The 103164-nt window shown below is 35.3% G+C and overlaps 4 protein-coding genes across 7 annotated transcripts; 3 read left to right on the top strand and 1 right to left on the bottom strand.

Moving 5' to 3' along the window:
- The first annotated feature begins 29924 nt into the window (after positions 1–29924).
- LOC121375720 (perilipin-2-like) lies at positions 29925–44610 on the top strand. 3 transcript variants are annotated; one of them, XM_041503318.1, is made up of 10 exons: positions 29925–30066; positions 32730–32968; positions 33362–33444; positions 34639–34761; positions 37200–37374; positions 38592–38761; positions 39250–39378; positions 39861–40025; positions 40975–41097; positions 44263–44610. In XM_041503318.1, exons 2-10 carry the CDS (start codon positions 32737–32739, stop codon positions 44323–44325), a joined length of 1263 nt encoding a protein of 420 aa, XP_041359252.1. In that variant the 5' UTR covers positions 29925–30066; positions 32730–32736; the 3' UTR covers positions 44326–44610. The 3 variants fall into 3 exon arrangements, with proteins under 3 accessions (XP_041359252.1, XP_041359254.1, XP_041359253.1); XM_041503320.1 differs by having other exon boundaries at positions 38595–38761; XM_041503319.1 differs by lacking the exon at positions 29925–30066 and adding an exon at positions 30296–30315.
- Positions 44611–51811: 7201 nt separating this feature from the next.
- On the top strand, positions 51812–64539 carry LOC121374499 (probable dolichyl pyrophosphate Glc1Man9GlcNAc2 alpha-1,3-glucosyltransferase). 2 transcript variants are annotated; one of them, XM_041501599.1, is made up of 13 exons: positions 51812–51962; positions 53553–53631; positions 55220–55413; positions 56038–56156; positions 57744–57811; positions 58177–58300; positions 59349–59452; positions 59934–60054; positions 60879–61012; positions 62289–62428; positions 63124–63221; positions 63575–63647; positions 64267–64539. In XM_041501599.1, the coding sequence occupies exons 1-13, from the start codon at positions 51898–51900 to the stop codon at positions 64508–64510; spliced, it is 1563 nt and encodes a 520-aa protein (XP_041357533.1). In that variant the 5' UTR covers positions 51812–51897; the 3' UTR covers positions 64511–64539. The 2 variants fall into 2 exon arrangements, with proteins under 2 accessions (XP_041357533.1, XP_041357534.1); XM_041501600.1 differs by lacking the exon at positions 53553–53631 and having other exon boundaries at positions 51859–51962.
- Positions 64540–65072: 533 nt separating this feature from the next.
- On the bottom strand, positions 65073–73596 carry LOC121374500 (nocturnin-like). The gene is made up of 3 exons (XM_041501601.1): positions 73559–73596; positions 69093–69243; positions 65073–68860 (listed from the first exon to the last, which is right to left on the bottom strand). The coding sequence occupies exons 2-3, from the start codon at positions 69238–69240 to the stop codon at positions 68034–68036; spliced, it is 975 nt and encodes a 324-aa protein (XP_041357535.1). The 5' UTR covers positions 69241–69243; positions 73559–73596; the 3' UTR covers positions 65073–68033.
- A 1137-nt stretch (positions 73597–74733) lies between these two features.
- LOC121375222 (protein SGT1 homolog) lies at positions 74734–97906 on the top strand. The gene is made up of 11 exons (XM_041502536.1): positions 74734–74780; positions 74870–74918; positions 82178–82268; positions 84037–84106; positions 85343–85413; positions 88477–88633; positions 89590–89686; positions 90445–90552; positions 92587–92677; positions 95145–95323; positions 96149–97906. Exons 1-11 carry the CDS (start codon positions 74764–74766, stop codon positions 96254–96256), a joined length of 1038 nt encoding a protein of 345 aa, XP_041358470.1. The 5' UTR covers positions 74734–74763; the 3' UTR covers positions 96257–97906.
- Positions 97907–103164: the final 5258 nt, after the last annotated feature.

Below are 103164 nucleotides of genomic sequence, written 5' to 3' on the forward strand. Positions count from 1 at the left end.
AAGTCATGTAATATTAATTAATTTATGAAGCATAATATAATAATTCAGCATAAACCCGTAGACAATATTTTAAAATTATTTTTTAATTATTTAAATAAAAATAAAACTTGAAATTTTATCAATTATCACACCACAAATATAGCATTACTTAGTAAATCTTTGTGGATCATGTTATAGTAGAATTATTTTATCTTTTTTTGTTTTAACATCTATATATATATATATATATATATAAAGGAAATTTAGCTATTAACACAGATGGGACCAATAATTTAGTTCGAGCGAAGGCTTATAGTCGACCCTGGACGTGTTCGACCCATCAGCAGTTAATATAAAATATGAAAGATCCACCAAAAAAACCTGTGATGTCACCTTTTTAGTAAGATGATATTTAAAATTTTTAACCTTTACAACTCTGCAATCATGGAATATTTTATGCCTAAGAAAACATAATTTACCAACTACTTTCAATGTCCTGCCGTAATTATAGTTTTTTTATTTAGTATGTCACTGTGACCTTTACATACACGACCGCTATAATACTGACTATATGTTTGGACATCATAGGTTATTTCCATAACCCAACTCCTTTATAACATGCAGGGGGAGGAACTTAGCTCGGTGGATCCATTCAGCTGATGATTAATCAATGTGCTCCAGTGGTGTCGTTAAACATAATAATAATATAAAAATTATAACACATAATGGCCATGCAGATGAAAGTGATTTTCAATTCTGTAAAACCAGTCGATGTAACAAAGAACCCGTAGCAAAACATCAAATTAGCTATATCTGTTACTATTTGATACTCATTAATATTCAATGATTGTCTGAAGTTCTCTGCAATTACACAATAGGTGACAGACAATGAAATCAATGTAATATTCACTATGATGGAAACAGTGGCCTATTTCCCTAGAAACCAAAACTGTGACAAACAAAATTACTTAACACATTTAGCTTATTGGTAATACATGATAAATATGTTTATCATGCAACCATGCTTCCTATTGACCTAATAACCCCTACCTGATAATTCAAAGTGTTATCATGTCACTAGGAAATGAGTTGTGTGCATGACAGATGTTTGCTAAATTTTCAGGTAGGTCGTTTTCTCATTTTTCAAACATCCATTTAAAACAATAATTGTTGAACTGCATAAATAAATATAACATTTACACTTCCTGTAATGTCAAATTACCCTTATTTTTCAATTCTCCATTATTCGCTCCCATTCGTAACTAGCCAGCATTTTGAATTAAACATTTTGAAACAAAAATGCAGGTAACTTACTGCAAAGAATGTTTACATTGGAACAGTGTCAGACGTCACAGTCACTAGCAGCCAGTGGTGTAGATCTTCTTCAAGTCACACATAAACTGGAATTTATTTTTACAGAAAAAGGTACAAAAATTGTAATGTGACACAACAGACCTTGAAATATAATCAAAGTATTTTATTTAAAATTTGGAAACACATAACCTTTAGGCTTTTGGACACCTGCTATTGTCAGACTTCTGGTAGTAGTTTCTACACAATAAAACTAATATTTTCTATGCCACTTTTGACTGAAACATTTTACAAAAATATAACTTGAAAGGGGTTGCATGATAAACAAAATATCAGGTTACTACGTTTTGATATCGCGGTTATTTGGCCTCGGTTTGATAATGATGTAACAGGTTTGCTGAAGCTCATCTGTTACATTGTTATCTAAACCTCGCCAAATAACCATGATATCTAAACGTACTAACCTGATATTCTATATATGCTATGAAGAAATTAAAAATAATGTATTGTTAGCTAAGGTATGACTTTCAGTACCATCATCATTTGTAGCTGCAATTAACGTGTATTAAGGAAAACAAGAAAAGGAATATTTAAAAGTTAAAAGTTTTTAGTTTTTTTTAACAACACCATTACAGATATTTCACATGACACAATGTATGCAAATCATATTTTAAAGATTGTTACTAGAAGTCACACAGTGTTTATGCACCTTTAGACATGGTTTCTAATACAGTTTACATCCTAATGGCGCTAATTGTCTACCAGAAATGGAAATTAGATTTTGATGAGATGGTCATGTACCTGTCAACACAAACAGATAAAAGGTGTACAGGTATGATGGTACAAGTTACGTAAACACAGAATTCATCTGATACACAAATTAACGAACCTGGGTGATATGGTTTAGAGTAATGAACTCATCACAAGTCACTTAGACTTGCTTGGTGTGATGTCTCTCTCTGATGAGGAACGTAATTCTGGTTCAATGAACACTGTCATTAACAGCTACCGGTACTCAATGGCCGACAGCAATGTCGATGGTGACTGCTTAACACAGGCCAATATATGCACTATATTGAATAATTCTGCAAAAATAATGTGGCCCATTAATACATGTGGTTGCTTAATACATTTTATTTCATTTCAACTTATTTTTGTGCTTATATCCAATTAAGGTTCAAGCATGCTGTCCTGGGCACACACCTCAGCTATCTGGGCTGTCTGTCCAGGACAGTGGGTTAGTTGTTAGTTGGTTAGTGAAAGACAAGAGGGTGTAGTGGTCTTACACCTCAACCCATTGAGTCATTTAAACTCGCTCTGGGTGGGAACCAGTACCAGGCTGAGAACCCAGTACCTACCAGCTGTATGTCCGATTGGCTTAACAACGACACCACCACAAGGCAGAAGGGACCAAGCTCTTGAGTTGAAGAAAGCCATAAAAAGATGACATTGTTGCATCAAAGTAGTTGACACCAAGAAAAAAAGCCCAAGAGTTTATTTTAAAAAGTGTGGTTTTCTTTGTGTTTTGCATAAAGTAAAACAATGTTATAGGATGGGGAAATTAGATTAGAGCTTTAATTGTTTTCTCCGTGTGTATTGTTGAAGTGGAAAGCAGATGCATCAAAGCATGTCAGTGATAAGATTCGGATGAGCTAGCTCATAATAACCTTCGCACTTTCTTTCAATAATTAATTACTTATTCACATCCTGTAATGCACCTGTTGTAGTTTGGAAAACCTGTCAATAAGTAAACGCAGAAATGTGATATTTTTTTCTGATAAAACAAAACCCTCAACTTTGTTTCATTTTTATTATTTCATTATTATAAGTACATTGTACATTATTTTATTTCATTATTATAAGTACATTGTACATTATTATAAGTACATTTAACAGAATTATTTATAACAGTAATGTATTTTAATAACAAAATTGTTAAAATTCATTTGTATACACATTTTATATTATACATTACTATTACTAGTATATAATAATTAAGTAACTGTAGCCATTATATTGTATGTAATTAGGATTGGGCCTAGTAAAAGTTGGCAAACTTGTGCCCAATCCTTTTGCAACAAAAGGATTGGGCACAAGTTTGCCAACTTATAGTAGGCTCTCTCTTATAGCCATACATATACATTGCATATGCAATAAAATATGTTTTCAATTCAATAATTTTTTTTTTTACAGAATGTGCACCAAATGTTTAGAATTTGATCATTTTGTCCTGAAACAGCATTGCATTGCAACTTTGCGACCTCGTAGTGCAATGCTAAAAGACTTGCAAAGAGGATGCTTTGTTGTCTAACAGAGCCTAAGAGACCTTTGTGAATTAGGCCCCAGGGCCCCGTTCCACGAAGCAATCCTAGCACTAAGATCACCTGAGTGCATAAGGTATCTATGCACTTAAGGTGATCTTAGGGCTAAGATCGCTTTGTGGAACGGGGCTAAATTTGTAAGCAAGCATTGTTAAATTATACTGAATAACAAAAGAAAAGCAGATGTGAAATTGTTTACTTTAATTTATTTTAAATGATTCAGGTATCAGCTCCCACCCAGAGTGAGACCACTACACCCTCTTCTCTTTCACTGACCACTAACAACTAACCCACTGTCCTGGACAGACATCCCAGATAGCTAAGGTGTGCCCAGGAAAATGTGCTTGAATTTTAATTGGATATAAGCACGAAAATAAGTTAAAATGAAATGAAAAGAATATGAATGATACAGTGAAACCCCTCTAAAATGGACACCCTTGGGACCAATTAAATTGTCCAGTGTTTAGAGGTATCCACTTTAGAGAAGTTAAGCCATGTACTGATTATTAAAAAGGGACTGTGACAAACATCTGGTTTCGAGGGAATTCCAGTTTACAGAGGGTCTGGTTTTTGAAGGTTGCACTGTATCACCACTTGGAGTAAACAGTGGTTTCCTCAAGAAGCCTTGGTAAAAATATGAAGGACATTGAAAATATTCATCACATATCCATTAAAATGGCAGCCAATTCTTTATTAAAATGGTGATGTAATTAAAATTCAAACTGTGATGTCACATGTTAACCTGCCTGTCACCCATATTTTAATAAAATAAATGTATAAAAAGTAGAAAATGTTATTATTTGGTCGTATGTTTTGTGAGCATATCATTCAAGTAGAAGTATAATCTATACATTTTACAAGCAATTAATAAATATTTTTAGTCACTGCAACTTTGAGACACCCCTTTATTTATGTCACAAACTATTTTTCAAACCTAACCAAAAAACCATAAAAAATCTAAAAAGGAATATGTTCTTTATTTAATTATTTACAAACAAAAGCAAAAGGTCTAAAAAATATTCTGTGACAAAAACTCTTGTGAACCATTATTAATTATAACTACAGAAATGTTTCCTTTAAACAATCTAGAAACAATCATCTGTACTTTACAAAGTATATGACTTGGAAAATACTCAATTATTAACAAGATAAATATTTAAATATCAATAAAACTGCTGTGACAATATGACAGTTGGAATATAATATGCAGCATATTGTTAAAACAACTTGAATAACCACTCATGCTGTAAAACATAGAAATAAGCATTTCATTTTTTTCATGTTTTAAGACAAGTTTGAAAATGAATATGAAGCCATATGCATCATATGCTATGGATAAAAAAAAAATTCTCTCACAAACTTGTAACCACAACAAAACAATCAAAACACACAGGCTATGAAAATACCGGTGCCACACTTGACTAGAGAAGACAAAAGGATGGACAAATGACTGAACACTATCTCACGAAACACCGCATCAAAACAGAAACCAATACAAATATAATATTGACTGCAAGTTCTTTCAGCAGATTTCTGAAGTAAATTGATCATGCCTACAGGATTAATATTCTACAATAGTTGAGCAGAATTAACAGCCGCCAGCACATGCATGTAAGAAGAACAAAAGGTGTAAACCGGGTGAAGCATTTCTTTACTAGCTGATAAACATACAGTAAGTGCATGCTGCTGATCAGTGGAAGAATGAACTAGTTTCTATCATTAATTATTACTGCTCATCATTATCACTCCCTAGTATCTCATTTGTTGTTTAGAAAGAAAAAAAAGAAAGAAGTGTTTTATTTAATGACGCACTCAACACATTTTATTTACGGTTATAAGGTGTCAGACATATGGTTAAGGACCACACAGATTTTGAGAGGAAACCCGCTGTCGCCACTACATGGGCTACTCTTCCGATTGGCAGCAAGGGATCTTTTATTTGCGCTTCCCACAGGCAGGATAGCACAAACCATGGCCTTTGTTGAACCAGTTATGGATCACTGGTTGGTGCAAGTGGTTTACACCTACCCATTGAGCCTTGCGGAGCACTCACTCAGGGTTTGGAGTCGGTATCTGGATTAAAAATCCCATGCCTCGACTGGGATCCAAACCCAGTACCTACCAACCTGTAGACCAATGGCCTGCCACGATTGTTGTTTAGAGGTTATTTAGTAAGTTAGTAAGATTATACTCCAGAAAATTACTTTACTTTGTTAGACGACATCCCAGCACATTGTTTTATTTATATATATTATGTTGTAGGATGACACCCCAGCACACCGTTTTATTTAGAGGTTATTTAGTAGGACGATACCTCAGCACACTGTTTTATTTAGAGGTTATTTAGTAGGATGACACCCCAGCACACCGTTTTATTTAGAGGTTATTTAGTAGGACGATACCTCAACACACTGTTTTATTGAGAGGTTATTTAGTTACACCCCAGCACATTGTTTTATTCAAAGATTATTCAGTAAAATGACACCCCAGCACATTTAGGTTATTTAGTAAGATGACACGACACCAAACCACTTTCTTTTGTCACACCCAATAGCCGATGTGTATTTTTGTGCTGGGGTGTCGTTTAAACGTTCATTTATTCATTCATTCATTCCAAAGCACATTGTTTTATTTAGAGGTTATCAGTAAGGTGACACCCCAGCACATTGTTTTATTTAGAGGTTATTGAGTATGATGACACCCCAGCACGTTTTTAATTTAGAGTTATTTAGCATTTTTATTTAGAGGTTATTTAGTTACACCCCAGCACATTGTTTTATTCAAAGATTATTTAGTGAAATGACACCCCAGCACATTTTATTTTATTTAATGATTATTTAGTACGATGACACCCCAACACATTTAGAAAACATGTGAATAATAATAATATTGGTGTTGTACTCCGAATTATCTGTCATCGATAGAACTCTCTGGCAAAGTCAGAGGTTGTGCCCACAGCAGGCGTGCTTGAACAGTTCTCTGATGGAAGCATGCTAAAAATTACCCAGACTCCGAATTAAATCTAAATTACCATTCAATCTAATTAAAATTAGCTCCACAATTACATGTGGATCTAACACCAGCCAGTTGGAGCTCATGTCCACCAATCAAAACCTTACTTGCAGAATCCTGCCAGTGATTTAAAACTAACAACACTGCGTAGTCCCCAATGTCCAGGTAACATTTTGTCTGTAAATAATAATTTAAATATTGACCAATCACACTTCGCCTTTTATAACATTATTTGGGAGCATACAAATTCTAAAAATATCAGGCGAGTCTATTTTAGTGGCCGCAGTACAGCGAACTATACCAATACGTACGGGATGGGTTATCAGTCTTCAATTTTACATTAAAAATTATTTATTTATTTATAAAAAAAACCCCAACTAAATCAGTCTTCAGTTTTACATTACAAATTATTTATTTTATAAAATAAAACATGTTTTAAGGCATTCGTAATTCACACGAAACATGTCGTATACCCTCAGGATAATTCGGAATGTTTTCAAATTAATTTTAAAACACTGGCAGGATTCTGCAAGTAAGGTTTTGATTGGTGGACATGAGCTCCAACTGGCTGGTGTTAGATCCACATGTAATAGTGGATCTAATTTTAATTAGATTGATTACCATTAACATGCACAATGCCTTTGGATTAATTTTCTCAATCATTGGTATGCATATTTCCAGGTTAAATATCTAAAAACAAAAGAGGTTATTTAGTAAGATGACATCCAGAACATTCAGGAAACGCCTGAATAATAAAACCATCAGAAGAACTGTCATGTCTGTTATCAAATAACACATGTTGGTGATCAAAATACATGTATTCTCACACACTGGCCGACATAACATGATATCTCATTCTTATCTAAAAGAATTTTTATATCACATTCATAAATAATTTCTTTATTTGTATTAAAGTCTCATTAGTTCAATGTCTTCAAAAGATACATTTTATTTATCAAAGAATACGGACACATTCTTAAACCAATGATATCTCATTCTATTGTCAAAAATATTTCTGTCATTAAGCATAATGTATTATCCCTTTCAAGACTCATTACTGTCACGTATACACTTTGTTTACCTAAATATATTGATACACTTTTGAACACATCATCATATGTCATTCTATTCTAAAAATATTTTTGTATCATAATCATCTTTATCATATTCACGGCCCATTAATTCCACTGATGCCGGGTGCTATCGGCAAGGCTTTCTGTCTACGACAGCTCCAAGGAACACCCAGAGCGAATTTCAGGTGTGTAAAGGTAGAACATTAACTCAGGTGTGTAAAGGTAGAACATTAACTCGTGTGGCTGCCTGAGAGAAAACGATGCTCGTTGCTATCAAAGAAAATATCACTGTCACACCTGAACTACCTGTCTTAATAATTTCAACATGCCGATTAGAGCTCATGGGGATGTATCAGATATTGTGTGCTATCTGTCAAGGCATCTCCTGGGCTAGCTCTCCGGGCTTTTGGCAAAATGAAGGGAGATAGTGAAAACGTAAATTAGTCAGAGTTGGTCTATGGTATAAAACTGCTACAGGCTCTGATTTGACAGATATCTGAAAGGCATTTGTGTGTTAAAATATACACAATGGAAATTGTGTTTTTGAGTAATCCATCAAAAGTACAAAATGGTGGATGTACTTTAATTTTAAAAGTACCGGTATGCCTGTTGGGTAATAGGTTGTAGGGTTGTTAGCTGGCCTCAGATTACAGTTATCTTCCCATTTGGTTGTCCAAAATCCGGAAGTTTGACCACGCAAGTAGTCTGCTGTTTGACTGTGATTATTTCATGGCAGACAGCTATGAAGTGGCAACTGTTTGACTGAAGTGACAGGGGATAGCATGTAGTTTGTAAACATGTGTAACTTGTTGACATTGAAGACTTGTTTGTGGTAATTCCGGCCCATGCAAAAGTAGTGCTTTTTGTGTAAAATGGGTGTACTCCGGCCTGGTTTAGAGGGTGTGTCTGTTTAAACCAATATGCTGGGAGAAAGAGCTGGACAACAGGGGTTGTCCTTTTCAGGGTATGTGTCCCCCATGCAGGCAAAGGTACATACAAAACTTCACGGGCCTGCTGATATTAATAAAAATGTTATAGCCACTAAGGCTATATAGAAACATATAGCGAAATTAATTGTGGTCTGAGGCCTGATATAGTTCACACATTACACCGGTTAAATGCTTGATTCTGATGAAAGTATTATAACCAGAGAGGTGAAATTACACAGACTGATTGTGCATACCACAAGGAATATGAAAACTAATTTATTTATTTTCTAAATATTTTATTAAATTCAAAAACATTTTTTTTTAATTTATTAAAAATTAAAATTAAAATTTTCAACTTTTAAATTTCAGTATCCTCCAAAATAGCATAAAATGACCTCTGATGTTACTACAGGTTGTTGCAATATTTTTTAACAGTTTTGAGCTAATAATTTGGTAAAAAAGAGCAAAAGTTGGATTTTGTTAGTCAATATTGAGATTTTAATTTTTTTTACATATTGAATTTTAATGAGTTCCTCAATTATTGCAATTGGACAGAAGATCTAAATATAATGAATATATCACTACTAAATGTAATTAAACACTTTAAATAAATAGTATACAGTTTTTAACAAGATTAAGTACTCTAATAATACATTTCACCTACATTTATGTAAATTACACACTTCAGTCATTTTTCAAAAATGGTCTTTTATCCTTAGAAAATCTAATAGGCTAATATTCTATGCTGTCTGAATGTATTTATTGTGTTCAGTAATCAGATGCTGGTATACTTGTCAAGTTTATTGCAGAAAATGTGCCAGAAAGGTTAACATTTGGCTTGTAATACATATGGCAGAATAATCCATAATGCATATTCAGTGGTCATTACTACAAACATCCTTCCAATCAAGAAATACTACACTGAGGTATCCCAGACACTGGCACATGACTACACTTGTTAACAGTTATCACTGGAAACTGAAAAATATGGTGCAAGTACCTCTTGGTAGGATTTATATCAGCATTTTGTGACAAAATCTTCATTTTCAAAGTTGTCGTCAACAACAAAAATATTATGGTGTATACCTAAGTAATATCTGTAGGGCATATTCATATTAATATGCATTTATATGGACTGTTTTGCCTTTTACAAAGTGGCTACATGTCTAATACAGTAAATGAAGTAGATTAAGTAAATACAGCAGGTCAAAATTGAATATGAGGCCTATCATGTCTAATTTCCCCTGAAATTAGTGTGTAAACATTTGTTGCAAATGGCCCCAATTTTGTGACTTTCACCATCCCTCTGACGCATTTCTAATAATGTATCATGAATTCAGTCACCATATCTTTACTAAGCCTCCACTTATCATACCTAAAATGCTAAATTTTACAGTTTTAGATTTTTCTGTTTTTCAAAAATTTAAATTTAAGTTTAATATTTCATTAACAATGAAGTAAAATCTAATGATTGATTTTTTTTCCTTTAAATATTTCAAAATCTTTCCAAGACAACACTGTGCAGATAGAACATATGTAGAAGAAAAAATAGCTGCTCATTGTATGAAGAAATTCCAAAATTTGATAAAGTTATTACATTTTGAAGTTGGTGTCCCTCAAGTTTCCATTGCTAAAATTGGCCATGGCAAGGCACTGTGGTAGGTGTTTTAACACAGCCTCTGTATACTCTCAGTTTAAAGGTGACATACCGATACTTACCGAGCAATGCTTTAATATGTATATCATTGGAATGCATTAGTGTGGGCCAGTTTTTAGGGGAAAAAATTGACTGATAGGCCTCAGATTACAGTTATCTTCCCATTTGGTTGTCCAAAATCCGGAAGTTTGACCGCGCAAGTAGTCTGCTGTTTGACTGTGATTATTTCATGGCAGACAGCTATGAAGTGGCAACTGTTTGACTGAAGTGACAGGGGATAGCATGTAGTTTGTAAACATGTGTAACTTGTTGACATTGAAGACTTGTTTGTGGTAATTCCGGCCCATGCAAAAGTAGTGCTTTTTGTGTAAAATGGGTGTACTCCGGCCTGGTTTAGAGGGTGTGTCTGTTTAAACCAATATGCTGGGAGAAAGAGCTGGACAACAGGGGTTGTCCTTTTCAGGGTATGTGTCCCCCATGCAGGCAAAGGTACATACAAAACTTCACGGGCCTGCTGATATTAATAAAAATGTTATAGCCACTAAGGCTATATAGAAACATATAGCGAAATTAATTGTGGTCTGAGGCCAGCTTGCCCTTAGTGCATCCATTAAGGTTTCCCCATCCCAACCAGTACATACTCCATGGCTGAAAACGTGCTACTTTGTCTTGGGTATGTTCATGTATTCAGTAGACATCACCATGGCCTGGAAAAATGTTTTTGCCTGTTGTCCCATCAAACTAGTAACTGGAAGGAAGGAAATGTTTTATTTAACGACACACTCAACACATGTTATTCAAGGTTATATGGCATCAGACATATGGTTAAGGACCACACAGATATTGAAAGAGGAAACCCGCTGTCACCACTTCATGGGCTACTCTTTTTTGATTAGCAGCAAGGGATCTTTTATATGCACCATCCCAGAGACAGGATAGTACATACCATGGCCTTTGTTATACCAGTTGTGGAGCATGGACTGGAACGAGAAATAGCCCAATGGGTCCATTGACAGGGACTGATCCTAGACCGACTGTGCATCAAGCAAATGCTTTACCACTGAGCTATGTCCTGACCCTAACTAGCAATTGTTTTACATTGATATTCACACATTGGTTAGTTAGACCGGCCTCGGTGGCGTCGTGGTTAGGCCATAGGTCTACAGACTGGTAGGTACTGGGTTCGGATCCCAGTCGAGGCATGGAAGGCTCAATGGGTAGGTGTAAACCATTTGCACCGACCAGTGATCCATAACTGGTTCAACAAAGGCCATGGTTTGTGCTATCCTGCCTGTGGGAAACACAAATAAAAGATCCCTTGCTGCTAATCGGAAAGAGTAGCCCATGTAGTGGCGACAGCGGGTTTCCTCTCAAAATCTGTGTGGTCCTTAACCATATGTCTGATGCCATAGAACCATAAATAAAATGTCTTGAGTGTGTCGTTAAATAAAACATTTCTTTCTTTCACATTGGTTAAAGTCAATCATGTTTCATCCATCAGGTTTTCATTTATGCAGGAGGAATTTGTAGCCAGCTGGACCAAATGTCAAATAGGAATTTCAGTCAATTTTGACCTCCGAGTAGGTTTAGCTTCAAAGCTCTTTAGTTGTTTAGTGTGTCAAGTATCACAATAATCTTATATTAGACAACAAATAGCACTACTTTAAAATGTGCCGATATGTCATTAAACAAACATTTCTTTCCTTTCCATAAAAAAGTTTGTTTTGTTTAACAACACCACTAGAGCACATTGATTTTATTAATAATCGGCTATTGTATGTCACACATTTGATAATTTTTTTACATACAGTTTTAAGAGAGGAAACCCGCTAATTTTGTTCATTAGTAGCAAGGGATCTTTTATATGCACAGACTGGATAACACATTCCACGGCCTTTGGTATACCAGTAATGGTGCACTGGCTGGAATGACAAATAGCCCAATGGGCCCACCGACGAGGATTGATCCCAAACCAACCGCACATCAAGCGAGGCTTTACTACTGGGCTACATCCCATCCCACCTTTCCATAACAAATGAAGTGGAAGATGATCATATCACAGTGATAAAACTATATTGCTGTTGTACTCCGAATTAAACATAAATTACCATTAACATGCACATGCAGTGCCTTGAGATATAATTTTCTCAATTATTGGTATGCATATTTCCAAGTTAAATATCTAAAAATAACGAAAAGACGCCAGATATAGATATTAAAAACAGTCTGCCTTAAGGACAGCAGGATCATTAATCACAGTCATTATGACTTAAAGAGATGTCAGATATTTATAAAAGATGCATGCTGACTCATCGGGTGTGTGTGGGGAAACAAATGAATAAATGTTTAACGACACCCCAGCACAAACAATACATCGGCTACTGAGGGGTGGGGGGTGGGGTCCAAATGTATCTCATTGTTAGTTTTCACCTAAGGTGCCATGAGTCACTGGAGGAGACCCGTTGGTTGGTGGCAGCAGTGGGATGTGTTTTTCTCTTTAAACTATAGTCTGTTCCACGGGGAACGCCTTTTTTAATGCTACGGAATTTACTACAAGTTATTTATTCCTCAGCCGATTGTTTTCTAAATTGAACACAAATAAAACTGAAATTATTTACCAAAAAAACCCGATTTTTAAAGTAGGATGGGACGGACTGAGTATAAGTGTCAAAATAACAATATTATATGTTACACAGACACCAAACAGCTGTAATTTAAAATGTGCTGAGTTGTTGTTAAACATTCTTTTTGTTTCTTATCTCATGTGATCAACCTCCTTAGAACAAAAGTGCTGCAAATGCTACCACTACAAATGGTACATCAAAGGATATGGTATGTGCTGTCCTGTCTGATAGTAAACATCAGCGACCCTATTAATGACATTGTCATCGTAAATTTGACATCGAACAGCTGATGATTAATGTGCTCAAGTGGTATTGTTAAATAAAACTTTCATCATCATAAACAGAGCTTAAAATAAAGTGCATGCAGTTTGTGGCCTTAGTGGTGTAGTGTTTAAGTCATAATTATGAAGACTGGTATACACTGGGTTCACATCCTATCAATGACCTACTGGGAAAAAAGTTTGTTACAAAACTTAATGACACCACTGGAGCACATTGATTAATTAATCATTGGTTATTAAATGTCAAACATTTAGTAATTCCGACTTGTAGTCATTGGAGGAAACCCGCTACATTTTTCCTAATGCAGCAAGGGATCTTTTATATGCACTTTCCCACAGACAGGAAAGCACATACCATGGCCTTTGTCCAGTTGTGGTGCACTGGTTGGAATGAGAAAAAAAATCAATCAGCTGAATGGATCCACCGAGGTGGTTTGATCCTGCGAAGCAAGCACCTCAAGCGAGCACTCAACCGACTGAGCTAAATCTCACCCCAACTTCAGACAACTATAAGTAACTATAAACATCTGTCCTAGACAAAGACACCCATATAACTGAGCTGTGTGCTAGGGACAGCGTTCTTGAACCTTGATTGGATCAAATGAAAATGAAATACATGTATTAGTAAATATATACCACAATCAGCTTAAAAACAACTGACAATACAGAACAGTTAAAGTCGCACACATTAGTTTCAATCCGGAAAAATGGACACTCTACAAACCTGTAACACATTTGGAAAATGCTACAATAGAGTGAAACAAGACTCTGTGATGTTAAAATGGGGGAAATACCTTTAAAAATAGACTAGGATTATCTCCATAATCATTAATAGCTAAGAAGTATGTGCATTAAAAAAAATATGTGAAACCCATTTCGTGGTATGAAAAACACCAGGATGACCAGAAATAATCTAATTATTGTCTGATTTCATTTATCAAAAACAGTTCAAACAGTTAAAAATATGCCATAATATTTAAAAAATAGGTTCTGTCGCTTTAAAAGCAACACAGTAACATGAGTACAGGCTGAAGATTTTTATCATGAAACAAAAAACAAAAATGAAGAAGAATCTAGTAGCACTTTACTGTTTGTGATATTTTTAACAATAACAACATTCCCCGCTGCCTGGTGAATATTTCAAAATGCAAACAGGGAAATCCCCAGTTAAACTAGAAACTGTCGCTGATCAAACATACTTTGACTTCTGTGTGACTCGGAGTGTCATAAAGAGCCAGCTCTACATAGCTGAGATCAGAAGTTATCTGTGTGTAGCCCTGGCTTTACAGACCTATTGGGTCTAAAGACCAACAGGACACTGCTGGTTTTGTTTCAAGGAAAAACAATTGGATACAGAAGATGGAGAAGACAAAGGATATTGTCTCAGACAAAGCCCAGAGTCTGGGAACAACTGTCCAGTGGTGTTAAAATAGTTGGAAGTCCTTGCTGATTGTCTAGTCAGCAGTTGGGCTGAAACATAAATATATTATTCACCTGTGCACTCTCTACAGCTAGCTAACTGTCTGTACTCGGTATGTTTAAACATACAGGTCAGAAGAATATGGTATTCATTGAAGCATTAATTTTTAATTGTTAATATACTGATGGAAAGAAATAAACGATCACATAGATAGCAAAATCAAAAATCAATTCATATTGTCAGAAGATGACTGGGAACACATAGGCAGCACATTCAACACCACAGACATTCAATCCCACATTACAACTTGGTATGAAATACAGACATTACTATGCTAGTTGTGAATTAAATTTGGTCTACAATTTGATGTGTTCCCTTATTTCTTTCCATCAGTATATTTATTAGTCAACTATATGTATAAACATGATGTAATCTTACCTGTGCTAATTGCCATGAACAAAATGGTGTATGGGGTTCCAATTTTGTATGGGGTAGGGGTTGGGGGTGGGGCGTTGGTCAGGCTGATTTTAATTTGTCTGAACATGTCCAATGTTTTGGTGAAGATTTGCTCCAGTACTGGGGGAGACAGTTGACCTCTCTAACCCCCCTGTCTTGTATGCTTATGGCTGGGGCTGGTTTCAGTGACATAGCTAGTGGTCAGACCTTACTGGGTACGCATCCCAATATTGGTTCCCAGCTAGTGTGTGTTTTTACAGTTCAGTGGGCATGATATGAACAAGATATGAACAAACATCACAGTTCACACTCCGTGCTTTCGGTAAAATGTGCAATTTCCCCTGCGCGTGCTGTAACCTCACCGTGGTGCAGGGGTGTAACATTCTCTTTGAGAATGGCCAATACAGCACAAATTGAAGTTTAGAGTAAAATTCGGTGTCCGTAAAATTCTGTGATATTTGTATTTGTATTTTTGCACAGTTCTTTACACTGATTTTGTTTAAACCTTGAATTTTTATATTGATGTTGATCATCACTTTATTTGTTTGCATTACCATAGTTTGACACCCGATAGCCGGTGTGTTTTTCGTGCTGGGGTGTTGTTAAACATTCATTCATTCATTCATTCATTCATTCAAATGTGCAATTTTAAATACAAACATTTTGGTATACCATACTTTCTTTGACCGTTACTGTAGAATAGTGCAAAATATTGCAGCCTGCAACACTTATTATTATTATTATTTCAAAATATTTTCATGCTTATATCCAATTAAAGTTCAAGCATGCTGTCCTGGGCATGCACCCAAACTAAGATATTTAGTTATTAGTTGTTAGTGGTTGTGAAACAGAAGAGGATGTTATAGTGTTACACCTTCCCATTGAGCCGTTAAAACTCGCTCTGGGTGGGAACCGGTACTGGGTTGTGAACTCTGTACCTATGTCCGATGGCTTAACCACAACACACAGAGGCCGAGGATGGTAAAAATGATATAACAATCTTGATATTATACAATATTTTGTGTGGAGCCCCCTCCCCTGACAAAGCTCTTTGAGTGGAGTATAATTCCTATTATATAACATTTTGTGAAATATCTTAAAATATCAGTGAAATAACAGTGTTATCAGTCACTCAATGACGATAACACATTTTAGAGTGAAAATTTCACTATTTCACTCTTAAAATGTGTTATCGTACTGTGATAGTGTTATCTACTCACCCTAGATTTTAAAAATAAAGGTAAATTGCAAAGTTATAATTTAAAAAAAAAATCATGTTTTTTGTCAAATAAATATCTTATACTTTGCAATCATATCACACTTCGCAAAGAGTGAGATATGATTGCAAACTATATGATTAAATTATTTGACAAAAAACATGAAATATCCTCTATTTATTTGCACAATTCATTAATAAAATTAAAAATTATGGTGAATCAGTAAATGTTTCACAACTAGGTCACACAAAAATGGTCCTAACTGAAGCTGAGAATTCTATTTTCATGGGTCACCTAGAACTGGAACTAATAGGTCAAGGCCATTCCACCAAAACTAAATGTTATTCAATGATTTACTTATTTAAAAAAAAAATTGGTATTGGTATATTGGGTATAGCAATATAATGTTGATGAAAAAGAATACAGAAAGATTATGAACCAAAATATAAAACTTGCAAACAGAAGTGATTCTTCCATACATTTCCTACAAGTTATTGCTATAAAACAATATTTTGATCATAAACAGTCACTACAATAAGAACAATATTTTGGACAGAAATTGGAATAACAGTGTTTACAGATTTAGTCCATTTCAACAAAAGTCATTGGAGTGTGACAATAATAATTAAAAACACATTACAGGACTATACTAGTGTCTATGGCTAAAATACACGTAACACCACAGACCTGTGAGATAATGAAAATGTTCATATATAAGAGCTAATTCTGTTGTCCAGTGTAAAAACTATACAAATGCTAGTTTAGCCTTTAAAAACCTTTCTATTGACAGCACTGGCACTTGGTGTAAAAATGGCAGATAACTTGAATTCAGTGTTGATCAGATATTTACGTTTTAACTGACAATCATTTTGTTAAGTGGAAATTTTGGATTAGTGAAAAGTGGTACCGTCTCCACTGTATGATAATTTATACCATAACTTGAATGCATTTTTAATGTTAAAAAAACAAAACCTTTTTTTCTACACAAATGAAATTCCTTTTGGCTTCATTTAGACAGCTGGAAATCTTGTAAAAAAGCATTATTTTAAAAGAATTTCTCATTTCTGAGGCACTCACAAATATGAGACCTTTTACCATAATATTTGCTATTGAATGTCTAATTTTACAAAACTATCAACCCCAATGGCAATGTATCCTCACCAAGAAATGGAGCTTTTTCCATAAATTAGCTTAGTTACAGAAAACAGATTATTTTCTGTTTAATTTCTTCCACAGATTTTTCAAAAATATTATCCTTAAATCTCTATAAATACAAAACATTTCATAATTTATGGACTAAACCTTTAGCCACCTAATAATTATGTCAAACCAACTTCAAATCTTATTTTGAAAAATGCAATACAAAACAAAACAACAAAAACCTTGTTAATTAACCTAATTCCGTGAATATTTCAATGTCGACAAGATATTACAAAAATGTCCATATTAAAATCTCTTCTTACCTTTGTGTGTGATGTGCGATATTATGATACATCCTCGGTGAAAACAACGTAACATAAGACTGTAGTGAGACGGCAGCAATCGCCATGGTAAACACAACAGTGTGTCAATAACCCTCCCTCACAGAACCAGTTAAAGCCACCAGGCTTTAGGAGCTTCCCATCTGTGTACAAGACAAATGCCAAGACACAACAGAAAACATCAAAAGATATGCTAATCTTCAGGATTCTCCTTTATTTTAGTTTTACATAATTTGTGGTTTAGTTTTGGGGATTTTGGAAACCAACTCATATTGTTCATAGCTCTTTTTTTCTGCCTTCTATTTTGATACAGAATTTTTAAGCTATTTGAAATATGTTTAGATAGTGAATTCGATCAAATACTAATTTGATTGGACAGCTGGTCAAGAAAAATAGTGTTATATCCATTTTCTTGAACTGTTAATGCACTCTTAAAGATTCGCCCAGAGGTGTGGTTGGTCTGGGATTGATCCCCATTGGTGGGCCCATTGGGCTATTTCTTGTTCCAGCCAGTGCACCATAACTGGTATATCAAAGGCCATGGTATGTACTACCCTGTCTGTGGGATGATACATTTGAAAGATCCCTTGCTGCTAATAAAAAAAAGTAGCCCATGAAGTGGTGACCGCAGATTTCCTCTCTCAATATTTATGTGGTCCTTAACCATATGTCTGATGCCATATAACTGTAAATAAAATGTGTGGAGTGCATCGTTAAATAAAACATTTCTTTCTTTCTTTCTTAAAGATTGAAGCTTTTGTCACCACACTATATATATAACCTCATTTACTACTACAAACAAAAACACTGCTACATGTCTTAATAAATGTTAGAGAACATTTTGTTCAGTATCGCGTCGCGTTATGAAAATTTTAAAACATTTGCAATAGTTGCTAATCATTTTTCAGTTGACTAGAAATATTACAAATCAAGATTTTGAAAACAAAATATTTCCTGAATGTGTATATTATTATGATCTAGCTCAGTTGGTAGAGTGCTTGCCTGAGGTGCTTCAGTCATAGTGTTCAAGTCCCTTGATTGGGCAAATTTCTGATTGTTTCCCTGAAGACGTGAGCTTGAGGTAAAAAATGAAACATTTGCAGGCATCAAATAGACAATAACACCCGCAAATCTAAAAACTCAATATGGTTATGTCCATTGTAAACTGAATTGTTTTTCTATGGAACTAACTGTATATTTGGTATTTCTTGGGTAAAAATATCTGGCTATAATCTAACTGTAGACCCTTGAATCGTCAACTTCGCCTATTCCAATTGCTAATGACATCATTAGCTTTCCGGGTGTTATTTTCATTTGATCTCGGAAAAAGAATGTAATTAACCAATCACAATAAAGAACACATTCGCCATCAGTTTACAATAGAGGTTGTGGTATGTGCTGTACTGTCTGTGGGAAAGTATATATAAAAGATCCCTTGCTGCTAATGCAAAAATGTAGCAGGTTTCCTCTAGGATTATATGTTAGGATTATCAAATGTTTGACATCCGATAACTTTTTTAACAGATATGTATTATCATCGTAGTACAGTCATACAACATACAAATCTGTTTCAATCATATTTTCAACACAAAACAGCAGAATATTCAGTGGATGAGCATCACACTTCTGGGTGTTAAAATGGAGAATAATAATTATTGTTTTAGCCAGTATAATTAAAGGATACTGAAGAATGGTGTATTATGGTCACAAATTAATGTGGATGATCTATTCTAAATGGTTAAATCATTTTAAAACTTGATGTTGCCACTTTAAAAAAAATAAAAAAATAAATGAAGTGGATTGGAAGACATATAAATGCCTCTCAATGAGGAAGGAAGGGAATGTTTTATTTAATGACGCACACTCAACACACATTTTATTTACGGTTATATGGCATCAGATATATGGTTAAGGACCACACATATATTGAGAGAGGAAACCCGCTGTTGCCACTTCATGGGCTACTCCTTTTTTCAATTAGCAGCAAGTTTTCAATTAGCAGCAAGGGATCTTTTATATGCACCATCCCACAGACAGGGTAGTACATACCATGGCCTTTTATATACCAGTCATGGTGCACTGGCTAGAATGAGAAATAGCCCAATGGGCCCACCAATGCTAATCGATCCCAGACCGACTGCGCCTTGAGCAGGCGCTTTACCACTGGGCTACATATTGCCTCACCTCTCGATGAGGATGTGGGACGTATCCCAGAGGTAAAGTGCTCACCTGATACATGGTTGGTTTAAGGCACCTCGATTGGTATATCAAATGTTGTGGTATGTGCTATCCTGTCTGTGGTATGGTGCATATCAAAGATCCCTTGCTACTAATGGAAAAAAGGTAGTGGGTTTCCTCTCTAACAATATGTCAAAATTACCAAATGTTTGACATCCGATAGCCGATGATTAATACATCAATGTGCTCTAGTGTTGTCATTAAATAAAACAAACTTTAACTTTTAACTTTCCATGAGATGGAACTATGTATTTTAAATTTGAATGAATAATAAATATAAAAGATAACATTTATGTTATTATAAATACTAACATTACAAAATATCACTATTTCTAGAAATACACAATGCTGGCTAAAGATAATGAGATAACACTACATATTTTGAATTTAAATGAATGATAAATATAAAAGATAACATTACAAAATATCACTATTTCTGTTATTATAAATACTTACAAACTAGAAATACAATGCTGGCTAAAGATAATGAGATAACACTACATATTTTGAATTTAAATGAATGATAAATATAAAAGATAACATTACAAAATATCACTATTTCTGTTATTATAAATACTTACAAACTAGAAATACAATGCTGGCTAAAGATAATGAGATAACACTACATATTTTGAATTTAAATGAATGATAAATATAAAAGATAACATTACAAAATATCGGCAGAGCCTTGACAAATACCAATTAACATAGAGACTCGGTTGATATTTTTCATATTAAAAAATACTCGTGACAAATCCTCTATATATTTTGAATTTAAATTAATGATAAATACAAAAGATAACAGTATAAAATATCACTATGTCTGTTATTATAAATACTTACAAACTAGAAATATAATGCTGGCTATAGATAACATGTACAGAGCTATATTTGAACCAATTAGTCAAGAACTTGCAGACATTTTCTTACAGGTGTCTGTGCATTGCTAATATTGATCACAGAAAAAAAAAGTATGAGAAACTGTACACAGTTAGAATTATAAAGTGGAACATGCATATGATGCATAGAGTAAGTGTTATAATACAAGTAACATAGTATAAAGTAATTTATATTATGCAGCTTTAATCACCTTTAAGCCTAGTACTGTGTGTGTATAATGTGATGGGTTTTGTTCTACATAGCTTTCAGTTGTGGCAAGGCAGAGGTTTAACTGAAATAATTGTTTTGGAAACTCAACAAAATACCTCATCAAGCAATGTAAATAATAGCCTCCAGGTGGCAAAAGTCACTTACTATTTATGCAAAGCAAGTATGTAGGATAAGAATGTATGATTTTCTCTAAAAGTAGTCATCAGCCGATAGCATGTTGCTTTCACATACATATATACATGTACAAAATGTATTTCATTCAAACAAAGGAAAATATACTTAGTATACACTGGTGTAGCCAGGATTTTAATTTGGGGAGGGGGGAGAGGCAACCCACACTATGTATGTATGTACCGATATGTATGATTTTATAAACTTTAATACAGTGAAAAAAAGAGAGAAAGATTTATTTTCAAATCTTACAAAAACAAAACCCCAAAAACCAAAAACTACTTTAAAATCAACACCATCAGTTATTAAAGATCTTATAAAGAAATTTCTGTTGTGATTGCTCTTGAGATAAATACATTAAAAATATTTCTAAACCAAAGGGGCAGTTTTTAATAATTACAGCCTTTGAAAGCCTTTTTTTTTTCAAATAAAATGCAGTCCAAAAATATTCTTGCACAAAGTTTGTGTGATAGATAAATTAAAAAGTTTGTAAAGTTTGTTTTGTTTAATGATACCACCAGAGCACATTGATACATTAATCATCGGCTATTGGATGTCAAACATTTGTAATTCTGACTCATAGTCAATAGAGGAAATCTGCTACATTTTCTTAATGCAGAAAGTGATCTTTTATATGCACTTTCCCACAGACAGGAAAGCACATACCATGGCCTTTGACCACCTGTGGCACACTGGTTGGAACGAGAAAACCCCCAATCAGTTGAACGGATAGATAAATTAAACAAACGGTAACAGGTGGAAATGAAAGGAATGTTTGTTAGTGGACACCTTGTAACATTTTAAACTATTATGATTATTTCAACATGAGGTCTACATAGTGATGTAGGTTGTTTCGACCAAATAGCCACAACAGGAAGGAAGGAAGATGTTTTATTTAACGATGCACTCAACACATTTTATTTACGGTTATATGGCATCAGACATATAGTTATGGACCACACAGATATTGAAAGAGGAAACCCGCTGTCGCCACTTCATGGGCTACTCTTTTCAATTAGCAGCAAGGGATGTTTTATATGCACCATCCCACAGACAGGGTAGTACATACCATGGCCTTTGATATGCCAGTTGTGGTGCACTGGCTGGAATGAGTAATAGCCCAATGGGCCCACCGATGGGGATCGATCCCAGACCAACCGCACATTGAGCGAGCGCTTTACCACTGGGCTACATCCCAGCCCCCTAGCCACAAGAGATTCTATGTATCTAATTACAAACTGGTTACCATAAATAAACATTTATATCTGCACAAAACAGAATCAAAGGGATACTTTGACAAGGTTGTGAGTGAAACTCTGAAGTACTGTCATATGTGCTTTGTGTGCTGGTGGGCTGCTCCCCATAGATACTTCCTCCTTGGCCTGTCTGCTGGAGGACTGCCACTCTCATATCTGGTTGCATCTCTGGTGAATGCTCTACCTTTGAGCTACATCCCGCACATCAACAGACTGACTATAACACATAGCCATTTACTTAAAGTCATTATGCTTTGACACTAAAATATACATAGCAGGAGTCTGTCAAAAGCATAGAGCAGGTGTTTTGCTGAAATTTAAAGCAAGCTGAGAACACTAACATGTTAATTTTTATAATGTAAACTATGTTCTTGTTTAACCACTTGACCATATGTTGTGACTTCTTCAGAAATAACAATGCAAGAGTGCAAACACAAAATATAATGAAGGAACCTAAGAGAACTGCATACAACTTTAAAACCTGGTGACATGCGACATCATGGAACATAGCATATACATTAATATTGTTTTCTGTACATGTAGTCATCAAATATGAAGAGGTGTTTTACGAGTTTTCAATAACATAAAATTACAGCAAGAACTCCAGCCTCTTTAACCTTTAGATTGGTGACAGTTCATTCTCCAACAACAAACAAACACTGGTGTATGGTCTCTCCCTCCCATTATGTGAGAATCACAAGCAACACCTTCAGTCTGACAGATGCTTTCAGCCAGGACTTCCATCTGTACCTGCGGGCAGTACATCTAGGGGGTAAACACGACCACCAGGGGCAGTTTGGCAGCACTGACACAAGTCTCCCCTAACAATACAAACTTCGAGGCTGCCACAAGTGAGAAAGCTACGTTGAAGGGGAAGTTCAAGAGAGATTTGATTCCTGACACTTGATGAGTGAGGAAAGTACCCAACATTTGGAGACAGTATTGTCATGACAACAAACACCTAACAAGAAAAATCATGTCACCAAGCTCGGTGAACCATCATAATGAACTTAACCAATCCACAGATTCAACAATGGTCTCTTTTTGGGGAGGATAAAAAAAAAAAAATATTAAGTATGGGTCTTGGAGATATTTTTAACAGGAAAACAGCTTTTGAACTTGTTATTGAAATATAAATGCATTAAAATATTTGTTACAAGTAAGGGCTGTTTCAAAATGTTATAGGAGATGATGACACTGTGATTATTATTTTATGCTGGGTTTTCCCGCATCTTTTTCCCTATGTATACAATGGTATGGTGTAAATAACATTTGATTTAGTGTGTTATTCATTATTCATATATAGTGAAACATGTCTAAACCAGACCCTGAATAATCTGGAATCCTGTCAAAACTGACCACTTTTCACGGTCCCGAATCTTTTTAAATTCTAAAATGCAACCCTCTTCTAAACACCGGATCCTGTTTAAATGAGATAAACATTAGGTACCCAGCATGATCCGGTTTAGACAGGTTTCACTGTATAAGTTTTTTTTGTTTTTTTTTAAATTGCCTCTTTCTTCACATTATGATAAATTCTGAAACAGCCACAGTGTCTATTTTAACCCCAACCCTAAATCAGATGAGACTACGCTTAGAAATATTCCAGAAATTATTGAAAAATATTTATGAGGCAAATTAAATTTTGTTCATGCTTGGTGGGCCTGTTGTATATGTTGTTACACATGGCTGGTGTTGACAGAATTTCATCATTCTTCATTTGAATCACATTCTGAAATTTTTTTTTATAAAAAAAAATTCATAGTTGTCTGTTACTAATGTATTGTAAAACAGACAACATTATTAGATAATTAAAATCATTGAATCTTTGTTCACTAATGAGGAAGTGGATACAATGGATGTTTTAATTCCCACCCGGTGCTTGACATGACCCATCACATCACAACAGATGCTTATAATTTACCAATTTTACACACTCACCATGCAGGACAAAATGAAATCAGATTTACAAATGTATTCATAAATAATTACATTTCTATACACTCTGTGAAACTGAAGATAAATAAAGTAATTAAATTTTGATTGCTAACACTTAACTGAACTTATAGCAATGGTGATGATGATGATGATAATGATAATGATGATAGTAGTAAAGTAGTGATGGTGGTTGTAGCAGTAGTAGTAGTAGTAGTAGTAGTAATAGCAGTAGTAACACTAGTAGTAATAACAGTAGTAGTAGCAGTAGTAGTAGTAGTAGTAACAGTAGTAGTAGTAGTAGTAGTAGTAACAGCAGTAGTAGCAGTAGTAGTAACAGTAGTAGTAGTAGTAGTAACAGTAGTAGTAGTAGTAGTAGTAGTAGTAGTAGCAGCAGCAATAGCAGTAGCAGTAGCAGTAGCAGTAGCAGTAGTAGTAGCAGTAGCAGTAGTAGTGGTAGTGGTAGTGGTAGTGGTAGTGGTAGTGGTAGTAGAAGTAGTAGTAGTAGTAGTAGTAGTAGAAGTAGTAGTAGTAGAAGTAGTAGTAGTAGTAGTAGTAACAGTAGTAATAGTAGTAGTAATAGTTGTAGTAGTAGTAGAAGTATTAGTAGCAGTAGTAGAAGTATTAGTAACAGCAGCAACAGTAGAAGTAGAAGTAGTAGCAGTAGTAGTAGTAACAGTAGTAGTAATAGTATTAGTAGTAATAGTAATAATTGTAGTAGTAGAAGTATTAGTAACAGCAGCAGCAGTAGTAATAGTAATAGTAGTAGTAATAGTAATAGTTGTAGTAGTAGAAGTATTAGTAACAGCAGCAGCAGCAGAAGAGAAGTAGTAGTAGTAAAACGCTCAGTTTATCCTGTCTATATATATATGTGTGGTAGTGTAACAAGTGTTACAATGTGCATATATATATATGTGAGACACCTAAAGCTGGAGTTTAAAATTTACTGGCATGTAAAATAAACATTCCTTTCCTTTTTGCCCCCTTCTTTTAAGATAAGATAGATAAGATAAATGTTTCCACATTTTAAACAGCATGAACATAATAACATAAAAAAGGGTTTCAAATAAAATATGTTACACACCCAGGTTTATGTACCAAATGAGAGGAGATTGTGAAAGAACTGAGTAAAAAAACAAAACCAATTAAAATCTATGTTTAATGTATTTGTTTCACATGAGTAGAAAACAAGCGATAAGTCCAGCTTCACAAAAAACCATGTTAGAATTTAGTGCAACATTCAGAAAGATGTATTTGGACAGAAGAACAATAAATTGTATGTCAGTGTCAATTTAGCTGCCAGTGACTCATTCTTTTACAGTAATTTGTCTGACATGTTGGGATGGCTGGCTAATGCTATGTCCAATATTATTTACAAAATATATCCACGAAGCTGCAAACAGACTTGTTTTCTGATAAGACAGACAGGTAATAGTGAATTAGATTCCCACCATCTGCTAAAAGAATGCTAAGAAAACCCTATCCATCCCAGAGCAGTCGGAGGGCTGGGAGGGCTCTGCCCCTAACACTTTTTCAAAGTTTTGGGGTTTTTTTCCATATACTATGAAATTCAAGTACACTTAACTTATAATATCCATGAAGACACTAGCAACAAAATCAAACCTGTCAGAACACAATCTCTAATTTCGCTCATTGGATACATTTTGAAACAACTCGTAAGATAAATGGTATCAAACGGAAACTCAGGTATTATTCTCTACATCACTGTGTTGATTCTGATAATCACAACCAGTGCCCCACGACTGGTATATCAAAGTACATATAACAGACTCCCAAATGTTGGGAGTTTTTCCTGGTAGAATGTATGATGGCAATGGGTTTCCTCACTTACTATCATTGTGAGTTCCAACCATAATGTCCGACATCAGTATAACCATAACAAACTGTATTGAATGGTGCGTCATCAGAACTACTGCACAAAATATAGAACCGCTATGCGTGTGCAGGAATTTTAGCATGGTGCGGGGTGGGGGGGTGGGGTCTACACTGATGAGTAAAGTTTATTGGGAAGGGGAGGGTCGAGTATATATTGAAATGAAAACAGAAAATGTGCTTGAGCAGGGGTGAGTTTGACCCCCGAATCCCCTCGCCTGCACTCGTGCCTGCTGTCTCCTTCCAGACGACGTTGCCCTTCCAAGCAGAAACACAACGCTTGCTGCCAACCACAGCGGTAACCGTTCCAGTGCTGTGTTCAGTGACTGCGGTCAACGCTAAAATTCACGATTTAGTGATTCAGACCTAAGATTAATTTAACTCTTCTAAATAATAATTCACCCACCTTTGGAAATAGACTCAAGCTGAATATTACATTTGCAATTGCAAATAAATGTGTAGCACACCGATCATTATCACATGTTAGATTTTTTTTACCTTGAATGTACATATATATTCATTAGGTATCAATGATTGTGAATTTACACACAAACCAATTTTAAAATGAAAATGAAAATACCAGCAAGAAATATAGCTAATGCAAAAGGACAACAAGATTACTTTATGCATCCAAATAAATTTAGTTAGAAATGCCAGTAGGTATTAAAGTTGTGTAATACACTAGTGCTTACTACATCATAAATGTACATTACATGGTGAAAGCATAAAAATACTGAGTTTCTCTTCTTAAATCCAATCATTAAACAGAAGACCAATAATTGCTGAGACTGACATATAACATGTTAGTAGATCAATTCAGAAAATCACATAAATATGTCTTTTTTTCTCTCTTGTTTTCAGTTATACTTTTTACATATTTACTTATATAAAAATGGTGAGGATATTTCATTTGTGTCAAATCTTTCTGAAAGTGAAAAACATCTACTTTGTTATATGACACCACTAGAGCACATTGATTTATAAATCATTTGAGAGAGACAGAGACAGAAACAGAGAGAGAGAGAGAGAGAGAGAGAGAGAGAGAGAGAGAGAGAGAGACAGAAAACAGAGAGAGACAGAGAGAGGAGAGAGAGGACACAGAGAGAGAGAGAGAGAGAGAGAGAGAGAGAGAGAGAGAGAGAGAGAGAGAGAGAGAGAGAGAGAGAGAGAGAGAGAGGAGTCCATCAATGGCAACCATTGTTTTGACCCATCACATTTTATTAAAAAAATTAAAAAAAAAAAAAAAAACTTGATTTTCAATATTGCAATATTTGTAAATATTTATAAATGCATATTCTGCCTATAATTAACAATAAAATATTCCTATGGGTCATTCAACAATTACATATAATACTCAAAGGGGTTAGAAGATCATGAATTGTGTTATATTTGTCTTCAAGGTAGATATTACAAACAATTGTGGGGGATAAGAGAGTTACTTGATTGTTGAACACTTCACCAGATGCCAATTTCTTATTTTTCAAATACAACTGAAGGGAAATAACTCAAAGGTAAACTTACTGGAAACTATTATATAGATTGCTTAAATATTTTGATGATGGCAGTTTCAAATATTCAGCTCTGTGGATGTTTATAAACATCAAGTGTGTAAAGGGTATGTACAGGTACACTTATACAATTTATAAACTAACATTAGTTTCGCTGGCATATTTACATACAACATTACACTATGTGAAAATATGTAATTTTGCACAGTTTCCTATGAAATAAATTTCAAATAAATTAACTCAGTACTCAGAAAATTGCAAGCATGATTGTTTCATTCATGCATTACTTGTACAAGTCTTATTCTGCATAACCCATTTTTCATCTGCCTTTAAAGTTTAAGACATCATAAGGTTATAATGGGTTGTGATAAATGAACTACTTTAGACTGAGTTTATGTCAACACAACGTAAAAAAAAAACCCCACCAAAATATTTCCTGTATGTTATCGGTCTTTTAAACAACCTCAACCAAAAAACCAACCTAACATGATTAACTTAGTTTAATAAACGTTTTAATGAAAAATAAACTTTAAACTTAAAAAGAAAAATTAAAATTCTATTTTTAAAAATTATTCTAAAAAGAAACATTTTTAAATTTCCACTACATGTATGATAAATATAAAGACAATAATATTAGTGTTGATAGATGAGGTGGATTTTTAAGAGTACTTAAAAATGACCCTCCCCTTCAAAAACAAAACAAAATCCCAACAACACCAATCAGTTGTCGCAAATTAGCTACAATGACTGAACTGCTACTTAATATCAGTTGACCAAGGGCTCTACCTAAACTGCACCATTGGCTCTACCATTCAATGTAGCATTACCTGGGTCTATTAGGTTGTACCACTTTATCTGGCTCTACCACTACCTGACTGCCTAGGTTGTACCACTCTACATGAGTTGTACCACTACCTGGGTTGTAGGCTACTGCTCTATCTGGGTTGTACCAATAGTTAGAGAGTCAGTCTAAAAAACAAATTAAAGCTTGTATAGTGCACATGAAGTCAATACTTTTCTTCCTATGTCTGTTCGGACTAGCTACAGTAATATTGTGTCAAAACCATCTGATACAAGCTTAAAAGAAAGAAAGAAATGTTTTATTTAACAACACACTCAACATATTTTATTTACGGTTATATGGCGTCAGACATGGTTAAGGATCACACAGATTTTGAGAGGAAACCCACTGTCGCCACTTCATGGGCTACTCTTCCCGATTAGCAGCAAGGGATCTTTTATTTGCACTTCCCACAGGCAGGATAGCACAAACCATGGCCTTTGTTGAACCAGTTATGGATCACTGGTCGGTGCAAGTGGTTACACCTCACTGAGGTTTGGAGTAGGTATCTGGATTAAAAATCCCATGCCTCGACTGGGATCCGAACCCAGTACCTACTAGCCTGTTGACCAATGGCCTAACCACGACGCCACCGAGGCTGGTTACAATGCTTAAACTACAAACATTTTTGTATGACAAATGAAAAACCATAGCCCCTCACCCAACCTCCCACCACCCCTGATTACAAAACATGTAAATGGCAGGGCCTCATGCCCCCCTCCATTCAGACTGTCAGGAAACGAGAGGGGTGAGAGGCAGGGTCCCTCTGCGACTTGAAGACAAAAATATAGTTGGGTTCTAACCCCCGCCCCCCCCCCCCCCCAAATCTATATAAATGAAGATAAATATCTGGCTTGTGACACTCCCACCCCGTCTTCTGATACCATTCCTACGCGCCTGCGGTGTTTTAATTTTAACTTAGATAAAAGTGACCGTGACCGTAAAACTGTCAAAAGTTGTCCGCTGTTTATTTTTAATACTGGTGTTGTGTCAAAATCTTAATGTAAAACTAATCCTGCGATCAAATAAATCGGTTCCCCAACATTCATAAACGTGTTTTTGAACCATGAACATTAATTCCAGACATCGATGTAATTTTCAGATCAACTGGTACAAACTCGAACACTTTTGACCTCTTGTTGCACGTGCACCTGGCGTGGAGCACGCGCAATTGTATTATTGGACGTCACGGCTGACCAACAGCAAGCTGCTGATCACTTGCGCGTGGACTTTGATCTGGACAACATGAGGTTATAAATAGACTGGCAGTGTTTCGACGCTGCGCACTGATACTAAATTGGTCAGCTGTCAAATTGGGGTCGTGTTTACCGGAGTGAGAAAGAGTTGGCGGTGGTAAGGTTTTTAATGACTGTCACTTACCTAATGTTTCACAACGTCTTTGATTTGTAACGCTTTATTGAATGTTTATTGAACATGTTTGTAGGAATTGCGGGTATTGTTCAGTTATTTGGTTGGATTATTTTAGTTTGTAACACACAATATTGGCAATACTATTTGTAAACAGAAGTGTTATTTTTAGTTCAGGCCGAAATGGCATGTATTGTCCAAACTGACCAGGTCATAAAATGCGAGTCTGTACAGGTGGGTAGATCATGTTCGTAGATAATAGAAGAAAATGTGGTATGTTGTCGGTTATATTGCATTGTCTACTATTTTTAATGCATGCGTATATCATAAATAGCGCGACTTGTGACACTGGTATTTTTAAAAACGTTTTTTGTTTTAGGCAGCTTCCAAACTTTTAACTAACATTTTTTATTAGTTTTATTCTTTAGTAGGCTACTAGTTATCCCTATGTATAGTCTGTGTCAAAAGGGAACTGGTCAGTGGATTGGTATACAACAACAACTCATGCAATTGCCCACAGCAATCAGCAATGCTGTAGAGTTTTTTAATTCTCCATGGCACTTTTTTTTGTCATTAATTATATTCAGGTTGTTTTTTTCAATGGCAGGTTTTTTTGGGCAATGGACATTTTCTTAATTGCAGGGGTTGAACTTTACTGTATCAGCTTAGGCTGTTTTTCCCATTGACAACAGTATGCAATAAATCAGTTTGTTACCCATATGGTTTACAATAAATGGTTACATAAATATTATATTTTTCCTCTTTATGGTATGGGCAATAGCAAAACCTTGACAACTGTTCTAGCACACATCTGATGTTATGAGGTGCTACAATGCAGTTACAGCTGTGAAACTGACATCATTCAGCATCATTGTAATTGACATCACTGAATGTTATTATAATTGACTGTGAAGCAGTTACATTCATGCTTAACGTTTGTTATGAATCAATTTATGGATAATAAATTATCACCTTGACGAAGGAAAAAAGGAAATGTTTTACTTAATGACACACTCAACACATTTATTTACGGTTATATGGCATCAGACACATGGTTAAGGACCACACAGATATTGAGAGAGGAAACATGCTGTCGCCACTTAATGGCCTAATCTTTTCGATCAGCAGCAAGGGATCTTTTATATGCACCATCCCATAGACAGGATAGCACATACCATGGCCATGTACCAGTCATGGTGCACTGGCTGGAGCAAGAAATAACCCAATGGGTCCACTGACGGGGATCGATCCCAAACCGACCGCGTATCAAGCAAGCACTTTATCACTGAGCTACGTCTCGCCTCTAACATTTGTAGGAGGGTAAAATATTTGCCTGGTACCCCCTGCTTAAAATGTTAGGGTTAGAATTGATTACATTTAGTATTAGGGTTAAAGTTAGTGGTACGATTAATTGTAGGGATAAGATGAGGATCCCTGGCTATATTAATACAATGGGTGGAACCATAGGGATATTTTTCTTTCACTAATATGGGCGCAACAGGCTTTTTGTGTTCTGAGCACACCAAGGTCTTTTTAATGCAGTAATGTTGATAATAGCTGGTAAAGAGTTGTACATATTCAGACATGCATTTCAAGTTACTTTAATCTAATTACAGCTTAGGTCTCACTACACAGATCACTTCCAGGTGAGAGTTCATTGATCACGGTCCACTATAGTTCCTAATTGTGGCACATGTTATGGGTTCACATATTCACTTCTAGGAAATGGTGAAGAATTAAAACCATATGTATGTTTAATGGTAATCCTTCTGGCTGTATTTTGCCCATGTTATTTTGTAATATTGTGCATCAACCTTTTGGGACATGGGTATATAGTGCAAGTGACAGCCGGAGTGAATCGGTTAATGAACCATATGCAGTCATATAGCAAAAAACTGAGACGGAAATGTTATCAATTTTGGAGTGAAAATAAATGCTTATATAATGTATGTTCGCAATGGTATATGTTGTTAGTGCCAATGAGAACCCATACTATTGGCAATCTTCGTTTGAAGTTGGGCAATTTAACATGGGTTTCAATGGCAGATAACATCTTTGTAGTGAGACCTTAGCATTTCATTGTTTTTTAAGGTGAAATGTTTTAAAGTTAGCCATGTTCAGGTTTGCTTAGTTATTAGGGCACACCCTTTACCATCTCAGCTTAGTGCTATCTAAAGATTTGGGGCCTAATTCACAAAGGTGTCTTAAGCTCTGCTAGACAACAAGCATTCTCTTTGCAAGTCTTTTAGCATTGCACTGCGAGATCGCTAAGTTGCAAAAGTTTAGTGAATTAGCCCCCTGGCCATGTTTATTTGATGGTGATTATTAAGTTTTCCGTTTTTACTAGAGTGATCCTATGTATCAGCATTTTTTTATATTATTTGTTTTGAAATTATCAGCAGTCTAAATATGCAGAGTTAGTATATAAATATTGTTGTAACTCATAATGCCATATTCCTGCTATGATGGCTATTAAGTCCGTTTTCCTTTCTTTAAAAGTGATCCTATGTATAGGTAGTCTTAATGTGCAGAGTTACTACAAATATACTGTAAATTATTATGCTATGCTTCTGGTATGGTGGTTATTGAAATAAGTTTTGTTTAACAACACCACTAGAGCACATTATTAAGTCGTTTTTTCTTCATAGTGATCCTATGTATCGGCAGAGTCTTACTGCACAGAACACCAAGATGGTTGAGGATCAGTTCTTGACTCGGTTGGGAAGCTTGCCCGCAGTAAACTCAGCATGGACCAATGCTTTGACCATATACCAGAGAACCAAGGAGTGGAACGGTCTGGTGCGCATGGTGCTGAATCTGGCAGAAACCAGTGTGATAACAGTTGCCGGAACTGCCAAGCCTTTGGTTGATAGATTGCAGCCACAGAGTTAGTATACTGTAGAACTCAAAATTGTTCATAAAATCTCATTATATGGCATTAAATTGTAGATTTAAAAAACACAAAGTGCACGTTAAGATAATGCTGAAATAAAAAGAAATATCCTGAGATTATGAAAACTATATATTTTTGCGTTTAAATATAAGTGATCTTTAATATAAAAGACCATTTGGATTGTCATTATTTTATTTCATGTTGAAATAGATGTTCATAAGATACATGTATGCTAACAGATGTTAATCAGTTCATACAGTCCTGTCCTAGTGTTTCAGGTGTCATAGACAAGACTGCTATGGAAACTTGACCATATTAATGATTTAAAGTTTTTTTAGAACTAGATTTTGAAAATTAGAAAGATGTATAATTTCCTGTATGTCTTAGTTAACAGGGTGAATATCCTCGCCTGTGAACAGTTGGCCAAACTGGAAGAAAAGTACCCAGCTATCACACATCCAACAGATCAGGTCAGTTTTAGAACTTACTAAACATAGAACATGGACACCTTAAAAGGGCTGGACACCTTAAAAGGGCTGGACACCTTAAAAGGGCTGATCTGTAGTTCAGGGTTTCTAGACATTTTATAAAATCCACTAGCCATGGGATCAGTGATTTAAATTTTTTACTAGCCATGATTAAAAATTCATTAGCCCTACTATACTTAAGTCAATACAATTTTACTAAATAATAGTAATAATCAGATATGTCACCTAAAGATGGAGATAGAGCTTAAAAACTCTAATGTTGGGGTGGGGTCAGGATATTCCTATTTACAAAATACTTAACAGCAATATTTGACAATTGTTTTTCACTAGTCGTTGGGCGTGGCAATAGTAATTATTTACTAGCCCAATAATCAATATCCCTAGCCATGGGAGTGGGGCTAAGATAATCTAGAAGTCCTGTATATTTGAATATTCCTTTCCTTTCTTAGTCATAAATCTATTAATGTCGAGGCTCCAGATGCATCTTGTTTCTGAAAGCTCAATTTATTCAAAACATAGTTGTAAAGTTCTGTTATCCATATGGCTATAGCTAGGGGCAGAGAAAATGATGTTTATACCTGATGAGCACACTGTGTTGTCAGGCATGTAGTTGGACATATACAAGCACACATATGCATCATTAACCAAAATTTTTTTTTTGTGAATTAAGTAATTTTCCACAATTCTTTTTAAAATGGTGGAAGTGAGATGTACAGCACTGAATAATTGAATTTGTCACTGGAAAATAGCTTCGATGCAATTTGTCACTGGAAAATAGCCTTGATGCAAATATAGGTATGTTGCATGATCCCTCCCATGTGTGCATATCTTAAATTTTGGGTTGACCGGTCAGAGGGTTTTATGTGCATATTCAGAACAAACACCTTGGGCTGACAGTGCTGCAATTCTTTTATTGCCCATCCCCCTCCCCAGTTATTTTACAGTCTTGTACACTTGCTAGAATGTCTGGAAAAATATCCGCCCAGTACCCCCTCCCCTCCTTCATCAATGTAGAGGGATTTTTTTTATGGGGCTTATATATGGAATGAATGAAGAGTGGGACACGGCGGATATTTTGACGAATGTCTTAACATGAAGTGCCACATTCTAAACATGAATTATATTATTGATAATATCCATATCTGTTGACATCTTCCACGTTTTATTTGACTTCAGCTTGTGCAGGAGGGTAAGGATGCATACGTGTCCATGCTAAAGCCTGTGACAGATCGGGTCAGTGCTGCTAGAGACTACAGCACCAGTGCCTATACAGGCGTGGTGAACACTGGATTACAGAAGGTAGCTTTGATGCCAAATTACAATGTTTAACTATGTACAGATGTGGTGAACACTGGATTACAGAAGGTAGCTTTGATGTCAAATTACAATGTTTAATTATGTACAGATGTGGTGAACATTTGGATTACAGAAGGTAGCTTTGATGTCAAATTACAATGTTTAATTATGTACAGATGTGGTGAACATTTGGATTACAGAAGGTAGCTTTGATGTCAAATTACAATGTTTAACTATGTACAGATGTGGTGAACATTGGATTACAGAAGGTAGCTTTGATGTCAAATTACAATGTTTAACTATGTACAGATGTGGTGAACACTAGATTACAGAAGGTAGCTTTGATGTCAAATTACAATGTTTAACTATGTACAGATGTGGTGAACATTGGATTACAGAAGGTAGCTTTGATGTCAAATTACAATGTTTAACTATGTACAGATGTGGTGAACACTAGATTACAGAAGGTAGCTTTGATGTCAAATTACAATGTTTAACTATGTACAGATGTGGTGAACACTGGATTACAGAAGGTAGCTTTGATGTCAAATTACAATGTTTAATTATGTACAGATTAGAGTTCGACAAATCCGCTAGCCCGACGCCCGTGGCTAGTGGTTTTTAAGTTCGGGCTAGTGGTTTCCACCCCCCTCCTTATCGCTCGATCGTGGGTTTTTTGTGTTTTTCTCTCGGCTGATATTTCGTTTAATAAATTTGATTGTGACGTTTGTCATCGAATAATATCAACAACGCAATCAGTATATAATGATAATCCACTTGAACTAGGTCTGCAAACTGCAGTAACATGCTATCTCTACATCGCCACAGTTACAGCATGCATTGTTTACTTTTCCCTTTCAAGTTTCTGGCACAGGAAATAAGCTTAATGACATGCGTGTTTTGATTGGTTGGACACGTCACGTGGTAGTTAATCTCGCACATATGAACTTGGAAATCACCAATTGCGACGACAGGTTAATCTCAATCAAGTAAAACCCGGTCATGCTTTGAATTTCAGTGTTTGTTTTATTTACCTGTTGTTTTCTAATTTTACACTTCGCTGACATGTGGTTATCGGCAATCAGGAAAACAATTTACTTTAATAGTAACGCACATGCAATGACTCTGCTTGACCTATTTGTGTATCGGTCTGGATAATGCGTCACAGCTGCCGATACAAGATGATACCTTTTTTGTTCATCAATTAACAACGGATTAGATGTCGCCGTTATATTCTTTTGATATCGGTCTGACACGGGATAATGCCCAGTATTTGAGCTATTGGCATCACCGTTCCTGGCGACATAAATAGTAGGGCCCTAAATGTATAACCCACTACCGAATACACTGAACCATCTATTACCGTGTGTCACACTGTCGTACCCTCATTTAAATTTAATTATTTTGATAGTGGGTTTAAATATCAACCATGAGTTTGCTCAATTATTTTTCCCCTGGGGGAGGGCAAACGCGAATGACGATGGATCACACTTGACAAAAAACCAAACGTACAACACGACAAAAAACTTAAAAGTTACAACATGATTTAAGTGTTTGTTTTATTTTACTGTTATACTCGTAAATGTGTAATGTTACAAAAAAATGTATAAAAATCCAGTTATAATTGATCAGGAATTTGGGCTAGTGCTTTATCTTGGTGGGCTAGTGGTTTTCACAAACTCACTAGCCCTGTGGCTAGTGACTTTTCAAAACATTTGTCATACTCTGCAGATGTGGTGAACATTTGGATTACAGAAGGTAGCTTTAGTGTCAAATTACAATGTTTAACTATGTACAGATGTGGTGAACATTGGATTACAGAAGGTAGCTTTGATGTCAAATTACAATGTTTAACTGTACAGATGTGGTGAACATTGGATTACAGAAGGTAGCTTTGATGTCAAATTACAATGTTTAACTATGTACAGATGTGGTGAACACTGGATTACAGAAGGTAGCTTTGATGTCAAATTACAATGTTTAACTGTACAGATGTGGTGAACATTGGATTACAGAAGGTAGCTTTGATGTCAAATTATAATGTTTAACTATGTAAAGAAATGGTGAACAGTAGATTAGAGAACATTGCTTTGATGTGAAATTACAGTTTAACTAAAAGAACTGGGTGGTAGGTAGGGAGAAGTTAGATCTGTTGTAAAATAACAATAATTTACGTGAACTCTGGTTTAACCTTACAGAGAATACACAAATTTTGAATTATGGAAAGAAACTGACATGTTGGACAATCTTTATGGTTATTTCTGTAGACACTTTACTGTAATCTTTCTTACTGATACCGATATCATATGATTGTAGAAACTAATGTATGCTGTATGTAATGTTACATTGTTGTATGTAATGTTACCATGTATGTTTGTAACTGTAGTCTAATTGCTTATTTTCGTAATGTTTGAAATATTGTTTAAGTCTTCATGCTTTAGGTGGGTCAGGTGAGAAAGCTGGGTTCGGATGCCTTGTCTGGAGTGATGGTCTACGGTGATACCCTGTTTACCAAAACATTCAGCACGCCGTATGGTCAGTACTTGGTCCAAGGTTTTGACGGACTCCTGTCCATCTCGGAGCTCTATGTGGACAAGTATCTTCCTGCCGATCCAGGTACGGTGTATTCAGTGTAAACTTACCATTAACAGGACTCTCGTATCTTCCTGCCGATCCAGGTACGGTGTATTCAGTGTAATCTCACCATTACCAGGACTCTCGTATCTTCCTGCCGATCCAGGTACGGTGTATTCAGTGTAATCTCACCATTAGCAGGACTCTCTTATCTTTCTGCCGATCCAGGTACCGTGTATTCAGTGTAATCTCTTAGCAGGACTCACACTGGAATATTTTTTAGTTTAGCCAATTTTCATAAATTTAGAGTATATTCTTGAAAATCCATTAAAATGTGGTTAATTTAAAGACTATTTTATAAGCCAAAGTCTAAAATGTTTACATTTTGTGTAAAAGTTAGCAGTTGACTAATATAGCAGTTGGCTAATATGGCAATGTACAGGGTGAGCCCTGCATTATAGCATAAATTGAGGGTTCTTATGTAGTCAAATAACTGTTAGTCGTATGTACTGTCTTGTCTATGGGGAAAATATATATAAAAGATCATTATTGCCTATGCCAGCAGCAGGTTTGCTCTTCATTTCTTGACCAAATGTTGAAATATCCATATTAAGACACTAGCAGAGAGGCATAGTTTGAAATGTGCTGCTAAACTAAGTCATTTCCTTTTTGCCATTTTGTCATGTTGGAAAGCATGTCAATGAAGAATAGCATATGTAGCAGCATTTTGATGGTGCAGTTGACCATGTTGACAATGACACACACACACCCCTACCCCCATCACTCTCCCCCCCCCCACAGTATACTGTTGCCCCATAACATGATTCGTAGGCAGTGTTGTTGCCCCTCTGCTCCATGTTGGTGCCACCTACCCCCCACCCCCCAGTGGCATAGGTAGGATTTTGTATTGGGGGGGGGGGGGCCACCTGTGTAGTGGGATATGACACAGGAACCATTTTAATGTTATTAATAAGCAAAAAGGTAAACATTTCACAGAATTGGGGGGGGGACCATGGCCCCCCCCCCCCCCCCCCCCCCCCCATATAAAATCCTGGCTGTGCCAGTGATGAAGCAAAGGTGATAAAATATTCAATTTATAATGTTCCTTTGTAAGGACCTTTTCTGTAAATATGATTTTGATTACTAAATTTGGAGAAGTATGCAGGATTGGCTAATTGTGAAAACAAGTAGCTGCTTTAATTTCAGTTTACATATACATAATTGTAAGATTTTGTGTAGCATGGTTGTCATTCTGTTAGCAGATGAAAAGGACCAGGACAAGCCACCTGCGAAGAACCCGATTATCAGAGCCGGCAACCTGAGTGTGAAACTTCGTCACCGCCTGTACAATCTGTCTGTGAAAGAACTTCAGGTGGTACGGACCACAGCTGTTGACTTGTTGACCAGACTGAACAGCACCATCAATGTGGTAAGTGGAAATATTACAAATAAAACAAAATATACTTCCGATTTGTTGAGGTCAGTTAACCTCTGTACATGAATGTTATGGTTGTGACTGAAATCTGTCAGTGTTCTTGCCACTAAAAATATCCCATTTTTAATGTAGATGAAAGATGCTTGTAAAGTTAGTGTTGATCTATTTAAATCTGAAGATGCAAGAAATTTAAAAAACATATGTACCTATTTTACAATTGGTTGTACTAGAACTTTATAGAATAATTCAGTGTTATTAATTGTTGAACACAATAAGGTATTGATATACAAACACTTGTATTGTTTACTATCAGAGTAGCAGGACCTGAGGTGTAATGGATAATTTCTTTATTTTTAGTTTAAAACATATCGCTGTCTGGTGAAATTGTTATTTTCTGATGTCACGTTCTGGTTTAAAATTGTTTTGCAACACACGTAGGTTTAAACTAGAAACTAAGTACAGATTATTGCTTTTGTTTTCAGGTTGATTTTGTTAAAACAAACTTTGAGTTTGCGAAGCATCAGGTTACTGGAACGGTCATGTTGGTACATGACAGACTTGTGGAAACATGGAACAAAATAGTCAGTGGAGAGATTGATCCAGAATCTCAGGTAGAAATTAATCTTGTACTATAAGCCATTTATATTAGTATCTGAATAAACAGGCCCTCTCCTTTCCTTGTAAACATTGCACTTAAGTAGAAATTGATCTTGTACTATAAGCTATTTATATTAGTATCATTTATATTAGTATCTGGATAATCATGCATTCTCCTTGTATACCTCTTTAACATGAGAATATCTTTTTATGCTGTTCCAATTGGGCTTTATTGTAATATATGGAAACAAATGTATATTGTGTTAATAATTAATAATTAAATTAGGAAATTTTTATTTTGTTGTGCAATTAAGTAACTTATTTTACATATATGGCCGATATCTTTCTTTGTTTTGAGGTGAGGTTAAAAATACATAATTAACTTCATCATTTCTTTAAATCAGTTAATTTTACTATATACAATGTCCTATCAGAAGTTCTACATAAAGATGTATAAATAAAATATTTTTACTTGTAATGTCCATACAAATTTCAGAACTTTGAAGATCAAACAATCCTGTTTGCTCGCCGAATGGCTCACCAATTGCAGTGCACTGTTATGGCCGTGACCCTGTTTCTTACAAGCCAATCAAATCACTTGGTGAAACGACTGAGAAATGGGAAACAATATGCTGTTGGGTTTTTTCATGTCTTCACAAAGGTAGGTAATAAACAATGAATAATTACTGAAGAAGGAATACAAATAAAAATTATAAAATCATTTAAAAGGTGATATTTGCCAAATAGTGTTTTAAAAACAAAATCATAGTGGCATTTGTATATTTTTATCTTGAATCATGAACGCGAAATGATAAACATCAAAACATGAAAGAAAAACAAAAGGTTTGATCACATCAGCGATAAAAACTAATTATATATATTTTACATAATGGAATAAATAATATAAAAAAGGAATAAAAGTTATGCATTTTAACTCCCATATATGTATAAAAAGTACCAGTATTCAGTACTGTCCTGAAAATTAATAAACGATAACACCGTTGGAGCGTTTGACAACTTGAGCTAGCACACATTTAGACAAAGCAATTAATAACGTTATCGCCGATTGGATGACATTTGACCTTTCCTGGCTCTAAAAATAGCCAGTTTAGCTATTCCAGCTCACTCCCACTTTTAAAAAAAAGATGTAAACCTTTTTTTAAATTTTAAAATCCTTTATAATTATTTGATACACTACATTGAACAGTCAACAAGAAACACATTTATAGATTATTTCATTATATTTTATGCTATTTCAAGAGATCGAGAATTGGTCCCAGACCGGGAAAAGGGGTCTTTTCCTCACCCCTGCCTACCACCCCTCCCCTTTACAAAAATTGGAGCCCTTACATGGATGTGCAATAGGATAATTTGCATCAGGTTTCATTCCATTCCAACTTCTGCTCTACAACTGTTATATAGTAAAGCCATGTTACATGTTCTATTTATGATAAGTTTTACATAAAACATCCATTCTGCTATTAATTAAAAGTAGCCTGTATGGTGGCAGTGTTACCTTTTGCCATTAAAACCAAATGTTAAGCATTTCTTTCCTTTGGAGAAGAGTATAATATAATTAACAGAAACCTGAGTTCCCGTCTTGTTTTCAGGAGAAGAACTATGAGGAGATTCCATCCTGGCTTCTCGGTCAGACAAGGGAGAGAATTGCGTACGTTCAGGAGGCTCTGAGTCTGGTGACGGAGTATCTCCTGTCGACCCCTCTTAACTGGCTGGTGAGTGCAGCATGTCTACACGACAAAGATTTATTTTAAATATAAAATTATGTAGCTCCACTATGACATCGGCATAGCTTTTCTAATACCAAATGTCTGACGTTCAAAGTAATTCTGAGACAAACTACACAAATTATACACTTCAAAAAAAGTAGGAGAACTCAATAAGAATTTACAATTGCCAAACTTGTAAGATATATTAGCTGTGGGAAATGGTTGTATGATAATAGTGAATTAATTGGGCAAACATTACAACCGGTAGTTCAATATTACAATAGGTTTTATGACCACCAAAAATCTTGAATGACGATTGGGGTCAGAAGTGAAATTTGAAAGTTGATAGTTTTTTATCAGTAAATCGCAAATTCAAACAATAAAAATGACTAAAAACAAAACAATAACAACTGTATGATCAACAGAATGAAAAAGATTGACAGAAATAATGTTCCACAGTGATTAATGGACCGTCGTGGAAATTATCAAAATTGAGAATGACACCCCACACATGTGTATGGGGCAACTGCATGATGCATGTGCAAACTATGGAATGTCTTTCGGTGTGTTGGTAAACAGACCTGAACGTTCTTTACTAGGATGTCTGTGGTCAAAACGTATGTTCGGTCTAATAGTTGATATTAACATTAATGTTTCGGGTTCCCCTACTTTTTTTGAAAAATATATAAACATATGTTGCAATTTTCAATTGTTTTCATAATTAAAATGCAAATTCAAGAGTCTGTCTTCTTCTAAAGTTTAGATTGAATAGTTCCGAAATGTTTTACAAGGATTATGTATGTCTCCACCCAGTAAGATTTTAAAACTAACATTTCTAAATTTATAATTTTAAAATTAAAGTTAATGGTTATTTTTAAACAATTTTTAGTATATTTACACCTAATGTTTTAACTTGTTAGTTTTGAAACTTAATAGCCTAGTGACCTTTTGGGGCAGTATTCACAAATTGTTAGATGTTTAAATTTAATTCAGAACAGCTAATAGTGGAGCTGTCCAGGCCAACAGGCTTATTGCTAGTGTATCGCCATTAAAATGTTTGGGGCGGGATTTAGCTTAGTCAATTGAGTGCTCGCTTGAGGTGCTTGTCAGAATTACATGTAACAAATGTTTGACATCCAGTAGCCAATGATTAATTAATCAATGTGCTCTAGTGGTGGTGTTAAACAAAACAAACTTTTTTTAAAAGTTTGATAAAACTAAGACATCAATGACACAACTGATGTCATACTGAATATTGTATCCAGTTACTTATTTGATGATAATTTTAACCTTGTGACCTAAATTGTTTTTAAAAACAATTACCAAGACAATTATGTAAAACAATCACTTTGCTTTCAAGGTGATCAGTTTACCAAAGAAAATGTTTTTTCTACAAATGTACTTGCCTACTTTTTACTCTTTTTTTTATCAATGTGTAAGAAGATTTTTTTTGTGTTAGCTCAAGTACTTTTCACATTTCACACATACTAACATAGTTTGCTTGCAGTTTACATTTTATCTACTTAATAAAGTTTGTGATATCACTGATATAACATTGCTAACTACACATTTCAGTTTAATTTAGCATGTGATGCTTGCTTCGGTTGACTTAACCATATAGATATGAAGAAACAATGTCAAAATTTTTTTTTTTTAAAATAGACAACAGTGAAACAATTTAGATTTTGTTGAACAATGGAAAAAGAACCATGGATAACTCGAATCTTGGCATAATGTGCATATCCCCACCAAATAAAATTTAGTTTTCATTTGTCTTTTGTCTAAGAAGTAATTTTTAAAAAAATGGCTAAAATGTATTCAGGTAAGATGAAAATACATGAATATTAGTAGTTGAAATTGGGGAAGACTTTTCTGCAAACAAAATGTTGACTAGATCCAAGTTAACTTGATGTGAAGAAAATAGACAGAAAGAAAATTATGGTAAGTCTAAAATATATAGTCCCTTCATTATGTTTTATCACCTGTTTTAAATAGTTTTCTTTGTTTAGATTTGTTGGTTTTATGTATTTTATTGCTTTTTCACTTTTTAACACATGCAATAGCTAATACTTGTTTATGTGTGGGCTTAATATATTTTCTTAAAATTCGGTTGCTGCTCCCAATGTTTCTTGGAACTTCCAGCAAGTCCATTTTGAGTACATTATCATAATATTTGTTCAGTTCCAGGCAGGATTTGTGTTGTATCTTATAAACATGGCAGATTGATACTTTATTTCATTCATTGCCAGTTTTCCTTTTGAATTAGTTTTTAAGTTGTTACTTTGTTTTGGTGAAAGCAATAATGACATGAATGTTTGTGTTTAATTTGTTAATGTTTTGTCTGTATCAGTTTTTCAAAAACCTAAGTCTGAAATCAATAAAATTTAGTCTTTAACTGTTTCTATTAATTTGATGTCATAAAAAGGCTTAGGGTATGATGTTATTCCAACACACCCAAAAAGGTTAAATATATACATGTATATATACAACAAATCTTCAATAGAATAGATTAATCGTGAATCACTACTGAGTAATACATATTTTATAACATTCCAGGCAGGCCATTTAATTATTATTTCAGCTAATGAATAATACAATGAAACAATTCACAGAACTATATTAAAACCAAAAACGTTTAGCAATTTAGTACTACTGCATTGTACTTAAAAATACAAGCTACATGATGTGACAGTTAAACATTTCATTTAGTACTGAAAATCTCCTGTTACTTATACTAACAAATGATGCATCAATTAAATAGTGTGATTTCACTTTGAAAGTCATAAGCTTTCTTTTATTTAAGCACATTTACCAAATTGCTAAGCATTTTTAGCTTGGTATTGTTTTTGGTACATAAAGATTTGGACAAATTTTTAACGATTTATGGAAAGTGATCTTCACAAGTTTCTTTTTAAATTCCACTACTAACTTACGAAATTGATTGCTTTTTTGTCCTGATTGCCTTGCAACTAATGCACTAAATGTTAATCGGTCATTTAAAAACTATTAAGAAATCTTATTTACAGTACTTATGTTCTGTAGACAATATAAACAAAATACTATGAGGTGTGTATTTAGACAGAATATATATTTATTTATGTAATTCAGATGCTTATCTTACTATATCATCATATGTTTATATTATTTAAAGATATTGATTTGTTTTAATAGGTGTCGATGTCCAAAATGTCAGGGAAGGTAAATTTGGAAGTGTCTGAGAAAGCCAGGCAGTGAAGATGTCTGGTCACAACTAGTGTCAGCCAGATACATCATTATTGTGCGGAACTTAATGAAAGTGCTAAAATTTGTAATCTTCTTTTAAGAATATACAAATAGTTTTCTTCTGTTGTGGTTTTGTGTTATGTTGTCAGCAGTTCTGAGTGACTATATAAAAACCATTGTAAAAGCATACTTCTGTGGTAAATACTTGTCTACATTGTTTGCTAAAACCTATGTAAATCTATACATTTTCTTTTGTGCATGAGTGATGTTTGTAAATAAAATGTTGCCAGCATAAAATTTGTTTTGTTTATCATACTCTGGTGTGACCAACATTGATCACAATGTGTTTTCAATCATTCTGATCCAGTGGAGGTGGGATTTAGCCCAGTGATAAAACTAGGATCGATCCCTGTCAGTGGGCCCATTGGACTATTTTTCGCTCCAGCCAGTACACTGACTGGTATATCAAAGGCTGTGGTATGTGTTTTCCTGTCTGGGATAGTGCATATAAAATATCCCTTATTGCTAATCGAAAAGAGTAGCCCATGACACGGTGACAGCAGGTTTCTTGTCTAAATATCTGTGTGGTCCTTAACCATGTCCAACACCATATAAACGTAAATAAAATGTGAGTGCGTCGTTAAATAAAACATTTCCTTTCCTTTCATTCTGATCCAATAGGTCATTTAAATATTGATAAAGATTGTGCATATAGTACATGGACAGTGGTTTGGTCAGCAAACAATGGTTCTAAATCACTATTAATAAAACATGAAAATATTGTTCCAAATATTTATTGCATGGCTCTTGCTTACATGCATGATCAATAAGAAGGTCCATTAACATTTATGTCAACATATGTCCTTGAGATATTTTCCATTGTATTTCCATACAAACTGTGACATGCTCCTAACTGGTACATATTCTAAGAAGCTCATTGCAGTTTTAGCAGGTCCATCAGTTAGTCTTTCCTTATCCATTAAATACTTTTGTATTAAATTTGATAAATTTAAACTTGAATTTGACTGGACCAGAAAGTTGAACTAGTGCCTAAAGTGGTTAGATGTGAAAATTTATTAGAGATGGATAATCTATCTGGGACTTGGGCCTGACGAGTCCAAAATATTGGACTCTAGTACTGGAGGGTCAAACTTAGCCCAGATCAGAGTACCCGACACTTAACACTAGATGATAATGAGACTAAGGAATAAAGTACAATAGCATTATGCATCTTAATTCCAGTACTGAATGTGGATGCCAAATCATGTCATTGTATGTACATTCCACACATTCGACTTTTGTTTTCCCTCCATGTCTCGTAGTCCTAAGATGTAACCGGTGGCAAGTACATGTATATACAAAATTCCGTAAAAATAATAATTGAGAGTGCTCTTCTTTGCTTGGATACTCATAAATCCTATGAAGAGACTCAGTCTTGCTAGACTTTGCCCGTACTCATGGAGACCCTACCTGGGACCACTTGTAGTAACCACATTCAGTGTACCAGTATATGTATTCATGATGAAGAGGAACCTATCAAGATCATGAATAATGTATCTCAAATCAAATCAGAACAACAAAATGCATATTACAATCAAAATTATATTATAACATTCTGTTTAATGACCCCACTAGAGCACATTGATCTATTATCGGCTATTGGATGTCAAACATTTGGTAATTTTGACATATAGTCTTAGAGGAAACCTGCCACATTTTTCCATTAGTAGCAAGGGATCTTTTATATGCACCATCCCACAGACAGGATAGCACATACCACAGCCTTTGATATACCCATCATGGTGCATTGGCTAGAACGAGAAATAGCCCAATGGGCCCACTGATGGTGATCGATCACAAACCAACCATGCATCAAGTGAGCGGTTTACTGCTGGGCTACTTCCTCCGAAGTACAAGTTGATCACAGAAATGTTTTGACAATGCAAACAAGTTGCACTTTCATCAGATTCATTCATCCATCAAAAGAGTGCATTAGCATAATATTTCATTGTGAGATTGATTTGTAAAAAGCAAACCAAGAGATGAGCACTTGACATATAACACTACTCGACACCCCCCCCCCACACACACACACACACACACACTCTCCAGGTGGAGATGTAGGACACTACTGAAGCCTGTTGGTGGTCAGGGTTTTTCTATTCTGTGTGGATTTAGTTCAGTCAGAGGAACTTGGGGTTTTAGGATCAAACTAACTTTATGGACCTATTGTCAATTGATTGGGTTTTTCCTCGTTTCAACCAGTCCGATGCTGTATGTGCTTTCCTGTCTGTGAAAAAGTGTATATAAAAGATCCCTTGTTGCTAAGGGGGAAATGTAGCAGGTTTACTCTAAAGACCACATATTAAATGCTTCATATCCAATGAATGATTAATCAATGTGCTCTAGTGGTGTCATTGAACGAACTTAAAACTTTTTTCACTGTTTAAGAAAAACTGGCTTCATAAATTCAAGTCGATCTCTATATAACAACATTTCAAGACATTTTAATCAACAACTGTTTGGTGTTTTAACATTTTGAATATTTAAATGCTACTCTCACTGGCCTTTCTGGACAAAATCCAGTACGGTAATACACCGACTGAATGAGCCAAGAAGGATATTCTCACTTGCCATGCAGTAGTAAATACATTATACCAACTATCATACAGTGAATGGGTGTTTTCTGGACCTTTAATTAACTATGCATATTTTAACAAAGTACTACTCAAAATAGTCTACATAAATTTTATGTGTAAGTGCATTTCACCATAATACTGTTGTACTGAATGCAAGAGTTTTTACTGTGACATCAAACACTATCTAATAAGCAAATGCAAAAAACAGTCCTTGATGTCTATTTGTGGCACCAATGGTCCTGACTTGGGCTATTTTTTGTTCCAGCCAGTGCTCCACAACAAAGGCTGTGGTATGTACTATCCTGTATGTGGGATAGTGCATATAAAAGATCCCTTGCTGTTAATCGAAAAGATTAGCCCATGAAGTGGTGACAGCAGGTTTTCTCTCTCAATATCTGTGTGGTTCTTAACCATATGTATGACACCATATAACCCTAAATAAAATGTGTTGAGTGCGTTGTTAAATAAAACATTTCCTTCCTTCCTTCCAATGGTCCTAATTAAATTAACTAAAAAATAATAATAATAAACTCCCAGTTTGTATCAAGTTGTTAAAGCAATTTCTTTATGTAGATGGTTAATTTACTGAACTGAACTGAACTGAACTGAAGGAAGAAGGAATTTAAGAAAGGAATGTTTTAGTTAACAATGGACTTAACACATTTTAATTATTTGGAGTGTGACATATGGTTAAGGACCAATGAGAGGAAAGCTGCTATCATCACAAAATTGGTTACTCTTTCTGATTAACTTTAATAAATATTTTATATGCAGCATGCTACAGACAGGATAGCACATAACTTTGATACCAATTGTGGAGAAATGGCCCAATGGGCTCACCAATGGAGATCGATCATAGACATCAGCGAGCACTTTACCACTGTTGGTATGTCCTGCCTCTCGATAAACTGAAATTCACATACAGCTACAATGCATAATTTTCACTCAACATACAGGTTAACACGTTAGCTTTGTATGAAGTTAAAATTCATATGAAATTGACATAAGAAAGGGAAAGGGCTTTTGCCCAACTCCAAAATGGAAATTCACATACAAATATGGCACTTTGGATATTATTGGTTGAACCACTGGGCTATGTCTTGTTCCAAATGGTGTAACAAAGGCTGTGGTATGTGCTATCCTGTCTGTGGGATGGTACATGTAAAAGAACCATTGCCACTAATCAAAAAAGAGGAGATACTGGAGTTGGGGCATTGGTTTCCTCTCTTATCTGTGTGGTCCGCAACACCATATAACCATAAATAAAAATGTGTTTAAATATAAAATATTTCACTTTCCAAATAGCCATGGTATAAAATGTGCTTTGGTGTCATTAAACAAACATTCCCTTCCCTTTCTTTTCACTTTCTTTTTTTCTTTTCTGTTTTTAAATCCCACTGCCACTTTCCTTTCTCTCCTTTGAATTCCATTTCATTTCTTCTAGATCTAGCAACTCCTCCTATTTTTTAACTTCTTTTGCTGTCTACCTCCACATCCCAGTCCTTGTCTTTGTAACACCCATACATCTTTTGTTTCAGGAAGGGTAAGACATAGCCCAGTAGTAAAGCACTGACCTGATGCATGGTCAGTCTGGGAACAATCCCTGATCATCAGTGATGGTGGCCCACTGGGCTATTTCTCGTTCCAGCTAGTGCACCATGACTGGTATATCAAAGGCTGTGGTATGTGTTATCCCATCTGTGGGATTGTGCATATAAAACATCCCTTGCTGGTAATGAAAAATGTAATGGGTTTCCTCTGAGACTATATGTCATAATTTCCAAATGTTTGTCACCCAAAAGCCAATGATTAATAAATCAATGTGCTCTAGTGGTGTTATTAAACAAAACAAACTTTTTTTAAACTGTAAACAAACTTTACTTTCATTCCTTTCAGACGTTTGACCTGGAGATTGACAACCTGTTTCTTGATGAGCCGGAAGTTGTCAACTGCAATGGAGATGCGCACATTACGAGGGAATGTGTTGAGATGAATTTCCAATGACTACACAGATATACGAGGCATTTACATATCACTGTCACACTAATCATATATATTTGTCAGACATGATAACTGTGCATTTTTATAATATTATAAATATATTGTGTATTTTTATGTAGTACACCTTTTGAATGTTAGTATATTATTTGTTTTCTTTTTTATAATGCGTTTGTGATATATGTTTGTGAAGAATGTTTAAAATGCATTTATTATTTTAAACCATTGTTAAATCTTATTTTATAAACTATTTTAATGAAAAGTACTGGTACAAACCACTTAACACAACAGATGATTCCATTGACTTAAAACACATTGAGCACTCATAAAAAAATCCCTCAATCATTATGAAATCTAAGATCATAAGAACTAGAAATAAAATGATCTGGGTGAAACATCCACTACATGTTGGTCTGTTTGTGGATGTGCTTCACCTATGTCCCTTGCGTCTGAATGTCCATTTGTGTTCGTCAGAGAAGAGCATTCTGTGGATTGTTCAGGACTGCACATTTTAGCACTACCTATGAACTGGGGTTTTTTTTTATGTTTGTTTTGGAGTGGTTTCCTCTTTAAGACTGTGTCAAAATTACCAAATGTTTGACATCCAATAACCGATGATTAATTAATCAATGTGCTCTAGTAGTGTTGTTAAACAAAACAGACTTCTTGTTCTTGGGTAGGATCTAGCTTCGTCGGTAGAGTGTTCACCTGAGGTGCTTTCATCATAGGATCGAACCCCAACCAAGTGATGGATCCATTCTCTGATGGGGAGTTTTCCCATTCCAACCAATGCCCCACGACTCAAAGATCATGGTATGTGCTGTTGTGCTTGGGGAAAGTGCATAATGAAGACCTCTTGTTACTAATGGAAAAATGTAGCCTGTTTCTTGTGAAAACTGTGTCAGAATTACCAAATGTGTGACATCCAGTAGTTTAATTAATAAATGTGCACTAGAGGTGTCATTAAATAAAACAAACTTTAACTTTGATAACAAGTTCACAGTAACCACATGTTTTTCAAGACCCTGAACATTTTTCTGAATTGTTTTCTACCATCTTCATCTCTGTGTTTTGTGTCAACAATTTACTATCCGTTTCAAAAAAGTTTTTCAAACCATTCTCATACATTTTATGACATTTAACTTTTATGAAAGTCAAAATATTTAAATATTAATTGCTTGGATTGTTAATGACATATTGGTGACAAACAGCTATGATATTTATAATCTAAAGCTAAGACTTGGTTGTGGAACATTATGCAATGCAACTTTTAAAGCTTTACTATTTTACATGTTTGTATTATATTATGTACTTTATTACATATATGTATGTTGTTGTTTTTTAAACTATATATATATTGAATTAAATAAAATAATTAAAAGTGATTTTTGTTTTGTTTTTTGCTATGAAATCAAAAGTGTATTACCATATCTTGTTAATTTGAAATACTGTATATGAGATAAAAAAAAAAATGGAAAGGAAACTCATTCTTTTCTGAAAATGTAGCATACTGAGCACCCCAGCCAATACTGATTCTAAGGGATAGTTGATTATTCAATTTTTGAGGGGCGGGATGTAGCCAAGTGGTCAAACACATGCCTGAACGTGTGGTCTGTCAGGGATGTACCCTCCGGGGGGGGGGGGGGGGGGGGGGGGGCAATTGCCCCCCTGAGAATTTCCCCCCTTTTTTTTTTTTACACAATAAAAATAGCATACACATCTCGGGGTTTAATTTTTATAGTGTTTCATTTGTTTATAAAAAGTAGTGCTCCCACCCTAGGATTTTGATCAGGGTACGGCCCTGTTGGTCTAGGATCGATCCCTGTTGATGGGGCCCCATTTCTCGTTCCTACCAATGCACTACGACTTGTATATCAAAGGCTGTGGTATGTGCTATCCTGTCTGGGATGGTGCATATAAATGATCTGTTGATACTAATGGAAAAATGAAGTGGGTTTCCTCTCTATGACTGTCAAAATGACCATATGTTTGACTTCCAATAGCCGATGATTAATAAATCAATGTGCTCTAGTGGTATCGTTAAATAAAACAAGCTTAGTTATTTAATCTTTGTGGCTAAGTATACCACACCAACTTTATGATCCAGCAACTAATCCACTCCAGAGGGAAGGATTTAGCTCACTCAATCACTTGAGCACTTGCCTGAGGTGCTTGCATCATAGGATCAAACCACCTCGGTGTATCCGTTCAACTGATTTGTTTTTTTTCATTCCAACCGGTGTACCACAACTAATCAAAGGCTGTGGTATGTGCTTTCCTGTCTGGGAAGTGCATATATAAAAGATCCCTTACTGCTAATGGGAAAATGTAGCTGGTTTCCTCTGTTGATAATAAGTCAGAATAACCAAATGTTTGACATCCAATAGCTGATGATTAATCAATGTGCTCTAGTGGTGTCGTTAAACAAAAACATTTTTATATCCACTCCAGAAAATGTTACTCGTGCAGAATAGCACCACAGCCTATAAAGTACATGTAGTTATAACTTGTGCCAAGTGCCGCAGCCAATACAGATACTAGGAGATGGTTGATTATTCAATCTCTGGCTAATATCAAACTCATTCCACCACCACCTGTCACAAAATACAGAAAATAAGCTTGTCCACCCCCAAAATGGAGATGTCACTCACACAGAAAAAAGCACCACAGACTGAGCTACTAAAATTTAAAATAAATGAGTTTGGCCTGTGACCCTTTTCTAAGTATATAAATGATTTTGATGATTCTTTTTAGTGGGCACTTTTATTATTAATGACAATTTATTTGGAATAAATCCACAGCCCTCGTAATTCTGAAATTGACCTCGGAAAAACAGTAATTTGCTTCAGCTAAAAAACTGAACTCAGGAATGTCCCTTTAACGCAAAACTTCACACAAACCAAGAAGCGGATCACCATAGAAAGGCGGATGTTATAAAAGAAGAAGTATGGCGGCGTTTTGGTTTTTAGCCGGCGCCGTCACATGTTTTAAAGCATTGTTATTACCTACATAGTTAGTGCATTTATACTTTCATTTCTCACAATTGCTAAAATAAGAGTGTTAAAAAAAATCATTGCGAGCTGGTCTTTAAAAAGTGTGGTTGCAACTTTCGTTGTGGCGTTCGCCGTGGCAGTTTTTCTATTGTAATCCCAACCACTTAATTTTGAGCCCCATTTAAATAATGCATGCCGAACTTAATATTTGAAACAGGTGTAGAAACTAAGCACGGCCCATTTAAGTCTGCACTGTTATTTTATTTAATTATCATCTGTTGCCCTTTTCAACGAGGAAACTTTTGGTAGATACGTTCACTGCATGCAACAAGACGGAACTAAGAGGTTATCACTCTAAACCGGATACCCCTTAAAACCGGACTTTTTTTTTTTTACTTGATACCATGGTACCAGGGCCCGTGCTTATAAAACTTAAAGTCTAGACTTTAATAAAGTCCAGACTTTAACATAATGCTATTTGAATGGCGTTGCCATGACGTTAAAGATTTTAAGGTTTATAACCCTGTGCGTGCTGTAACCTCACCGTGGTGCAAGGGTGTAACATTCTCTTTGAGAATGACCAATACAGCACAAACCCCCTTATTTTCTTCGGAATACAATTAAAGTTTTGAGTAAAAGTCAGTATCTATCTGTGATATTTGTATTGTTGCACAGTTCTTTACACTGTGTTTTTATTTAAATCTTGAATTTTCATATTGATGTTGATCATCACTTTATTTGTTTGCATTACCATAGTTTGACACCCGATAACTGATGTATTTTTCGTGCTGGGGTGTCGTTAAACATTCATTCATTCATTAAGGTTTATAAGCATGGGGCCAGGTTAGTGGACTTTCACTGTATATAAAAGAGCCTTTGCTACTAACTGGTATTAGTTTGTGATAAGTTTGTGACCAAGTGATGCATTGCACAAAATTTCATGCAACATGTGGTGGTTATACAACTTTAAATCTTGCAAAATAACAATAAATTCTTTATTTTAAGAGGGTAAACTGAGCATCATTTTGGTAATCTCACCAGAGGCCCTCTAACTGTAACAACAATGATAAAAAACTAAAATAGGCGTATAATAAGTAACAAGTAACAAAATTCTAACTTCTCTCTCTCCTCCGATCTCCATCACATTCTCTTTCACGCACACACACACATGTACAAATGAACACATGCCTGTTCATTAATTAAGTGGATATAAAAACACACACACAAAAAAAACCCTCAGACCCCTTCCTAAATATTTGTACAATTGGGAAGGAAATAGTATATATAAATATATACGGTACACAAGTCCTACATAAATACAGTGAGTCTCTTAATGCTAACACACTTGTATGATTGTTCTGTACAACAATGTAATTAAAATTGATTTTTCCATGGTGAACTTTTATATTTAAAAATGTGTAAAATTGTGTTTGAATTGGGTAACTCACCGGTTACACTAATATAATTCATGCAAATGAACAATTGGTAAACTAGATAAAAAATGTGTGAACCATCTTCTGGTTACTGTAGAGTTTGAAATTTTGGCTTCTGTGATTATTAAACAACATCAATAAACATTCCCTACTGTCTTTTTTTTTTACACTTGCAGCAGATCAACAGATTTTGAAGTTCACCGAAACTGGCTTGCTATAACTCACAGTTTAGAATTAAAGGACTGGTATGTGGAGGTATGTCAAATTATAATGCAGTCAGACTGTATCTTGTACTATTCTACATATTACCGGTAATGGTACAATTTTCTGTGAAATAAACATAAACCTAAACATCTTATATTCGAAACAGGTCATGGTCATGGTTATCTGAGTTGCAGTGTTTAAAGTTTTGTTTTTTCGTTTGATGACACTGCTAGAGCACATTAATTTATTAGTCATTCGCTATTGGATGTCAAACATATGGTAATTCTGACATACATGTATAGTCTTGGAGGAAACCTGTTACTTTTTTCCATTAGTACTAATAGTAGCAAGGGATCTTTTGCATGCACCATCCTACTGACAGGATAACACATACCACGGTCTTTGATATGCACTGGCTTGAATGAGAAATAGCCCAATGGACCCACTGACAAGAATCTATCTTAGACTGACCATGCATCAGGCGATAGCTTTACCACTGGGCCAATGGTCTATGTCCCTTCCCTGATCTGCAGTGAGTCCTATGATAAATAGAATTATCTGTAGACCTTATTTTTTTTGTTCATTCAACCAGGGCTAGCTTTGGCACTCAACAAATTCACCAATTGTGAATTTTAAAAACTATTTGCAAAAATTTTCTAATCTTACGAAATAATTGCATGTAATTGATAATGTTTTGTTAGAAAATGAGTAGGTTTCTGCAATTTTTGAAGTTTTATAGATGACTTTGCTGAATTGTTCTTCTCACCCATAGCATAGTCCTACCTAAATATATTAAAAGTCTGTGGACAGTGATAAAAGGCTGCATGTTGCTTTTCATTGTCGATTAAGTGAAGCCATCACTCTAGCTCCCCATCACTCCCCTGAGACTAGTTCAAGGAGAGTAACATTTAGCTTCCCTTAGCATGTGAATTTAAATGGTATTAATAATATTTAAATAGACTACTCCCCTAAATAGGGGAGGGAGGTAGCTCGGTGGTACAGCGTTCGCTTGCTGTGCAATCGATCTGGTTATTGATCCCCACCCATTGGGCTATTTCTCGTTCCAGCCAGTGCTTCCCAACTGGTGTAACAAAAGCTGTGGTATGTACTATCCTGTCTATGTAATGGTGAATATAAAAGATCCTTTGCTGCTAATCGAAAAGAGTAGCCCATGAAGTGGCGACAGCAGGTTTCTTCTCTCAATATCTGCGTGGTCCTTAACTATATGTATGATGCCATATAACCATAAATAAAATGTGTTGAGTGCGTCGTTAAATAAAATATTTCCTTCCTTCCTTGCTACTCCCCTAAATAGACTCTATTCTTAGTTTGGGGAGCAATTATTCATTCCCCTCAGTTGTTTTCATGGCAAAGTCTGCTATATAAACTGTTGATTTGTTACTGCCAGGTAGCTATAGCGAACATGTTTTGGGGTGTTGTTAAACATTCATGCCTGACCATAAGTTATGGCCTTTTTTAGCCCTGTTTTGAATATGCGTGTATCATTTTGTTTTCACATAAACCTTTTTTTCTTCTTGAGAGATTTTCTGACGAAAATTTTATTATTATTTTTTTAATGTGGAAACAAAATGATACACACGTATTATTTTTTATTTTATTATTATTTTGTTTTCTTCAGAAAACCTCTCAATGGACACTTGACTACCCTCCGCTGTTTGCATGGTTTGAGTACTTCCTGTCCCAGGTGGCCGTGTACTTTGACCCGGAGATGTTGGTCATTTCCAACCTCAACTACAGCAGTGATGCCACCATTCTCTTCCAGTGGCTGTCCGTCATTGTCTCGGATTTCGTCTTCATTTACGCCACTTACCGGTTTGTTAACAACATGGGATTTACTTGTTTAGTTTCATATCCACATTAACCTATGTAGCATTGCTTTTCTTATATGTGGATGAAGCATTACTTTCCCAATGATAGCGTCAACTTGTTCTTTACATCTACCTGCATTATAAGGTTTTTTTTTATTGTTTCTTTGGGTTTTTATTTTTTTATTTTTCATAGACCATTACAAGTACAAGTACAGTACTTATTACCATTAATAAAACAGTTACTGTAACAAGAATTTTATTATCATTGTAATGGAATTAATTTTGGTTTAGCAAATGTTTAGATATATACAGTATTTCCATGAAAATTATTTAAATGTGGTTAATTTAAGGAAACTTTTATTAGTCAAAGACTAAATATTGTAGCCACTTAGTAAAAAATTTAGCAATTGGCTAATTTGGCAAAGTTAAACCATACTATAAATAATATTTCATACAGGGATATGGTGACCTAGGTCTGTATATTATAAATTAATACATAATTCCAGTCTGTTTTTCCCCGACAGTATTTACTTGTAGGATAATGAACTCCTTACTGGATAATAAGCAAGCACTACTTGTATTCAACTACTGTTCAAATGTAACTGTTAATCTTATTGTTTGCCTGCAGGTTTTGTACACAGTGTGTTAAGTTAAAGAAGAAGGATGAAGACGGAGATATATTTGGAAGTCACGCTCTGATTCTCGCTGTACTCCTCATCGGCAATTTTGGCTTGCTCATTGTTGATCGTATCCTTTTGAAATTAATGTTTAAACAAGGACATTTAGTATTTCATTTATATGCATTTTACATAATTTGGGGCAGGATTAAGTCGGTTGAGTGCTTGCCTGAGGTGCTTGTGTTGTAGGATCGAACCACCTCGGTGGATCCATTCAACAGATGGTTGTTGTTTTTTCTCATTCCAACCAGTGCACCACAACTGGTCAAATGCTATGGTATGTGCATTTCTGTCTGTGGGAAAGTGAATATAAAAGATCCCTTGTTGCTAATGGACAAATTTAGCGGGTTTCCTCTGATAACTACAGTACTGTCGGAAATAGAATAAAATTGATTTTCGTTGATTTATTATGTAGTTGATACATAATAAACTGACAAGTAAATATTTTGTAAATATCTATTTAATGATACTCTACTTAATTTAGCATTGACTTGTTTGGGCTCTCATTGATGTATAAGGTGGTGTTTACTCTTGAAATTAAAAGAACGATGTCGGTAAACAGGGGATTTGTGCACTTTATTGGAAGTGACTATAACATATTTTGGTCAACATATGTCAATTTCATTGCTGTTATGTACAATATGTAAGGGACTGTTTCTGATGATGGTTTACCACTTTCAAATGTACTTATATTGAATTTATATTCAATAAATATGTTTGTCATAATTCATCATTTATGCTGCAATTTGAAATAATCAGTTAACTTGCAGTTTTAAATTAAAAGTTTCTTTAAGGGTAATTGAAATCACAAATTACCTGTTTACTGACATCTTTATTTTAATTACAAGAGTAAACACCACCTTGTACATCAATGAGAGCCAAAACAAGTAAATGCTAAATTAGGTAGAGTATCATTAAATAGATATTTACAAAATATTTACTTGTCAGTTTAACATGAAAGAGATAAGTGACGAAAATCATTTTTATTCTATTTCCGACAGTACTATAGTCAGATTTACCAAATGTTGCACATCCAATAGCCGATGATTAATTAATTAGTGTGCTCTTGTGGTGTTGTTAAACAAAACAAACTTTAACTTTACACAATATAAAAATATCTGTTTCTTGACTTTATTAAAGTCAAAGACACTAGTTTTTAACTACTAACACATATTTTTCACTAATAGAGCTGGGGTTTTTATAATTGAACTTAGACATTACATTGTTTTATTGTTTAGAATACCCATTTTTGCACATCTAAAATGGTTTTGGTCATCCTGATATTTGTAATATCACGAAATGCATTTTTCAGAAATCTAAAAGCCCCATTCCATCGTCACAGACTCTCCTTTTACTTTATTGTAACTTTATCCAGATGTTTTACTAAACTTGGTCTCCATTTTCATGTGCTCTAACGTCTGCGACTATAATTGTAACACACCCAGAAAATGTCATAAGATGGGGAACTAAGATTACAATTTTAATTATTAAGTGACAGTTACAATAAAATCTGAAAATGTCACAGGATGTATGCATTTCATTTTCTTAATCTGATACATAAAATTATTATACATATAAACATAGACTGCATAAAATCAATGGAAGTGCAATTAAAGAAAATTAATTATAAATGTTTGATTCCTTAACAATTGTTTAGATATTCATTTTCAGTATAATGGATTTCTTATGGGTGTTATGTTGTTATCTATTGTCAGAATATATGAGGTATTTCATTAATATCATGTTATCTATGGTCAGAATATATGAGGTATTTCATTAATATCATGTTATCTATGGTCAGAATATATGACGTTTTTAATTAATATCATGTTATCTATTGTCAGAATATGTGATGTATTTCATTAATATCATGTTATCTATTGTCAGAATATATGAAGTTTTTCATTGAAATGTTATCTGTTGTCAGAATATGCAATATAATATTCAGCTTCGGTCAGCTTATGTCTTGAAAAAACATTAAACATTAAATTAAATCTACATCTTTCAATAAGTATGGAGGTTTCCTTATTTTTAACAATTAGCTATTTTCTGTGTTTTCTAGCTAATCAATGACTTTATTTCCTTGTAAGGGACGGCTTGTATCGGGAGCCTTCTGGTTTGCCATCTTACTGAACTTGAAGCATATCTACCTGTACATAGCACCTGCCTACTTCGTTTACCTGCTCAGGTGTCACTGCTTCAACAACTCACCTGGTGAGAGTTTCCAGTATACACTCTTTTGTTCCAGTGCACAGGATTTTATCATGTGTTGACAGACTCTAATCTTGGTGGCGTAGTGGTTAAGCCATTGGACCTAAGGCTGGTAGGTACTGGGTTCATCTCCCGGTACCAGCTCCCACCCAGAGCAAGTTTTTGCTAACCACTATCAATTAACTACTAACCCACTGTCCTGTACACACAGTCCAGATAGCTGAGGCGTGTGCCTAGAACAGCGTGCTCGAACATTAATTGGATATAAGCACGAAATAACTATAAATGAAATGAATGTTATTCAACACCATTTCACATAGACCCCTCAGTCCTAATGTTCACTATTTTATTCTGTGCTCTATGATATAAACGTATATTTGATTAAATAAATATAGAAAGTGTAATTTTTGTCATGAAATTACACAAACGTGAGAAATTATTAGGGTGTTCAAAACACTATTTCTGCTGATCAGATTATCAACTGGTTTCATTTTTAGAAGACCTGCATCCAGTCACTAATTGTGGTTCCTGGAATTTGCCATGTATCAAACTCATTCTGTCTTATTGGTCAATTATTACTTTAACACACATCAATAGCCTACTTACTTTAACACACGTCGGTAGCCTACTTCTTGTTTATCAAGTAGATCTAAAAATTCTAAAACATTTTTATAAAATAACACTAAATTTACCAAAATCAAAGCCATTGGCATTGTCAAATTTTTGAAATAAAACACTATACCAGTGGTAAATGTTTCCTGACTAGCAATGTATTTCATTAAAAAAATACCTTCAAGAATATTGAACAGTAATACACCATCATAAAAGGTTTTATAAATGGCTGGAAATACTGGGTATTAAGTGACAATGGGTTTTGATGAAATGGCTGGTAAAATGTTATTAAAATTTAAGGAGTTTTCTTTCTTTATTAATAACCCTTTCTTTCATTTTTAGTTGCATATTTTAATTTTTATTTTGTAAAAATAATACTTATTGTACATTATTGAAAATAATTTTTGTTTTGTTTTTTTGTTTTGTTTTTATTTTGCAGATGGACGAATTCAGTGGAAATCATTTTCCATTAAAAAATTTACTCAGCTTGCTTTCGTTGTTCTCTTTGTCTTTGGAGTTTCCTTCGGACCATTCATATATCTTGTAAATATAATGTTTTTACAATTATTTGTCGTTATCATTGCATTTTAGTATTTTAAAATTGTTTGAAAAGTAATATTATTAACCTTTTTTTAATTTTTAATTGTACATTTAAATATATCTTTATTTAGAAAAAATATTAATATTTATTGTAGATGTCTCTGGGAATGTGTGCATATAAAATGTAGTAGGTTTTATCTGAAGACTTTGTATCAGAATTATCAAATATTTGACCCCAATAATTGATGATTAATAAAGAAATGTGCTCTATGGTGTCATTAAACAAAATAGACTTTAACTTCAGACTGGTATCGTGAAACAAAACAAACTTTATTAGTTGTAGAATGCTCATCTGAGGTCTGGTGGGTTTTAAGATCGATCCCTATCGGTGGACACGAAATAGCCATAATGTAAAATGTGCTCAAACATTCCTTTTCTTTTCTCTCATTCCCAGAAGTTATTTAATTTTTGTGTATTGATACAGGGTCAGCTACCTCAGGTTTTATCTCGGCTGTTTCCTTTTAAACGTGGACTGTGTCACGCCTACTGGGCACCCAACATCTGGGCTCTGTACAACGTGGCCGACAAAGCAGCCACTGTAGCAGGTGAGTTAGTTTTATTTGTTTAGGTCAGCAAGACCAGATATTTGTCAGAGTAGCACCCGAGGGTACTGGGGGAAGGTTAACATTTACTAACTGTTACCTTCACTAAATGAATGTATCTATTACAGGGCTCCAACTTTTTACTTCTTTTTAAAAAAATACTAATAATATTTAACACAGAGACAAAGATATTTTAAAGGTGTTTTTTTGACATTACAAACATGGATGATGATGAGATGAATGGTGAAGCTGCAGTATTTTCATTCAGGCGTTGAACTTAACAAGGTCATCGATAGCAATTGTCATAGCTAGTTATACATTTTTGCCATTGGTTGAATGGATTACTTTTAGCTTTATATTTTTTGCAAAAGTTAGTGGTTTAAAATTGCTGTAGACAGGTTCAAAATTGTCATCTGAGCGTTTTGACTCTGGCAAAAACATTTAAAAATTGCCATAGGTAACAATTTTTTAAGTTTGAGCCCTTATTATTATTATTATATTTTCTAGTAACCATTTATTCAAAGCACTGGTCTGTACCTAAAGATGGTAGACAAAAATGGATATCTATTGTTCTTTGTTGAATAAACTGTAGCAATACCCATAATAGAAATTTCTATGTGGCTTAAACTATAATAAATCATCATTTAACACTTTCCCTGAATTACATTTTCGATTGTAAAAATATCTAAGAATGTTTTAAAAACAGCTACATGTATTTATTTTATTTTATTAAGACATTGTCGCATCCACATCAGCAATACCTTACTATTTGCAGTAAGTTTTGAAGTTGAAATTATTTACCATGTCTAATTATAACCATTTTCCAGGAGTCCGAATGAAATTGTTGAATTCCACAAGTACTGCCTCCATGACAGGTGGTTTGGTTCAAGTTTTTAACCACACCGTCCTCCCATCCATTTCACCGCAAGTTACTGTGGTATTCACAGCGGCTGCCATGTTGGTGAGAACACCTAATTGCACTTTTCTTTTCGTACTTTAGCTTGACCTCACCCCCTGCCATTGGAGTAGACCGACTAATGGTATTCCTCCCCTCCGTATCATTGAACTAGTCCAAACATTCCAGTAGCCAGTTGGCTAGAATGTTCCACATATGTAATGATTATTGCTTGTAACACCCATTATTAGTCTCTTACTGATTCAACTGGAAGGGACTAAAGGTTTCATCTCTGTCTGTCCATCTGTCCCACATATAGTTTCCCAGACTTTCTTTCACAATGTCTCAAGATATTGAGCTGAAATGTTGTGTATAGTTTTACCATATACTGTGTTTCAGAACAAGTTTGACTTTCATAGCGATTTGGGTTTGGACGTAGCCCAGTGGTAAGGTGCTCACTTGATGCGCAGTCAGTCTGGGATCGATCTCCATTGGTGGGCCCATTGGGCTATTTCTTGTTCCAGCCAGTGCTATCCTGTCTGTGGAATGGTGCATATAAAAAGATCACTTGCTACTATTAAAACTAATGGGAAAATGTAGCAGGTTTCCTCTAAGACCGTTTCTTAAACTTACCAAATGTTTGACATCCAATACCAATGTGCTTTAGTGGTGGTGTTAAATAAAACAAACTTACCAAATGTTTGACATCCAATACCAATGTGCTTTAGTGGTGGTGTTAAACAAAACAAACTTTTAACTTTTCATGGCAATTTTCCCATTTTTGACAGAGTTATGGCCCTTGAGCTTTGGAAATACAAAAAAATTGTTAAAACTAGCAGGAGACATTTATTGCTTTAGCAATACTCTCAGAATACTTGTTATATTAGTAGCCCATGTCACAACATCAGGTTTTCTCACTCTCTTTATCATGTTCACATTTTGAAAAAGAAACACTAAATAGCCATAGCATAAAATGTATGAAGGTGTTTTTAAAACAGATATGTTATCTATACCTCAACAATATTTTAAACGGATGTTTTTGTGATGGGCTTTTTATTGTTACTTTGATTTATGGGCAAGCATTATCAACACTAATTGTGTATAATCTAATGTGCAGTGCAAGTCTTTAAAAACACTGATTGCAATATGATAGTAAAAATTACATGTGGACACATATTTTGGTTTTTACATGTTATTTTTATTTTTACTTGCTTAAAAATGTGAATAAAATTTAAAAAATTGAACTTTTGATTTAAAAAAAAGAAAGTAATTACATATTATATTTTGTCCAACAAAGTTATTCCATATATATGTTTAATTTTTTTTTTCTTTTTTTTTTCAGCCTTCTCTTATTCACCTGTGGTTTAACACAAAGGGTCCGCAGAGTTTAGTCCGGTGTATTGTACTGTGTGGTCTGGCATCATTTATATTTGGCTGGCACGTTCATGAAAAGGCAATACTTTTAACAATCATTCCATTTACGTAAGTTTTTCTTTTTCTTCTTTTAATACTGTTAATAGAAGAAATATCTAACATGAAGCTTGTTGCAGTTATTCAGTTGTAAAACTGTGTACAGGAATGAATTTCTGGATGGAGAAGTATAACTCTGGAAAATGAAAATCATTATCACAGAAATTATTATACATTAGTGTAACGTACAATATTATTTGACGATTCGACGCTTACAAACCAATGACTTTGCCGGTACTAAATATGACAATTTGAAAAACATACAGAATGACGTCGCATACTTCAAAGTGTTTGCATTTACATCTCAGTTTTTATTGTTAAATTTGTAATAAAATGCTATTTTAATACAATTCCTAACAATGTTTTTGACAGAATAAATAGAACTTTAGGGTTTTTTTTATTATTTGTGATCGTGAATAAAATACAGTTATAGCAATACTCAGTACCAGTTATTATCCTTTACATATTAGCCAGTTTGTATTGTTTTTTTGTGATACATTCAAATTAGTGAGAAAGATTTTATAATACAGAATTTTTAATCAGTGCCAGATATTAATATCGGAAAAATTTAGTTAATATATTTTCTCAATGTTAATCACAAGAAATCTGCTTGAGACAGAATTAGTCAAATGGTTAACAGTATGCCTTGTCGAGGTTAAAGTTTAAAACTATTATATATCTTTTTACACTTTTAAAATATTTTTCAGACTCCTCATTGCAGGGAAAAAGCGAGACGCACAGCTGTTTTTAATCTTGTCCACAGTTGGCCATTATTCATTGTTTCCGCTCATCTTCACGCAGTTTGGTATGTTTGTACTGTTAATTTTTAACTTGCTAGTCATGACCAAGTGTCGAAGTTACCATAATTACTGTAAATCATGAAATTAATGCAAGGAAATTAATGTGAAAATTACAGTGGGTGTATCAATAATTACTTGACGCATTATGTTGTTCACCAATAACACCATCAAGACTGAACATTTAATTAACATAAAACAAACTGCAATAGACATATTAGCAGAGCAATTAATCACTCCCTCGGGGATTTTTTCATGGTGAGATCTGAATAATTGTGAAGTTTGTCTTTTTATCCAAAAATTGTTTTAATTAAAAATGGAAAATTAATAGGAAATTCTATGTATCTATGTTTAATTTCAGAAAATCCCATTAAACTATTGTTGATGATTGTGTTCAGCATCTATGCATTCTCAAGCTTAGGAAATATACATGGGTAAGTGATATCATTAACTAATAAACATGGTTTGTAAAATAACAATTTTAACAAAGATATATGATGTGGAGATGAGATTGGGCTTTTAAAAAAACATATTTACCCAAACCATCATAACAAAATAAGTGCAGGTGCACCACAATTGCTACATCAAAGGTGTGTACTGTCCTGTCTATGGGAAAGTACATATAAAAGATCCCTAACTGCGTTTTTAATAGGAGTCACCTATGTGGCAGCAGCAGATTTTTGTTTATCTGTCGTTCAACAAAGTGCTGGGGTGTCGTTAAACAAAGTGATGAAGTAACCATAAAATTGGTTGAATTATTGTTAAATTCCAACCAGTGCACCACAACTGGACAAAGGTTGTTGTATGTAGTTTCCTGCCTGTGGGAAAGTGCATATAAAAGGTCCCTTGCTGCTTTAGGAAAAATGTAGTGGGTTTCCTCTGGTGACTACGAGTCAGAATTACCAAATGTTTGACATCCAATAGCTGATGATTAATTAATCCATGTGCTCCAGTGGTGTTGTTAAACAAAACAATCTTCTTTGTTTTATTGTTAAATGTTCCTTTTCTTTCCTGTTTGAGATGTTTGTTCATCAAGTAACGGTTTTATTTCAGAATAACATGGAGGCCTCTCAAGCTACCGTTGCTGTCTACACTGGAGACGCTATACGTGGCTGGCATTGTCATCCTAGAATGTTATAACAGTGCTGTGCACTACGCGCTAGGACTCAACCGCAAAGTTCCATTCCTGCCCTTGCTGCTTACCTCGGTGTATTGCTCTGTAGGCATTTTATACTGCTGGGTCCGCTTTTACTGGATTACGTTGAAAGATAAAATAAAGAAACACAAAACAACGTAACAGATGAGGAATAAATATTTCCTATCTTATGTAATTTTGTTGTTTTTACAACCTGAGCTCATGCTTAAATTAAAAAAAGTACAGATTCGAGACTTTACAATGCTATTTGTATGGGTGAGACTATTATATAGAGAATACCACGAGTGACTGATAGATACCATTTATCTTACAAGTTGTTTCAAAACATCAAACAAGCAAAAACAAATGGATATATGAATATGTTTTTAAACACAGAGTTGTAAAATAAATCGTATCTAACCATTAAATGTAGTATTTCATTGCTTACATATCTTCAGAAAACAGGATTAAAATATATTTAAACGTCCTTTCCAAGTAAAACTTATTTACACTGTTTACATTTAACTCGTGTGTCACAGAGCAATCAGTTTCAAGTTAACTTGTACATCACAGACCATTCAATTTCAATCTTGTTTATATTATTGGATAGTATAGCCGTGACAGGCAGGTCATCACAATGAGCAACCTATTGTCATTTAAATCACACAAATGATCTACAACATATGTTAGAAATGGAAATAAATACAGGACCAGAAGTCACGAACAGGTTTATAAGAAAATTTATTGCAAATACTGTGAATAACAAGTTATTATTCTACGACTTTGAAAATAAGTACAACTGGAATATAAAAAACTGAAATGTGCTTTGCTCTTAGAAAATATGGATAATTGGAATGGGTAGTCTGTGTGACAGCAGCAGATCTTTTCAATCTCTAGTACTTTGAAAATGAACATCAAGTAGGGCCCGATTAATTGGTGTTGTAGGAGAAGTGCAATGTACCCAAGTGATAATGTTCACCTGAGGTGATAATGAACATTATCGTCAGATTGATTATCTTTATTTGACCAATCATGTTTCCCCCTTCATCCTAACCATTGCCAGACTACTAATTTAGCAGAATAATATGCTTCAATGAATCACAGATTTTGGCTTGAAATCTAAGATAATGAGACAGAATCCCAAAATGTGTGATGCTAAATTTTGACAATTAAGGAGGAATCATATTAAAAAATCCTAAAAATTCTGTACCCTACAACTGGTATATTAACATTTGAATTGATTGCTACTTGACATCATGGATGTATTTTAGACATCTCCGTAAAAAAAACATTTCTGCCAGAAAGAAATGTTTGGGTATGGCACTATGAAATGGAATATTTACAATGTGTGTGCTGAAGCAGTAGATAGGGTCTATGGGAGGCCTCTCCTAGGAAAAAAATGGATTAGGTTTAGGGTTAAGAAAAACATACAGTAATGATAAGTCATTAATTTTGTCATAAGGTCAGCTCTGAAAAAAAATAGAATCTGCAAAAAAAACATTTAGGTATGGCACCATACCCATTTTACTTTCTGGCAGAAACCCTGGCGATAGATAAAAACAAAAGGACACCAAGACATCTAATGCTGAAAACAGTAACTTCTAACAACAAAAACATTCTTTGATCGCTTGGGACACATGTTTGGTGTTTCATTATTATATACAAGTCAAAGTATATTTAGTTATCATAAAGATACAGTTATTGTATATCCTGTTTAATTTAACATATTGTAACAATAGCATTGCATAACTGTTCCTAAGGGCTGAGAGGGGATCAATGAGTTGTGTATGTTGACATATATTGGATGACATTTGTTTATATATTTTGTGTACGGTCTCAAATGGAGAACACCTACTTGATTCTAATGTACTGCACATCACATTCAGCTGTGGAAATACTTTTGTATACCACTCGGTCGGACTGTAACCAACACAAAACAAAAATTAAGCAGAAGATATATTAATATCTGTTTATTTGAAACAAGAATATAAATAATAAAAGTCTACAATTATCACAACTATTTCAAAGAACCTGTTTTATTACAACTGAGATTAAATTCAAAATAATTTTATAATGTCCATAATATAACACGAGGTAGTTGATTACTAACAGTCTCCCAGTATGAAAAGTATATGTAATATAAAATAAAAATATTGGTATTTTTCTTAACAATACTAAATTGATTGTCAGCTATTAAAAATCTGAAGTTGCATGTTCAAAGTGACTAGGTTTACAAAAAAAAATCACGCTTTAATTTTGAAGTGTCATAAGTGTTCACACTGGCTAAAGGTCAGGGTGGCACCAGTCAAAATATGCCATCCCTCCCCCCCCCCCCCCAAAAACAAAAAAGACTGAGAAAACCAAACCCTAAAAATCCTGACCACCATTTACTGATTATTTGAGCAAATTGTTTTATTCAACTCATATATTCATAAAAGAAAGGGCGACAAACATATCGGATATAAAATAATTATGGTGCCTTTCGTCTCCTCCATGTGATCAAATGAATAAATGAATGAATGTTTAAAGACACCCCGCATGAAAAATATATTGGCTATTGGGTATCTAACTATGGTATATGCAAACAGTATCCCAGATGGAATAATAATTTTATGTTGTCTGAACAAGACTAGTGTTTAGTCCATGACGTCAAATTGAGAAAAACAAATATAACTTGAAATATAATACCACAATGACATAAAGAGATTTAATTCATTTTGAGATAACCACTGTGAAAAACCTTACAGAGTTTATGTGATTGTCACTATTTTTGTAAATTGTGGATTTATGAGTTTTGTTAAGACACTCTTAAATTTGTCCAAAAAAAAACATGAAAAAATGAATGTAGTAATATTTTATAAAATTGATGAACAATATAGCCTAGCTTGATTCCAGGACTAATATTAATTGGTTAAAAATGCTTAATCAAATTTCTACTCAATCATTTTCATTCCAAAACTATTCATGAATCATGATACAAAAAGTTAAAATAGGGTATCATTTTGACTATGACTTGGCGACTAGTTAGACGGAAACTTGTATAGCAACTCTCTTCACCTCTGAGCTGTTATAATTTTGACTATGACTTGGTGACTAGGGAGAGAGAAGTTTGTATAATGTTGGAGCCTATACAAGGATGCTAATCCAGCATCTACCAGCCAGATGATTAAACTATTAATTATACCAGTTCTGGCCACATTAATGAGTAAGGAGTGCAGAATTATAGTCTAGTATGTATGTAAGACAGGGGGTGGTGGTTTAGAATGAAACCACAGTGGAAAATTTGGAGGTGAGAATTCGTCTTTTGGGTTACAACTAACTATTTATTTTTAAGGAGCGGAGTTCTGCCCAGCAATTTGTAAATGGTAGAAATACCATGGTGAAGTGTGACGCCCATGGCTGATTGTGTTGACTATAATGCTGGTAGAAACATTTAAAAAGTTCCAGTTAATACCGACTAGCAGTAGCACCAACCACCATGGACATACCCATGAAGGCCCAGTCAGACAGATGGTGATCTGTATTTTAATTTGTTACAAAGCAAGCTTCAAACTTGTACACACACATTTAATAACACACTCACAGCTTTGATTTTTGATATACTTATCTAAAAAAAAACCCAAAACCACTAAACCCAGCAGCTTTAATCACTGATGCAGAACAATATATTCAAACAAGTGCACCATTAAATCAGTTCAAAATCACAGACCAGCGAGAGATGATCAGAAGGATACTGGAAGGATGGGAGTCGATTATCACCCAATTCTTCTGCAGTTGGAAATTTTAGCAATGAACAAACCGACAAATTCTTAAATGAATACCATATGTAGTCAAGAGTTCTGCAGATATCTTGTTGGCCTTTCGGAGATCCCCTCACCTTCCAAGTTGTGTATGGAGGCTCTGTTCCACTGTGCGAAAGACATGTGTATGCACTCTTCAAACTCATTGTACTACTCAAAAATTCTTCGTAAACCTTCTCGTCAGGATCTGCATTAAAATCTCCACATATCACAATAGGAATATCCCCCACTAGCTGGGATAAATAGTCAACAAGCCATTTGCCCTGCTCGTGTCGTAATTTGAAGTATGGTCTTTTAGACTTGAGGTGAGTTACAGCAATGTATAATTCCTTTTGACCCTCGGAAATGTTTTTCATTTCGAACCTGCCAATTATGCTCACCTGGTTTGTATCGAACAGAGAAGAATCTTTCAGAACCACATTATCAGAATTCTTCAAGATGATGGACTCTGTTCTCCAGAAGAGAGCACACCCATCAGGTCCATTGTGATTATTTGTGTACAAACATGGGGAATCTGGCTTCGGAAACCACATTCCTTCATACCCGACAGTCTGCAAAGTCTGGGCCAAGAAGTCATAGTGGTCAACTTCTTCTAGACACAGCACGGTTGGATTATATGTTAAAATTTCTTCAGCAATATGAAGATGCCTATTCTCCCAGTCCAGAGCTTCAGTTGGACATAAAACAAAGTTGTCACTCCCCTGACTAAGTGCTGGAAAGATTGAAAACAAACATTTCACAAACACATACAAACATGTGAATCTATCAAAGTATAAACACCATTTTAAAAAGATTTCAACATTACAAGAAAAGAATACAGATATTTTAAAGTGAAACATTATTGAAATTGTTCGGTAGTTCATTTATTTATATCTTCCTCAAGTGAGAAAACATCACTTGCCAATAAATAGGCTGGTTACATGTAAATCTGTACTGGGCAATACCTTGTGCTAGTATATTCCACTGCATGACTCTTACAGCTGCACCACTTCCATTAGGCTTTATAGTGTGAAACTCACGTTTCAGCAGAGGAGGTAGTTTCTTTTTGTCACCCTTCTCTTTGAATTTTTGCAATAACTGGTTGACCGACATCGTCTAAAATGGATAAATGGAAATTCCATTCATTAAACATGAAAAGAAATTTTAATTATTACAATCACAGCAATTTTATGACATAAACACTGGTTTTAGTACATATATTTAATTATTATATTTTTAAGTCACTCAAAGTGAATGTCACCATTTGGGTCTGGTGAGTATGGTACCAGTTTAAGAAGAAACACACTGAATCATAACAAAACATTGCATCTGTTCTAGCAACAGGTGACATCTGAGCATGTGATATATTTTGACACTGCCAGACTGACAGCTGCACAATGTTTGTAACTTACTTTAAATATTAAAAAAAATTAATAAACAACAGTGAAGGTATATATTAATCAATGTGGAATTCACATACCGGTAATTAATGTTGGTGTTTACAGAAGAAAATACATCTACATGTATAGGTATTAATGTAGTCAATATTTATTGATAACATGTAAAATGTACAGACCCAAATATCAAAATACACCACCAAATATGATACTTACTATTATGGAAGAATTGTAAATAAATTCCCAAATACAATGCCTGCTTACGAAAATAGAAAATTTCCATATGGTCTCAATGCATTAGCAACAATCAAGCAAAGGGCTTCATGAATCATGTTTAATAATTTTTATTTTAAAAATGGCCCTATTTGTAACATTGTTTGGCACTTTTACTGCTTGTGCCACAAAGTACTTTTAGAAGATAAATTTTAAAAATACTGTTTATAACTATTGGCAATCAATATTAGACAAGTAAGCCAAGATTATGCTTTATATGTATATAGACATGTATTTTGAATAAACATAGATTAAATAATGTTTTTATTAATAACAATTAAATTGCTGGGTTCATTTATAATTACTTAAGAAACAGGCTACTGATCTCTTTAGCAGATTTATTGCAAAGAACAGAACTATATAGTATGGGAGAACACAATCAAAATGACCAAAACATCAATTACCAAAACAGTAATTTGATTGACTTTTTTTCTGTAATAGATCCCATGATTTACTCCCCATTGGCACTAGTGAGTACATTATGTTAATGTTGAACAAACCTTTATGACTTATAATATGTACCGTACATGTATATATAATGCAGGCCTCTGAAAATTGTGAGAGCAATAGAATTGTTTGCGCGTCGCTCGCATAAGTAACCACGCACATTGAATTTATTACATCATGATAATGGGTTACCTAAAAATAAAATGGGTTACCTGAATTTGTTATTGTGTAACCCATAAATGGATTACACAAATTTTTAATTCTCATAGGCATGTGATGATGTAACATCATTAAGTAATTTTGCAAATTTATATCTTTCTAGTATACAGTATTTAAAGTAACAGATCCTAGTTTTTAAACACTACAACATATTTTTCACTATTAGAGCTGTTTTTAAAAATTGACATCAATTATTACTTAAGATTTTGTTGTTTTGATTATCCATTTCTGCACATCCAGGTGTTTATAATACCATGAAATGCATTTTTCATATTTTTAAAAACGCACGTCTTTCTCAAAAAAGTAAGTTATGAAGACGAGCTCTAGTCTACGTTTTAAGGATATTTCCCCGTTTTAAAGTCACAGACTCTTGTTACACTTAATACACAGGGCATATTAAGCCAATACTTTTCTTAACATGTACGGCGAGTTACTTCCCTCTATGTAGCAAATTTAAAATGGCGTGGATATTTTTTAAGGTTGTTGTTGAAGATTTAATATTTTGTTAATAACAGGGGTGGGAATTGGTGAATTCTAAAAAAGAGGAAATCTAGAGGGGTTCGGGAGCATGCAGCATCGCGATGCCGGCTAAAGCTTACTCGCTCCCATTGCAAACAAAACCAAATAAGAAACGCATCCGCATTTAGATTTGATGTGTAACGTCATCATTTAGGTCAGTTTTACGATATCGTAGTGCTAAAATAGCTTCGAAAATCTGGGCCGATGTTTACATGACCAATCCCCCCCCCTCCACCCCCCACGCAGAAAAAACAATTAAAATGCGAGGAAAATCAATGTTCCATGAGAGGAAAACAGAAGATCCAAGGAGATTTCCAAGTAATAATGATGCAAGTATTTCAATTGGGATTTTGTGAGTATGGTAGGTTATACATTTTTGGTTTGTGTGTCTATTTGTTGCACTATTTCGGTTGAGAAATGTTTGAAACATGGTGCCACAAGTTTTGAATACCAGCTACATTAAGAGTATTTAAGGAGATCTAGACGAAGTAAAAACCACACTTACAACTTCATTCCAGACTACTGTTACACTATGTTGTAACTTTATTGAGACCTGTGGGATTTGTTTTAACTGGCTAATCGGGCCACTCACAGCAACACTTTGACTCGCCTGTACAACTTTTTAATGGCCCGCGACCGAATTTTGTTGAAAAAAAGAGAACTTACTTAAATTGCACTTTAAAAACATGTTATCATATCATACAAACAATAATAACAACACAAAAGAAGGAAACAGAACTTGTTTTAGTTATATTACAAACTGTTGTAATTAAATTATAATTATTATGTTGTCTCGGGACCCACACCATCAAACATCTGGAATGTTTTACCAAGGCTCGGTCTTAGAATGAATAAGGTGCTTTTATGGCCTTATGATGAGGAATTAAAAACATACTAAGCTAACAGCAATCTATGTTGACATCGTTCGCAGTGACGAATTGGTGTTTGGTATAGTACTCGGTATATTCCGTATTAAAGAAACGAAAACATTCCAACACAATGTATCTTCGGAAAACCTCAGGCTTGTAAATAAAATCTTTGTGTGCAACACAGCATAGCAGAATGTGACGAGTTGTTCCGATTGTAACTAAATGGTAAGTAAAGACGGACATGGCCGAGGTGTTCCAACTGAACCTACTAATACATTTACGTGGTCGAGGTTTTCTGAATACATAATCAAAACCGGCCGAGGCATTGCGAATAGTTTTAGATTGTTCGATAGACTGGGGAAGTGGTCGCTATTATGTCCTATATGGGTTTGGTTGCGCAGATACTAATCGGAAACAGTATAATATCTGCCCAGTGCCCCCCCCCCCCCCCCCACCTTATTATTTTTAGTTAGGGTTAGGGCTAGGGCTAGGGGTTAGGGGTTAGGGTTAGAGGAGGGGGGGGGACCAGGCGGATATTTTTCCGACTCGCCATTGGCGACCGTTAAGTGCACACCCTGGTTACAGGCCCATTTAATTTAATAACAGTGTCCGTTTCACAGGTTGACACTAGGGTCTTCGACTTCCAAGACATTAAAAATAGAGAGAAAAAAATTAAAATCTACAAAACTTACTTTGGCCAAGAGAATGAAAGTTATAGATTTGTGTCCAAACAATTTTAAAAACACATGAGGCTTTTTTTCATTTTTCATTATTCATTATTTTTATTGATTTATTATTTCCATAGTAGATTCAAGTCTACACATCAAGAGTTTGGCAATTTTCATCAATGTTTGGAATATACTGCTTCCTGCTTGAGAATTCAATGCTCTACTGGGCTACACTTCAGAATTTATGATGGAGATGGCAGTTTTGGCGCAAAGGACCTCGTAGACATTACTACTATTGCCTTTTTTGTGAAAATAATGAAAATTTTCTGCGGTACCTTTCATGGCATGCGGGCGGTGGACGCAAATCTATAACTTTCATTCTTCTGGTTGTCATGCCACGATCAGAAGAGATCTGGCCCTTTCTAAGGGCAACCTAGGGAGACACCCTACAGCACCAACCAGGTCATAATAAAGAGCTACCCTCGGATTACTAAAAGCAAAACCTATTAGCTCTCCTCATTTTTCAATTAGAACGACCATCAAAATTGCTTCAAATCTCCCTCATGTAAACGCGCACCTCTTTCTTTTTGGCCTAATCCTACGGGACACTCAAAATTCCATAGCACCAATTTCACTCCGCCTGTCACCAATACTTGGACTGCTGGTGCTCCCTTGCACTTGCCAGTGCAGGCGTCCCTTCTCTACCCCCCACCCCCCACCCCACCCCACCCCACCCCACACACACACCTTTTTCCTGTCCTGGACAGAGAGATCCGGCCAAGGCCGGTCCCTGTGCCCAGTATAGGCGTGCGCTACAACAGCTTGCTCTGAATGTGCACGTAAAGTCCTTTTAGCCTTTAGCCTTAGCCTTTTCTTCTTACCTTCAAGTTCAAGTAAGCTTGCTTACGTCAAACCAAACTGAACTTATTTACCAAAAAAAAAAAAAAAAAAAATGTAATAGGATGGGACGAACTATAAACTATTACACATCAAACGTGTTCATCTATAAAATACAGAAAGTTCAAACTGAAATCATTACCAATCGATTTCTAAAGCGAAATAATTTAATCCGGAAACACCTACCGGTTTCCGGAAATAGATTATTAAATGTACTAAAATCAAAACTAGCAAGAGAGTGTATATTAGTTGATTCCAACCGACTGTATTTTATGTTCATTAAAATAATAATACTAATAAATGGTTATCCTTTTAAAGCTGTAATTATTATTTTATGTCTGATGATTTTGCTGAAAGTGTTTGTCATTTGGGTAATGAAAAATATATATAGCGGGTTTCCTCTCTAGACTAAAGTAAAGTTTGTTTTATTTAACGACACCACTAGAGCACATTGATTTTTTTTATCTTATCATCGGCTATTGGACGTCAAACATATGGTCATTCTGACACTATTTTTTAGAGGAAACCCGCTGTCACCACATAGGCTACTCTTTTATGACAGGCAGCAAGGGATCTTTTATTTGCGCTTACCACAAACCATGACCTTTGTTGAACCAGTTATGGATCACTGGTCGGTGCAAGTGGTTTACACCTACCCATTGAGCCTTACGGAGCACTCACACAGTCGGTATCTGGATTAAAAATCCTATGCCTCGTCTGGGATCCGAACCCTCTCTAGACTATGTCAAAATTACTAAATGTTTGACATCCAATAACCTATGATTAACAAATCAATGTGTTCTAGTGACGTTCTGGATAAAATTAAGGACAAAGATCAGACTGGATTTCTTAAAGGCAGATACATAGCAGAAAATATAAGATTATTTAAAAGACAATATAAAAAATAGACAATATAAAAAAATTCATAACGACACTGGCTCTTGAAAAAGTAATTATAATCTTTACTCAGGAGTAATGTACGTTTAAATGCTATTTATTTATGATTATATCAAGTTGTGATAACATTTTTTTTTTTTAAATGTGTATTATGTAATCATCATTTGTATTTTCGATTCATTTAAGGAAGGATAGTTATATTGATTTTTGTTATTACATTGTTTATTTCATTATATGTAGAGTAATAATTTTAACGCTTAATAGACAGAAGACCACAAGGGAGAATAGTGCACAACTATTTGTGTAACCTTCTTTAAATAAGGATTATTATTATTATTAGTAGTAGTAGTAAATTCTAAGGACGAAGTTTTATCTGTTCTTTGGAATGTTTTTCTTTTAGTCTCAATAAATGGGAGATAACTCGTTTTGCCGTCTTGAAGTTTCTAGAAAATGGCGGATATATTTAGGTTTGGATTGTGTTTGTTAACATTTAATATAATATTTTACGCGTTTTGTTAATTTAGCTGTTGTTATAATTTTGTATTTTTAATTTCAGTAAAGCAAACGAAGAATTCGTCAACGAGAATTACAAAAGAGCTGTAGAGGTAGGCCAAAACCGTATTCAGTTTTGTGTCTTCTTAGTTGTTATGCCAACTTTATGATATAGTGGTATTTATAATATTTCAAAATATTGGACTCGAGTACTTGAGGGTCAAACTTGACCCAGACCCGAGTACCCGACACATACTACTAGATGATAATATGACTAAGGAATAAAGTCAAATAGCATTATACATCTTAGTTCATCAAGATTAACCTTGTGCGCAAGCACAACACTGTCAACAGTGAGGTTTATCCTGCCTAGCCATTAAGCCATTAGCATTTCTGAACGGTTCCGAGGAATTTTGCTTGGAACAAATTGCGGTCAAAATAACGACTACCATCACGTTTTCACACACTAATCGTCTATTGTAATCTATTTTGAGCTCATGGAGACCAAGAAATACTTACTTTGAAACAATCTTCACTTTGAATTAAAGGTAAAAAATCCAACTGGTTTTTTTTTCACCGAGCGGATTCTAGCAATTCATTCCGAGCAAAATTCCTCGGAACCGTTCAGAAATGCTAATGGCTTAATGGTTAGGCAGGATAAACCTTAACAAATTGATGTAATAATCAATGAAATTATTTATTAATTAATGTTTGAATGATTTTGATTGTGAACACAAGTCGCAGCATTTCATAATGGAAATATCTTGACACATATCTCTTTGACTAAATCATTTATAGTTATAATGTTAAAAATGAACATAAATACAGGAACAGATTTATTCCTAATGTTTCAGAGCAATTTGGACTATGTTTGAAACATTCATATAAATGATAAATCGATGATCGTCTTCATTGACGAAAGTCAAAACTATAACAGCAATCAAAAGAAACAAACGTTTTGCCATGTATAATGTGCCTATGTTTGAACTATTAATAAATGTGGGTTTATTGTCAGTGTCATATTGAATTGGTATGTCCATTATTCTGACATGTGATAAACTTTGAAAAATTTTCCCACACAAAGAGCTGGCTTCCCGGGGCAGACTTCACAGATGTAACGGGATTCCCGTCTCGTACCGGCCTTTGTGCACACTCGGCAAGGTTTGGTAGGTCGCTCTTTCTTCTCTGTGGGAGGCAGTGGTGCAAGGTAATGGAATGTCTCATTTACTGGAGCCTGGGAATGTGCTGGGCCGTGGTCACGTAATTTGTCATAGACATCACCAAGCAGGTGAATTGTGACCAGGTCACGAAATTTTAATAGCTTCATCTGCTCTCTGTTGTTTGCGTTGTACAGGATGTGGGCATTTAGAAGAAACACTTCTAGGATATGCAGGACAATCTTCTTATACCACCGGATTGTCTTGCGCAGCGCCAAGTAGTAAGACAGCATTTGATCTGACCTGTCTACTCCAGCCATGCCATTGTTGTAATCTCAGACTGTGTTCGGTTTTCTTGACAGCTTGTCATTCCGATTTCTAACATCAACCATCTCAGTTCGATGCATGTTGTTGATTGTAAGAACTTCGCGTTTGTCTTTCTTTTGCAAACTACCACTGATTCAGACCGCTTCCAAAATGTTCCCCCTTCTTCAACTTCTGTTTGATTAAATCTTTTGGATTTTCTTTTCTGTCAAATCGCAGAGTTCCACAAAGATAGGTTGATCGGTTTGTCATCTTCTTCACCAGACTCACAGAATTGTAATAATTATCTGTGTACACCACATGGCCTTTGTCTAGGTAGCCGTCCAAGAGGTCTAGAACAGTTGCAGCAGCTTGACCATAGCCGTCATCATCAGTTAGGTGGACGCCACTGTATACCTGAATCTTCAGAATAGTGCCTCGAGGCTCGCACAGTTCATAGAGTTTGATTCCATATTTATGACATTTATTCTTGATATACTGCCACGTCAGAGTACCATGGACTCATCAGTAGAGAGATCTTTCTCTGGATAGTAAATAGCCGGCATGACATCGTTGAAATGATCCAGAACAGTGCGTGTCTTAAACAGGTGATCAGCATTATGTTGATCATTGTCTGCAAAATGCCAGAAATGCAAAAGTAGTTGGAAACGGTTGCGGTTCATGACACCACCAAAAAATGGCGAACTGTATAGAACATCAGTACTCCAGTAGTGTTGTATAGTAGGCAAGGTTTTTGGACCCATGTGAAGCAACAATGTAATGAACTGCTTCATTTCCTTAGCATCTGTGTCCTTCCAAGATTTCAAATGTGATTCTTTTCTTAAAGGACGTTGCTTGTTTATTTCCACTGCAGCATATCGATTTGTTTCTGTAACCATTTTATCTATCAACTGTGGTGTCAGAAATAAATCAAAATATGCACCGGGTGATGTATCCTTTATGTCCATTCTAAGACCAGAGTTTTCAGTTTTCATTGAAACAAAATTGCAGCTCTACCTTGACCACGATATCGCACACTTCGACCTCTAGCTGGTGTAACTGCACCACACCCACCACGGCCATCACCGCTTCAAGGAGTTCCACGACCACGAGGTCCTCGAGTGCAAACACCACAAAATCTGATCGTGTTGCCGGTTGTACCCCATTGTCACTTGAAAAATATGAGTCTGATGAAATCATTGTATCACCTTCTTCACTGCTCAATTAGTATCAAGATCTAGTGAATCAGTATCACTAATATCCATATCAGGATCATCACTTTCCTCATCTGTTTCCATCATCAAAGCAGCAATTTGCTCAGCAGAAAGGTTTCTAGTCGCCATTTTGGAAAGTAGCAAGTACTGAGTATCAAAATTACGTAACAAAAACCAATGATGCAATAAAATCTGGGAGGTACGTGACTCGTAGCTGGCAAATACAATACAGTGATTGCATAATGTTGCCAGACTACGACTCGTACTTGGCATACCAAATAAAAATGTTATATTTCATTGCCAGCTACGAGTAATTTCGTGTCACACGCTCTTCCATAAACGTACTAAGTAATATGCATAAAATAACTTAGAAATAAGATTTATGGGTAAATAAAGGAAATGCATATCTTCATATGACTTGGCAAACTGGACCAGCCGCCATTTTGTTTATGGCACTCAACGTGTTAGAGCCTTGATATAGAGGGGTACAGGTCAAACTCTTTCCATCATGAGCTATTGGATGTCAAACATTTGGCAATTTTGACATACTCTTAGAGAGGGAACCTGCTCCGTTAAGGTCGACGACAGTCAGTGTCACTTTTCGCACCCTTGTTTTGGTTTCGTACTCAATAAATATAATATATCTTACCGTCATTTCACTTGAAATCCATATTTCGTAAAAGGTTAAAAAAAATTAATTACAAGATTTTCTTCAAACACATTTAGGTGCATTAGTAATGTTTAAACAAAAAAAAATTCAATAACAATTTGGCATCGGAATTTTTCTAGCGTTCTGAAAACGGAAACATTATGGTTATTATGAGGAGATGCAGTGACATCATTGGAATACTGACGTCATTCAAATTTAAAATTAGCTATATTATTACAGTGTTTCGCCACATTAAAATAAAAACTAGTCTACTAACCTTGACCCCTGTCAAAATTCTATAACACACAAACAATGCTGTTTACATGAGGGTATTTTTCTATTTTTCATAATTCTGCACAAAATATTAAGTTTAAGTTTTAAAAGATGAAATAAATAAAAAGTACCTTTTGTTAAATACAAGGGTCCGAAAAGTGACTGCCGTTGACCTTATTAGCAAGGGATCTTTTGTATGCATCATCCCACAGACAGGACAGCACATACTACAGCCTTTGATATACCAGTCGTGGGGCACTAGCTGGAATGAGAAATAGCCCAATGGGCCCACTGATGGAACGCTGAACATAGATACCAAACCATGCCATTGTAAATGCATTCCACACATTCAATTTTTGTTTTCCCCTCCATGTCTCGTAGCTCTACAATGTAACCGGCAGCAAGCATATGGCAAAATGACGTTAAAATATACTTAAATCAGGCATTGAAATAAGTCGAGAACGGTCATTCAGGTTACCGGGAGGTTACCACATGCAAGAAAAGCAAGAACGGTCGTTTCGTTTCCGAACTTAAACCAGGCAATGCATTCCGGACTTTTGCATTTCATTTTCTCGTAAGGAATTGCATCGATGTTCGCACACATTTGTGCAATTGCAAGCAATTATAGTCATCCACGTTTAAGCAGTGTCCACTAGATGAATTTACTTCCGCGTTTCGTTTTCTCGTATGAAATTGCACCGATGTTCGTATACAGTTGTGCAATTTCAAGCAATTTCGACAATCTACGTTTAAGCAATGCCCACTAGATAAATTTACTGCCGGAATTCATTTCTCATACCAATGTGGTAACCTGTTACCATAGGTTACCAGGCTATATTTTGTGGTAACCTGTAAATGGGTTACCAGACAAAATGCTTATTTCGATGCCTGTTAAATGAGAGTGCTCTTCCTTGTACAGGTACTTGAGTCCTGTAAACAGACTGAAGTCTTGCTAGACTCTGCCCGTGCCCGAGTACTCGAGTACTCGTGGAGACCCTAATTTATAATAAATATAAATAATATTACCAGTGAAACAAAACAGAAAGGCAGCAATCTTTGTCAATTATGTCATGGATTTTTGACATTGTTATTTAAATAAATAATTACAGGGCTAACCCTGGGTTGCTATTTTTATTCGCCAAAACATTTGCCTATCTTCAATTTCTTTCACCAGTCTATAGTCCGTCCCACAGGGAATACCTTTTTTCATGCTATGGAATTTACTACAAATTATTTATGTCTGAGCCTATTGATTTGTAAATTGCACACAAAAATAGTATATTTTTGTTATTTCCAAAATACTTTTGCATTTCTTCTTACATGTACTCACAAAAAACATGTTTATAGAATGATGGCACGGACTATAAATATGTATTCGCCAATTACATATTGGCATTTCAGTCTAAAGTTGTTGTTTTTTTAATCTTGTGTTTTATGATAATAACGTATATATGCTAAAATGTACTTATACATGTAGTTGTACGGGATTGTTTTAGTGGGTCTATTTTTTACTCATCTAATAGTGGAATGCTGCTGTTTAGGGCGGGCCATAGTTCAGTGGAAAAGTGCTTGTCTGATGCATGGTTGGTCTAGGATCGATCCCCGTTGATGGGCCCATTGAGCTATTTCTTGTTCAAGTCTGTGCACCACGACTGGCATATACATATACATATAGATATATATATATAGATATATATATATGTATATGTATATGTATATGTATATGTGTATGTGTATGTGTATGTGTATGTGTATGTGTATGTGTATATGTATATGTCTATATGTGTATGTATATGTGTGTGTGTGTGTGTGTGTGTGTGTGTGTGTGTGTGTGTGTGTGTGTGTGTGTGTGTGTGTGTGTGAGTGTGTGTGTGTGTGTGTGTGTATGTATATGTGTGTATATATAGATATATATATATAAAAGAGTCGGTTTTACTTTTTGTACATATGTATGCATCAGATAACAACATAAATTGTATGTTTCTCTGCTATTTGAAATAAATATATTTGATCCGATTTTCATGTTCCCCCCAAGATTTACCGGACTAAGATATGCACTATGCAATGTCATATATATTTGCACCTCAAGTGTGAAATGTTAAGTACATAATGTTTACATATTTAATAACCTAATGAGTTGTATCATTCAGTATGTTTCGGGGTATGTGTTTTTATTACAATAAAAAAAAAATATAACACATTAATATTTATAGTTTTAAAGTGATAAAAGGAGTTATGTACAATTACAATTTTTAAAAAAAAAATTATTTTCTTTTCTGCTTTATATAACAATAAAAATCTAGCCTGTGCCACCCCATTAGAGACTGTGCTACCACTCCAGATATTGTTCCTATGCCACGGGCCCATAGGCTAACTATGGGCTTGTATCTTTAATCTCGTTGGTAATAAAAATACATGTCTATAGAAACATAATATATATATTTTTTAAAATGACCAGACTGGCTATGTTTTATTTTATAAATAAAAGTTAAATAAATAAATATATATTTTTCTTTTTTAAAGTATTAACTCATGACAATACCACTCCCTACCCCATAACATTGTTTTGTAACACATCCCATGCATGATGATACCCCCCCCCCCCCCACACACACACACACTTATAACTTCTCTTAATACTGAATACTGTTCAGTTGTTTTGGTGTCCAACTCTAGATTATATCCAGTCACCCAAAATAAAGACAAAAAAACCCTCTAAAGTTATATGTTATTGCTATCAAAACACTGGCATGCGACTGTCTTTCACAACTTGAATGTTTCTCGCCAACTTGCTCCAAGAGTTTTGTATTTCTTTGCAAGGGATGGAGGGATGTATCATGTTGGTGCTGATCTTATATCAGAAAAAAAGAAAGAAATGTTTTATTTAATGACGCACTCAACACATTATATTTATGGTTATATGGCGTCAGACATATGGTTAAGGACCACACAAATATTGAGAGCGGAAACCCGCTGTCGCCACTTCATGGGCTACTCTTTTCGATTAGCAGCAAGGGATCTTTTATATGCACCATCCCACAGACAGGGTAGTACATACCATGGCCTTTGATATACCAGTCGTGGTGCACTGGCTGGAACAAGAAATAGCCCAATGGGCCCACCAACGGAGATTGATCCCACACTGACTTCACATTGAGCGAGTGCTGTACCACTGGGCTACCTCTCGCCCCCGATCTTATATCAGAAGACATTGCACCAATAAATTATAATTTCCCCATTGAATATGTTTAAAATAAACTTTGAAAGTTTTAACTAATAATGATTGTAACTATATGTAACTATATGTATTCCTCACCAACACACCCACTTTGTGAAAATTAACTCAACCAAGTGACCTAGATTTTACAATATTGACTTGGTATAGCAAAACACTCGAAACATGACTAATAAAAAGTAAAACTTGTGGTAACTTGTAATCAAACATTTAGTATCAACAATGCAATGTGTCTTAAACAGTATTTCATATTATTTGATAGCATTTTGCAGCTTTATGACAAGCAGCTGACAATTAGACTGGCCATGCAGACATGCAAATGATGCATATTCATACCACAAGGCAGATCAATTGAACAAAACTGGTTGAAAGCATGTTTGGTTACTAAAAATAGAGATGAAAAACAAAAAAATCTTTCACAATTTTTTTTCTCTCCACAATTGCCAACTGTGGTGAATGAGAGCACGAGCCCTGAATTATTTATTTGTTTTAATATTTTGTGTTTATGTTTTAATAAGCTATGCTGGTTTTGTTTTTCTAGTTGTACACAGAAGCCATTGATGCAGATGGAAGTAGAGACGAATTCTTCTGTAGTCGAGCTCAGGCTCACATAAAGCTTGAGAATTTTAATGGTAACTGTATTGTTTATTAACATGAGTTGATTCAGGGGTGTATCCCACCCTCATTTTTGTAGAATCTCTTGAAAATATACCATATTTTTCGGCATATAAACTGCTACTTTATTACTGTGAATTGCAAGGTGCGGTTTATAAAATGGTGCAGTTTATTTATGAATTGTACAGTAACCGCTGTGGGTATAAACCGTACCTCTTTTTTTTTTTTTCATTCTCATAATAATAATATAGTATTCCAAATGACTGGGACTGAAGTATTACGATGGAATGGCTCTTTATTAATAGTCTAGTCAGGCTAGAAACAATACAACACTTGTGTATTGTTATACTTATGGTGTCAAAAACAGACTTGACCGCAAAATTTCTTAGTTTGATTTCTGTAACATTTATTGTTAGTAGTGCATCAGATGTGTTTGTCTGATGTTTTAAAATGAAGTAACGAATTAACTCGCCTCATATTATACAAAGTAATGTTGTTATAGTTTGTAGCAACTACACCCAAATACATATTCTGTACTCCAGATAAAAAGCCTGTGGCAGCCTAAACAATGTCACATGACACAATTACAATGTCATGGCCATTTACGGCCACTTGCAAAAGCTGGACCTCCTTAACAATGACATCAAAACAGTTTCTTGATCTCTTTAGCGCCTCTGTTTGTTACCTGTTTGTAATGTTTTTAATTAATATATCAGAATTTTAAGTGCAGTACGAAGCTTGCGAATTACAATCTCATTATCAGAGTACCTGTAATGTTTGTATTAAATGTCGACATTCGCAATCTAATTAGCTCGCTAATTTATACAGGGCATAACGTTGTTGTATTTCATTATATTTCAAGTAATTATATATATAATAACTATATAATTCTCGGCAAATATTTTTTTTAAAAAGGCAGTCGTTTAAAAGTTATAAAACAATGTTGTAACTGTAAACGACTGACAGGACCGTGCTTAGTTTTGGTTCACTTCCACTGGCTTATATATCGAGCTTGACCAGGCCTCGTTTGAATATGTAATTTTTGCACACAGCACACTAGTTAGGTTACAGAGAAACACGTGTAATCAAGTGAGTACTAGTAATTTTTACTTGGGCACTTTTTTTTATTCACACTTTGTAATCGTACTGGAATAATAAAATGTTGTCATGTATTTTTTTCTTCTTTGCAACTAATCCAATATTACGAACAATGCATTACCAAATTCTTGTTCATATTTTCGTAAAAATAGCGGGGTTTGTCAACAATGTCTTTTGTATACAAAACTTACCCCTTATGTGAAATGAAACTTAAAGCCACACAATCAACAATTAATTATTGTTTGAATTTAAGGAAGAATGGATCTCTTTATTATTATTAAATACAAACAATAATTAACTGTAATTAAGTTTGTGGCTTTAATTTAACCGCAGCTTATTTAAAGGTGCGGTTTATGTACAGACGAAGGTCGGAACTTGGTCTAAAAACAAGGGGTGTGGTTTATACACCAGTGCGTGTAATAGGCCGGAAAATATGGTACTATTAAAAAACAACAGAATCCACATGTAGCTACAAAAGGTGTCCTCTCTCTCCCCCACCCCCATTTTCAAGTTTCCTAGAACACCATTATTTTTGCAGTCTTTCTGAACTTAATGTTTTGTAATGCACTTTCATCTTTGTTTTTTAAAACTTGTATTTACTCTAAAAACAGACAAATGTGTAAGTTTACACGTGTACTTTTAGTCTTTAAATGAAAGTTAATGCACAATATTTTTTGAAATTTTCAGAAGCGAAAGAAGACTGCTGCACAGCTTTGTCTTTAAATTCCAAATCATCTAAAGCAACATTGAGGAAAGGGTAATATTATCACCACTTGAATCAGTTGTGGTTTAATCTTCCTGAATATTTTGTGTAATATCCATTTTCCACAATCAATATTATTTACAATTAATGTAACCCTCATCCCCACATTACCAAAGTTAGACGGGTGGCCAAGATGTTGAATTGCAACCGTTTTATCAGTTTTGATTTCTACATATTATCAGACTACGAAATTAGCAGGTTTTATAACTAGCCCAGATTATAACCATCTGTTGTTTTACAAATAATTTACATGGATCTGTAGTCGGTCTCTCTGTATTTGTTTACTAGTTTTAATTGGCCTGTGAGCTTAGTATCAGGTGCAGTTTTTTCATGTTGTATTTCTACCCTGATTAAAGTACATGTATAGTACAGTGTTGTGTATACTGTTAATCAAGGACTTGTTGATCATTGTACCATCTGGCTGCAACCCTCGGTAGATTAATTCCAATTTCAATGAAACTTCTAAGAGGATAAATATTTTTGAAGCTATCTTAGTGCTATGATATTGATGTCACTACATCATACACTATAGCCGATGACAGTTTTACGATATCGTAGTGCTAAGATATTGATGTCACTACATCATACACTATAGCCGATGACAGTTCTACGATATCTTAGTGCTAAGATATTGATGTCACTACATCATACACTATAGCCGATGAGTTTTACGATATCGTAGTGCTATGATATTGATGTCACTACATCATACACTATAGCCGATGACAGTTTTACGATATCGTAGTGCTAAGATAGCTTCGAAAATATATGGGTCTTGCGTCATAAAGTAAGATACAAATGAATTAATTCTCTTTGTCTGAATTAGCTTTACGCTGTGTTTTATTTTGCTGGGTTGTCCTTAAATATCCATCTGGTCATTCATTGTCAGAATCTGTATAGTACATATATGATACAGTTACAGGGCTGCATAAATTGGAAATTAATGGGTTATTCAAATTATTTTGCATAACCCATTTTCAAAATAATATAAAGAAATTTCATAATTTACTAATGTAAAAGTTCATATAATGAAATAAAATCATTATTTTATTTAAAAAAATTAATTAAATGCATAAAATTCAGTTGTTTTCATCTCAGCTTTTTAATTACTATGATGAGCAAAATATAATATACCACTGTACAGATATTGCACAAACAGCAAATAGATTTATTTGTGCAGCCCTGTAGTTAACAATTAATAAATCTATTAAATGTGTTTTGTCTTTGCAGTGTTGCCTTATTTAACTTAGAAGATTACCAAAGTGCTTTGGATGCATTTAAAGAAGGGCAGAAATTGAATGGTAAGTTCAGCATGTGCTCCAATTAGTAGGAATGAACACTTTCTATTAAACTCATCATTGACCAAAAGGTTTGTTAAATTATTTTTATCCCACTGCCCCATTTTGTTCTTGATCGGGCAACTCCTCTTTCAACTTCTTTCGTTGCCCACCTCCACATCCCAGTCATTTTCAGATTAGTGTTTCTAGCTCATAGAAAGGTTGTTTCCCTCTTTCTCTATCCACCACAGCATTTAGTATTTACTGGTCATGACTTTCTAGTTGGAAAATCTTTCAACTGTTTTCTCTTTTGCCAGTATCTTGCACAACTGTTTTTACCATCATTTCTTCTTGTCTTAATGGGCTAGATGTGGCCCAGAGGTAAAGCTCTCGCTCGATGCGCAGTCGGTCTGGGATCGATCCCCATCAGTGGGCCCATTGGGCTATTTCTCGTTCCAGCCAGTGCACCACGACTGGTATATCAAAGGCTGTGGTATGTGCTATCCTGTCTGTGGGATGGTTATATTATTAATTTAAGGATAATGGAAAAATACATTTTACATATGAAAATACAGTCGAGCACCGTTGTGTCGATATCGTGGGGACCGCACATAAATATCGAGTTAACCAAATATCGACTACATTTAGTCAAGTATGTAAATAAAGAAATTACAAACAAAAGATGTCAAATTTAAAAATAAAATATAATTTATTTGTTTAAATCAAATCAAGAATTTCATTTAATTTCACAATAACATAATGTAACACAAAGAAAAATGTTCTGAAATTAATAATAACAATTAATCAATAAACCAATCAATAATACTAATGTGCGCAAGCCTACTGAATCTGTTAAAAGTTTTTATAAATTGTGAAATTAAAATGACTGGATATGGAGACAATTAAACAAAAAATTACTAAATAAATTTTAACATATTATAATAAAGGATTAAGAACAAAATGCAATTATACAAACTGGAAGAACAAATAACAATCACAACTATCACAACACTTAATTCACAAAGTCTGTTAATAATGTCTGTCGCGCATTAGAACAAGGCATGAAAGCTACTGAGCTTAGAAAGTTTGTTAAGTCCCCAATAGCACGGACGGGATTTCCATTGGAATCTCCGCTGTCCACAAATCGAGTTAATAACTCCAGTGCCTCTGTTGCTGACGTCAACGATAGCGGGGGAAGATCAGCAGTGTCGTCATTTTCCATATCACTCTCTGGCTCTGGTTCTGCTACAACAGGGTTCCGGGCAGCCAACATCTCTTCAACAATGCTGTCGTCGGACATGGGAGCACAGGTGACCAGGCTGTCATCGGCACGTGCATATTCCATTAAAGTCACACCATTGGTTACTAGGTGTGACAAGGAAACGTCGTCGTCGGGGTCACTTTCATACTCCGGATCGGCTGACTCAGTTGTATTAATGAAGCATGCATGGCGGAAACAGTGGTTAATTGTCCCTACTGAGATACGTTATCCCACACAAGGTTTAAAAATCAGAGGGCATCCAAAACCGAAAGTTTAACTTCAGGTTTTTTTCTATGGCGGTAAGGTGTCTGAAAATATTATGTTTTCGATAGTGCACTTTTAGATTTTGAATAATACCCTGATCCATTGGTTGAGTATGACTCGTGGTGTTTGGGGCGAGAATATCAGTTCTACATTGGTAAGACCAGTGACATGAGGGTGGGCGGGGCGGTTATCAACAATCATTGTGATTTTTCGTCCTTGTCTACGAAATGTTTTGTCAATTTTAAAAAGCCATTCTTTAAAAATATCACATGTCATCCATGCTTTCTTGTTGGCCAGGTACTCAGTGGGTAGTGATTTGACATTTTTAAAACAACGTTACAATATATCGACTCAAGCAAGATCGACACAACGGTGCTCAACTGTATATATGAAAATGAGGATTAATTTCTTACTTTCAAACTACATGTATTATAGAAAGGAAATCAATATTTGTTAACAACACTCAGCACATGTTAAACTATGACTACTTCTTATCTAACCTACTGGTTATTTTGATACTGAATCCATCGAAGTGTGGGACATAGCCCATAGCTTGTTTGTGTGTAGTCGGTCTATAATCAATCCCTGTTGGTGGGCACATTGAACTTTTCTTGTTCCAGCCATTGACCCGCAACTGGTATAACCAGTAGGCTGGGATATGTACTATGTTTGTACAATGGTGTATATTTTATAAATTGCTGCTGATCAGAATGATTAGTCCATGGAGTAGTGGCAGCAGCTTTCCTCTCTCATTACCAAAGGTCGGACTCCATATGACCATAATTAAAAATGTATGGAGTGCATCATTAAATAAAACATTTATTTCTCAATCTATTTAGGGTAATTAATCCTATGACCCACTGCACATCAGACAAACAAATGCTGTACCACTGATTTTCATTCTGGCCCTGTATTTTGATAGCCACGACTGTTATCCTGTCTGTGGGATGGTGCATATAAAAGATTGCTTTGCTGCTATGGAAAACTGTAGTGGGTTTCCTCTCTAAGACTATGTGTAAAAATTAGAGCTGGGTGGTATTGAAATTTCATGTTCGGTATCAGTATTGGTATTCTGAGGGTTATTTACCTCTGTATCGGTAGAGTATTCTATATTTATACGATACCAATACCGATATCGAGCAGTATTTTCGATATACTCAGCTTTAAATGCATGATCGAGTTAAGTCTCACCCACTAATTTCATCTAAATAAAATTAAATTCCATACACAAAACCCTCATCTCTCTTCTTTTCAGCTATTTTACATTCGTCAGATATATTGTTAGTGCTTTACTAAATGGCGAGAAACATTTTTCAATACCGAAATTTCGGTATTTTATATTTGCTCATAATGGTAAATCGGTATCAGCATGATACCAATACCTGACGATATACCATATACTGCACAGCTCTAGTAAAAATTACCAAATGTTTGACATCCAATAGTCGATGATTAATTAATCAGTGTGCTCTAGTGTTGTCATTAAACAAAGCAAACTTTGCCTATATCTTGATGGAGGTTTTCAGATTTACTGTTTACACACTGAATGCTTCATTTTCCAGAGACTGACAGTTCTTATGACAGCTGGATAAAAAAGTGTGAAGAGAAGATGAAATCCTTGTCCATGGGTGACGACAGTATTAAACTCCAAAGCCAGGTGCCTGTACCCAGTGAGCCTCCGACGGAACATAAACCAGTGCCAATTCTACCCAGTGTCAGGTGAAGACCTGATTATTCTTCCATCCCTAGTTATGCAAGACAAGACAGGCGTATTCCATGACTTCAGGCCATACAGAATAAATCTTATCTTTTATATACTATGACATCATTGCATTTAACATGAGGAGTGTTACAACATTCTAAACTGACTGCGAGTGTGTTATGTATTGTGATTGGTTAATTACATTCTTTTTCCGGGATCAAATGAAAATAACACCCAGAAAGCTAATAGCGTCATTAGAAAGTGACGTCATTAGCAATTGGAACAGGCGAAGTTGACGATTCAAGGGTCTTCAGTTAGATTGTTGCCAGGTATTATTTTCAAGAAATACCAAATATACAGTTAGTTCCGTCGAAAATCGATTCACTTTACAATGGACACAACCATATGGTGTTTTAAGATTTGCGGGTGTTATTATCTATTTGATGCTCACAAATGTTTCATTTTTCACCTCAGGCTAACGCCTTCGGTCAAAAATGACATTTGCGGGACATTTAATTTCATGGAATTCTTGTATTAAGTTTTTATTGAGCCAGTATTTTGCTGATGTTGAGATGCTGTACATTATAGGATCTATCCCCATCTGTAGACCTGTTTGTACGTCTGTGAGTTGTATGTTGAGATATAATAGGTGCTATTTTGTATATGGGAAAATGCTTACTAAAAATAAAATATAAAAACAATCTTGCTGTTGATTAAAAAAAAGACATTTTAGTTGAAACAGTGTGTTTCTTTTTATCCACTCTAGACATTAATAACATAATGACCCTATGGTAAATATCTAAGAACTATTTATTAAATAATGTACTGTGGTATCAATAAAAAAACCCATTTCTTTTTTCAATTATGTGAAAACCAGTTCATATACTAACAGTAACCCATATGACATTTGGGACATAAATTGCCGGATTATGAAATATTGATTTGTATGTATATATATTTTTTTATTCACCAGGCATGATTGGTACCAAACCCCAACACATGTTGTTATTACTGTTTTGCTGAAGAATGTCAACAAGGACAGCTTAGTTTGTGATATCCAAGAAAATAGTGTAAGTATTGCATGATTGTACACTGAAACATATTTCTTGACATGTGCTTTATTAATATTCAGCATTTTCTTTCCCCCTTGGTGTTATATTTATCATTATCTATAAAAAAAAACCCTCAACTTTCCATTGTGTTTCATAATTAGGTCAAAGTGACATTCTTTGTATGCACCATTGATCATCAAGGGGTGGGACGTGGCCCATTGGTAAAGTGCTCGTATGATGTGCGGTCAGTCTAGGATTGATCCCCATCGGTTTTTCCCATTGGGCTATTTTCTCATTCCAACCAGTGCACCACGACTGGTGTATCAAAGGCAGTGGCATATGCTATCCTGTCTGTGGGATAGTCATATAAAAGATCCCTTGCTACTAATGGAAAAATATAGTGGGTTTCCTCTCTAAGACTATATGTCAAATTAACAAATGTTTGACATCCAGTATCTGATGATTAATAAATCTGTGCTCTAGTGGTGGTGTTAAGCAAAACAAACTTTAACCATTGATCATCAAAGGAAATTTGTTGGGTGCACTTGTTTTTTTTATTTAGCATCTGCCATAGCATACTTGTTAGATCTGACACTTTTGTCACAATGTAAACTATCAACCTTTCGGTTTTTTTGAGTGCTAAGAAGTTGTATTACTAACAAATATGTTAGACATTTAATAGATGTACTTCAAAATGTGCTAGTATTGTCGTTAAACAACTATTCCTTTCCTTTCATTTCCATTGTCCTGACATTTGTCTTGTGTTTAATCTTCAGTTAAGTGTGATAGTGAAAAGACCGGATCTGGAGGATTACAGTCTCCAGTTGCATCTCGCCCACACTGTTGTACCACAACAGTCAACATACAAAGTCACACCTTCTAAGGTAATTACTTATATGTATATGATGTACATACAAAATGCATTATTAGGACATAGAAAACTGATCTGTTTGCTTGTCCCCTAGTACAAAACATATATAGGACTCAAGTAGTCATGACACTTGTATACTGGCCTCAGTGTTGTAGTGGTTAAGCCATCAGACTTAAGGATAGTAGATACTGGACTCCCATCCCAGTAATACCGGCGTCGGTGGCGTCGTGGCAGGCCATCGGTCTACAGGCTGGTAGGTACTGGGTTCGGATCCCAGTTGAGGCATGGGATTTTTAATCCAGATACCGACTCCAAACCCTGAGTGAGTGCTCCGCAAGGCTCAATGGGTAGGTGTAAACCACTTGCACCGACCAGTGGTCTATAACTGGTTCAACAAAAGCCATGGTTTGTGCTATCCTGCCTGTGGGAAGCGCAAATAAAAGATCCCTTGCTGCTAATCGGAAGAGTAGCCCATGTAGTGGCGACAGCAGGTTTCCTCTCAAAATCTGTGTGGTCCTTAACCATATGTCTGACACCATATAACCGTAAATAAAATGTGTTGAGTGCGTCGTTAAATAAAACATTTCTTTCTTTCTTTCTTTCCCATCCCAGTACTGGCTCTTACCCGGAGTAAGTTTAATGATGCTGTGGGTAGGTATGAGACCACTACACAACGTTTCTCACTAAGCACTAACCCAGATAGCTGAGGCGTATGATGAGGATAGTGTGCTTGAAACTTAATTGATAATAAGCATGAAAATAAAGTATAAATAAAATGGCAGTTGTAAATAATATAATTAGGACTGTTCCAGAGTTGATTAGGTGTTGAGAGTCGACATCATTATTATTTTGTGAAGGATTGGTCTACTGCATTGTTTTCTCTGTGTACTTCATTTAAATAGACTTTTATGAGGGGCGAGTGTAAAAAATACAGCCTCCTGTCTACCCTATGTGATCAGTAACATCTAGTACGGTAACCATTTATATGTTGGTATTTCTTTTGAATTGTGGGATGTAGGCCAGTGGTAAAGTGCTCACCTACTGCATTATCAGTCGGGGATTGATCCCCATCAGTGGGCCCATTTGGCTAGTTCTCATTTTGAGACAGTGCTTCACAACCACGAGCGTAGGATGGTGCCAAAAAGTGTGTGTGTGTGTGGGGGGGGGGGGGGGGGGGGGGCACATTTTTATATTTACACACTTTTACACTATTATAAAGCAAATATAAAGCAAAATATCTGAAAAGTGGGGGGAGGGCAAATGCCACCTTGCGCCCCCCCCCCCCCCCCCCCCCCCAGTTCTCTACGCCAGTGATAACTGTTGTATACAAGTGCTTTCCTACCTGTGAGATGGTGCATATAAAAGATCCCTTACTGTTAATCGAAAGTGTAGCCTATGGTTTCCATTGTCATTATCTGTGTGTTCCTTAACTATATGTTTGATGCCATATAACAGAGAAAAAAAAATACTGAGTGCTTTTAAGGATTGTCTGTTATTTCTTTTATGTTCATCGGGGTATCAACCAAAAAAATAATCTGCAAACTCTGTGAATCGGTGAAGCTGTTCTCACATAAGTTTGCAGATGATTTTTTTTTGTTATACCCAAAATGAACGTAAAAGAAATAACAGACAATACTTAAAATTAAATTTGAATCATACTTGTTAAGAATAAAACTAAAACTTCATACTTTATTTTGAATTATTTTTAGTCCATAAACAATAACGCTCAATAAGACAACTTGCCCATATAAAATGACGTCATCAGATATGACCTTACCTGATGACGTAATTTTTACGTTCATCGAGAATTGAACAAACTCCCGTTGCTACATCTGGAACCAATGGGATTACGTTATATTGTAATGAATGTAACGGAAATGTAATTATTGTTAAATTATATGAATTTTTTTCTTTCCTTCTTTCTTTCTTTCCTTTCTTTCTTTCATTCTTTCCTTCTTTCTTTCTTTCTTTCTTTCTTTCATTCTTTCATGTGGATTTTACTGCTGTTGATCTTTATTCTGTTTTCTAAAATAATTCTTTTGTTTAGATTGAAATCAAATTGAAGAAAAGTGAGGGGTTACAATGGACAAAGTTGGAAGGTGATGGACAGAACACTGAAATAAAATCATTCACTCAAGGTCTGGATGTGATTTTAAGCAGGATTTTATGACAGTTGAAATATACAGTACAATAATATATAAACATATGCACACAAACTGGCAAACTCAAAACACACACACATGGTTATAATTTAAGACCTGATTAATAATTTCTTGTTAACAGTTCAGCCATCATTCAAGATTCATTCAGTTTCAGAGAGGATCAACAAAATGTTGAATTTCACATTAATGATTCAGTTTTGAAAAAAATCTGTTTGAACTGAATGATTCTGAAGTCATTTCTGATCTGACTGACATTCCATTTTATAAGAGTTTATTTGAGCACAGTTCAAGGTTTAAGCTTCTCATACATGTATTACTGACTTTATGGTTAGTGAGAGAGACGTTGGTGTCCCCATTGAGCCATTGAAATTCACTGTTAAGTGGGAGCCAGTACCACCTTAAAAACTTGGTACCTTCCAGCCTTCATCGTTCCAGCCAGTGCTCCACAACTGGTGTAACAAAGGCCATGGTATGTACTATCCTGTGTGGGATGGTGCATATAAAAAAATCCCTTGCTGCTAATTGAAAAGAGTAGCCCATGAAGTGGCAACAGCGGGTTTCCTCTCTCTATATCTGTGTGGTTCTTATCCATATGTCTGATGCCATATAACCATAAATAAAATGTGTTCGGTGTGTCATTAAATAAAACATTTCCTTCCTTCCTTCCCAGCCTCCATTTCGATGGCTTAACCACTACACCTCAAAGGCTCATACAATAATATACAATCCTGTTTCTTACCAATGTATAATATTGCAGGCACATACACAGAGTTTTAAAGGGACACGCCCTAATTGTTAACCATTACGCCGTTGTTTTTCGCTACTAAACCCATTTTCTCACAAATAAAATTGCACTTTACTTACATTTTATTATTTAGAATATACATGTACATTTCCATTCACCTGAAGTGTTTTTTTGGTAATCCTGGTAATCCTGGTGTTTGTAATACCACAAAATGCATTTTTCTTATTTCTTAAAAACGCACGTATATTTGAGAAAAAACCATTGAGCAGACAAGGTCTAATTTATTTTTAGAGGGGATCTTCCCGTTACAATGTCACAGACGTTGGTATTCCACGTGACCGTTATCAGTTTGGTTTGGTTTGTTTTCTCGTGCACGGTTTGCGCAATCACCATCCGATTTGTTGTCATTTGCTTGTCGTTCATTTGTGAGGTTTTTCTTCACAGTTCGTAAACATTTTCATTAACGATAAAGTTCAGACAAGTAAGTATCTCAATACAAAACGTTACAAACCCTTAAAACCAATAGTACCCGATGTCGAATAGCAAATGTAGGCTAATTGCGGTTTATATATAAAATGTATTATTTCAAACACTAGTATAGTCATCATGGTCAGTGACGGACTATCATTGTTGTCTTATTCCGATTCAAGTATCTTGATTGCTGCAGCGGCCACTTTCTCAACAGAAGCACCCAAACTCATTCCTTTCTCTGTCCAGGACAGAACAGTTGGAACATGCCCAGGAGAGGTGAAAGGAATGCACCCCAAGTCTGTGTGCACTCTGGGAAATTTGTTGTGACATAGGCATTTCTGTGCTTCGAGCGACATCTACCGGTGACATCAGAATACTAACTTTCAAAATTATTTCAAGTAATTGGGTCACGGGGATTCCCATGGTATTTATCGATATAAAACCTGTTTTTTCATTCTATTTTATAAAAACGTGATCTAAGTGTGTTACAGTTTTGTAAATTAACCAAAATCTTCGTGGACTGAAACTAGGGCATGCGACTTTAAGCTATCGTTTGCAAAATTGCAAAAGGCGAAGTAAACTTGAATTTGGTGAAAGTATTTCTTTAATAATTCACCAAGAAGCTAAGTAGAAAATGCTACCTATTTATAGATCTGCAACCATTTTGGCCGTGTGGCTAATAGAAACTTTTATTTGGCTACAAATTTTCTGACCAAATTCAATAAATTGTAAATAATCTTTTGGTCCAGCTTAAACCCTGCAATGGTACTTGGTAAGCATTCACGGGGCGAGGCTTAACCCAGTGGTACAGTACTCGTTTGATGTGCAATCGTTTGGGATCAATCCCCGTTGGTGGGCCCATTGGGCTATTTCTTGTTCCAGCCAGTGTACCACGACTGGTATATCAAAGGCCGTGGAATGTTCTATCCTGTTTGTGGGATGATGCATATAAAAGATCCCTTGCTACTCATGTGAAAATGTAGCAGGTTTCCTCTTTAAGACTGTTTGTTAAAATTGCCAAATGTTTTGACACCCAATAGGTGATGATTAAAAATCAATGTGCTCTAGTAGTGTCGTTAAACAAAACAAACTTTTTGGGGGAAGTAAGCATTCACATGCTGATGCATAAACATCACTTGCAAGTTCTTTTTTTACTTTTTGTGGTATAGCTAAATATTCCTTAGGTGTTTCTTTTTGTTTATTATTATTTCTTTTATTGCTTACTAGATGCGCAAAGATATCCGTCATCAAGTCACTATACGAGGAACTGGGACAAGCTGGCGAAAGAGGTGGGTGAGGAAGAGAAGAATGAGAAGAAAGAAGGAGACGCTGCATTAAACTCTCTCTTCCAGCAGATTTACTCAGATGGGTCGGATGAGGTCCGGAAAGCCATGATTAAATCTTTTGTAAGTACAGCTTATTCAATCCTTAAATTGTATTAAGTACAGCTTATTCCATCCTTAGATCTTGCTAAGTACAGTTTTTTCCATCCTCGGATGGTTAAATCTTAAGTACAGCTTTTTCCATTCTAGTATGGTTAAATCTTATTAAGTACAGTTTTGTTTTTTCCATCCTCGGATGGTTAAGTCTTTTTACATAGTTTTTTCATCCTCAGATGGTTAAATCTTATTAATTACAGTTTTTTCCATCCTCAGATAGTTAAATCTTTTAACGTACAGCTTTTCCCTATCATTGCCTGTTCCAGACATGAATGCACAGAGGGGGTGGGAAGCTGTTATCTGTGCACACCACACAGTACAGATTTTCAAGCAAACCACCAAACAAAGTAATTTTCAAGCCTCGATTCAAATAAATAGATTCCTGTTAACTTCCTATAGTCCAGTAATTAAGTTTGGATTTCACTGAACCAAAGAAAGAAAAGTTCAGTATCTATTCCTTATACCCCCTACCCGTTCCTCACCCCAAGAACAATAGAAAAGAAAGGAATATAAGTTAGTATTATGACCCAAATGGTCATATCATATGACTCGTATGTCTCGGCCAAATATTTCTGGAAAAATTGGAAGTTGTGTTGAAAATAAACTATCATTAATCTTTTAATGGTAGGTACATGTAAACCAAAAACATTAATCACTAAATTATAAATATTAAAGTAATAATCTTTTAAAATAACAGTCATTAGTAAATTATATGGTGTGTGTGGAAGCCTCCCCCCGCACCCCCCACCGCCCCAGTAATTAATGTAATTAAAATTGCTCTCTTGATTTCAGTATGAATCAGGAGGAACAGTACTTAGTACGAACTGGAATGAAGTGGGAACGGAAAAAGTAGATGTTAAACCACCAGATGGCATGGAGTTCAAGAAGTGGGACAGTTAAAAACAATGTGATTGTTACTTCACCAAGGCCAAGTCTGCAGATCTGTCATTTTATATCTATAGTCCGTCCCGTTCAATCATCCTAGAAAAATAGTTTTTTTGGTAAATAATTTCAGTTTTGTTTGACATAAGAAACGTAAAAGTGTTTTGGAAATGCAAAAAAAACCACAACTATTTTTGTGTCCAATTTAGAAAACAGTCGTCTCCGTAATAAATAACTTGTGGTAAATTCCATAACATGAAAAAAGGCATTCCCTGTGGGACGGACTATAGAAAATATCATTTTTATTGTAACCAGTTACGTTGACTCATGAAAGTTATAATTTCTTGTTTCAACTACCGTAATGTGTGCAATTTAATTGATTACAGTTATTTTTAGAATTCACATTAAAATCTAACATTAGTAGAAAAATGGCGTTGAAAGATGGCAAATATTGTTTCATTAACTTATTACACTGTATAGTAGATAACAACAGTGAACAGATAATTGCTTTATTAGTCTGTCCGTCCATTCATATGTTCCACATAGTTTTCCAGACTTTTTTTTTTAATAATGCCTCCAGATATCTAATTGAATTTCATTTTGGTATAGCTTTATCACATAGATTTACTGATCATGTTTGACTTTCATGAAGATTGGCACGTTTTTGACAGAGTTATGGCCTTGAACAGGAGATATGAAAATTTGTTGGGCCTGGTAGGGGACATGTATTGCTTTAGCAGTACTCTGAGAATGCTTGTTTATTAACAGATTGTTACAATATTCAAGGTGTAAAAACTGCCAAAAACCACCAAAAACCACCAACAAGAATAGTGTGTTATAATCGGTTGAATCAAGAAGGACAACGTTACGATTTCACCAACAGGGAATAATCTTTAGAAACTTTCTGCTGAGCTTTAGGACATCATCAGCATTAGAAAATATGCTTATTTTGTGACTGAATTTCCTATTAAACATGGCAACAGTTGGTTGATGTTGTTTACTGTTACGAAATTAGTGTTGATTTTGATTCTCGCATACTGGATTGTTGTCTAATGTATAAGATTACGTTTTTTTCAAGACATATTGGGGCCGAATTTACGAAGCCTATTTTTCATAAAAGCCGGTGTTTAAGCATTGTAAATACATGTAGTTAAATGTGTGTAAGTCCAAAACAGGTTTTGTAAATTTGGCCCATTATTTTTACTGGAAACCGAAAAATTTAATTGATTCACAAAGCCATGACGACTCAAGCGGACAATTCTTAACATGAACTGTAACCAGACAGCATTATGATTGCCTGATTGTGAAGGAGAGACAATTTGGGGAAGTTCCAGAATAGTTCGTATGGGGGTTGTCTGATAGTGGTAGGTCATCACTATTCCTTTATGCATACATGTACATGGTTTCAATTTTAAAAACGATTTAGTAGATGGTTGATATATTCAAATATTGCCTCCCCATGCAGTCAATTCTGGAAAAGCCCAAGAGGGAAAATAAATGAGTAACAATAACACATTTATGTTTATTCATGTTTCACACAGGTCCAATTTCAACATGTAGGCAGTACATATCTTCCAAACCTGTAAATGTGTCCAAATTGAACATAAAGGTTCAGCTTGATGACATTGTGTTTTGTGTATAAAAATAAAGTGATTCTTATTAATGCTACATTAGCGTTATGTTATTATTGAGGATGTCGTCAAGTGGAAAATGTACCTGCTGCTTCATATAATCTGTATAGTTGCTCAGGTTTCCTGTTGCTCTCTTCTGTTTCTGGCCGACTTTACATTTAAGGCGATTCTGTGCACGTTTTCTCATCCATTTCCATATCTGCATTTTTACAAGCAGTATTTTGTTCATGTTCCCGTACAATTAGTACAACAAATTTAGACAAGAAGCTGGCAGTGGACATTCCACATATATACTGAACAAAATAAGAAACTTCCGCTAACTTTGCTTGAACATAACTTGATGAAAACAAACCGGGGGAATAATTGTTATATATGCGTTTAAAGAGTGTTCCATGGTGCATCGTTTGGTGCCAAAATCATGGCCATAGGTTAACAGAAACTGGGAGAAATTTTGACCAAGTGTGGTAGGGGTTAAAAAAAAACCCCACCCATTTAATAACGGGTATGACCACCTCTTGAATTGACCACTGCAGTGCATCGCAGGCGCATAGAATTGACTAAAGTGTTGATTTCTGCCTGTGGAATATTGTTCCATTCCTGAATGAGCACTTGACGAAGTTCGTTGACGTTAGCGAGTGGGTTGGGACGACGCCTCGATCGTCTGTCCAGACTATCCCAGACATGCTCGATGGGGTTCAGATCAGGACTTTTAGCGGGCCAGTCATCAATGAAATTATTTGTCCTAAGAAAATTACAGTGTCTCTAGCTGTATGAGAGGTGGCATTATCATGCTGAAAAATCGAGATGTTGGCGTTGTTATGGAACCGAGGAATGACGTGATGAGCGAGAATGTCATCGCGGTAACGTTGAGCATTTAAATTGCCATCAATGATGACTAGTGGTGAACGATAACCATGGGCAATGGCTGCCCAGACCATGACAGAACCCCCACCCCCGAAACAATCTCGTTCAAGAACACAACAGTCGGCATAGCGTTCATTTCTCCTACGGTAGACGCGCACCCTGCCATAACCACGTTGTAAAGAAAATCTGGATTCATCCGAAAAAAGAACGGTATTCCAGCGTCGCCGTATCCAACGAGTGTGTACACGTGCCCAATTAAGACGATTTAGACGATGACGTTGCGTTAAAACGCATCTGACGTAAGGACGTCGTGCATGTAAACCGTTCTCCCGCAGACGATTACGAACAGTTTGCCCACTGATTCGGTTATTATGAAGCCCAGGTGTGTTAGCAGCAGTAGCAGTGGCAGTTTGGAATCGATTGCGCAAATGCGTGTTCATGATATAGCGGTCTTGACCACGCGTTGTAACACGCGGACGTCCACGACGTGGCAAGTCGTTGGTGCTTTCTGTCGTTCGAAATCTTACGCGAAGATGTCTATCGCTCGACTAGAACACCCAACAAGCCTTGCAACGTCTTCTGTTGACATGCCAGCATCAAGCATGCCAATCGCCTGTTCGCGTAAATTATTGGGTATTTTTGGCATACTAAAAATGCTACAATGTAAAAAAACGTTTTTTTACAAATTTTGAAGCGTTTTCGTTCACTTGACAAAAATGTCAGTAAGACAAGTAAAACAAATTGACCGAATACTACACGGGACATGTCGAACCATGCATGCACATGCACACTGAATTTCACGTTGTCCACGATTAACAGTGCAAAAATAATCGATAAAGTTCATGAATCCTGATAATACAGCTCACGGCTAATACTACCTATATAATTTCATTACACAATGAATTCTTTAACACAACAAATACTATATGTACAAATCGGAAGTTTCTTTTTTTTTCAGTATAGGTGTATAACCGAGCGGAAAAGTTAGAAGTTTGTTTTTGTTTAATGACAACACTAGAGCGCATTGATTTATTAATCATCAGCTGTTCAAGTAATTTTGACATATAGTCTTAGAGAGGAAACCCGCTACATTTTTTCATTAATAGCAAGGGATTTTTTTATATGCGCTATCTCACAGACAGTATAGCACACACCACAGCCTTTGATATACATGTACCAGTCGTGGTGCACTGGCTGGAACGAGAAATAGCCCAATGGGCCCACCGACGGAGATTGATCCCAAACCGACCGCACATCAAGTAAGCGCTTTACCACTGGGCTATGTCTCCCCCCCCCCCCCCCCCCCCCAAATGGAAAACTCTGGTGCAGAAAAATTGCTTATTGGTCAACTTTCTTTTCTCCCACATGCAAAAATGCATATTTGAAAAAGATATTGTGTATAAGCAAATTGGCACATTTTCTACCAGAGGGTACAGAGGGTAAAATTACATACCCTAAAATATTGGAAGTAATGGTTGGATATATATATATATATATATATATATATATATATATATATATATATATATATATATATTTTAATAGATGATTGTATATTTGAGATGATGATTGCATATTGATTGCAATAGATGATTGCATATTTGAAAAAGATATTGTGTATAAGCAAATTGGCACATTTTCTACCAGAGGGTACAGAGGGTAAAATTACATACCCTAAAATATTGGAAGTAATGGTTGGATATATATATATATATATATATATATATATATATATATATATATATTTTTAATAGATGATTGTAAGTGAACTGCTGTTTTTAATTTGTCAAAGCATATGAAATTCAATATCCAATTTATAACTTTTTGAAACTCGTAACCTTATAGGGACACTTATGGTCTGTTTTTTTATTACGTACTCGCAATTTATTTTCTAGCATAGGCCTAAAACCTGCCACGGGATGGGACGTAGTCCAGGGGTGAATTTTTTTTAGAAAGAAATGTTTTATTTAACAACGCACTCAACACATTTTATTTACGGTTATATGGCGTCAGACATATGGTTAAGGACCACAGATTTTGAGAGCAAACCCGCTATCGCCACTACATGGGCTACTCTTTCCGATTAGCAGCAAGGGATCTTTTATTTGCCCTTCCCACAGGCAGGATAGCACAAACCATGGCGTTTGTTGAACCAGTTATGGATCACTGGTCGGTGCAAGTGGTTTACACGTACCCATTGAGCCTTGCGGAGCATTCACGCATGGTTTGGAGTCAGTTTCTGGATTAAAAATCACATGCCTCGACTGGGATCCGAACCCAGTACCTACCAGCCTGTAGACCGATGGCCTAACCACGACGCCACCGAGGCCGGTTAGTCCAGGGGTAAAGAACTCGCCTAATGCGTGGCCGTTTAGAATCGATCCCCATCGGTGGGCTCATTGGGCTATTTCTCATTCCAGCCAGTGCACCACGACTGGTATATCAATAGCTGTTGTATGTGCTAACCTGTCTGTAGGATGGTGCATATAGAAGATCCCTTGCTACTAATGGAAAAATGTAGTGGGTTTCCTATCTAAGCATCTGTAAAAATAGCCGATGATTAAAAAAATACAATTTGCTCTAGTGGTGTCATTAAACAAAACAAACTTTAACTTTTATAACCTGCCAATCAACTTGTGCACAACTTCACACGTGGAATCTTGTAAATGATAAGCGGACCAATACGTTCGAATAAGTGTCCTACAGCACTTCGTGTTGATAATTGCCATACACTAGTTGCTCTCCTCATCCTAACATGATTGCTTTAAAACAAATTGACAAAATAATGGGCATGTTTTCAGGCACGTATACAGGCATTTTAGTTGGGGGATCTAGACTGGTCAGTAAAGTTTATAGGGGGGTCGAGCCATGCTTCCCTACAAAATATATTTTAAAAAACAATTTCCTTGAGCAAAGTGGGTTGGGTGGGGGAGGGGGTTCGACTCCAAACTGCCCCCAACCTTCACTCGTGCCTTATTTTTCTTTAACTGGTCAACAGGTACCGATATATTGATCAATACCACCCAACTACATTAAGTTAATGTTACATCTCCTCTCGCTGCCTCTGTTAAATGATCGTAGATCCGCACCTGGTTAGTGTTTATTGTTATAAAATAACCACCTGTTTTCCAGGGACTGTTGTGGGGTATGATTTTATGACTGGACAAATATCCAGTAGAGCACACTGGCTGACATATATCTTGTACTTAAGTGCAGTGTGGTGTCTCAAAAATGACCACCAACCCATACCAAATAAAGCATTATTTTCAGTGAGAAATAATGATATATACATATGGAAATTAATTAAGCAACACCCGTATTTGCTCAGACTGAGCGACTTTAATGAACTGGTGCATGAAATGTGTCAAAGATTTCCATACCATATGAAATTTTCAATGAACAGAAAGGGATGAGGAGAAACAAAGCCAATAATACCATGACATAATGTGGTTTATTTGAAGATGGTACAGATTTGGAAAATGTCTTCATTTCATTCAAAAACATTACGAATTTCACTGTTGTTGCACAGACTTAACTGCCAGTACCATGCACACATCTGGTTCACGGAATTGAAGAATAATGTCTGGCAAGTCCAAATATTGACTTTCCATCAGTACCTCTTGTAACCTCTCTGCACATGAACAACTGCTTCAAGACGCCTCCTCATTCCTTGGATCAATCTCTGGATTTGATTTTGAGGAATCCTGTTCCAACCCTCATGCAAAGCAGCAGTCAATTCATTGAGAGTCTGGACAGGTGGGTCTCTCTGTCGAACACGACGGCCTAAAATGTCCCAAGGATGCTCAATGGGATTGAGATCTGGACTCATGGCTGGCCATGGAATGGTCTCAACAGCATTCTGTTGCAAGAACTGGGTGACAGCACGTGCTCTGTGAGGCCTGGCATTGTCATCCATGAAGATGGGTCTTGTGGCTAGAGGATGATTATCAAAATGGGGGACAACAGCTCTCTCAAGGATCTCGTGATACCGAGGCCCATTAAGGTTACCACGAATGGTGATGAGGTCCATCTTGCAACCCAAGGAAATGCATCCCCATACCATGACTGACCCTGCCCCAAAGGGAACCGTCTCCTGGATATTGCGGGAAACCATGGCTGTGTTCCTTTGTCTCGAGACACGTGTATGCATCCACCATATGCAATAAGAACCGACTCTCATCGGAAAAGTGAACCCTCCGCCATGATACAATGTTACAGCGAACACGCTGATTACACCAGGCAAGTCGTGCTGCTTTGTGAGCTGGAGACAGTTTTATATGCTTGATGGGTCTTCTGGCCCTGTATCCTGCTGCTTTCAGCCGATTCCTGACAGTCCTGTAGGAAATGGCTCTCCCTGGTAACCACTGTTGTTTTAAAAATGTGCTTGAGTCCCATGAACGGCGCCTAACAAGTCTCAACAATGTTCTATCC

This window comes from Gigantopelta aegis, chromosome 6, assembly GCF_016097555.1.
Source record: "Gigantopelta aegis isolate Gae_Host chromosome 6, Gae_host_genome, whole genome shotgun sequence".
NCBI classification, from domain to species: Eukaryota; Metazoa; Mollusca; class Gastropoda; order Neomphalida; family Peltospiridae; genus Gigantopelta; species Gigantopelta aegis.

What these genes read in the sequence shown, in the direction of transcription:
- LOC121375720 (XM_041503318.1), top strand. Translation starts at nt 32,737, where the DNA reads ATGTATCGGCAGAGTCTTACTGCACAGAACACCAAGATGGTTGAGGAT. An exon ending in TCACACATCCAACAGATCAG is followed by an intron (nt 33,445 to 34,638) that starts GTCAGTTTTAGA and finishes ATTTGACTTCAG; the next exon opens with CTTGTGCAGGAGGGTAAGGA. An exon ending in TTTTTCATGTCTTCACAAAG is followed by an intron (nt 40,026 to 40,974) that starts GTAGGTAATAAA and finishes TCTTGTTTTCAG; the next exon opens with GAGAAGAACTATGAGGAGAT.
- LOC121374499 (XM_041501599.1), top strand. Translation starts at nt 51,898, where the DNA reads ATGGCGGCGTTTTGGTTTTTAGCCGGCGCCGTCACATGTTTTAAAGCA. An exon ending in CTGCTTCAACAACTCACCTG is followed by an intron (nt 58,301 to 59,348) that starts GTGAGAGTTTCC and finishes TTTATTTTGCAG; the next exon opens with ATGGACGAATTCAGTGGAAA. An exon ending in TCACAGCGGCTGCCATGTTG is followed by an intron (nt 61,013 to 62,288) that starts GTGAGAACACCT and finishes TTTTTTTTTCAG; the next exon opens with CCTTCTCTTATTCACCTGTG.
- LOC121374500 (XM_041501601.1), bottom strand. Translation starts at nt 69,240, where the DNA reads ATGTCGGTCAACCAGTTATTGCAAAAATTCAAAGAGAAGGGTGACAAA. An exon ending in GTGGAATATACTAGCACAAG is followed by an intron (nt 68,861 to 69,092) that starts GTATTGCCCAGT and finishes CAATCTTTCCAG; the next exon opens with CACTTAGTCAGGGGAGTGAC.
- LOC121375222 (XM_041502536.1), top strand. An exon ending in ACAAAGTCACACCTTCTAAG is followed by an intron (nt 90,553 to 92,586) that starts GTAATTACTTAT and finishes TCTTTTGTTTAG; the next exon opens with ATTGAAATCAAATTGAAGAA. An exon ending in AATAAAATCATTCACTCAAG is followed by an intron (nt 92,678 to 95,144) that starts GTCTGGATGTGA and finishes ATTGCTTACTAG; the next exon opens with ATGCGCAAAGATATCCGTCA.